The 107,103-nt window shown below is 39.8% G+C and overlaps 2 protein-coding genes across 2 annotated transcripts; one reads left to right on the top strand and one right to left on the bottom strand.

Moving 5' to 3' along the window:
* Positions 1 to 5,081: 5,081 nt before the first annotated feature.
* acbd6 (acyl-CoA binding domain containing 6) lies at positions 5,082 to 37,134 on the bottom strand. The gene is made up of 8 exons (XM_080506957.1): positions 36,690 to 37,134; positions 35,879 to 35,943; positions 35,051 to 35,147; positions 32,525 to 32,598; positions 28,610 to 28,715; positions 25,558 to 25,647; positions 8,636 to 8,666; positions 5,082 to 6,034 (listed from the first exon to the last, which is right to left on the bottom strand). Exons 1-8 carry the CDS (start codon positions 36,966 to 36,968, stop codon positions 5,880 to 5,882), a joined length of 897 nt encoding a protein of 298 aa, XP_080363083.1. The 5' UTR covers positions 36,969 to 37,134; the 3' UTR covers positions 5,082 to 5,879.
* A 2,059-nt stretch (positions 37,135 to 39,193) lies between these two features.
* Positions 39,194 to 105,855, top strand: xpr1a (xenotropic and polytropic retrovirus receptor 1a). The gene is made up of 15 exons (XM_080506509.1): positions 39,194 to 39,294; positions 44,846 to 44,897; positions 88,668 to 88,769; positions 91,192 to 91,412; positions 91,530 to 91,679; positions 91,781 to 91,864; positions 93,170 to 93,251; positions 93,352 to 93,539; positions 93,879 to 94,058; positions 96,638 to 96,806; positions 98,055 to 98,255; positions 103,432 to 103,598; positions 103,762 to 103,901; positions 104,314 to 104,538; positions 105,588 to 105,855. Exons 1-15 carry the CDS (start codon positions 39,226 to 39,228, stop codon positions 105,643 to 105,645), a joined length of 2,088 nt encoding a protein of 695 aa, XP_080362635.1. The 5' UTR covers positions 39,194 to 39,225; the 3' UTR covers positions 105,646 to 105,855.
* Positions 105,856 to 107,103: the final 1,248 nt, after the last annotated feature.

The raw sequence follows: 107,103 nt of genomic DNA, 5'->3' as shown, positions 1-107,103 counted from the left end.
CAATGGTATTGGCCAAGTATGTATGGGATTATAATGAAATTACGCCACGGTGTACATCTGTATGAAGCTCATTTCTATGCAGCAACGTGCAGCATTTGTCTGAGAGCAGGCCAGTGTAACCCAAACTTAAGTGTTATCGATTCCTTGGTGTTTTAGCTATTCCTGTTGCATTATAAAAACAAAAGCAAAGAGTCAGCCTAGTTGGAGTTTGCACGTTTGCATAAAATGCTACAAATTGGGCTGATTTTTATCCCGGCATTGATTGGCTCGGATATGGGCAGTAATGGATAGGCTCTAATAGTACCGGCTTACAAAGATAAAGGGCCACATGGACAGTTAGGATAATTTACACGCCACTTACAGCACTAGTATACAAATAAATCTGTGGAAACTCCACCACTGTTGCTTTTGCGAAGATGACAAACACAAACACAAATGCCATTATCATCGATCGAAAGGCTTTTATTACAAACTTCCTGAAGGAAACAGTTTTTTCCCCCATCTGAAGCAAAAGGGAATAAATTAACATGCAAAACAGATAGGATTTGCTTTGGGCCAAAAGTCAATCTCGCAGCGTTGAGACAGGGCATTTTTCTCCCCAAACGACTCCATCCAGGCCGCAGTGAACAATGATCCGCAGGATGACGGAGTGAGTCTTAAAGAGGGGCTGGAGTCAAACAGAGGCCTCTCAATGACACCCTCAAGGTTGTGAGCTCATTGCTGTTTTAATGCGAAACTGAGACTTTTTCATTCAGTGATCACGCTGCTGCAGATCACAGAGAGACGACTGGCAGTCGAAGGATGAAGGTTCAGCACCCTGGATAAAAGGGGACAAGGTAGCAATGATAGCTTGCGTACAGTTCTGGAAGATTTAATCTTTTGTGGTGATTTCATGGCTTCGTTTGCTAGTTTGTGTGATATCTGACAGTTCAGCCCTGGTGTAGCAGAAACACTCATCCACCATCTTAAACTACACGTCAAGCTTTAGAGCTGAGCCTCAAATCAATGATGTCTGAAAGTAACAGTAAATAAAAAGGTACCCATGAGCATTTTAAATAATATTTTTGTCATCCACAAAAATGGTCGTCGAGCTGCTCTTTGTCAGGATCACTGACCTGCTAACTTTCGCATTAGCTAATGCTCTGGTGATTACTACCTTGCTAAACTCCTGTTTACTCTACTAAACTCAATAATGGTGAAATGCCAGTCCTCCACCCAGCATGATGAAGTATGTTAAATTTAACATCAATATTATCCTACATCCCCAGCAGTCCCACATAAACATCTTGTCTGTATAAGAGATTTTTCTAGTTTGGTAGCTTAGTTTGACAGTTTACTTCTTGTTGTCATTCGTTCATAACTCTGTTTTGCTTGTAACCTGACAACATTTAGATCATAGACCATCTTCCTCCTAATATGTAACTTCAGAATGAGTGAAACAATAACCCACACAGTGGCGACAACGCTCAACTAACATGATAATAACACAGCATATTAGAAACATAACGGCCGAAAAACACAATTCAAGGCAAGTAACACATTGTTTTGTTTAAATAAGTGATCACTCTACTTAAAATGGTGACTGGTAACTGTAATGAAGTACTATTTTTCACAAACTTGTAAAGTCATACACGCACTGGCACAAATGCACAGTATTGGACACCTGTGAATGAATATTAGTGGGAAGTGGTTGAGCAACAGTGATTTCTGCTTACTGCTGAGTTCCCAGCCACACTGCTGAGGTAGAGGGAGTGAGAGGGGGCTGCAGCAGAGAGACGAGATGGAAGGGGGGGGGGGGGGGGAAGGGGGTTCCATTAAGAGCTGGCCAAAGCAACAACATGGTATGGCTTTTACTCAAGAGAGAAAGGGAGAGAAAACAAGAAAAGAGCCACTGAGCAGAATCATAGTAAGGAAAGGGTAGAGCAAGGATGGAGGAAGCCAGTTCATCACATGTAAGAGATTAAACATTTACCCTGAAGCTCAGCTGATTGCTGTTCATATAAGCATAATTTGTAAGTATACATCAGTATTGTGTTTTTCGGACTTACCAAATTCAGTATTATTTTAACTTGTTATCATATTAGGTACAAGCACAGAACAGCACAAATAGCTTTTTTTTTTGTATTACAAGCAACAGAAATGTATCACTCTTCCAGGTTATTGGTAGTCTGTGTGTTGTTGATTCCTCCGCCAGAGAGAATGAGACCAGTTTGTCTGTAACCATGTAGCATCTCGTTTTCAGTGACGAAACCAGAATGTAAAGTTTCAATAAAGTTTTATAGGTTATCATGTGGCTGCTGGTCCACTTGGCTCGGCTGACATTCAGTCGTCTAACGTGTGACTGCCTCTACTGGGATGCTTTACAGGAGTTAATCTATTCCTCTGAGGGAGATGGGCATTTTTATACACAAAAGGCATTTCTCATGGATCTGTGGTCTTGAGACTCTTCTCATTTAGGCATTTGCTGACGTCCCCATGTAAGCTGCGAGATATTTGTGGGCATGTCTGCAGGTCTCTAGTCACAGATTTGAATTCACACTTCCTGTATTTCCTTACTCTTAAAAGACTTTTGCCGTTGAATATGGATGATCACTCTGACATCTTACCCTGAGAAGATGTAAAAATGAGGTGATTAGATATGGTTTTACAATTCTCATCACTAATGTCAGCTTCTCTCTCTCAGTCGGGGTGATTGTCATTCAGCTGGTTTACATATATACACATTGTAATTGGAGCGTTTACTGATGCTTCATGAATCCTGAATGGCCCCCGAAGCAAAGTACTGTAAAACACAAGTTCACAACTGGAGTAAAAGTACATTGTTACTTTTCAACTTCGAAACAAAGCATAAATGTTGAGAGGATCAGAACGGTTTGGGGGTGCTTGAGTCTGTGGTTTGGAGGAAGGAGCTGCAGTGTCAAAAGTGAAAAGCTCAGAGGAAAATTGAAGCCCCATAATGGAAGCATAATGGGCTTAGTGTCAGAGTCTTGCAGACGAGCGAGGCAGGGAAGCACGGCTGCTGTCATCCTCTCTTACCTCAAGCCAGTATAACGGGGTTTACGAATCAACGGGGAGACGACACAGAGACCCAAACAGGCTTTAGAGATACACGGAGAGCCTAATGGCAGGATGCAGCTGGAATTCATAACAATGGGATGGTCACTGGTTGTCTCTTTGTGGGATTGTGGAGCATCATGTCTGACTCACACTGAATACTCAAGAGGAGTTCCTCCTTCAAATTCAAGTGCAGAAATGCACACAATTTCATTGAGGAAGATTCTTTGGCCGCAGTTTACCAAAGTGGATGATGCTACTTTTATATACACGTAAAATACCCTGCCCTCCCTCCCTCCCCCTATCTCCAGCTCTGCCCTGTGTGATTTCTTAAAGAGGCAAGAACGAGCCATGGATACAGATAAAGATGTCGTATGGGAACAATTTTAATTCATCTAGTGTATGGAACACCTCACTTGCATCTCAATATCCCACTTGCACTGTACAACAGCTGTCAGGGCAAAAATTTAATTTGAAGTGGTACCCCTGGTGATAACTATCAATCGAGGGGAGAGCATCTTCAGCTGTCATAGACCTGTGAGTGACTGACAGACTCGAACCTGACATGTAAAGATGGTTATCTAACACCTTGTGCCAAGACTGATTCAAAACATAAGAAGGGGGCTAAACGGCCGACACATAGCAAAGCTGTGTGTTGGAGGGTAGAGGATTAGGTTTGTCTTCTCTGTTGTGTACGAAATGTGCACTGGCATCTTTGTGACTCTGTAGTTAAGAACCAGGATCCAGATTTAGTGTATCCTCATCTGTTGCAGTGTGTGCGTGTGTGCGTGTGTGTGCGTGTGTGTGTGTGTGTGTGTGAGTGTGTGAGAGAGAGAGCTCAGGCGGAGAGAATATGCTGATCAGAGAGGCTTGTGGACGAGTAAAGCAGATTTGGACTCTGACCATGTGCTCGTTATTTTTGGAGAACATCCAAATCTCTCCTATATATGACATAATAGCCCACGGGCAGAGCTGCATATACAGTGTGCTGTGTGCACACTGTGTGGCATAAAAACAAGGCAAGTGCTGCAACGTGGCACAAAAATCATTGAACTAAAACAACAGTAGGTATCAGGTCTGTGAAAACAACATAATAACTTTGTATTCATCAGCATTTACATATAAACACAAGTTCACTTGTATAACTAAACATATAATCTAAAACATTAAGGTGAATTTTTATGTTGCACTTTGTGGGTGTGATATTTTCAATGTGCAACATAAGCAGTAGTTACAGCCATTACTTAGACTGTGTATTGGTTAGGTTGGATGGTTTAATGCTTCAAGGTGAACTATAAGATCAATAAAGAAAAATCTCTGTTAATTTGTGTCACGAGCAGGTGAATCTTAATTAAAATGAAAAATTAGTTTAGTTTATTAAGTTTGTCTAATAAACCAAACACATTTGTCATTTTAATTTATTGAGCCATACTTGCTTCATGCTTTCCGGCTTTAGTCGATAGATCATGATAATTTAAAGTAGAGCTTCGCAAAAATGTTTAACATTTAATTTTCAATCATGTGTCATGCTTTTACATGATAATACATTATGAATGTAATAATAACTGACAAATTAATATTTCAATTATCAGTCAACAGTGTTGGATAATGCAGTTCATTTCCTACTTACAAGTACTTTTTAAATGAGCATAATGGATCCCATTCACTCTGTTTTATTTGTTGTCGTGGGTTATGATGCCCTTTTTAATGTCGTACAACAGAAAACTTTCTTTAAAAATGTATTTCATCCAAACAAAGAGCCACATTTAGTGCTTCAGTTCTTATATGGACTCAGCTTACGCCAGTTATTTTTCCTGCTTACGACTCAAAAATGCATCTAAAAGTTAATATAAATAACATAAAAAAGTACACAATGAAGGGCTTCTTTAAGAGAGATATGCTGCAATGATAATTATTTCAGAAATTTAGCAAAAATGTACAATACTGAGAATGTATTTGCATCTATGTAAAATAAATACAGAATAAAAAAATTCAGAGAAGTCATTGAAACTCATTGAAGACTTTAATGTTGATATACATCAAATAATTAGACAATCTGCAGTATGCAACACAACTGAAAGACCAACAAGTGGTCAGAGAGGACGAACCCAGGCTGAAAGGCCTGGCTGAAGATCAGTGGGTGATATGTATAAAACCTCCAGGGGTGTACACATTGTGATGTGTTAATGAATTACATAGTCATTTTGTAAAATTACATGACTTTTTACTACTTGTAGATAAAAACAAATGGCTGAGAATGACCGTTTTTTTCTTTTTTTGGGGTGGGGGGGGTCTTCTTGTGGTTTTAATATCTGATAAATGCAGATACTTCATCACATTGGTGGCACACAAAAGCAAATATTGCTAATAAGCCATCCTGCCAGAAAAGCTATTTTTCAACAAGATATTTGAGATGTTTATTGAAGATACAGTCAACTCACAGTAATCATATCACCCAACTCTACAGTGCAGGTGGTCAATATACACTATAATAAAATGAAGATACATGGGGTCATCTTAACATCACCTGCTTCATTAATTAGGGTGTTTACAGAAGTAGCTCAGAGGAGCAAAAACAGAAATCACACTCACCTCAAGAAGTAATTGACAAAATAAACAAAAACTAACTTCAGCAGTGCAGATCAACAAATCATATACTGCCCGGCCCAAACTCTTGTCAAATGCAAATCCAGCACAGTCTCTTCAGGAGGGACGGGTGAATGAGTGGAGCACAGATAAGACAAATAAGACCTGGGAAATTACTAGATGGTGGTATGCATGGGAGTAGGGGATGGGATTGGGGGGTTGGGGGGGGGGGGGGGGGTCTAGCCCTTGGGAGCAGTGTACTGATGCAGGAGGGAGGAGATGGCACTGGATTCAGTGACCTCCTCAGGAAGAGAGCCCTCCATGTCTTTGAGGGACGGGTCGGCTCCGGCGTTCAACAGGAGCTCCACAATTTCAGCAAATTCACACGCTGAGGCTGCAAAAAATTTTTTTAAAAGAAAGAAAGAGAAAGAACAACATGAGCACGTTGAAGAAATTAAATTATTAACATAACAATGGCTTCTTTCGACAAGGCATCCAGGCAGGTATTCACTTTGGGTGACACATCTCAACTAGGATTTGAAAGACATAAAAAAAAAAAAAAAAGTGTTATATATAAAATCTTTGCATTTATTTATGCCTTAGTCCTTTGTGTGGACAAACCAAAACCAAAAAAAAACATGTCTTTTAGACTTTCTTCGATTGATGCAAAGATTTTAATAGCGCCCCAAAGTTGTAAACAGATGGAATATTGGCTGTGGTGATGATCTATACATTTTGTATAATTGTGCATACTATCTAACAAGACTATCACAACAATGAAGAGTGCAGAATTTTATTTACCCCAAAATCTACATCTCAAAATGTTTATGAAAGACATAAAGAAGTGCTACTACTTAATTACAGTAATGTGAGAAATTGTGATTCCTTACTTCCAACTGTTTATCGACAGACATTCCTTCTTCATGAATGATGCTACCATTGCTAATATCAGCCCTATAGTTCCACACATATCCCATATCATCTTTGATGATCCCCTGATGCCCCGTCTGTCACTACCCAGAGGTCAAAATATCAATCCATGAGCAATGCAATAAAGCTGGAGCAACTTACTTTCAAAGTACAACTTCTCCATCAGCATCAACTTGTTATTATTACTTTTCAGTCACATAATCTGGAAATAACATTTGTCTTATTGTGAAAAGATTGTATCCCTGTAGATTATTTGAGCATTTTCTGATGATAGGAAACAGTTTTGAGTAAACCTGCTTGATTCCTTCATTCTGCACAGTTTAATGCAGTATGTACAGTACTGCAGTTAATGAAAAGCCCATCTGCAGGCCCAATGCTGACACCGGTCTGGGCCTCAGCTTCCCTCAAACACTTCATTTCTGCCCCATTGGCAATTTGTGCCCCACTAAAAGGGTCTTTGCTCTCTCTCTCACTCTCTCTCTTTATCTGTGGGGTGGGGTGGGGTGGAGGTAGTGGCGGGTGCGTGTGTGTGTGTGTGTGTGTGTGTGTGTGTGTGTGTGTGTGTGTGTGTGTGTGTGTGTGTGTGTGTGTGTGTGTGGTGCTTGCACTTTCTTAACCCAGTTAAGGGTCCCTTCATTCCTGATGCACCTCCTGCCCCTCTGGCACCTTGCCCCCTCTCCCTCATCTCCTCCCTGTATTCTCCCTTGTTCTGAGTGCTCTTCTCTGTCGGTGTCAATCGCTCTCTCCATTTAAAGAACGGACTCTGTGCTGCGCCATGTTCGCTGATGTCAGCAGCCGCAGTGATTGACAGCCAGGCCTTTTAACCTCTTGCCTAGAGGTGGCTGGCGTTGGCGCGCGCGCGTGTGTGTATGTAAGATATGATGAGACATCGGAATCCATGAGAGGGTGCATCAAATTGTGTTTCTGAATAGTGTGCAACTGTGAAAAGTCACAGGAGTGTTTTAGTGAAATCAGGGTAATATACCTTGACTGTTTTGTTTTGGTGTTTTCTTCCTGCTATGCTTGCAAACCTCCTCTTGTTGCTCTAAACAGCATTTTATTTAGTCCAGCCGTGTGTGTGTGTGTGTGTGTGTGTGTGTGTGTGTGTGTGTGTGTGTGTGTGTGTGTGTGTGTGTGCGCACGTGGCGGGTGTCTCGCCTGGACCTCGGGCTGTAAAAAGTGGCTGGCCCTCAGGGGAGCCGTGGAGGAGGAGAACAATTTATGGTGAGCAGTAAACCCTCAATTAATCACTTGCCAGGCACTGTGGCCCTGTGCAAAGAGAGGTGGGAATGAATTTTCATTCTCTGCTATTTGTCTCTTGGAGTTCATCGCTTATGTTTATTAGTCATCATTTTATGCCCCATCCTCAAGGCTTCCTATGGCAAGTTCATGTGTGTGTTGATCACCAATGGGTGATACAACATGCCCACCCCAACGCCACTGATCTAAGGGGGACAGGTGGTACACGCACGCCCACACACACACACACAGACTCAGAGGACATGAGAACCGCCCCCTCGGGGACATGCGTCCTGGGGCATGAGAGGGTCAGTAGAGTCTGAGGACCACTGTTGATTTCCTCTGGGAGGTCTCGCGATTATAACCCGCACGCACGCACGCACACACACACCACAACACCAGACAGGCACATGCACACATACATATACCACCCCAACCCCCCCCCACCTGAAATACACATGCACCCAGAAGGCAAAATTGAAAAGAAGTGCAAAAACTTTGTGGAAAACAACAACCGCAGAAAATAAAAATGAAGAATGAAGGTGAGAGAGTGGGAGGAAGAGGAGAGAAAGGTGATAAATTTGAGACCAATGTGGGCAAAGTGTGGGTGTGTACAGTGAACGAGCTGCTGTATATAAAGAGAGTGTACGCGCAGACAACATAATGATGTCGGTGCACGATAAATGTGAGGAGCTTTGTTTCAAAATGGGATACTTGTCATTTGAAAATATAGATAGAAAAAGCTTTATGGCAATGAAAGAAAACAAAGTGTGCGTCAGAGTAGAACACTTTGCAGTGCAGATATTCATATGAGAGGCCTTCTTACCATAATGTAGCGCCGTTTGTCCTTCATTATCCTACAAAAGGGAAAAACAAGCGTCAACTTCAACAGACCTGGAAGTGTGGAGGAAGGAAATATCTTCCAATGAGTACAAATTCAAATAAATGCAGCAGGAATATTTCCTACATGTTGCCACCACTGAGAGTCAAAGAACATATGAACTGCTTAATCAATAATGAGAAAAATGTACACTTTCAAGATGCAATTGAAAAAAATAACGACTTCTGGAAGAACGTTTGCTGGCGTGTTTTGATTGTAGCAAAGGTTGATTGGAGGCCGAAATAGTGATTTCATAGATAAGTGACCTGCAATATGAAGCAACATCATAACGGTGAACTCAGCCCAAAGGAACAAATCCTTCTTCATGTTACATGTTAATGTAGAAAAGTGTGCTTTGGTAAAAGACCTGTACACACAGGTTGTAATGCTAAAAGCAGAAACACGAAACCACTCTGACTCAAGTGATTATGTTTAACTCATGGAAACTGTATTATAGACTCTGTCATAACATTTGTTACCATCAGTACACACCGATGTGGTGCTATGACCAGATTTCTTTTTGTGTTCGTTTTGTTTGTTCTGGTGTGTTTGTCTCAGCTACTGAATGTTCGTTTAATTTGAAATTTGAGTCTTCATTTACAGAAATCTAATTAAATTAATAAGGAAACCGTAGATCTCAGAGAAAAAAAAAATACACATACAATTCATATACAGTCTTTATCTGGAGATTTTTGATAAAACCTGATTTTCTTTTTCTTAGTAAAATTTAGGCCGTCCAAAATACACACATGCTTTATTTCCCACCCGAAAACATTTATTTATTAAGAAATTTGTTTTTTTAACCAACAAATGACACAACAAGGCATATATTATAACAGAGCAGGGACCTAAAAAATATTTTAGTATCCAGTTATGAATGTGAAAATCTTTGGGGGTTCACTCGCACATAGCGGACATACTGTAACTAGATGTTCCTGTCATAGTCGATAGCTTGTTGCAGTCATTCGGATCAGGTTGGCCGATTACATTGTTTAAGGGGAAAAAAACAGATAAATGAAAGGAAAAAAAGTGAAAAAAATAAAAACCCAATCCATGTCATCATCCCTCTAGCCTTCAATATATATACTGTTATTACCAAGGAAGTAATAGAACATTTTCCAGAATATACACATGGTTATTCCTTACGATGAGGGGCAGAAATGAGTATTAGAGGCGAGACTACGTGGATTAGACTTGGAAGTTTTCTATTCATGTCAGTTCAACGACCTAAAATTTTGCTTTAGTAATCAATTGTTTCTTTTACCTACCATGTAAATATACTCAAGCAACAGTGACATGTTCATATGCTTGAAACGTCTTTCAAAGGTGGATTAATTCACTTGTTGCTGTAACTTTTCAATACCTATGTGGCAATGAACTAATGAGCCCAGGGCAGCAGCGTTTCTCCCTCATGTATGCATACGATAGACTGTAGACTGAACAAACTGCCTCATCATTTGGTATTTATTAAAAAGTATTTTACATTTCTAACCCTTCCAATCTGATAGTACATATGGCCTCAACAGAAAGAAGAGACATGGGTGGCCTTATCCATGTGTGTGTGTGTGTGTGTGTGTGTGTGTGCTTTGAAGAGTAAAGATGATACTTGAGGTCAATAGTTCAATGGCAGAGATATAATTCTTGCAGGAAATGTTATACTGGGGATGTGGACAGGCCTGTGTGTGTGTGTGTGTGTGTGTGTGTGTGTGTGTGTGTGTGTGTGTGTGTGTGTGTGTGTGTGTGTGTGTGTGTGTGTGTGTGTGTGTGTGTGTGTGTGTGTGTGTGTGTGCGTGTGCGTGTGTGCGTGCGTGTTCGGACACAATATATGACAGGCATCATCAACAGTTGATTCAGTTCTTAATCACTGCTCCAGCCTGCCTTTGCACCTCATAATGATGATAAATGGTCAAACTGTTGCCTCTGGTCGAAGAACAAGAGCAGCCAAGAACAATGGGTGCAAATTCTCAAAGACAGATTAAAAAGCCAGGAGGTGCAGTGATATTTGCTCATTTTCTGTAAAATGTCACTGCAGTGAAAATCCTTCCAAATTAGTAACTCTTGTGGTCAAATTATTCATTAGTCTTTCTACTTCTGCTCTCTGAGCAGCAGATCCTCATGTCCACCGTTTTGTTTTGGTAATTTCAAGTGTCCTTCCTCTATACCTTTATGGAGTTTTTTTAATTCTTTTTTTTTGTCCATGACAAACTGGCTTTTCTCTTCTTCACTCTATTCAGTCTTCTCCATTCATCCTTACATCCATCGTCCTCACTCTCAGTCATCCGGTCTCTTCTTCTGCTTTCTTCCTCTAAACCCCCCACCACCACAATTTCCTTTCCTTCTCTGGCTGGGCCTGGTGCAGAGTGATCCTATTGTTATGTTTCTCCGTGTCTCTCAGGGGCAGCACTTCAGGGACCTGCTGATTGGATTAGAGCTTTCTATTCCCTCTGGGTGGATCACAAGAGCACAGATGCAAATCGCCACGAGCGTGGAAAGCGCACCATGGTTAACCCAAGACAACAATGCCGTCTGTCTGAGAGTCAAATCACAACCTGTGATGTACTGCAGACAAAGTGTCTTTCACAATGATTTAAAGTTAAGACAGGAGTCGGCAGAACTGTTCCATGTTTAGACACTGCCTCAAAGGGGGTATTTCTCGGAAATATGTAGCAAGAAGCACACACACACACACACACACACACACACACACACACACACACACACACACACACACACACACACACACACACACACACACACACACACACACACACACACACACACACACACACACACACACACACACACACACACACACACACACACACACACACACACACACACCCCGCTGAGACAGTGACAGATGTTTACAGGCAGGGCCAAGTGAAAGACCTCTGTGCACATAAATACATACAGTTATAATTAAAGTGTAAGGGGTTTAAGCCCTAATCTGCAGCGAGCACTAATCTGCAGTTCGTTGTTTAACGAGCACACACGCACACACACACAAAAGCAAGAATGCGTGGCGGACAGTGCACAAGGACAATCTAGTGTTTAAAGGCTCAATCTGGTTTTTGTACAGCAAGAGCTATAGAAAAAAAAAAGAACAATATAAAGTGAGCATGCACAGGTTTCAGTGGAGCGATAGTGCACTCGCCACACCGGTGCACGTGTGCAGTGTACATGCTTCTTGCATGTCCATGTGAGGGGTCAGCGGCCTGTCCTCTCAGCGTTCCCTAATGCCCCTGGATCCAGGACGGAGGCTTGATGGAATCACGGGAAATTGGATTGTCTTCCATTTGCTTTGGAAGCAGCCTGCAAAAAGACACTTCCACCCCACCTGCCCCCACCCCCACCCCCAATACCTGCAGTTAGTGCCCACCCCCCATTCCCCCCCTCCCCCCCCACCCCTCTCTCTGGTGCACCCCTGTTCCCATCCCATTACGGAGGCATGTCGTACAAAACCTCTGCTTTTACATGTCATCCAAAGTTTCCCCTTGCGATGCAGAAATGCCCGGCTGGATGTCAGCAGAGTGCTCAATAAAGCAGCTGCTTGCACAATACCAGCAGCAGAGATCCAGCACAGCGTAGTGTATCATTCTAATGGGGTGGAGCAATATGCTTAGGAGTGGCGTAGAGAGGGATTGATCTCTCGGTACAATTGCAGTTTTGCTGAATTTAAGTTATGCCGATCTATCATTTCTACCAAACAAATGATGTGAACCAAGATGGATGAAAGAGAAACAGAGTGAATCAGGGATGTAAAGTGAGACATGGCAGTCTTCCTTCTTAAAAAAAAAAAAAAAAATCTAAAATATTAATATTCTAACTTGCCTGAGATTTGTCAAAAGAAAGACCAAAGCAAAGACACAGAATCACATGCTCACATTGTTGTGCACTTTCACATGTCTATCGCACCAAATATTAAAAATTATTTTTCCAGTCAGAATATAAATAAAACTTTGGCCTCTTACTCACTTAATCTATACAAAAGCAGCTGAAGACCAAGTCAAACATGTTTTCCTGTTTTTGGAAAGCTAATTTTCAGCAGTTTCTGTGATTTTAAATTGTGGAGGAAATGGAAAACACTTATTCTGAACACCTAATCTGCATCACATTACACAATGAAGATTAGGGAGCCATGTAGACGAGATGGAAACTTCACAGCTTTAGTGATTAAAAAATTATTTTATTTGTGTGAAACCTACCTCAACCTATGAAGACTGCAGCGGCATTAACAACACGAATCTGATATGTCGCATAGCGACTTAAGTATCAAAGTAAAATACTACTTAAGATGTGCTATGCTCACAGACATTTTAGGAGATTTGTATTGTTATTGTATATAAACTAGACCTTGGTCAGAATGTCTGTCATCAGCTCTGTTTCATAAATCAAATCCAAAATAGAGTTTCAATCCTTTGCACAGAGAAGAGCTCCAGTTGCAAGATATTTTTGTAGTGAATAATTCTGCCTCTCATGCGACCGCAGTCTGAAACGGTGCAGTGCTTTCTCAAACGCAGTTCCTCAAATGGCCACTAAGAGCCTTTCTGAAAAAGCTGTGAACCCTTCAGTTGCAGCCTCTCCTTCAGCTCTCTGTTCTTATCTCATTTTTCGTCTCAGTAAACTTTCTTTGGGTCTCTCCCTCTCTCCATCTCTCTTTCTCCGCCTCCTCTCTTTCTGCCCCGACTCTCTCTGACAGCAACATTAAACAAGTGGAGAAAAATGAACAAGCAATTATGATTTATGACCAATGCATGCAGCAGCTGCTGACTTTTATAATGACAGTGGACGGGGGAGGGGGACACACTGAAAGGATAAGTGTGTGTGTGTGAGTGTGTGTGTGTGTGTCTGTGTGTGTGTGTCTGTGTGTGTGTGTGGTATGACGGGTGAATCGATAGGCGACTGGGATCATTGGTATGCAGATTCCAGCAGACAGCATTATGATGAGCAGGTGCTATTAATCAGAAAGAAGAACACAGATCTGAGCCAGATGGAGACGATGATCCTTTTTCAGCGAGTTGCATCTGTAACCAGAGCAGGTACTTTGGCACCAGAAACATAAGCCACCACACACCACCCTGAAGTACTAAAAATCACATTTACTTCAGTACTGCACTCTCTCCAAGAAGAACGGCAGCTCAGTTGTTGTGTGCTGCATCCTGGTTTTCCAGGTGGTAAATATATCATCTTTACTCAGCTATCACAAAAACAAACAAACAAACAAACAAACCCTATACTTACACAAACAATCTCATACAACCAGTAGTGGTAAAACCGCCAGACAAGATTCCTGTCATGCATCAAGGAAAACTTAGAGGTTATAATCTCTGCGGAGAACATTTTGACCTCAAGACTCATTTCCTCATCTGAGACACTGCGTATTTAAAAAAAACCTTTCCTTTGATGACTTTGCTTAAGTAAGCCAACAAAGTTTTTTTTTTTTTTTTTTTTAATACAATAACTTCCATTCATTTTCTACACCATTAATTCCACTTGGTACTGGAGCACACATGATTATGGGTGAAGGCAGGATACACCATCATGGACAGGCTGTAAGTCCTCAACAATACACCACTGTGGAGCACCAAAACACAATATTTGTGGCAAAATTTATAGTTGTTCCTCAGTATCTCTGTTTGGTTTGGCACAACAGCTGATATCTCACCTTGAAACCGTGGACATTCCTCAAATGAAACAAAAAATCTTCAGATTCCTGCACCAATGAGGTTATAGATCAGCCTCCAACATAACATTGAATCATCACAGTGATGATTGCTCAAACATATGTGTAAATCTCCATTCACATCATTTGAAACATCAAATTTTGACCAGTCATAATCAACACGAATTATTGGCAACACTCTAAAAGGCTTTAGATCAAATGCAAGACGTAATGGAGTGGCTTGCACAATCTTATAATACAGTGCAACTCTGAACATGAAATGGATGAATGGAAGTTATACTTGCAAAAGCATCACTGAAAATGTCCAGAGAGACAAAGCTCCATATGTAATCTTTGTATTTGTGTGAGACGAGACGGCCATGTGCTTGCATACGAGTCTGCCCTTTGTGTGCTATGTATGATTCTGGGAGTGTTTATCCCCGCGTGTTGTGTTGGGAAGGCCCCCTTTTAAAAGGATCTGCAGACCGAGGCCAGCCCTAATTGAATCTGGGTCTCCTTTCCGAGCATGGAGAGGTAACCTTGCCACTCAGCGTGTGAGCACTGCCACCCACGGTCAAATTAGCCTGATACCAAACTCCCTGCCCTTCACACCTCCTCGGTGTGTCCTTCAGGTGCCTCGGTGTCCCCCTTCCCTCTCACACTCATGGCTGGAATCACCAACATCACAGTTTAGGAGGACAACCCTGGAAAAAAAAAAAAAAAAAAGCGAGGGCTGGTGCATATCTATTGTTGGGGGATGCTGAATGTGTGACATGTCGCTGTAGGACTAATTCGATCCCCTGCAGTCATTTCACAAGGAGTAACAAGTGTCTAAACACATTTTGTGTTTTATTTTAGGAGATGAATAAAATATCATTTCAATTCTTTCTGAAAGCACACGAAATAAGCTGATCTGTCCTTTAAATGTGCATCTCTCGCCTGATTTTGTTCTTGTACATCCCTGCCTCATGTTGCTGAGCTTGCTTGTTCCCGGGGGACACCTTAGCCTCCATTAAAGCCATCAGAGGGAGAGGATAGGGTTAAGGCTGAGAATTAACATCGCCAGAGGTCCCGTCTGTCCTCCTGCGGCTCATCGATGATGTTTAAAAAGAAATATATGAAATAAATAAATACATAAAAGAGTGTAATATGAAAATCAATGGCTGGGAAGTGGGGGCTCTGGCTGAGGCATTTGGAGTATGGGACTCATAAAGCTGAGTACTGCAGGAGACTGATGGAAGGCAAAACACTTACTTTGTTTATTCTCTCTCCTCACCCCCGTTCCCTCCCCTCACTGTCTGTATCCAGCTCACACGCTCTCACTCTCCTCTCCTCCCCCTTCTCCCTCTCTGTCTGAAACAGTCGAGGACAGCTTTAATGCTCCTGACAATTTATGTGGACGGTTAAGAACGATGGAAATCAAATAGTTGAGTGTAGGCAAGGCCCAGTGAGTGGCCAATAAGAAAGAAACAACAGCTGATGATGGCAAAGAGGACCGTTACCTGCTGGAATGGCTCTTTAGGCTACACTATTACTGTCAAGTCGCTGGCTCTTTTCTGAGTGCTCATATTATGGATTCATAACTGTATCTATGTCTGATAGGCCCTTTTAACACAGCATGGCAACAGCTTCCATTTCATCGAGTCAAGCTAATGTGCAGCAAGCACTAAATATGAATCCTATAAGAGCAGCTTACAGTGTGACTTATAAAATGTCAAATGCCCTGTGAGGTGGCAACAGTGCTTTTATTTGTTTGTGTGTATTATCCTTCAGGGAAGCTTGTATTGATTCTTGTTTGTAAAAAAAAAATCTATTTGTTCTAATGTTCTTGAATAAAATGACAAATATCATAAAATACTAAAAGCAACACTGGCCTCTACCAGTGTCGCACTCCCACTGTAGTGTTGAGGCATTGACAGAGCCATTGGGCATCCATCCATCCATCCATCCACCCATCCACCCATCCACTTTGACTTGAGGAAAACCATTCAGGTTGTCCCTTTGGATTCAGGCCTCGACTCCAAAAGGTAGATTGTCCTTTTGTTGACGCAATTCTTGTGTATATTTGCTTTGATGTTTAAAGTCATTGTTGAGGTGCGTCACAAAAACATATAATGAACTTCAACTGGCGGACACTCATCCTGACATTATTCTGTTGGATGACCTGATAATTATTTTCCTCTTGAAGGCAAACTGGCCAAGTCATGACGCAGCTCCAAACCACGATATGTCTTCTACTATACTTTATTATTTGCTTTGTTTTAATGGTGCATTTTGCACACCATATGGAGTGCTGTGTTCTAAAAACAAAAAACTCCAAACAAAACTATCTTAGGTGCATCAGTTCAGAAAACTCTGGAGCTTTGTGGAGTGTCAAGTGCTCTTCGGCCAACTTCATCATTGCAGTGATTTTTATTATTATTATTATTAACAGTGGCTTTGGAGTGCCATGGGCATCATGTCTACTCAATATTTTGCATATGCTTAACCCAAGAACAAGAACGTTTACCACTTCTTTAAGACCCAAGCCATCACTCTTCTCTTGGGTTCTTTTTTTTTTTCTTCCAGCACTGAGCATCCTGCATCAAGCCTTCCGAGCCAACTTGGCTGGAATTCATCTTCTCGGGTGAGTAACCACAGTACTAAATTGTGTCCACCATTTGTCGACAGTTTATCTAAATGTCGACTGGTAAATAGTCTTTGAGTTGGCATTGCAAAATCTTTCAGCATTATACAGCTTAACAATTCTTGACCTGAGATATTCAGAAATCTTGTTCCTGTGAGACATTGTCATATCAACAGATGCTTATCCCCCCCCCCCCCAAAAAAAAAAAAAAAATTGGAGTGTTTTTATCGGTCAAAGTGTACACTTTGGTCTAATCTCATTTCATTGAATGGACTTCCAGGTTTCCTAATTCTTGACTCCAATTAGGTTTCTTCTAGCGTCATTAGTCCAGGAGGTCACTTAGTGACTTCCTAATACTAAGGAGGTTGACAATCCAACTTGAAATTATTTTGCCGTATTTTGACAGTATTGTCATTTTGTTTGACCTTACTTGGTTCATCTTGCGGCTTTGTTTACTGTGCTCTATTTCTTTCGCTATTCCATTTTGTTCTTCATTTTTATTCCGCTCAATAAATTTCTTTTCCTTACTTTCCCACCTTGCGGCCTTTTCTTTCTTAACGACCCTATATATTCTGCAGGATAGGTTGCACACTTATACACACATGCGCACGCACACACACACACACGCACATACGCACAATTATGACAAATCTTGCTGGATATTTGTTATGACTGGGCTGACTGAGCCATTAGTTATAGGAGGCTGTGCTGGGAAAGGGGAGGGATACAAACGTGTAATAATGCCTCCACCATAGAATTTCAATCAGCCACCACTGTGTGTGTGTGTGTGTGTGTGTGTGCGTGCGTGTGTGTGTGTGTGTGTGTGTGTGTGGGTGTGTGTCACTTTGATCAGAGTAGTTGACACTTAGAGAGTAGAGGACACAGACGAGAGGATTCAGTGTGCTTTGTTTGCTCGGACAGCTCGTTGAGCTTTACAGCGAAGTAGTCGCTCACGACCGAGCTGCATATCCATTAAAAAGCCGCAATTTTTGCTGATTGTTGCAACTTCTACGTAAACTGTGATTGATATTGATACGAGTTTACGGTGCTTTTTAGTGAAAAAGTGCATCAACAAATTCTAATACTTACAATTGGTACGGTTTGCCGAAAGTGAAATATTTTCTCTGACACGCAGCTTGATTTGTGTACCGGGAGATTTTGGCACCAACCATTAACTTATTTAGGAAGCTGTTCCATACTCTTTATTTAGTGAAAACAAGACAAGCTTTCAGATCCCCTTTGAAAGCAGTTGTGTTATTCATAGAACATCGTAATTTTAAAAGGAAACCTTATGCATTAATCTAACATATATTACATTCATCACTGGTCACAACAAACAAAAAAACCTAATTTACTAGTAGCAATAGCAACTCAGTTATTTCCAGCTGTTCTCACAGAACAGTGTTTGTGTGCATCTTTACAAACTATTATTGCATGGTTAATTATTTGTTTGACTTTGTTATCCAACCTTGCTTGACCAAAGCAGTTAGTTGATACCCTGGGTGTTGGGAAACTTTTACATGTATATTATCATCTTACACAGATTTACTGAAAAACACATTGTTTTAAAAGAGATATAGCTATTGGTTATTGGTACCACATCACAAGATGTCATTACATCAGTATGATGTCACAGTTTGTGTAACATAAATGGCTTGATTTAAAAAGCCTTAAGGTAATTCTACAAAAAAAAAAAAAAAAAATCTAAAATTTTAATACTTCATAATTGTTTTTTAGGGTCAAAAACCTCCAAACAAGGCAGCAAACACATTTAGATTATTTAAGTCTCAATCTCCATTACTATGAGTGCATATTCTTAAGACAAATATTTATAAGAATATAATTGCATCAGAATCCTCTAAACTAGAATCAATATGCTGTGGTTTATAATAAAAAAAAAAAGTGCACCGTATATCACTATATCTTCACAGCTCAGATAAATAGATGTTGTTCATGTGCCTCGAGGACGTGAAGGAAAATCATTATAAGCCAGGGTTCACTGTGCTACTGTGAAAGCAAGAGACTTTTCTTTTATTATTAGACAATATTTCAACTTAAATTTGCCTGAATGTGGGTGAGGAAGCCACACTCATGGAAGTGTTGACAAGGTTCAATTCAACATGAAAAAGTAATATTATATATGCAATTCAAGAAATAAAAAAAATAAAATAAAAAAAAACTACAAAAAGATTTTCAAAATGTTGTCAGACTGACGGTATGGATCAATTTCATACGCATTCATGAATTCACTGTTTGGCTTCATTATATAAAGAAGTCAAGAAATTCCACCCACATCACTGGCAACAATATTAAATCAATGGCCCCACAGAGACACTCAGACGCTCATACATCAGAAAAAGCTTAAAGCTTCCAAAAGGCATCACGTTTGTTGTGTTAGAAGGCTGAACTTCTCTACGCGGCCTGAGATATCTATGCAGGATCCTTGTGCAGCTACATGCATGAGACTTGTTGTGTGCACTCCAGACACCAATTGTAGGTCATCCAGTCAGATATTTATTACTATTGATCTCGCTGGTCCTGGCTGGAGACTTTTGTTCTGCCGGCTCAAGGCTCTGACCTCAATTAAGTTATGAATTTCTATCTGATAGACTGGGAGTGCTTGGGGCCTGCCGTGGTCGTGCTACCACACTGGATTAATTAGAATTAGCGGTGCTGCGAGTCGCCCTCCCCGCCTCATGGATCATGTTGTTTTAATACAAAGTAGAGGCGGAGGCAGGGAGGGATCGCGTAAAAAGAACGGGAGCACAGGGGGAGGGGAAAGTGATGAGGAGAGGGGAAAGAGAGGCAGACTGAGAAACAAACAAAAAAAATCTAGGGATGAATCAAGCAAAGCAACCCCCCCCACTCCAGACACCTTTCACATTGGACATAAATGCTTCCTTCCTTCTTGGCATTGTGTCTTGCATTCAGGCGACCTGCATCTCACCTGCCCTTCCTCTTTGTCAACTTAATCCCGGCTCTGTTTCTTTCTCTGTCAATAATCAAGTCGGACGTGAAATTCTACTCTGGACCATTCCTGGCTCCAACTTTTCAACTCCTCTTAATGTGAATGGACATGTCCTGTCTGTGAAGGCATACATCCACAGCTTCCCCTCATCCTCCTCAGGTGAGGGGACGCTGTGGGTGGTTTGGATGTACATCCCTTGGCTGAGATTAACCTGAAGACAAGGAAACACACAGAAACACTTATGGAAATATAAAGGGTGATTAAATGATATGTCAACCTGGGATGTCACTGACATCCTTTACTTGCTCAGAGATTGATTTAATATACTTCTGTGCAGTCATAATGTTAACAAACTAAGTTTCTTCAAAGGTGGAAAGATATCTTACAATTTGGACTTCAGTACAGCAGTGATATTGCTTATATTGTACTCACATGTAATGTGTTTTTAATAGATTTTAGAAAGTAAAAGGAAAAAGTAATCTATTGAATAAAATCATTTTGATTATTTCTTAGTTTTTAACTGTTGTTTTATTACCTTGTCAAGCCCCAGTATTTGATATAATTTACCTGAATAACTATATACAGATGCTCCAAAAATATATATATATCATAGGAAAGTTCATTATTCTCAAACTGTCATTCAAATGGCCTCAGTTCCATAAATATAAGATTAATAAGTTATGATAATGCAATCTTTTAACTAATTTTTCAAGATACACCTGTATATTCTTAGCACATTCCCCAGAAAGAGATTGTGAGTACTTGTGATTTGTTGTGTCCACTGACACCTAGTGAATTATAGAGTAGTGTAGTCACAGGACTTATTTTCCATCTTGCTTGCAACAGCCTGTATTGGCGTTGAGCAATCAATTAAAAAAAAGAGAAAAACCCCCAGACAACAATCTGTTCAGTTTTGCTGAACTCATTGAAGCCTGTGTAATATTTTCATTTTGACCAAGTCATGTATTGGTATTAAGTGGGGAAAATCTATTGAAAGATTATGATGCCGTTGCTTAAATAACTTGTTTTTCATTCTTTAGAGACATAATTTATTTTTTTGTTATTCTGTTTGATTTTAATGTTTATTGTAAACTAATATTGTCATATAAATGGCTCAGATTTCACAAGTTCATTCTGCTTTCTTTAAATCAGAATTTAAAATTTGGATTTTCATTGTTTAGTATTTCTCTTTTGTCAATGAATGGAATAAAAATCCAATTAACTAACAAACTTAATTTTTTTTTTTTAATTTTAAGTTCCAAGTCTCAACTATTTCTAGTATGCTTTTTCACCAGGGGAACATGGAAATCCATCTTGGTTCACATAGATGGTTTTAAGGGACTTTTCTCCAAAGCATGTACTTTATCCTTCCATTACAACAGGAAACTATTGGGACATGAGGTAGAGTAACGGTGTGGCAGGTTGAACATGAAGGTTGAGTCCCTGGCATATTCCTGGACATAAGGTGTTGGGATTTTACGGCTAAATATTTCACATGAACATCTAATTTAAATATCTAAATGAAACCAATCATCCAAACATCCAAGTATCTACACAGCAATGTGTGGACATATTGAAGTCTGAAAAACAACATAACAGAGTGACAAACAACCGCAGATGCAGATGATACCAATCAGCTTCTCAAACTAGAAGCTTATTCTCAAGACTTAAAAGCATGAACGTGCTGTAATTTTGTGTTCCTGAACTCAAATAAAACATAAAATATGTTATTTGTTCACAAACATTGATTTCAACTGCCAGCACCACTGTGACAAACCTGGGAGTTATTTTTGGCCAGGACTTCTCCTTTTCACTCCTGCATGATATAAGTGTGCAGAAATACTTTCAATTACTTGTATAATGTCACTAAAATCGGGTACATGCTGGCTCAGAGAAATTAAGGCAGTTAAGCTGATATAGGTTTAAACCACTCAGAGATTTCTCCTCTATATTCATGTGTAACTATTAAGTGTCAGTCACTCAGGCTCTTCTTCTGTAGTCTATGCGCTCATCTTTTTTTTCTCTCGCTCTCTCTCTCTCTCTCTCTCTGAGCCTCCTGCTCCAATCAGGTCAAGTGGCAAGTGGATAACCTCACTATCTGATGTCAACTTGGTTGTTTGCTTGTTGCTCTCCGGATCGTTTCTTATCCTTTTCTGTCCTCACTACCCAGGAAAGCAGAAAGCAGCCACATCCGAGTCTGGTTCTGTAGAGTTGTAATGGTAAAAAGGAGTTTTCATGTCCACAAGCACTTGTGTGCTCATGTGTGGAAACATGTGCAACAGTTGTGTTTTTCTCTGTGAAGTGTTATGAGATCGCCATGTTGTTGTTGGTGCTGTATAAGAAGAGGTTAATCCATCTTCTACAGCAACTTATCCAACTTAGGGTAGAGAGCTGTGGTGCTGATCCCAACTGACCTAAGTAGAGATCCTGGACAGGTTCATTCCGTAACAAGAACAAACAATCGGAAGGTTGCAGGTTTGATTCTCCATCACTCCATGTCCACATGTCACAGTTTTTCTTGAGCAAGACACTGAATCCCAAACTGCTTCCAGTGGATGAACCGAGCGCCTTGCATAGCATCCAGTATGTGAGTGTGCATGAGTTGGTGAATGTGATTAACATTGTTAAGTACTTTGGAGGCTGTTCAAGCTGTGGACTGAATACTGAATTTAATATTTTAACAACTTAAAACCAGCTTATACTATGGGCATTATACTTATATACTATGGAGATATGCATTTGAGCCCTGATATGATGGAATATCCCTAACTTAAGCTCATTTGTAATAAATCTCTCTTTTTACATTCTTGTACAAAGAATATTAGTCCAGCTTTACGGCACAATTTCCATTGTTAAACTGATTGCGGTTTTACCGTCATCTTTCCCAGAGTTGGTGCCGTCTGCCCCACTTTCTCTGAATGTATCAGCTGAGGGAGCACTGATATGGTGAGGAGGAGGAGGAGGAGGAGGAGGGCAGGAGGGTTTAACGTATTGTACCAGCACCAGGCCTGATCTACAGTTGGCAGGTGGCAGATCTGTGATCTGTGGATTCAAACACACACAGCTACCTATTGTCGTTCTCGCTGCCTTGATCCTGGATTAACGATCAAACAAGCCCTTAATGCAGGTTACCAGGGTTTGGGAACAATTCACTAAAACAATCAGTTGATTAATTTCCAATGATTTTCCTCCTCTGCCAAGCAAATAATAATACTTTTTGTTTTAACTCTGAAGTCCCCCTCCCCTTTTTAATCAACAAATTAAGCATAAATCATGTTTGATCTTTATTTACTGGTTGCTCGGCAGTTGGTAGAGGTCAGGACAGATTACTGGTCGCTCTTAATAGCCTGCAAACAACCCAAACATTCCTCCATTCTTCTCATGAACCCACACGCAGCCACTCGTACTGTTTTCCACCAAAGGGGCATTTTCAAAACTGTCCATCCCATTTATCTTTCACTAGTATATAGAAAATATATCCGCTCCTCCCTGTCTTGCTTTTATCTTCTTCATTCTCCAACTCTGAAGCAAAAGAAGAAGAAAAAAAAACCCCACGAAAAATGTGTTCCAAGTCGTTTTGACATTATAATGAGAATCGTATTGTTTGATAAGCTTTACAGTGTGAGATAATTTGGCATTGTGACAGATTGGTATGATTTAGCCGTCTATATTTTCCTCTGAGCCACCTCGTTGCCACATCATAAATCTGAAACCAGCAACTCTGAAGCAGAGATTCAATTAATTTAATATTCAGTCTCCTCTATGGTCTGTTTCCTCTGACACCTGAAAGGCAGGCAGGTGGATGGTCCTGCCAACCTGAATACATGAATTCAGCTTTTGTTTGCATTCCTAATGGATAAAAAAAAAATAAAAAATCCCGTCTTTGAATCATCCAGTGATGTTTTTCATCTTGATGATTTCTCCGGAAGGCACATTTGAAACTTCAACCGCATTATACAATGATTGCTATTATCCTGTTTTTGTTTGCGTTGCCACAAAATAATTTAAGGAAACAGAAACAAGTGTGACGAGCTTAAAGTATCCTTCAAGTATGCTTGAATTCAGTCAGTGTCTGGGAAAAGAATTGCTTCCTGCGTGGACTGCTGGAAACGGTTGGTAGTTGGAGATTTTAATTCACGTTTTAATGATAGAAATATGACTTTAAATGCACCAAATCTCAGGGTGGAAAAAGGACAAAAGCCTCAAACTATGCATCCATCTCTCCTGCTGTCATTATCTTTCGATATGGCTGTAAATCATAAGTGAAGTGTTTTGTAGTCATCCGACTGCTAAAGCTCTCACTCCACACAAATCCACCCCCTCCCAGTGAGTGTTCAAAACAAAAGGGGCCACGCATGACCACAAAAGAGAAAGTCATTTGTGAAATGTCCTGATTATGTGGGTTGTGCAACATAAAACAATTTGCCTGATTACTTCCAATTGATTCGCCCTTACAGTTAAAACCTCAGTGTGCAGCCCCATGAACTCCACTGTGTCGTGCTCCTGTTCAGGGAAGAGGAGTAATTTCTCCAATGTGCGGCTGAGCCAGCTTACCACCAAAGCTAAAGCCTCCTGGATGCTGCTAAACCTTGGGGAGCCTAAACAGTCGGCTAGCTACCAGCTAACTCTGTCTGCTAAAGCCCTGAGGGATTTGTCTGTGGCACAAAGTGAATTAAAGGTGACCTTCTCAGAGGGATGGAGTGAGAAAACAGGAATGCGACAGGGATGCCCGAGGTGTCTTTGTTTTTCTTCAGTTTACCTGTTCATGTGTTCAGAGCTATGTTGGGGGAAAAACCAAAGGATCCCCGCATTTTCACCACAAAACTGCATCTAATACGATGATTGATATTAACTGATCAACAACAAACCCACCGTGTCATGACCTACAAAGGAATGTGACGCCAACAAAATACATCAAAAACCTGCTCATGCCATTAATCTGGACTGTTTTATTCCCCCCAACAAAAAATGTCTTAATCTTTAGAAAAATTGTGACGTAAAACATTTTCTTACCCATATGCTAAATGTGAAGTCTGGGCAAAGTTTCCATATTGAGGGAGGTTTTATCGACTCTACCAGAGGGTCAAGTTGTGACCATCAATTGAACAGTGAATGAGGAGCTGGAGCTACTAAATTAACATTCAGCAGATTCAGTCAACATGTGAATTTGATCATTTCCATCTCAGCATGCATTTAGTTTCACAATATTGAAGGAATTACTACAGTTGTTATTAGAGTCATTCCTTTTAGAAATTGTCTTGCAGGCTATAAAGACAGACTTGACGCGCCTGCAACACCAGTTGCCCAAATCTGCGGCAAGTTCAAAAGTTTTAGGAAAAAACAGAACGTTTCTAAAAAGACAAATTACATTAGAAATTAACCTAAAGCTTTAAGTTTGAGTAACATGATGATTTACTGTCAGATATATGTGAAATAATAACACATGATTTATTTTTGTCCACCAACACCAGTTTTCATGTCCGCAAATAAAATGTAAATGAGTTTTGAGTAAACAACAAGGACCAACGACAACTTTTGTTCAAATGAACCAATTAAGTGTCAATCTTGCAGAATCCCCTGATAAGAGACAGAAAAAGCGAAAGGGTTCTCACTTGACCGTCGATGTCCGCTTTGTGTTCCAGTAACATAGACACCAGCTCTTTGTGTCCTCTGTCACAGGCCCAGTGTAGAAGAGCACGACCCTGCCAACATAAGCACACAAGTAAATGAAAACATCATGACTCGGGCAATCTTTTAAAAGGAATTTGCTGCATTTTTCCCCCCCTGATGACCACTTCATTGTGAACAGCGCCCTGCAGAACCAGATGATGAATGCCACTCAAGTACAGTGACATTTAAGGAAAGTGAGAGTCACCGAGTGAGGTTTCAGATCATTGGAAATCATTGGTGTTAGACGACCTGCAAAGGTACCTGACCACATCACCAGACACCGTCTTGCATATGGGCCATGAAGGATTTACACTGCCTTCTCTGATGAAGGTATATTCACACTGAGCAGAAATGATGGCTGCCAAACAATTTTGAAGATGTCAAGGAGAGCGCTATGCATCAGCCACCAGATGATTGTTTGGTGGTGGTGTCACAGTTACAGTGTTGGCAGGAATGTCTAGTCAATACAAAAATGTCCTACACTTTGTGAAAGGTACAGTGACAAGTCCATTCTACCTAGATAACATGATTAGTCCAGTCATTGTGCCCCTGCATGAACAACACAGGCCTAATTTCATCTTCATGGATGACACTGCTCCAAGCTCATGGAGGTTGCGTCATTAGAGAACAACTGCATCTCCATTGCATACTTCTACTTAAATGCCTTACTTTCATGATATAATATCACGAGCATGAACATTTACGTTTTCCATAAATTTCACCCCAAAATCCAAACATCCCAAACTTTTGTGAGTAGTGTGTATGTGATCATGAGAAGGAAAGGAAGACAAGCAGGAGGTTGAGGCACAGACTGCAGTCTACAATTGCAAATTCAGTTATACATAATCCATATGACTCAAAGGAATCTTAGCGTTCTCTATATCCATTTATTGTCACACACATGCACGCATGGACCAACTGACAAGAACCTTTTTTTAGGTTCAAGAGCTGCAATATTGTTGCTTTAAATCATGCTGACCACAGTGGCTGCTTGATCAAATGGACGCCTCGACGCCAGGCCAGAATACCAGGAAGTTGTTCCACATCCCTCTCCTTCATCGAGATGTACTGCTGGCCCACTTCACTGACGACCAGAGTTTGCAGATTATAGTACTACAAGTGAAACTGGCCACACTCCATTCACAGGAACAAAAATATAAGCAGCCATATTCAGGAAGGGTTTGGGCCTGATTAGGGATGAATGTTCTTATGCAGATGAAGAAGGTTCCAAAGCGTAAGAACAGGACATCTTTAACCAGATGCACATAAAGAACCTGGTTGTAATGCACATAGTGCATGCACACGTGTGGCAACCTCGAAATTCTTCTTTACTGAACTTCATCCTCTTCTTCTCGCTCAGCTACAATACACACACTTGAGTTTTTGCACTTTAGAACTTGTGCATAATAGTAAAAAAAAGTAATATTGGAAATTGGAATAACTGAAATACTTAAAGTAATCATTTCCTGCTGGTATGACATACTGTATCTCTGAATAACCACGAGAGAAGTGTTGTTCTTTAAATACCAACAATAAATAACAACAATAAAATATTTTTTAAATACCAAAACAATTGACAATACCGTCGGGAAAATCTCCCCCACGGCCTAATTACCATAATGTGCATCCGATTGAAAATTATCTGACAATGAAATTATTACTTTTCAAATGCAACAAACATGGATGACATGAATAGAAGACTTCAAGTTTTTTCTGTATCTGCCTATCCTATCCGGTTCCCTCATACCGTCTCCTAACAAGTGCAAGCAGAATCCCAACATCTCTGTTGGGCTACCTTCTGGTAAAATAGATTTTCTTTCCACTTTTTGCTCATGTCAGATTTTTCTGTATTTTAATATACAATTTCATGAAAGGGATTTAGAGTAATATAAATGAAATACTAATTAAACTAAAGTGAAAGGACAGATTATTTCTGTTTGCTACCATTTCTCCCCATAGAAAGGAACATATGGTTTGTTTTAAACATTGTGCATGAAAAGAAATACCAGTTTTGGTTTGTAATACGCTTCTGATGATTGATTGTTTTGTATGACTTCCCTAAAAATAATAACTTTCCAAATTATATTAGTGTAATCAAGGGGGAGATTAATTTACATGAATGATCATGAGCGTTCTCAGCATTTTCTGATGTGATGTCAAAATATACTCCCTTTACTCTATTGAACCTTTAGTCTTTTTGATATAACTACCTGATTTATGAGATGCTGGGGGAAGATTGATCACAAACCCAAAGACTGGGTTCTGGGACAGAGTGTCAGAGTATCTTTTTGCCAATTTCTCTGCTTCTAAGCTGCAGAACGAGATCAGGCTACTTATTCATGTGGCACTTCACCACTGCCCTCTGCTGTGGAGCCAGGTGAACTACAGTTGTTAAGATGCCAACAATGACTGGCAGACAACGCTTTGTGCACCGAGGTCCCTCAGCCATCTGGCCTTTGACTGTGAACTCACCAGCCGACTGCCTGTTTATCTGAAGAATGGCCGCGATGAAAGAGATGCAGGGAGCCATTTGGCTTGGATGATAATGAATCAGGGACAGATCAATGGATTCCAGGGTCAATCCAGAAAACACCCCGCGATATTAATAACTGTTCATACAATTTACGCATTTCAGCCTGAGCACTGGTTCCCGTGTGTGTGGCTGCAGCTCACTGAAAGCATTATGTAACAACTGTAAAAAGAGAAGCATGATATATTCCTTGGCGACATGTTTTTTTTCTTGACATCTCTGATCATTTAAACCTGCCCTCCCGCACAGATGGGTCAGCATGAAGCAGGAAGCCATGCAGCTGACAGACATTCAGCGGATGGTTAAAAAAAAACAAAAAAAACAAAAAACCTTCAACATTATGTACAGTATATAAAACACAAAGCTGCCATGGTGATTACCTGTTCACGCAAACTTAATAATAGTAAACAGGTGACGGATACAGCTTCACTTCAAAATAATTCTTGGCACTGCTTTGTAGGTACCTCTTCATCTTTAGTATTGACATCCACTTTCTGGGATACGATAGCCTTGCTGATGTGGTCGATGTTATTTTCTCTGCAGTAGTCAAAGATGTTCTTGTCCTCTTCCCTGAGAGCGATACAGTACAGATGGAAAAAAACACAGAGAGAAAAAGAGCAAGGTAAGTGAACTTCATTTTTTCATCATAATTCATCACATAAGGACGGGAGGACTTTACTTTGCTTGCTTTTGCGTTATTGCTCGCTTGGCCCATTTCAAGAAGACTTTCTCTGTCTTCAGAGTTGTTTTATCTTTGTGCAGCTCACACCTCTGAAAAATTGCACAACTGAAAACCAGCAAGAATACTTCTTGCCACATTTGATGCCTTTGCTATTGTGATTTACTTATTCAAGAGAGAGTAGTTTTATTGGAACTAATTACAGAACTGAATGTTATATATTTTCTGCAAAATGTATCCTTGAACATTTAAAATGCCTGTTATCCAAAATCCTTGACAAACCCAATGAAACCATCTTACTGTCCTATTTCATCATCATTTACAAAATGCTCATTAATGCAACACTGTGCAGATCAGGGAAGCAAATCAAATTCAGACTACTTTTATAATCCAAGGGAGAAATTATTTGTGATGCTCTATGCAAAATGGAACTAATAAATAAGATATAAAAAATAGATTAAAAATATCTTTCTGTATACTGTATACACACAATAGCCTTAAATGAGTGTAAATATCACATTATCAGTAAGAGTACCACAATTTAGTCATCAAGGTCATAATATCAGATAATCATATATTTTGGATCCCAATCACATATGTGAACAGCAGCCACACGTGCCAATCTCCCTTGGGAACACTGGTATATCGCACGCACGCACACACACGCACGCACATACACACAATTATATCGCTGCGTCTCTAATCACCTCCTGGTATTGGGGGAAAGAGTGGAGGGGGATAAATGGAGAGCAGTGGCAGTGGCAGTGGTTGAGACATGTAGGGTGAGGGGGGGGGGGAGAGAAGGGGCCAAAATCTCATTTAGAGCTTTACGCCTTCCTCTTCCCCTTACCGATGCTGAGCATTCAGATTAATTGAATTTAGTGCTCTATTGTCTGAGAGAAACCCCGAATACCTGCTGCTTTACTACGCCCACGCAGTCATTCTGTCATCCCCAAAGCCAAATCCCCCCCGGTTCCTGTCTCTGATAGTGGCACACTCTGCAGTTCTGGGCCTCACAGGTCTCACAGCAACGCCAACAAAAGGAGAAACTGTGGGCTGTTCACCTATGAAGCTCAAGGGTGATATCTAACTCTAAATGGAACTCAAACACTCTCAAAACTATGGGTTTAATTGTAAAGGTCAAGCCATTTTATAAATGCGATTTTTCACCATCTAGCACATTCACATGGTTTTTCAATAATCTCAGCTTCTATAAGATTGGTAAATGAGGAGTGTGTACAGGTCGATGTAAATATATCTGCTTTGGTAATGTTTTGAAACTGGAAAATCTGGATGATATTCTAAAGTGTGAGTTTGGTTACAAACCCAATACTAATATGAAGTGAAGCACTGAACGAGGAGAGGTAGACGTCTGGGAAAGCACCAAAAGCAACATATTAGAAATGAATTACAGATTCCCAGTCCTCAGAGATCCACTGAACTCAAGCATGGCTCTCCTCCAGAGACGCAATGGATTATCTAAAAATGACATCAATCTGTCTGACTCACAATCAACACATTTCATTGTTTACTTTGAGAATTCATCTCTAAAACCGACACATCCAGTGGGACACAAAGAAAGTTTGATCTGCCGTTTGTTCTCTTAATGTTCTGATGAACGTTCTTTTCTTCAGCTGTGTGCTTTCTCCAGTTCATTGCCTCCCTCTCCACAATATTCCCTCATCAGGCCCCTGTGAATTATGAATAACTCATTACACTTTTAGCAGAGCAAGGTTATGTATGAACACATTCATTTACATACTCCTGATTACCAGCGCTATGTTTATTCATGAGGCCACACACTGAGCCACGCCCACTTCCCCCCATCTGATGGCCATGGTGACCCTAAGTGTCCCTGATGTGTGGCCGCTATCCGTCTCCTCCGGCAACTAATCAATAGGCCAGACTCATCAGTCTTTTGTCGATGGACAGACGGAACTGGCATGACTGGTGTATGGCACATATAAAAAGTACACACACACACACACCCTAAATGGGTTATTTTGTTACACAATACACAGAAGCACTAAAATAGTTTTACAAATGAAGGTATTCGCAACAATATTTGTGATTCTCATTGTTTCCCTGCTTGGTGAGAACACACATGAATCCGAAAACTATAAAACAAATGATTAATGTGGGACCTTTAAACGACATGACATCAGCAGCACCGCTAAGCATGCTGGGAAGGTCATAGGCTACTCTGTCATCACTGGGGGAGATAGGATTGTGTGTGTTTGTGCCTGAGAGAGAGACAGAGAGAATGAGAGAAGGAGAGAGAGAGACTCACAAGTGTGTGTCCAGTCTGGTGTACTGGCAGATATGTCCTTCATCCATCAGGCTAAACTGGTCACAGTGGTGGAGGACCCTCATCTACCTGGCCTGAGCTTCACTGATCAACACCATGGCCACACAATCCATCAAACACATACATACACACACACCCCTGGGCAATCTGTCATCGAATTCCTCATAGGATCCTAGTCAACGCTCTCAACAAGGCCGAGGTCCACAATAGTACAAGAAACAATAACTACTGAAATAACTTGGCTTTAAGCAAAGTGTTTGGACAACAAAGCCACCAGTGTTTACAAGCGTCCCTCTTCAAGGTGGGTGAGCGAAATACAAACGCAAGTTTCCTCAATCACACACACTGATCAGCTCAGTCTCACACACACACACGCACACGCACACGCACACACGCACACACACACACACGCACACACACACACACACACACACACACACACACACACACACACACACACACACACACACACACACACACACACACACACACACACACACACTAATTAACTGTGTGGTTAACAGGTGCTTAGCTGATTAATATGGAGTGGGTTGTGTGTGTGTATTTGTGTGTAGAGGAGAGGAAATTGAAATGCAGCAGAGCAGTGAGTGTAACAGTTCTGGCAGGTTAGGCATGGATTCGGATGAAATTCATAGCGACCTATAGCAAAAGAGTATATGTTTTGTGGGCACTTGTGCATACATAGGTGTGTGTATGTGATACTAACGCCTTCCTTCCTGCCGGTCTCCCTGGGGGCACCGTTACTGTGGGATATCACCAAGAGGAGTATTATTCTGGGATACCTGCTTCACCTGCCTCGCTCTGCTGCACCCAGCGCGTCTTCATCACCCACCCTCCCAAATCATAACGTAATTAAAAAGGAGAGACCCTGGTCGCTTCTTTTTGAGACTGTGCATACTAATCACATACAGCCATTTATGCAGGAAAACCTGCAGGATTCACACATCTCATTTTCATCTCCAAAAGAGCTCTTCTTTCATTGAAATGAAGATGGGGTTTTTAAGCTTCAGTAAGCCTGCCAGGCAAGAGTAAATGGAGAATATATTTCATTAACATAAATCAGGAACTGTATGACGTCTCCAAACCCTAAATGTCGTTACGGTCGGTTGAATATAATCGAATACAGCATCAAGGCCATCGGTTAACAATGCCAGACTGACTCAGTTGACCTGAGCATTAAACAAGTTGTTTAAAAAAAAAAAAAAAAAGTCAGTCCAAGCATCCTTAAAAGAAAAGGATTTTAAAAACAGAAGAAAAAAGTATCCAGATATTACAGCATCTCAGACAAAGTGCGAAAATCAAAATGACGCTTGTGGGTTTCTCTGTGAAATCAATGTGACGGGTTGTCTTTGTTCGGCATGCTTTAAATACCTGATCATCTCTTCCTGATATAGACAGCTGACTGCTGCTCCTCCAAACACTGACCGTCGCTCTGCTCCTCTTTCCTGTGGGAACAAAACAGACCTAAAAACAAAGAACTATTTCCACCTCTCACAGTCTGAATTTGTTGCATTTACGAGTCATATAAATCATTGTCCATTAACATGGTGTGCAATAACAGCCTGTACCAAACACCAACCCAATCAGTTGAGCAGCCTGGAACACTGTGTGTATGAATGTGAGTCCTAAATGTTTTGTGTCGTCCCAACACAAAAGGACAGGGCCTAACTATTCAGTGTGAATATCTGAATCTATACACTGACCACCACAAACAATATTCCACCCACTATAATCAAGTTGAAAATGTGTAGTTTTAAAACAACATTGTCAGGCTTTGGGTATGACCTCACGAGTGACTAAAAAAGTACATTAAAAAACATAATAGATCAAAGTTACCATGAGAGGTATCTGATGTTCTGTGTTTTCAAGGAATTACATTCATCTCATCCAAGAATTTATTATCCATTCTTTGCTTTACCAAGCTTGACTCACAAAAGAACCCATACAAATCAGATTTTATGAAATAGGGAGAGTGGGGGGGAACATGACAAGCGAAGCAAAACAACTGTGCGTGCACTTTTGGGAGAACCTAATTCACTTCAGAAACTCAGAATATTCGCTGATGCACTGGCCCCACTCTTCTGCACTATAATGCAATATAAAGCCAGTGTCTGCTCAACAATTGGGACAGGAACAGAGGTCAAATTGTGGCTATTATTCTCTCTCCTGCTTCTCTGTCTATGCACTCTTACTTACACCATTTAACTGTGCTTCCAAATGAATAGCTACTGCCATGCTATGGCGCTTTGTTAACACTAATAGAATCAGGTTCTTTTCAGGGGGCAGTGGAGCATTTTTCTGCCTGTCTGCTGGGCTTTCCCTTAACATTGTGCAACTGTGGGGCAGAGTCGGTGTGTATTGTCCTGCTGCAGGGCCACTGAGAAATGTGTCAGGGTCAGACACTCGATTGACAGTGATGCTATTAAACGGACTCAAATGAGGCGAGGGAATAATTAAAATGGAGGGACATTGGAGGAAAATAGTGACGGGGTTAAAGGAGAAAAGAAGACGAAGGAGGCCAAAAACAACAGAAAAAGAGCAGGTAACACAAAGATGGAGAACAAAGAGGACCTGACCTGCAGTCAATGTAATCAACAAAGTAAAGAAGAAAATGTGCACAAACAAAGCAGATCATTCAGCATATATGATGGTTATTTCAGGGTACTTGAAGGGAATTCTTTGGATTCATCTCATGGGGGGGGGTTGGGTTTGTAGAAATTCAAATGACTGTAAATGTATGTTCACGTTCAAATGAGGACCCTGCATGGACACAAACAAATGCTGAATGCATAATCCCCGAATTATTCAGTTGCTCTCTCAAAGGACAAGTTGACCATGGCAACACACCTCTCCTGACACAGTTCCATGACATGACAAAGAAGTACGTAAACCCTCACCAAAAAAACCCAGCATTACTCAGGCAGACCACAACAATTTGTTGCATTCTTCATGTCGCAAAATGTGAGCTTCTGAATACAACTATGATATTTTCTCTTGCAGTGTTGATACTACATGAGGGAATACATTTCACCCCAAAGCCTGATGCGACACAGAAATGTGACACTGACATCTACTGGAAAAGAAACCACACTGCATTTTATAGGATGTCTTTAATCTTAAAAGGAGCAGTCCAATTATGGCAATGGATATTTGTCAATTTAATATCATTTCCGTCACACTGTGCATCTGAACTTATGCGCGTTTGCTTTATTGACATACACAGTACTAGCATGTGTGAGGAGTTTATTACTAAACTTTGTCTGGCAAAAGAATGCTGAAAAGACAGTTTAACTGTGTATTTCCAGTCTGCAAGGCACTGATAAATGATGATACATAATTCACTGAAATTATTCCATAATAAACCATCTCTCTGAGCCTTTGCCCTGAAAACAAAATATGCACATGAATGTTGATGTTTCTGCAGATCGTTTTACAAGTGTGCCGTTACTACATTCTCATTTTTCATACTTGCTTGTGGGGAATATCATTTCAGTGAGGAACAGTATAGGACTGAGCAGCTTTTTTGTATTTGACATAATGGTTGTTGTTTGAGTCTAAATATCTTTACACATTTGCAAAACGTGTGTGAAGACCAAATGAGAGAACATTGTCATTCAACACAAACACATCTGCATTAAGGACTGTTATGTGTTTTCAGACTTCTTGGTTAAGGTAGGTCATATATACTAAGAGCACACAATGAAGAAGAAAAATAAATTGATTGTAGATTTGTGCATGTGCAGCATGCAGAATATTTTTAATACTTTGTTCAAGATTCATTTTCTTCTTTTGAAGTCGGTTCTTCCAGACCCATGGTATATTCTTCCATTGTACAGAACACAATATACAATAATTAACAATTATCAGTCTCAAAATATGTTTATAATGTTGTATTACCTTTGTGCTGCCTTCAGGGTCTAACACATTCACATAGGATATATACTCCTGCATCGCCTGCTCTGGCTCCATGTCACCAAGCTGCTTCCATGCTTGCCTGTTAGGAAATAACATTGTGCAACTGAAGCATTTACAGTGGTGCATGAGGCATGCATCTGATATTTTTCCACAAGCTATATGCACAGATGCCAACATGGATTCAAGTCATAAAAAAAACACAAGAGTATCCTCCTCACATCAACAACAATCAAAACTGGGAAAAAAAACATATTATAAACTAAGTAAGTAGATTTGTAACACTGATTTATGGCAACAATTGTTATTCCAATTGAAAAGTCTGATCATTTCCCTTTCAAATTGTGTCACATTTGTAAGGAGCACACATTTGTGGGTTGAGCAGCAGAGCTATGTTTCTAGGTGGTTCTCAGTGAAAATTTGCCAAATCTTACCATTTAGTAGATTGAATGATTAAAGACTGATGAAACAATGCATATCAGCAATTTAAAAAACAAGAACATCAGTGGAGTATAGAAAACTCCACTTTGTTATGTGATCTATAATTTTTTGTTCATTATAAATATGGTAAAAAAATATATTTCCACTTTTCAATAGAGTGCCAACAAATATTTTTACAACAAATAAATGTTCTCCCAAACAAATCTTTCTTTTTTTGAGTGTAGTTTATGTTTGCCAGAGCCATTTACTATAAAATTAAAATCTGGCAAGTTATAGGATAGAACAGAATTTTATTTATATAGCACATTTCACAAGACGTGCGTGGCAAGGTACTTATTACAGTGATATAACCAACACATTTGGACCACATACCATTTTCTCTGTCCTTCGAAGTCAAAGAAGCCAGGTTTTGGTACATTGCACTTTCCAATTTTCGCCTGCAAATGAAAAATATATATATTTATTTGGATCAAAAAGTGGAGAACAGTGAAGCACTGTCAATACTTTCCAGATGCACTGTATGCAAATGCAAAAATATAAAAGCATAAAAGTACTAATGACACATGAGGAATATAACAAAGAGGAAAACACATGATGGAATAAAACAATGGCTTGATGGTGACACTGAACGTTGCATTAACAATCAATTGAAAATGTAATTTTAAAAGCATCGTCAAATCACGTACAAAAAGTTTAGTGCAAATAAAAAGAAAAGTCAAACAAAGCCACACATGTGATATAAAATAATTGATTTTCCTTTTTGTTGATACACCCACCGCTGTATGAGGGGTCAAGCTGCCCTGACATTAGATGACTTTATGAGGAGTCACATTCTGATTAGAACACGTCATCAGACGCCAGGACCCATGCCAATAAGAGATGTGACTTTGAAGACTGTTACCTCTATATGACCTGAAGAAGGACCAGAGATAGCAGATCTAAGGTAGAGTTCTGCTCAGACCTGCTACTTTGCTCCCAACCAGCTTGTTTGTTTGTATCCTCTGCCATTCTAAATAAACCCTGACCCCCAATGGCTCTGTCTCACACAATTCAACAACAGCCCGTAATAATGAACGAACAAGTACAGAAATAGAGACCGAGGTGTGCTGGCTGTGGTTGTTCTTTACAGCCACAGTGTGTTGGTACTGGAGGAGCACGGAACACGTCTTAATCCCACATTCACCTGTTTGTAACGGGCATACAAGTAGAGCAGCTGGTCCCTGCTGGCCGTCTGGACCAAATCTCTGACGCGGTCTGCTGCAGACTCAAACTCCCGCTCCAGGTCTTCTCCCTCCAGCCGCTCCGCCATCTCTATTGCGCAGCAGTCAAATTTACTTAGACCCAAGTCCGAGTCCGAGTCGGAGCCCGCTCCACCCAGAGGCTCTCCCGTGTCGGGACGTGCTGGATCAGTACCGGAGCCCGTTGCAGTGTCCGGAGAGGACGACGGAGAGCCAGAAGCCATGGCGGCTGTCGTTAGTAACGAACCGTTTCAACTGATGAGACACGGCGAAACCGAACCGGGAGTCTACGTGCAGTCACTGTTTGAGGAACATTCAGCAGATTTGTAGTTTTTAAACCGCTATGACTGAGATTCCGTCACAACAGGATTTGTTTCTCTTGTTGGTCCGTCTCTGGTCCTGCCACCAAGAGGCGCCGGGTTAAATCAGTGAGTAAAGAAAGGTTCCGCCTTTCCTCCTGCGCGTCCCTCAAGGTCTGAGAGAGAAAAAAAAAATATATCTACTGGAAATTGAGAAAGAAACACGTTTGATCAATCAATCAATCAATCAATCAATCAATCAATCAATCAATCAATCAATCAATCAATCAATCAATAATCAAATATACTATATGCCAATGTAATACATGCACTTATTACAGTATTTGAAAGAATCACAGATGATATTTGTCTTTTAAAATGTCTCCTTATTCTAAAACAATTCATACTTTCAATTACAAAAGGAAGGATGTATTGCCTCCACCTTAAATAAACAATAATACCTAAACAATAATAATGTATGTCTCACATTCCTACAAAAATAATGTTTGCAGTAATTCGTTGAAAATCAGAACAAATGCAAACGTTAGAGATAAGTTATAATTTTTTCTTGTTTTCGTTTTGTTTGACCTGTTTCAGGAAAGAAATAATATCGACATTTAAGAAATGCGTATTTGTTGCTTGTCACGCAGTTAAATGACAGCCAGAGTGTTATAAAATAGTCAAAGTAAAGGACTACTTACACTTTGTATGGGTAGAAATGGGTTATTCCAATATCCTGAATTTAAAATTTGCATTTAATTGCTTACAAATCTTTAAAATACAATGAGTAAAATGCATAACAGAAAAAATGAAAATAAAAACTGCATGGTGGCAGGGTGCATTTACTCTGACCGCTGTATGTATCTGAAAGGTGGGGACAAAAATCTATTACTCAAGTTATGCTTCAAATATTTGTTTTTCGGTAATTGTTTTTATATTTATTTATTTTTTATTTGTTATTTCACCCTGCAGGCGAGCCGCCACAATCTTGAATCAGATAATATAATTTCATGTTCCTGTAAGTTGAGAGTTTCCACCGACGCCTACTGACGCAGGACAGCTGTTCAAATTCCAAATGCATTTGTAGTATTTGTCCAGCAGATGCTGCTATTCTCTCATGGATGGTGTTATCATGAGTTCGCGACAGACGTTGAGCAATTCTCCAAACAGCACGCCGACGTCCTGTTACAGACCAAATTTAAAACTAGTTAGTTAATGAAGGTTTTTGAGTTAAAACGATCAAGAAAATTATAGTAAAACATTTTCTGACGGTGATGGTCCCTTTCACTGTAATCTATTTCATCATATTTCATGAGTAATATATTTTTTTTGTTAAAAAAAAACAACCCAAAAAACCCCAAAACTCTATTATTGTCTTTTCTAATCTAGCCTGACCATAAGCGACACAATAATAAGGCAAAATAGCTGCCGATGGCATTTGCATATACAATCTAACACTGTGGCGATGTAATTTTTCAACACGGCAATTTATGACAATATGTGAAAATATATAAAAATTCAAAGCATTTTCGAACTTGTCGTGATCCCAGCAAGCTTTTCATTGCTATTTAATGAGTCTTCATTGTTATTGGTGAGAACTTTAGAATAAATATACCAGAAATCACTGTTCTCCAGTTGTGTGATTCTCGAGTTTCTTCATTATATTTTTGTTGGGAGAAAAGAAAACAAAGAGCTCCATGGGGGTGACAAGCAAAATTCCAGTTGAAAAGAGAAGGAAGTAAAACAGGTGAGGGAGCCTACATTTTGCAGGAGGTCCCAGCAAGAGGTCGGAGTCACTGCGCGCTCTGCTGACGCAACCACGTCGCTGTGGTTCATTTGCCATGGCGGACCGCAAAGTCCCCAGACCTGCCAAGGAAGGGACGGAGCAAAGTCACTGAGCCACACTCACCGGCTCCAGTACACCGCCGCCCGACCACCTGTTAAAAGACAGCCGTCTGCCACTGCCTTCCCTCCCGTAGAATAGTATGAGGGACGGGATCCGCTCGGAGCGCACGGACCGGGACGAGCCAGAAGTGGAGTGAAGAGAAGTGGAGCGCGCCGGGCTGACGCGCCGCATGTTGAGTGCGCAAGTTGACCGATACGACCAAAGTCGCTTCTGCGGGGAAAGGGACAGTCACTCACGGATTTAACGGAGCTTTGAGGGGACCCTTGTTCGGGCAAAATGAAATTCGCGGAACATCTTTCGTCCCATATCACTCCAGAGTGGAGGAAACAGTATCTTCAGTATGAGGTAAAGTGATATTTACTTGGTATTTTAAATAAACGCTTTATCACTCTGGACATGCAAAAATAGATCATGTCTTTGGGTTTTTGAAATCAGGAAGACAGAAGTCACCATGTCTTATGGCATTTCTCCAGAAAGTGTTGTTGTTATTGTTGTTTTTAATATGCGTGCATCTTCAGTTTCAGTATAGCCCACTCTTGAGAGCAATAAACAACGGGGAAGATAAGGGATGCCCTATTGTTTATGGAGAGGAAATTGACTGCGGTTGTTAAGAGCCATTGGGAGCGTTCAGTGTTTATTATATATCTCTTTGCGGAGTTTATTATACCTAAAAATTAACAAGAATTAATTATAGTAAGCACAATATTGACAAAATAGCGCTCATATAAATTTAAAGACAGTCATCCAAATATTTCTTTAGCTTTAGCTTTAAAGGTGAGTAGTGTTCCAAGCTCCATTGGGTGTCCTTTAAAAAAAGAAATAAATTATCAGCCAATATTATCGTCTCTATTCGTTATATGCGATGATTTATATGAATTTCCCCGACATGTATCAGACATTGTATGCGTAAAAACTGTACTGTCCGGGACACAATTCAGTCAAAAACTCAGTTTTACTGTTTTCATGATTTTTTTTTTTTTTTTCATCAGTCTGGATTAACACAACTGCAATCTCCCGACTATACCAGTTCGGATCATTATAATCGAATTCTAACGTTCGGTAAATTACATTTAATATTTCTCTGGTTTAGATGCTTTTTTTTAACCAGTGTTTCTTACCAGTGTTTGATTTCATTCATTTCCAATTTCATTCAGTATTTTCTATCAAGTGGAAGTTTGAACTGAAAGTTTGCGCAATAAAATGTTATCAGAATCAGGCTACAATTCCTAATCCAACAGGGTATTCTGTCTATGTGCATACTCTTTGTTTGGTGCTGTACAGTACTGATAGTATTTTATTTTCACACCACACTTCTTGCTGGCTCTACACTGAGAGCTTTATTTCAGACATACACTGACAGGACTGGCTGCTCAGTTCCATTTAGCCCTATGAATTATAGACAAAGACCCTGTTCTCTTCACCCTCAACAGCCTTCTGCCAGACTCAACAGACACTCATTGCTCTGGTTTTAATCTTAGTCAACATGCCCTGAATTTTAGTGTCAACTTGAATAGTTTCTACAGCAAACATTTAAATCCCTTCATGTTGTTGAGAGTGATATGCTGCCACCAATTGTGTGGTAAAATGTCTTCAGGCATATATCTGAAAATTAGAAAATCTAAAGGTGTCAGATATCAGTTATCACAGGAGGAATAGGTTGACTCTATAGTGACAGTTTATTTTCATGGATAATAGTCATACTTGTGCAGCCTGTCTAATGGCTTTGTTCATAAAGACCGGGGCACACGGTGCCCAGAGACAGATGCATAGCCATACCAGCCATTTTACACCTCGAGTCTACAACAAGCTTCTGTCTGACCTGAGATGGATGATGATAGATTTTCCCAATCTATATTTATTTCAGCAGCGACAGTAATGTTATATTTGATATTAAAATGAATAATTTAACAGCATTATTATTATTATTATTATTATTATTATTATTATTATTATTATTATTATTATATATTCTCTTAAGTAATGATAGGTAATGGAATTATTTTTCATGTGTTCATGTGAACAATTGATGACCTTAATTGTGCCAGAATAAATGGTCCATTAGTGAGTTGGAAATACTGCTGATAGTAAATTTAGGAAAATGTGGTTTCAAGTAATTACTCGTCAAATACTCAGTCATCAATCAGATGGACTGAGGGAACAGAGGAGAGGTCAATGTTTATATTTTTGAAATCATTTCAAAATCCAGCTTGTGCAAACATGTTGTGAGACTTGCTATTGTTGAATTATGTAGATCAAGAGAACCGCTCTCCCTGTCTGTACACTTCTTATTTTTCCCGTCACTTGAATCATATATAGGGTTGCTTTTTCAAGTGTATTTTTGCTGCTGCAGGAGCCTCTCAGTCTTTGTCTGACCCCTGTAAACACGATTTACTACCGAGTAGGCGGGGTGGTGAGAAAAAGCTCTGCATGTTTGATTGACATCTTATTCAAGAATTGGATAAAACAGGTCTATTAACATCGACAGATATGAAGATATATTCTAGACGTTTGTTGGCTTTGAAATGACACACTTTTATAAAATGATGTTTTCACAAAATCAAGCCCGTGATGTTACTGGAAAAAAGAATACAAATCTTCATATGACACTGTCAGTGAATGGACTCTCATTTAGTACACAGGGTTGGTGCAGATGTTTTGGAATCCATTCAGCAAACATGCAGTTATTTAATATGGTTGTCATCATAACAAACAGCTTGTCATGTTTTTATTCAGCACTGCATGTTGCTGAGGTTAGGAAAGGCTGCATTGTAAACCCATTGTGCATGAATTAAATGACACAGTGACACGTTGTTGTAGCAGCACAGGTCATTTCCACCCAAATCTGAGCAGGAAAATCACTTTCCTATGCATGTATCTGTGACTTTTACTAAATTAGTGCTTCCCATATTTAAATTGACTATGGTTTTGGGGGATATTCTCTCCTTTGTGTGCTGGTTGGTGGATTAATTAACCTGCTGCCCAGTTTGCACTCTACTCTTTTTTTAGAGCAGCCTATTGTGTAGAAAGCTGTGAGCTGTCTATTTAGATTGGTCAGCCAGTTTCTATGCAGATGAGGATGCGGCAAAGTGACTGTTCCAGCAAATATAGGCAGTAGTTAGTAAGACACTTCATTCAAAGGCGAAACATTGACAAGGCGGTTGAGCGATCGAGCAATTAGGCGTATACTTTATCCCGAGGGATTGAATTTATAAACTTATGTGCTAAACAGCTGTTTGGTATTGAGGTGTGAGTGTTGAGGTTTGTGCCAAAGCCAGGGGATAAAGACTGATTACACGAGGATTTGGCTTTAAATGCAACAGCTGCAACACTTTTCTGTAAATAACAGTGGCAACAGTTGAACAACTCTGTATATCTTAGAGTTGTTCATGTCAAACTGAAGTAGCATTCACCATGACAGATAATTATATTCTAGTAGGTATTCAGTTTGGATGTACATTGTGTAACCGTATGAAAGAAAAAAAGCGAGAAAAAAAATAAAAAGAGAAGCAGAGCTTCAGGTGCATGTGTGTGGGCGAGAGAACAAGGCCACTTATGCATTTACCTCTGCAGTGTAATCAGTCGTGTAAGCTTACATGAGGAGGAGGAGGGTGCGGGTGGAGACTCTTATTTAAAATTCAAAATAGCAAAGCAAAGTGTCGATGAAAAGCAGGTGTGTGCGTGTTGGATTTCACTGACTGATTCTTGTTTGTTCAAAGGTCAAACCTAGTCTTTCTCTAATTATTCTGAGTGATGGCGTTTAAATGTCTGCGCCGCCACTGCCAGCAGTGTTTTCTTACAAGTCACGAAAGCCAAGAATCATAAAATGTACAATATCACTAATCACTGATATAATCCGTATTCTGTACATTGAGAGTTTGATTTATCAGCATGTTCTCCAGTATGAACATTATGTATACAACAGCACTGGCATGGCAACTGCTGAGCCCCCATCCCTCCATCCCTCCCTCCTTCCTTGCATCCTCACCTCTTCTTTCCTCCCCCACTGGGAGGACATCTGGTCCCCGACCAGACCTGCACTCTGCTCCCCTCCTCCTCCCTCCATCGACTCCTCCCATCCTCTTCACTCCTCTTTCTACATGCAAGGACCACTTAGACATAGAGCTACAGATTCAAGTGATCCATTGGTTTTCTGTTTGAGCCACAGATCTCGTCAGAGTAGTATTAAGCATCATCATAGCAAGCTCAAGCATCATACAGGAATGGTTTGTCCATACAGGCACTTAAATATGTTGGTGAGTATACACTCAACATGTTGCTGTTATTAAAGGATTCAGCTCCAAAGAAAACATTTGCGTTAGGTAGACCCTCTGTTGGGAAACTCCACTTTGACACAATACAGATCAAGTACTTGTGTTACACAACTTTCATTTATTGGCTCCAGGTCATTATCATGATAATGCATAATCACTGCAATGTACAGCCCCATTAGGTGGGGCTTAGTTATTGTCTACAGGTTTCATCACTGATTACTGCTAAGCCATCAGGTTGATCTCAGCTCCCCAAAGAGCCACCCTGCCCCCTTTTTCCATCACAGCCATCACCATGGCAATACTTCCATCTTAATGAAGGCCCCCCCCACCAAAATCTGGAAGTCTATTTTCCCACCTATTTGTTGGTCATGTAGGTTGTGGGCTCCGGGTTTTTAGCCAGCTCAAGTGCTGTGAGTATTGCTGTCGGACAAAATAAAGACAATGATATATTACAAAATGTTTACACAGGTTTCAGTGTCATTGTGCTTATATGTTTCACAGAGGACAGAGTATTGACAATCCAAGCTCCAACTATTGCAACAGAAGTGTCTGTGTGGCTTATACAGACAAACATGATTTCTCTTTTCTCAGTGCAATGCTACAAAAGCAGCAGGTACAACAAACCGTAGAACCTGTCAGCTTTCAACGGTATAAAATTACTCCTGTAACTGTTTGTTAGTGACCAGTTTGAGAGTTTTTGAGGAATATTTGCTTAGCCTCTTAAATTGCTTCATTTATTCATTCATTGGTTTTGTTTTTCATTTAATTTATTGGCACTGTTTAATCACATGGATGACTTGGTGGGAAACAGGATTGAGCTCCAGTTTTTTTTCCTTGTTCAGATGGACCAGCATACAATCATCAATCACTTCAATTTATCCTGCAGCTCTGTTGCATAAAAGCAATTTAGCCACTGCATGTATCTTTTGTCCTGTTGATTTTTAATATTTAATATGTATAGGGACACACCCAATCCTAACTATAATATTATTTTTCTACTTAATATTCAAGATATCCCTCCTGATTTTATAACGTAAGACAAAGTTAGCATTTGTCACTTTGCGTATTTTAGAAGTTGTTTGCATTGAGTTTCTTGTCTTTGTGTACCTCGTTTTATGAGTGAAAGCCCATAGATTTTCTTCCGGTTGCTTCATGTGTATTTTAGAAGCAAATAAGAAATGAGACAGCTTTATAAAAACAGGTCTTGGCAACACACCCATTACATAGTGAGAAGTATATTCCCGTTTACAGACACAAAGACTTTGTTCAATCTTCAATTAACAGTTTTATGATCCCTGCTGTGGAGAACAAGTAATAGCCCTCAACATCCAGTTTAATTGTAAAAACAGATGTCTCTATCCATTGCTTCATGCATCACATTTTACATAATCTAATGTACAAACCTGAAGCAGAACTTTAAGTCTGATGCACTGTTAGTACATCTGAGTCATTCATACATGTTTAATTCACTGAGTTTGCAAAGCTCTGCACTCTGTGAACCTGGAGGTCCAGGTAAAGCAGAGTCTGTACAATTTGTTTACTGTTCTTTTATACAGACCTGTCTTATGTGTTTCTTGGCTGTTTAAATGGAGAAAATATATTTTTTTTTCTGATTTCCTCCTCAGGCCTTCAAGGAAATGCTGTATGCTGCCCAGGACCAAGCTCCCTCCATAGAGGGTAAGGAAACACCCTGTTGGAATAAACAAAGTCAAACCCATGGAGTGAGACTAACTCACTTCCAGAGACACACATATATACCCACTGCCCCCCGTTTGGGCATTCCCAGAATAACACCCCCCCCCCCACATCTGCTAAAAATAGATGGAAATCACTGCGAGCATTCTGCCACTCACCCCACAGTCAGAAGCCAATCACAAAAACCATTATCTTTTAAGGGGGGGCTCCTTGCTCCCCATACCCTAAATAAAAGCACTTAGTGAAATAGAAGTGCTGAGATGCCGTGTTGATTTTGGGAAGGAGGTGAAATTGGTTAACATGTTTAATACTTTATTCATTGTGTTTCAAGAGACACTGTCTAGATTGCCTGGATGCAAAGAGCTTTACTTTCAGCACTGAAAGAACATCCTAAAACCTCTACAACACTATTTTTGTGTGTGACTCAACACTCGTGCTGAGTGTTATTCCTCAACTCAGCAAAGATAAGGAAGGCCATTGGCTATAATTACTTTTTGGCATTAGACTTCATATGCTGTCATGAGGGGAAGAATGTTTTTATTTTAGATACCCATTTGTAAAAGTAAACAACTTTCTTTAGTTGCAGGGATGAGATGTACGTTATGCCGATGGGACATGTTGTTCCATCTATGTGACTGATTGTGAGAGCACGAAATGAACCAGAAAAATAAAAACTTTCTGTTTGTGGGTGCACAAAACATAATTCAACCCTGCAATTTACTGCAAATTGGCTCTTTATTAAAGTAAGTAAGTAAATATCACTAGAGCTATTTCAGTATTCACAAATGTCTTTTTAAATAGCCTCCCTCAGTTAGGCCTGTTGAAATACTTTGTGCATAGTTGTATTATTGATGCTGTGCTGAGCTGTCAGTTCTGAAGAAGTTACACCCATTATTTTGAATTGAAATGGTGGAACACACATGATACTTATAGTCTGTTTGAGGATAATCAGTTACAATTAGAGTACCCCATTCTAAACCATGTGCTATTGTGATAAGGATGCATGTTTTTGGCATTCATTTCTGTATATGCCTCGGGACATCCTCTTATTTCCAGTAAAAGAGTTTAAAGACTGACAATGTCTCCATCTTAAAAAAAAATATCTTCGGGAGCATATACATGCTGCAACTCACACTTTTATTGATTCAATAATGGCACATAAAGTGAACAGTATGACAAACATTTACTGGTTCATTTTAAATATTATACTCGCCTGCAAGTGAAGCTTGAGTTTTTATTTTGTTCTTGTCCTTTTCTCTCTTGCTTGCTTTGGTTTCAGTCATTTCATTATCATGACCTCACCAAAGCAGGTGTCTGCTCCAAAATCTGATTGGTCAGTGGAGGTCGATGTCTCTTGAAAGACCGCACCATGAAAGATCGTCTGAACATAATGCATGCTCTGCACAAAGTGTAGGGCAGTCATTGTCATTGAATCAGATCTCCAAAAGTTCAATTCTAAAAAAGTGGGACAGAGGTTTATGTGAATCTGTCTCTGTACAAACATGTAACACACGGCCTGATACTGTCTGAAAGTCATAGCTAATAAACTTGTTTTGCCACCAGCCTCTGGCTCAAAGATCAGTTTTAGACATTTATCTAGAAAACTCTCTGTCTCTGTATTGTATGCATTTAGTGTGTAGAGAGTATGCGTGCCTGTTTGCTTATTCCTAAAAAGTGCAACGGGAAGTTTTGCTGACCACACATCTTTTCCACTGCTAATGTAACATATGAGCCATGTCTCTTCTTTGAGCAATGTCTCCAGAGAGTGTTAGCGAGCTCAGTGTGAATGATAAATGATTTCCTGCCTCAGGTCTGAGCTGTACTCATGGGTCACTGCTCTGCCTCTGTCAGCTTGTCACAAGATAGGTGAGCATGTCTCATGAATAGAGACGGTACCTATCAATCAGTAGAAAAATCACACTGTGTCATTTGTGTTGCATCATTATGACGTGTCAAACTTCCCTCTTCAATCAAGTTGATTTCTCCTCGTGTCACACCTTTTTCACAACAGGCATGAGCAAAAAGGAAATCATTGATGGCATGAGTTTGGTTGGAATTTAGTTCGGTCTTAAATTGTCTGAGACTGTTGTCATTCCCTTTTTGTTGAGTGCAGGAAAAGAAAACAAATGCAAGCAGCACAACAGACCAGTGTCATTCTTGAGCTCATTCTCACCTGTGGCCGGGTTTGTTGACTCTTCATAACAGGAACAATAATAGTATTAGTAGCAGTATAGGAATACAAGAGTATAGCAGCACGTTTTCTTCACAAATACTGTTAAATCTCGTTGAAATGAACTGAGTCTGAAAGGAAAAGAGACTTTACTTGTATATCTTATTTTTTTCTTTACACCCATGGTTGTGGAGGAACGGTAAATGGTATATGGACTTCATACATTGCATTTTCACTGCCTCAACAACAATACTAGCAACACTCACTCAGCAGTCAAGCCATTTGAAGTTCATTGTATTGCCCAAGGATACTTCGCCCTTCAGCACACGGACGGGTTCAGATGAGGGATTGCCAAGCATGGGTTTTGGAAGACATCTCTACCAGCTGAGCCACAGCAGCTCCATCAAAACGTATCAAGTTATGGTTTATGCTATTTGACAAATAGACAGAAGCAGTGAGTCAAATGAACTCAAAGTTAATGAACAAAGTCACTTCTTAAGGTGCAGCCACTCGATTTTGCCTTATCATCTATTAGAAAATCCAAAAATTGTGACGATTTGAATTGAAATCTCAAATTCCTAAATAAGATAGAATATGTTGGTGTTTTTTTCTCATGGCAAAGCAAATGTTTTGCAAGTTTTTATTCTGATTTGGTGAATCTACATGTTAGTTCATTCCTAGGCCAAGAAAGCCATTATCAAAATGTACTTCACTGTGGCTAAATTATCAAAGTTTTATATTTATTCTTATTTGATAAAATATTCCTTGCATTATCCATTCAATACTAATATAGCATTTGTTTAGGGTTCACAGTAAACCCAATACAATTCCTAATCATAATAATAATTTTATTTGTGAAGCACTTGTAAAAACGTAGTCCTTCCCATCAATGGAAAACAGAATGAATACACTCAAGGCAATTCAAAACAACACAATTAAGAACAGTAGAAATAGATAGAATGTAGTTACTTTAACAATAATATTGTGTTTTCAATACAGATTAAATAGGAGATACAGACACGGCCTGCGGAAAGACTGCAAGAAAAATCTGTCGCTCATAGTTTTAAACCATTTCCTGGGTATCAGGAACAGAGACCTGTGGCGTGACTTTAAGATTTATTTAGAATCAGAACAAGTGAAACTCTCAGTGATGTACTCAGTAGCCGTGATCTAAATGAGTGATAATAAATGCATGACCAACAGTTTTTGGGCGACAGTAGAATGCAGATCTTCAGAATTTTATGTAACTGATTAATCGGAAAATATTGTTTTTGTTTCATCATTGTTGTGGTCCTTTACATATGTTTATCCTTTCAAAGTACTTTGAGGTACATTTTTATGAATGGCAGGAGCTAAATGTTGTTTTTTTTTTATATATATTTTACTAGATCCTTTTAATTCTATGGTTGTAGGGTTGAAAAAATTCTTTGGTTATTGGGTTGAAAAAAGCACATCGATAGCATGGCCATACAAATACTGTTTATTATTGTTTACTTACAACTACTTCTAAAAAGGGTAATGATTAGTTAAACTGTCATTATTGTAGCTCAATGAGCTTTTGTCAGTGATGCCAGATTTGCTATATTTATGTGACTGTGTTCCCTGAGCGGAAAACTGACTATTATGATTTGACTTGAGGGTGCACTTCTCTCCCTCTCTTTCTCTCGCCTGCATCAGTCTTTACAAAAACCAATATTTTGGTATTCAGGGGCTGTATCCCTTGCCTGAGGGAGACAGTTTACTGGGTCATAACGAGTCGTTCACTCACTCCGCTCCCTTGCTGGACACCCCGCTGTACCTGATAGAGCTGTGCAGTAGACAGACTCCACACTGAACAGGCAGCACATCAAAGTCTTTATTAGTGACTCTGCATATGCACCGTTGTCAGGGTGCGAGAGTACGACAGATATAAAAATGTGTGAAATGTTTTCAAGTCTGATCTTCCCATACATGCTCAGTTGCCGCTCATGCTGTGTGGTGGGCTGATTTGGCTGTTATTTAAACAGACGGCGCTCAATCAGCATCTCCACTGCACAGAGGATCTGTGGGAATGTACCACAGTAAAATGCAAATCCTTCAGCCCCACTTCCAGTCACATCTATCATTTTAGAATTGCAGGTTGCATGTAGAGTAATTAAGAGGGCTTCTTTGAAACAGACATACGTACATGAAAAGGTGGGCTGCTGCATGTGACCCTTCACCTGTCGTTAAGCTCCTTTGTTCTCGTTCTCTCCATTTCTCTCTGGTCTTCCTGTAATTAAAACATGGCTCTTGCCGCACTGTGGAGTGCCAGTAAAATAAAACAGAGAACAGCTGGTTGGATCTCCGGTTCCCTCCATTTCAACCATTACAATGAGTTATGCTACAGTCTAATTCAATTAGCCTGCTGATTATTACAGAGCTTTGCAAGCAATGGTTCCGGATAACTTAACGGACAGCTTCAACTGTGTTTATCTGTGAGTGTCATGTTATGTCCAGTAATGTTTATCCGTGGTGTGTGTCTATATTAATATGATGGAGCACTTTTATAAGCAGGCGAGTCATTCATGTATATAATTCATTCATGTATTGTGTGTCTGTCCTGCTTCTCAGTTAATGGTCTATTTATGTGATGTTATCTGTGTAGTGGATACATGTCCTGCTCCCCCGTTTGTTGTAAAAACACACTAAGAAGCCTGGGCAGTAGAATGAGACCACACATTACTGTATCACAAGCTCAGACAGACACGACAAGAATTTTTTTTCCCACTTACACAACCTCTGAATATCAGAGATGAAAGAATCTACATGGAGAACGGCCAGTTATTGCATTATTAATTCTCATGTTGTAGATATGACATATCTTAAATGGCAGAGCTCTTTGTTTGGGAGATGTTCAACTTGTTTGTACAACTGGGTGTTTGAAGCTAAATTATGTGAGGACCTTTCTTTGTTTAGGTAGTCAAAGAATCAATCAGCAAACACTATGGCGCAGGAAAAAATAATGACACTCATGGCCTTTTTGAGTGGGAATGAATTGCATTTCAAGTAGCCTTTCAAGGACTTGTCAAGCCTGCAAAACAGCATGTATTTTATGATGAATTTTGGTGCTTATGTTTTTATGAGTCTCAACCTATCTTGTTAGTTGAACATGCAGTGCATGGTGTTTTTGGGTGGGAAATAATTAGTTATTTTAATTAGTCATTTTCATTTGAAGAAAAATATTCTGGAAGTTTTTTTGTCAACTCTCAAAGTTTTAGAGACCCTGTGCAGTAATGTGGCTTATTGTGTGAAACTAGTTGCCCAAATGACCTTAAATGAATCAACATGAAAGTCTTTCATTGACCATGTGTTCAAATAGTGTTTCAGATAATATGAGGTTCTAGATTTTGTTGCATATTTTGACACTTCCATTTTAGCCGCCATGTCTAATTGAGAACATGACTGTTAGAGTGACACGCTCTTTGAGCAGAGCAGCAGACTGTTTTGTCTCGATGTTTTTCATTGTGTTCGGGCTTGATTACTTTCAAGCCAGACACAGTTTTTGTTTTTTAAATTTCATGTCTTTTATAGTTTCTGTCCGGCTATATAAAATCATCCACGCATTCCAGATGTCTGTGCCAAGCTTTTCTCCCATGCTTCCTTGCCTAAAAACTAGAAACTACTGACAGTTCAACAAAATAGTAAACCTGCTACATTTCTTTCACTCTTTCAACAACTTGCAAAGCTCCATGTACTTTCTAATTAATATTTGTGTCTATGTTTTTATATAACTAATCTGCCTTATAAAAGCAGTGACACAATAACACGAACAAATCCTCTTAACCGTGCCTTTCAGCCACTTGTTCTGCTATTTTCCGCTATTGTCTATGACGCCGCCATTTTGCCTGCTGTTGTCGACAACCATGATGAGAGGTTAGTTGAAAAGCTACTGGCCTGTGTAATACAAGGCTGATTATTATTCTGGCTGTGTGTATGATGGAACAGCAGCTGTTATTACTGTTGTTGTTCACAGCTGGACTCTTTCCTTGCCTCCTGAGAGGAATAGCAATCAAATTCAATGATTTTCTTTCCTCAGCATAGGAAGTGGGTGTCCAAAACTCCGATGCTTATATAGTTTCAATTTTTATTTCTGTAGTTTAAAAGAAAAATATGCTGTTCTCGTCCAGTCAAAGCCACTGGGTGACATCTATTTTAAGAGGTATTTCTTTGACATCTATCTTCTATAGACTGCTAAGCTTTCAGGCATTATTTGGGTTTAAATTGACATTGATTTTGCATTATTGATTGGGAGACATCTAATCAGTTGTACTTTTTCCCCCTGCAAAATGACAAGAGTCACATATACACAGAGTCTTTATGCTATATTTTTAAGGATGAAAAGGAGCAGTCATATTCTAAATGGCATGAGTACATCATCATGCCATTTTGATAATAAATGGAAAGATATTTTTGAATTATTTTAAATTGTTTAACTTTAGCGAAATCCAGTATGCACTGAACTACACACTACAATGAAAATGTGCACACAGGTGTACTCAAAACCATGTGTTCACTAGCAGCTCAACAATAAGACATAGAAGTAGGCGTGAGAGGTCTCAAAAGGACAGCAAGTAGCTGGCCTAAGGTCTGGCAGTCAGGAGTGACAGGTGATGGAAGTAACAGGAGTCGGATGGACAGACAGACATGTATTGACAAGCAGCGGGGTTCAGCAGGACAGTGGTGTGGCTACATTATTGATGGGGTCTCTGTCAAGCTGCTGCTCATGGGTGTTTCCCAGCTCTAATTGCTGAGGTTTTGTGGGGGTTGGTTCCATTTATTTGGTCTTTAATCCTGGTACCACTGATTGGCCCCAAACCAATACAGCAACACTAAGATGTGGCTGCTCTTGGTATGTGGGATGGATTTAATTGAAATGAGTACAAAAGATTATTACAAGACTGAGAAACTTGTTTCTTCAGATGTGTTTACTGTCGATGCAACAAGGTTGTATGTCATTGTCTTTTACTCCTCTTTATACCATCAGCATTTATAGGCTGGAGGATCAAAATTATTCAAACAATGATATCAAGATGTTAACTAGTTACATATCAGAGAATTGTGTAATTGTGCTGATAATCAGATGAAGTCATTTTCTACTTAGTTAATCAGGTTTAGTTCAGAGAGTGGATTTAAACCAATCTTGATCTTGCAAACCAATGTAGCGAGGACATGGCTGTGGATTTAGTGATTGGTTCTTTGATGGGGCTTTTGAGGGTATTAAATGGTAGGGAAGCATGGGGATCAGGGTCAATACAAACCTAAGATCACTATCCCAAGGTCAGGGAGCAATCGAACCGCAGTAATGAACAATGAAGAAGGTTGTAGATAATTGAAATGAAAGACGATGAAAAAAGATGGCCACCAATCACCTTTTCTGTGTTTTTCTTTTGGGATTAGGAAATACTGAGATGTAACAATTATAATGTACATGGTACAACAATTGCATAGGGATTGTCAGTGACTAGTTTTGGAATAGGAAAAACAGCCACAGTCTAAGAGAGATATCCTTCGGGCAGCAGACAGACAAACAGACTGAGTGGGAGGTCCCTGGGCTCATCTCCAATTCATGTTGCCCTGCATTAGCACTTCAGCCATCCCGCAAGAGAAAGACAGTGAGAGAAAGAGAACCATGCTAGATGAAAGTCTTCTATCCATCCATCCATTATTCATCGATGAATTAGATCTCGCCTCAATGAAGTGGAGGAGAGAAGGAAAGAGGAGGAGGAAGAGAGGGAGAGAGGGGTTCGTAGAGGTTAGTTCAGTGGAGGAGGGGGTATCTGGATGGCAAATGTTGTGGTTTGAAGAAAGGGTGAGGAGTTGGATGATGATGTAGAGCCTGGGAGAAGGGATATTTTTAGATTTGGGGTTTTCGGCAGTAGTCTGGGTGAGTTTTTATTGGCTCCAAGGTTGTGTTTGTAAAAATTAATCTGATGTGTAGGAAACATTTTTTTGTTGTATTTAAAGGAGAGGTGGTTGGGATGGGCTCTCAAGTAGAAGAAATCATAGGGGGCAGGGATGTCAGAGAGATTAGTGGTGTTCAAAGAAGTCAAGGTCATCCTTGAACCTCTCACCTTTTAAATGTATCGTTATGAGGACTTTTATGGCGCACGAGTCCTGTCGCCGACAGCTTGTCCCTACGATGCATCTCAGTCCTTGTGTACATACATTTATTCTGGTTTAATAAGCCTGCTGCCACTGGAATGAGGATAAAAGCAACAGGATATGATCTCAACCTCTTTAATGACGTAGAGGAGCTAAAAGCAAATCCTTAAGATGAACTTTAAACATGCTTCTGAGGTGCAGCGCCTTTACTTTACAATCAGACTACAGTTTTCTGAAGGTTACACAAACAGAATGCCTTGACATTATGATATGGCTGTTTGCCATGTGCACAACTGGAGTTCATAAACATGGTACACCATCAGTGGTCTCAACAATCTCACGCATGAGAAGCATGTGAATGTAATGGGATCTATCTTTGTCAATTCATAATCCACTGCTCATGTCTCAGATGTTGGGTATATTTGTTTAGCATTAGGAGGGCTTTCAACCATAATCTAACCTCTGTTTGGAGGCAACCTATTTTTTAATCAGTGTTGAGAAGCCTAATCAACAGCTCCTGGCCGGCAGCCATGAGATGAGACAGACTCTGCTGAATGTGTCCAATCAGTCTTAGCTGACCACATGGTATTTACTGCACTCTGTGTTCACGCAACTGTTCAGTTGGATGATGGAATTAAAGAAATCACAAAGTTGGGATTTGCTGCTTTTTCTGTCATGTAAGATACTTGTTAATTACTCAATGACTAATGCTGAGTGATACAAAATAAGAATTCTTATCACGGGGCTGGTGATAGAGGGATCTATAGGTGTTGTGTTTGCTACGTGTGTTGATGTACGGTAACTGTAGTGTAATTTTATCTCTGCACTCTGCCACACAAACCTACAACTGACTGTGAAAGGATTCATACACATGCACACGCAAGATTGCAAGCATGCAGAGATACACACACACACACAGAAGGAGCTGCATGCTACAGGGCGTGTGGGTGTGATTGTGAGCTATAGGTGTTAACAGCAGGACCATATGCTGATGTATTTCTGTTCTTTGAATGCTGCAATTAGAGCAATGAAATTATTTTTCATTGCCCATTCTGTTATTTTCTTTCATAAATGCACTGCAGATTTTAAAACGCTGTGATATTTAATTTTTCTAAGCTTTAATTTAAAGCACGGGATCGACGGGGCTATTTCAATGGTGAGGTCTTTCCTCTCCATATTACATTTAGATTTCAGTGAGGATTTTGTTTTCTCTTTCTTCTTGTGGTTCTATTTGGAACATGTGTGCTGTTTCTGTCATTGGGTGAGTCGATCATTGCAGAAGACATGGTGTCCTTCACTGTACAATTGAGCTGCATTGTCTCTCCAGAGAGATAACTAGAATCTGGGCTGAGATTGGCTGAAAGACTTTAGAACACATTGGTGGTATTCCACAAGGTGAGGCTTGAATCAGTCTCTTATTCCCTCTTTGTATATTACTTGCTGCTCCAAAATACAGACCTCAGCATTTTACCTGGTTGCAGAGACGAAACTGGTAGTTAATGTAAAACTTTTTAGCAGATGCCAGATTTTATATTGCATCGGTATGTTAGTGGAAGTTGGTGCAAGGTAGCATGTGTTTGCACTACCTCTGATCTTGATATTTTATCCCACTTCTGCCCATGGGCAAAAATGACTGAGACACATGCAGAGAGAAACACAGACACAGCAGTGGAGAGTGAGTGAGGGTTGAGGAGGACAGATAAAATGATAGAGGAAGCATGAAAGGAAAAAAGGAGGTGACATTGGTGGTAATTGGAGGAAAGGAAGCTAAATCCTCAGGGAGCTGCCTCTCAAATGATACTCGTGCTCGCAGAGAAGATGTGTGAAAATACAAAGAACTCGATGCAGAAGAGACACAGAAGCCCAATAAAAGCTTTTTCAATGTCTCTTTAATAAAATTTAGGTCACTGCACATTTGTACTCTTTTCTGGAGACGGAAGCAATAACTGCACATAATTTAAGTTTAATACACTTGAGGTCAAAGGAGTACAGAGGTCAGGAAAATATTGGACGAGATCTAATTTTTTTATGCTATCATTTCATCATACGGAGAGAGAGAGAGAGAGAGAGAGAGAGAGAGAGAGAGAGAGAGAGAGAGAGAGAGAGAGAGAGAGAGAGAGAGAGAGAGAGAGAGAGAGAGAGAGAGAGAGAGTTCACGGCTTTTGTTTCCTCCTGGGCAGCCTGTCTGTTTTCATATTAAATGTTAAATTATTAAACTGTGTGAAATTGGAAATACGGTGAATCTACCTCGTGACGCTCAGGAGTCCTCAGATACTTCCCTGTCATCAACTAAGCCACATAAATACTACACCTTTAACTGAGAATTTTTGAAAATTGAACATAACAAGATACCGCAAATAAATGAAATGAGATATGTGAATATTTAACAATAGATAATGAGTACATTGGAAGATTACCTCATGTGGGACAGTGGTGGGAAAATGAGAAAAAAAGTAGGTTGCAATTGTTTGATGTTGTATGCAGGAGTCATGATAGCTAATTAAGGAATCAGATACGGGGGATAGAGCGGTACGGCAAGAGGAGAGAAGCACCAGTGTGGAGGTTCATGGGGCCTCCATCACAGGCAGGCCACTGTGTGAGGAAGAACAATATAAGCAACAGAAGGTATTGGAAGAGCATGATGCGCCCTGTTTACCGCTAAAAGGAAAATATCAAATGCATAATTATGAGAACATTTTATAGAAGCATGGTACGTTAGAAGTAATAGAGGAACTACACCACAAAAAGACCCGTCAATTATCTACTTAGACCGAGGACTCTGACACTCACATAGTCATTCTCAAGCTTCCTGAGTGTTCATTAATCATGTCAAGACTGTTTATCCTCATCATTCTTCACAATTTCCCTTAACCACCCCTACTACCATATGCTGGCCTGAGGAAATATGCATATTTAATAACTCGCTCAACATGTGACCCGATGACTGATGTGACAGAATAACCAATAGAGTCAGTGCCGGCAAGGTTGACTCACCGCCCCTCAGTATGCTTTGCGGTTTACTGTGGTATACCCCATAACAAACTGGCCTCTTGACCAGCTGCATTTTAAAAGCAAGACAATCCTCTGCGACGTTTCACGAGAAACAACAGTTTGTTTCTGTTTTGTATTTTCTACTCAGGCAAGCTGCACAGTTTTTTCCCGACAAGTACCATCTGATAATTAGGTCTCATAATCACCCTATTAGTATGCAGCTCAATTGAGCAAAGAATAGCTTATTGTTCCCCTGGCATGAGCGGCAACTGCTTATAAGAGGATTATTGTAGATTTCTTGTTATGTTTTTCTTTTTTTACGAGAAATAATCATGTACAAAGAGTTAAATTGTTGCATTGTTGTCTAAATATATTTTCTTTATGTTGTCAGCTCATTGTCTTGGAAAATTTTTGTTTTTGTGAGAGATATTCTATTAGGTTTCTGGGTGTATTTGCAAGTATTAAAGCAGCGAAGCAATGAAAGTGGTGCTCTGTTTGAAACTGGTTTTCACTGTAGAATTGCCACTCTATTGTTGGCACCTTCTTGTGGACACACAATGCTGCAATGAGCTTTCTCTTTCTGAGTTACCATGGTACTTAAGAAAGAGTCCTGAATCACTTGAGCCTTGTTTTTGTTCCTGTGACATTCACCACCCAAATGCATTAAACCCAGAACATGTAGGTCTCAGGGCTGGGGTGTTAGGCTGAATTATAATGGTGTCCTGTGAAAGCATGATGATACCACTTCAGAGCACAACACATAGTTAGGAGTCTAATATTAGACTTGGCAATGTGACAGGATATTCGTAATTGAAATGAGAATCTGTTACACAGGGCTCTGACCTAAGTATCCTTGTTTAGTAAGGGAGAATCACTCATTTATACAGTGCTTGTGTTGTCTGTTATTCACAAATTAATAGGTATACATTTTGTCTGAAATAGTACACATTGCTTTTTAATTCACTTCAGTTTGATTACATTTTCTATAAAAACAAAGTAGTCCTGAGATAAGTGCGCGCTTAAGTGTTATGATTTATGTAATCTCCAGCCTCCTTACATTTGAGATCAAAACATTAAATATCAGGAATGATGTTGATAGTCTGTTAATTTAGTAAATATTTGGTGTATATCTTGTAATCCCTTAAAATACACCTGTGGTTGCAAACACAAATGAAGTTCTAGTTTTGCAAATGTAAAGTAGTTGAATTCAAACATTAAGGTAATTGAAATGGCATAAAATATATTATAAGACTGAACATACAAATCGGACTGAATCTGCTGTCTCCTGTCTTGTCTCTGTCTACTGTTTTGTGCTGTTTGGTAGTTTGTGCTTGTATGAACCTCCCACCTTACCAAGGAGCAGGTCAGATCTTTTAAGGGTTGATTTGTCTGCAGTGAAAACATATCAGCCAGATGCTGTTTGCTGCAGGGCTTTAGGAGGATCTCCCATTGAGGCTCATCTGATGAAAAACAGGCACACACACACACACACACACACACACACACACACACACACACACACACACACACACACACACACACACACACACACACACACACACACACACACACACACACACACACACACACACACACACACACACACACACACACACACACACACACACACACACACACACACACACTTTTATGACACTGCAGAAATCCTAGGCTCTGTTTTGGTTGGAGGTCTGTTTGTGCCAGAAGTAAGGGATGAATGGGAATTCAGAGTCTCAGTGCAGGCTGGTGGTTGACAGACAGTGACTGTTTCTTCTCTACATGTTGCTCTTAAAGCTCAGCGAGCAGCCACCCCATGCTGCTCAGCAACACACACACACACACACACACACACACACACACACACACACACACACACACACACACACACACACACACACACACACACACACACACACACACACACACACACACACACACACACACACACACACACACACACACACACACACACACAGATTCTCACACATACTATGCTCTCACTGTGTACACAGTGAGTGTACACAGTTTGTGGGCCCCACACTTACAAACAAACCATGTTATGTGCATATGTTTTCCATATCCTTCTTCTATCAAAGCATGCACACTCGTGTACATAACTAGATTTGTGTGAAATCTTCACTGTCAAAATCAGTAACAAACAAGACTGAAAATATGAATTGAACACTAAAATAACAAAACATACTCTTCATCACATGACAATTAAATCCAGCACTTTCCTAAATGATCTTTCAGATGATTCTGCTCTCTGAAATCTCTGCCCATATTGTCTTTCTTTTCAGGGTAAACCGGTTCAATATAGTGCTATTTATCCATCATCTACACTGATTCATATAACCTAAGGTCACCTGGCGCTCAGGCTGATTCCAGCTGACTACGAGTGAAGATATGTTACACCCACAGGACCAAAACAGAGATATACAACCACACATTCACTTTCACAGATACAGGCAATTTTAAAATCACCAATTACCCTAAAAAAATGCATGAGTTGAATTACTGGAGTAAACTCACATGCATATAACAACCATATCAACCTATAGCTCTGTATTGTCATTATTGTTTAGTTTGTATGCATTCCTTTGTTTAAACAAAGACAGGCATTTCCTGCTCAGGTAAATTGTGTTAATGATATAACACTGAAGCACGCCCAAGGTCAGTCCACTTCTAATTTGATTGCAGCAGGAAATTGCTCCTAACTGAATAACATCAAGTATTAGATTCCTTCCTCCCAGCCAGGAAGGCAAAGGTGGAATAAGCAATATGACGCTTCATTCATAAATTAGAGTTACAGTATTTATATTGATAAAGACCGCAAAATATCCATTTAGAAAGCTGACCTGTGTTTTTGTATTCAACAATACTTGCCAATTGGACTCCTTTTTATGGTGATACTCAAGATGTGAGAATTAAGTTATTGCAAATCGCTGTAGTCACCATGTACTATTGAACGGTATCTACAACATTTGCTGCCCTATTGACAATATTTTACTTGCACATCACAAAGAATTTACATTCTCTGTGTGGACGCACATCCTCACTTCTACACACCTGCTGCATTTTGCACCATATAAATTCCATGGGAGTCTTGATTCATTCCATACAATAGCTTTATGTGTTTATGTTTTCTTTTTGTATTGATTTTGTTTTTTTGTTTTTTTTGTGTTCTACAATGTTTGCCTATGTTGACATTTTTTTAAAGTGGACAGTCACTGCATTTCACTGCCATATTTGCTTATGGGACAAATAAAAATGTAATTAGTGTTGCAGAGTTGAGCTCGATGAATGCTGGGGTGCTATAATTGTGGTTTCATTGAAATATAGATATGCTGAATAAAAGTGAGAAATTCATGTATTTGTCCTTAGAAGTTTTCTGTATAAATATGCAGGAGTTCTTCACTTCAGTGTTTTCTTCACTACTCATTTTCTTCATTGTTTTTTCAGTTTTTATTGCATGTTCCATCTTTACCCAAGCATTTATGTTATAAACCCTGATGCTTCAGATTCATTCACTTTATTCCCTTTCCGGATGTTTTCTGCTGATATTCACATTTCATCCTTTCCCTGTTATTCTTCCTTTTTCTTTTTACTGGAGATAAAGTGAAGCAATCTGCAATATGACAGGGATTTCTTTAAACAATACTGAACTCTGCTGTTTATAAGATGTGATCACGATGCTCTTGGCAGGATTGTCAGGTCTGTATGACTGAGAATTTTTCTGAAACTGGAAACTGTTCTCCCATTCTCAGAGGAATGTGTCTTATTTTATGTTTGTTAATCTTCCAGCTTCTAAATATCTGCCATGTGCGTGCATGCATTTGTGTGTGTGTGTGTGTGAGTGTGCGTGTGTGTGTGTGTGTGTGTGTGTGTGTGTGTGTGTGTGTGTGTGTGTGTGTGTGTGTGTGTGTGTGTGTGTGTGCATGTGAGTGTGTGTGTGTTTTGTAAATGTTTTCTCTCCTTACATTTCCAGTTCGTTCTGTCCTCAAAGTGAAGCTGTTCAGTGTGACTCTTATCGAGAGCCTGCAGCTGCTGTTGAACGAATAGCATTGCAGCCTGGAGGGACATCTTTTCTCTCTCTCTCTCTCTCTCTCTCTCTCTCTCTCTCTCTCTCTCTCTCTCTCTCTCTCTCTCTCTCTCTCTCTCTCTCTCTCTCTCTCTCTCTCTCTCTCTCTCTCTCTCTCTCTCTCTCTCTCTCTCTCTCTCTCTCTCTCTCTCTCTCTCTCTCTCTCACACACACACACACACCTTGGTTTACCCACACTGAGCTGACTAGGCATACTCTGTTATACAAGTGTGAATAATAATAATAATAATAATAATAATAGTAGCACATTGTTATAAGTACTTGCTAGTTGATAGGCTTATAGTCTTGTCTTTAGTGTGGCAGAACATCTCATTTAGATGTATGGTAATTCGTTTTTTAGGGCTGTTTTTTGGATTGAAAGCTAATACATCCATACAAGGTGGATTTGTTTATTCATAAAAGAAAATCATCAATGTATATGTCAAACAATTCAATTCCCCACAGTCATCTCAAGGCACTTTTACAGTGAAAAACCCAACAATTCCTGAGAACGAAGTGTCCATCTGGGGTGATATAACACTAACACCTTTTTAAGATATGGTGGAGCCTGGTTGTTAACAGCTGTATAAGTTGAAGAAGGATTTTAAATTATATTCTAGATTTAACAAGAAGCCAGTGAAGAGAAGCTAATGTTGGAATGGTGATCTCTCCCTGTCAGGACTCTCGCAGCAGCATTTTAAATCAGATGAAGACTTTTTAAGCAGTTATTCAGACACGCTGATAATAGAGAATTGCAATAATCTCGTGTGGATCCTCTTCTGCACTGAAGAATCCTATTTCTATGTTGTGGAGTTGCGACCACATTGCTGGACTCCAAGGGGCTGATGGGGGTCAAGGGTTTTGCATTACATGGATTAATTATCCAGCGTCGCTCAGAGGCAACATGCTCTTGATTTTAGAGACATTACGTAGGTGAAAAAAGGCAGTCCTGCAGACTTGTTTAATGTGTGAGTTGAAGAGTAAGTCCTAGACCAAAATAACTCCCAGGTTGTACCGGAGGCCAAAGTAATACCATCGGTGTCACTATATGTTTGTTTAATTTCTCTCTCAGATGTTTTGGACAAAATGCAATAACTTCTGTTTCATCTGAGTTCAAAAGCTGAAGATTACGGATCATCCAGGCTTTTACGTATTTAAGACAAGCTTCTAATTTAACAAGTTGATCAGTATGAATGTTAAAGTCACGCAATATAATGACTTTACCTGAACTCAGTAGTAAAGCACAGAGAAAATCTGAGAATTCAGATAAGAATTCAGAGGATTGAGCTAGAGGATGATACACTACGACAAATAGAACTAGCTTCTGTGTTTTCCAGTTGGAGAGCATGAGGTACAGAGTTCGTCATTCAAAGACTTTCTGGTTAGTTTTACTTCTGGAACTGATAAAGCCCTGAGTTGTAAATGATGCTACTGCTTTTCCTCGGCCAGTTTTTTCAAGAAACAAGATACTTAATATAAGTAGCTAGGGTTACTTAATTCTTTCATTTTGTATATAGTCTTTCCCCTGTGACCAGGTTTCAGTGAGGATCAAAAAAATCTAAATTGTGATCAGTTATCAAATCACTTACCAGCAAAGATCGGATCAAAAAGATTAGATATTTAAAAATCCACATTTGATTATTGTGGGTTTTTGTTCTGCTACAGATTCCATTTTACTTTTAATTAAGTACATGAGCTGTAATGTGCCTTGTTATAAATAGCATGCAAAATAATGTATGAATGCCACACGACTTTCTCGATGTTGCACGATGAAACATAACAGGCGACATGCTTGTTCTCATGAGTGACGTTCAGTTTTGAGCTTCGGTATAATTCTTGCGGTTGGTGTGCTGGCTATAATGTTACCTCGATGGACCTGTCTCTTAATGGCATGGCCGGCCTGTAGGTTAATGGATACAGAATTTCATCTTCCTCTATGCTGCACCCTCACTGCCTCTGCCATGGTTACTGCAGTGAAGCATAGGCTCTTGTTTTCTTTGGATTGATGGCCTACGCTTGGACTATTGACACAACACTTATCTTGTTTTTATGAGTCCAGTGGCTTCTATCTGTAAACCTCAGTGCACAAGTGTGTAGAGTCGCACACAGACACACACCTCATCTGTTCTTCTGTACATACAGTTATCTTTGTAACTGAATTTTGGTTTCAGCCCCAATCCGAATTATTATAAACCTAGATAAAATTAATGTGTTGTACTATATTACATAATGCGTTATAGGTTCTCTCCAGATGCTCCAGTTTAAACCAAACACATGCATATTCAATGATTTATTGCTTCTAAGTTGCTCATAATTGTGAGAATGTGTGTGATGTTCTATGATGGACTGATGACCTGCCCAGTATGTATCCTTGTTTTCAATAATAGTCAGCTGGAATCAGGTCCAGCGCTCAAATCCCTAATTAGATCAAATGGTTTGAGAAGATGGCTGGATGGGTAGTTAATGCTTGCTGTTTGCCTTAGTTTTTAGTGTTTGAGGTACACTAAATGCACTTCAGAGAGGAATTTCTGTTCTCGTAGCTGCGACATCCAGAGTTGTTCAAATACATTTATACACAGGAGATCTATCTAATTTATTTAATATCACTTTGGCGACATAGAGACAGTAAACGATCTGCAGAATTTCAAAAAAAGTGGATCATCGGGATGTAACTGGTAAAAACACTGTTGTACAGCTTGAAATGGTCACAATATTGACTTTCAACAATGTTGGAGCTTAAGGTTTAACAACTTTTCAAAAAATCTAAAGGCACAAAATGTAATGAAACACCAAGTTGTTAGTTACAGTTACCGAACAGGTTCATCCAGCTCTGTGCATATATTCATTTGTGCATTGTGCATGTTATTCATTGTTGTAGCAGATCAGAGACAGGGAGAATTCGAATGAACAGATGAGATATCCCCGTAGGCTTCGCTTCCTCTGTACCTGGAAGATCAAACACAAAGCCTGAACCAAACATCACAGGAACCGTCAGCCACCGTTAGGCTAACAGATTGCCTTGCCTAAACTTATGTCTGTCAAAGTGAGCTGAATGGTATGTGTATGTGGCAAAGAGGAATTGATGCAATGCAAACTGTTTCACCCTCCCCACATGCAGCCTTTGTCAGTGGCAGCTGAGCTGCTTCTGTCAGCAGGTATAGGCCACACTGACACACAAACATAGTCAACATGACCAGTGCGTATGCAAAGTAATTATATGCTCGAAAAAAACTGCATTTTATTTTTTTATATATCTGACAGACCCTGATAGATTTCAGTACAGATGGCTGAGCCTCTCACAGCCACATTAAACCAAACATGAAATATTCCAATATCTCATTTTATTGAAAGTGTTTTCTGTCATGTTTTTTTACCCTTGACAACTTATAGATCATATTTCTATGAAGGCATCGGGTTAGTTTGAATTACAATGGCTTTTCCCAGCTCAAAAGTTCCACATAAAACGATGACACATAGTCTGCATACTTTAAGGGCTTATAATAGGTTCTACACAGAGTTAACTTGAACAGAAATCATAATGTTGAGGAGAGGCTGTGTTTGAACGTTGCATGCACTCTGCATTCAAATAAACAAACCAGGCAACAAAGTTCATTAATAAAAGTTCTCAGATTGTACATTGGAAGTGTGATTAGCTGAGATTTATATCAGCAATGATAAACAGCAAAAGTACAGATAGTCACAGGTATTGAGTTATCTGAGCCAAGGAAGATATACGGCCCATGTGAGTGTTCATAACCTCTTAGATCTCACACATGGCACCTGGACACCTTGTATATTGAGCTGGTAGGCCGTGATAATGGCTCTCTGCTGAACTGCGGCTGCTTGACATCAGTCATGATTGGCCAAAGTGGGAATTGATGGCTGTGATTGGTTGATGGTGGTTAGATACAGGCTGCGGATGCTCGCCGCCCAGTTGCCTGGAAACAGCCATCCCTCACTGCGTAAGTGGCCTTGGCAAAGTGACGGGCGGCAAAAATGCTCAGCAGAGGAATTTGTCAATCTGTTGATTTTGCTGAGGATTACTTTATCTGTCATTGTAATAGATCTCTTATTCTCTGTTTTTGTTTTTTTTAAGTTTAAGCATTTGTCTTTGTTTTCACTCACCAATTCAACAAATACATATTATTAAAGCACACAGGCACATTGAAAAATGCTATGTGTTTTTAAATTATTTTTTTGTAATTACAGCCCAACTTATTTCCCTCATTGTTTGAAGGAGCCACAATCAATTATTGTCACCTGGATTCACTTTGATCCAATATAAGATATCAGATTTTTCCTGGCATTTGGTTTATTTGTCCAAACTGCTTTAGTCACTAGATCATGCTCCTATGTGGTACCACCGTCAGATCACTGTTATTAAGTAAAGAAAATAGCATTTAATAAACTTTGCTCCTAATATTCCCTAATATATTGATAATTTATTTTATGTAATACATTGTTATTTTAATACCTGCTTGGTCCAACAGCTGGATGCTATTGAAGAGCTTGACCTTTCATTCCGTCTTAGTAATACAGGCTGTAGCTGCACTTCAGTCTGAACCTGGCAGACTTTTAATTTATTCTTCTTTTGTGGATGGACGGAGGACTCTTCGAATACAGATTTGTGACGTTTGTGTGTCTTTGTGTGTGCGGTCCTCTGTGGTCAGTCAGTATCTGGGTCCTTGGGCCTTCGCACTTTTCAGTGGTGGCTTGTTTTTATCTCTTCTGTAGATTTAAAAACAAATTGGTAACATCCTGTCAATAGATTCTGCTTCTGATTTGTATTTCAGTCACGATGGTAACTGTCTACCTACATAATCAGACTATGCGGTATTTTTCTCTTAAAAAGCACAAGGTGGCCTTCCATCCTCTGCAGACAGATCTATTACTGAGAGAAAAGTGCAGAGGCAGGCGAGGAAGGCAAAAGGAACATAAATGCAAGAATCAAGTAACGTTTTAGAGGAGCAGGAAACAGACAGACAGATTTATGTCAGAGCGCTGCAGTCATTTATGTGTGAACACACAAAGTAGATTAACTCATTTAACTTAATGTGCTCAGTGGTCAGTTGAGTGTCCAACAGAGCATAAACAGACCTACAAATGGTTCTCCACAACTGGGCTGTAGTTAAGTAGCTCCATTACGCTGCACCTTCACCTGCTTTATTGGTTCCTATGACATATGTTAGTCACAGCAGCAGAATCGATCTGGATTTGTGTTTTTGATCTTAAGGACAAAACCTTAACTTCCTCCACTGTGGTGCGGTGACTCGCAGTCAGATCCCAGTGTTGACATCCCCTGAGCTACCTCAGCCACTCCTTTGTTGATTTCTCTCAAGGCCAGTGACATGCTCCCGTTGAACCCTTGCCTCAGTTGCCTTGACAACTGTTGGCTCACTGGGCGGGGTACTGCTCACTTTCTATGTGATGGTGTGATAAGTGCTACAATTATGTAAATTATGACCAACCAAAGTGTTTCAGCAGACTGAACGTAGCCTGAAAAGCTCCCAGCCTGATTCTTTTAGTTATCAAGGTGTGTGTCGCTCATAAAGTCTCTATCCTATTATTTCTATTATACATGATTGTTTGTCTTCAATGTGAGTAGATTAACAGCATAGCATCAGTATTCAAACCCATTTAAGTACTTAAGGATAGGCAAGACCCACTGCAAAAACGTATTATCAATTATTATCAGGCACTTGCTTATGCTTTATGCAGTATTTGTACATTTAAAACAATTCCAAACAAAATACATGTTTCTTTCTGTGATAGAGGTGTAAAGTTGACATTATATTGTTTCATGTGAAATATTGAACACATTCTAACATAGATCCTTAAAAAATGGGAAAAACGCAGTGTACAAACGGTAACACAACTGTTTGCATCATAAACTATTTTGTATATTGAGAAGGTACAATCCAGCTGTAAGTTTAGGTGATCCTTTACAATATTACTAATAAAATGTAATATCTAATGTTTTGATATAACTGAAACTTTTTTTTAAATGCTATCCCCAATTTTGCACTCTAAAATTGTGGATATCATTATATACAATAATATATTCTTTTGTCCATATTTATTAATGCAGCAGCTGTTCATCTTAAATGAAACTAAACTCTTACTAAAAAAAGGCATTTTGTATTGTCTTGTTTTATGTAAACTTACATGAAGGATATGTGTTATTTGTGTCCTCCTGACTCATGCAGATATTTAGGGGTTATTCGGGACAGGGCCTTAGCCAACAAATTCCTTGCATTAGGAATATTCTTTATTCCTGCTCAGTCTCTGCTTGCTTGTATCATATGCTTACAACCAGAATTAATTGTTTCCCCAATCCTGTTAGCAGTGCTTTAGTTATGGCTCCTTGTGCATGCTTCTCTGTGCTCTGCAAGAGCTCCCGTTCCCGCTTTCAATAACAACCTCGTCCCTAAGAGACACAGTCTCAGGGGCAGACGTGGTTACACCAGCAGTGTTGTAGCTGCACTAAGCTTTGGCACAGACTTTACTGCTGTTATAAGTCTTGAAGTGTTTCCCTGAGGCATTAGGGCTTGGATACTTGTCTGTGTTGCAATTCTTCTCTCTGAAGTCTCAGTTTCTTTACCACTTTCTGAACCAATACCAGATTGAACAATATTGTAATGTATACTTTAAGTGGAATAAATCTACATTCTTGTGTGTTCTCCCAAGAAAGTGATGCTGCAGTTGAGATAATAAAGTTGTTACCACCTGGAGCACTGTTCTACTTGTGCTAAGGAGCTTTTAAAGAGAGGCGGTGTTGTAATATTGTACTTGAGGAATGCATTATAATGATTCAGCAGGTTTTTTAGTCTTGTCTCACTTGCACATCCTTCTTCAGTTTTGTTCGTCAGTCTGCTGATCACACAGTTATTTTAATTCAACTTCCATGCAGACTTCCGCCACTATGCAAACAACTGATGGTACATATAACAAAGTTTGGCTAACCTAAAATTGTACTTTATGATGTATCTAAAAGCAGCAATCTTAACATGATCTGACTAAACAAAAAGCATAAATAAAATGTATTTATATTTCAAGCAAACAAAGCAATCTCCCCTTTCACCTACGGACAAATAAGTAAGACCACCATGTTTCCTCAGTCTTGAAGGAAACCTGACAGTTGATCTATGTGCTCTAAAGCCTCAATAATATGGTCTTCAGGAACAAATGTTTTGTACTGACTCAGAAGAGAATGTAGGATTTAAGAACAACAGTAATATAAAAGATTTAATGAACAGTCAATTAAATCAAATCTAAGGATATTGGTGTGGCCTGTTTCTAGATTGTTTAAGTCTTCATCTCCTATCAAAGAACAGCAGGGAGAACAGATGACGTTCAGGGTGGTTGGTTGTGTTCCTTTAGACAATGGACTCCCAACATTTTTCTTAAGAAATGCTGATTTATTTTTTCCATTGTAAACTTCGGCAATCCCAACTGCACCCTGCACCTCCCTCCGCATTTGGTGTACATTGCAGACATTTCTCATACAAATTCAGTCTCTGTTGAGCCTTCTTCATATGATGTGATGTGTTTCTCGCTTTATAGTCCAGCTGAGGTCAATTGAGCAAATTAAGGTATCTGAAACTTTCTACCCTCTGTACTTCCAGTGACTGAATAGTACAGAAGGTTTATTCTCTTAATAAAGTGGATGGATGTGATTTTTTTTAACGACAAGTCTACAGGTAGGAATGGTAGAACGTAAATTATCTGACTACTGAATTTAGTACATTTATGAAGAATTTTAATTGATTGTTTAGCTATCGTTTGCTCCATAATAGCTTGGTTTTCTACATATTACATTTCTATGTGAATACCACAAGTGAGGTGTTAGGTCTCTGAATCTGTAGGGTTCTGTTCAGTTACTCAGAAGAGCAGGAGGAATATGAGAAATGTTTATCAATGTACATGCATTGATGTAATTGTCAAACTCTGTTTAATACACATGCCCATGACCAATATGTGAAAATACTCTGTTGCAAGCGCAGATGCATTCAGTGGGACCATGTTTGTTAGATGTTTTGTTGAAAGGGCTCTTTTGAACTTTGGGGCAGTGCTGGTCTTTTGTTGTCTGTCAGTCGCCCACGCTTCTCTACACCCCCTCCCACTTACCCAGCATCCACCCATCATCTTCCTCCTCTACTCCCATCCTCCAACCGCAGCTATAGGCTCTTTCATCCCCCTTCTGTTGGATGAGGGATGGAGTATGTGTGCAAATCTCTCTGCGTGTGGTTCTCTGCAGTAGATACACAGCAGCAGAATGGGAATGTTTGACCTTTCACCTCATACGTGTACGGTTCTTCTTGTTCGTATTTGGCTGTGAGAACATGAGAAAAAAAAATGTTGTGTTGCTGCTGTGTAGGAAATGCAACAGCACACACATAAAGGCACACATGCTGTGACTTGTGTCAGGAGTAGAATAAGATCAATGTTACCCCGGGAGTCCAAAGTGGCATTAGAATACTAATAGGCACAATGTCATTTGCTGAGACCCGATAAAGGTCAATAGATACAAGACAATGCAGGAGCATGAGATGTGCCACATGAAACAGATATTTCAGCAATACCTGTGAATCATTCATCCATTCATTTAAACACACTATTTTCTACTTGGGTTCTTGGGAGCCTGAGCTGATCCCAGCTGAGTCCGGATGAATAGCAGGATACACAGTGGATGGGTTGCCACTCAACCACTGGATAAACATGGAGATAAACACACACTCACACATACACACAAGAACACAGATGCCTATCAGCATTCCTACGTATTGAGACTTTACCATTGCTTCAGGTTTATTCCCTGTCACACATATGTGACATGGATCTTATAGATTTGCATGATATCTCCCTTCGCTGCATTGGAAATGACAGCCACGACATTGTCATTACACGGGAATATCAGTGTTAACCAGTGCCTCATATCAGTACTCCACCTGTGCAGTGAGGAGAAAATTAACCAGAGTGAACAGAGAAATTAATGGTTCTTCCAGTGACTTTCATGATCAGAGAAAAAAACTAGATACAAAATATGGACATGGTCCAGCATTTTACTCCCGTGTGAAACTGCAAACTATTGTTTGAATAACACCTGCATTTTACACCGGTTTTTGCATTGATCGTTGCAACATTTTGTGATGCATTTCCACCACAGGCGCAATCTACACATTTGCAGATATTTCATTTGGGACAGGTCTAAATTGCATACTGTATATCTTTATACATATCTGTATACCTTTTCAGTCACTAATTTCTCCAAATTAGCATGTCTTTGAATTATTGAAGGAAGCTGGATCATCCACACACCAGTACCAGTATACAAGTGGTCTTCTCACTGTAGGGTTATGCAGCTAACAGCCTCATCAATATGCCATGAAAATCATATGAACTCTACCCAGTCACATGCCTAGAAAAATCAGCAATTGTGTCAAAATGTGATGTTTACATTAGAACTTGGAGTTCAAGAAAAGGCCTCTGCTTTTTCATCCTGTAGTTACATGTGTAAGTTGACAGGCACACAAGGATTTTCTAGGTACGGATTTTCCAAAAGGACAAATGGAGCATAATAGGATTCTTGAGATTGACATTCAGCTGTATCCACGATAATACGATGAGGCGGACAAAGCCAGTACAGGGCCAGAGCGCACAGTACACACACACACACACACACACACACACACACACACACACACACACACACACACACACACACACACACACACACACACACACACACACACACACACACACACACACACACACACACATACATTCTTACTATACACAGAGTGCCTCATTAAGAATTGCAAAGGAGGGGCTTCCTCCTCCTTCAGCTGAACTGAGAAAAAAATTAAATGAGACATTGATGTTGAAAGAAGGCGAGCATGTTGCTTCAAAGCCAAAGAGCTGCAGTGATTTTCTGCGCTTGCACACACGAAAAAGAAGACTTTTAGTAGTGAAAGATATGCTAATTGATGTCGATGTAGATTTTATTCGCTGGTCAGGGGTTTTTAAGGAAGAAAAGTAACCTTAATCAGTCTCTTTATTGGCTCATAAATCATGTTAAATTCTCATCTGTGTTTGCTCAACACTGTCCTGTAGTCCTCTCAGCAGATGCCTTGTTTGTCACTTGCTCGATTTGCTGGCTTCTGTCTGTGTCCTGCTGGCCCTCAGGCCAAAGTCCACTCAGCTGTAATGACTCTTGTTTAGCAGGCCAGCCCACACATGACCTTTGCACTGTCACTGTTCCTGATAGTGTGTAAGGACCGAAACATGTTGAACTCCTTTGCACGATCATTTACAGGCAGACGAAACAGACAGCTAAGGGAAGTGTTATGTAGGTAATGTCTGGTGAGGAGACTAATATAATTCAGGGGGATCCTGCTTTCGGATAAAGTTACAGTTGCTATAGCCTGAAGTCTGTGTTCGCCTGAAGCACTCTGAAGGCAAAGACTGTTTGACTGGCTTGCTGTCTCCTTTAAAACTCCCTGTCTGTTTTAGAGAGTCATTATGTTGCACATGTTTGTCTGTGTTATCCCCTCTGTACCTGTTTGCAGCTCCATTCACATAAAAGAGTGCTGTGTCATATCTTGGAAAAGAAGACATGTAGCCTTTGCAATGGAATCAACTGTTGTTCTGTCTAAACACATTGGTATAAATTGGAATATATTGTTAAAAATGTCCAATAAATGTTTTTTTTCCCCTGAAGATTATAAGTCTGTGATCTGGGAATAGTTGACGAACTGGTCACTAAAAGTAGTTGTTGTATTGTTGTAATGATTCAATGAATTTAATATCATATGGGGAAATTAAATTAGATACGTTAAAGAAAAAATTAGAATATGAATATAAATATTATGTCTTACATTATGACATATGTGCAATTGTGTAAATACTGATTAAAAAGTATAAGTGAAGCTCTCTGTGCTGAGTCAGAAATTAGATGATTAAGTCCAATTAATTATATTCCCCTTGATTGACATTACCAACCAGATACCATGCTTAATACCTGTAGACCCAATGGTGCTTCATCCATCACAATAAAGGTTGTTTGTGTTAAGCACAGCTTTCCTCTGTGGCATTTTAGGGCCCTTAAAGGACAGTTGAAGCCTGCTGTAATGAATAACCCATCAGCTTGTCTTTGGCTCCCAGTAGCAGCGGCGAGGGCCTTATTTGTCAAATCCATCATCTGTCCAGGGGTCATTCAGCTCAATGGGAGCACTGCTCAGCCAAAGTAGTGGGGTACATGTGTGTGTGAAGGTGGGGGAGGAGTGATATTAAAGTCTTAGATCTTGAAATGCTTGAAGTTTTGTTTCTTACTTTTATAGTTGACTTATGAGGAGAAAAGGTGGTGATGCGGGAATTGAAGTAGTAGTGGGGTTACATAGTAATGTGGGGTTATGAAGTGGAGGTTGTCCTTGTCCTGAGGGGTTTGAGAGACACAAAGAGTTGCAGCTCCCAGAGGACTTCCTCCATCAGCCCACCCTGCTTATATTTCTGGTCTGATTAAACGCACGTGCCAGCGAGTAATGTAGTTATAATATACGACCTCTTTCCCTTCCTCCTCCACCCACCAGTGTCACATCAGTATTCTTAGATCCCTGTGGACACACTCCTGTGATTTATCACATGACTCGCTCCTATGGTAACCAAATAATAGATCTCTTTTTATTGTTGATAATTGCTGTAGATCCATCTCTGTACATGTAGACATATATTTACTGAATATATGTGATTTGTCTTGACATTTCACCAGATATATGAAGCAAATGCGTAATGTTGCTGTTCAACATTCCTGCAGACAGCTTAAAGTAATATTTTTGATCATAACATGAAATAAAATCCCTTGAGTTCAATGTGTTATGGCTTCATAAAACATGGTTTGTTCTGCCTATGTGATCTCAATTAACTTTATTGTAAAGTGTCTCTGCAGAGCAAATTTACATCCGGTCAATACAAACTGAATACAAAGAGAATATGAGGATATGAGATATCTATAACATTTTCTGAACACACAGAGCTTTTGTTTGAGCCAGACAGGATGGAGATTAGGGTTGTTTTTTGTTTTTTTTCAAACATATATACCATATTCAAAATATGCAAAGTCCCAGCAGGGCCTACAGTACGTTTGCAGTGCTACAGTATTTTGTGTCATATAAGCATTGATTGTAATGGTTAATCATTAATGCATACAGGGTGCTCTTTTTAAAAAGGAGTTTGATTACTGCTGTCTTTAGAACTTTTGGAAATATAGCTGTCTGAAGAGAGCTTTAGGCTATCTATAGTATATTTCGAATTACACTGTTAAAAACATATTTAAAAAGGTTTGTGTGTCAAGGCTACAAATTGAGGGTTTGACGTGCTGAATAATGTCAGTAAGAGCTGCACATTACAAATAAGGGTGAAAATGTGACAGTTTAGAAAAAAAATATTTTTTGTGTGGAGTCACAGTTGTAATTTGTTGCGTAATGTGTGTATTTGTTTGGGTGAAATAGAATGCAGTTATTGTATTCTGCAACAGATAACAGTTCAGGAGGGACTGATGCAGAGGGATTAGCTGGTGTATTAGTGAATGCTGGGGTAAAGACTGTAAGTGTTTTCATCAGTGTGATGTTTTCTAATCAATTCAGTTTCATTTCTGCTACAGTCAGCTGAAATGGAGATTTTGAATGAACCAAAGAAATCACAATGTCCATCACCTCAGAAATGTTTAGAACTTTGGAAATAAATCTATAAGGTGTCTTTTCTTGTGTGTGGAATTTGTTACATGCTGGAAAAGTCCAAGGTTTTTCAGAATGCTCGAAAGTTCTTTAACATCGTTATCTTAACACTGTTGCTGTTTTAACAATAGATTCATAAGCAACACATACAGCAGACAGTAATTCGCTAAAGTCAAGAAAGAAGTTTGTATCATATTTTGGTAGTTTATAAATAGTTACTAATATTGACCCGACAGGAAGTGTGACATGTTCAAGAGTCAAAACTTTTATGACAACTGCTTGCATTATGTGTCACCATACAGAAAAATTACTACACCTGCTTTTTCAACACTGACCTCTGATAAAACTGAAGCGTGGAGGAGATGATTCAACAAGTGCTGCTGCACGATTGTTTTCATTTAACCAAGTTTCAGTTAAAAACATTTTTGTCCAAAGAAATATTATCATGAATTAAGGTGACTTGCCAACAGAGACCAAACAATTAGTAAACCAAAGTGTGGTATATTATGAAATCAGTTTAGAGCAGTGCTTCTCAAATGGTGGGGCGCGCCCCCCTGGGGGGGCGTGGTGGGGTGTCAGGGGGGGCGCGAGGCGGGCGAGACTTTCAGTATTAGTGTCTTTATTCATGCTTGAACAATAAAAAAAGGGCCTCCAGCCACTAGGTGGCAGCAGTGATCAAACTAATCAACAGGCTGCCTGTTCAACCAGTAGAGTAGAAGAAGTACTACACATGAACACCGGTGTACAGAGCTGGCGGAGGAGGAGGAGGAGAAGTTTCTGACAGGAGTGAAAAGAAAAAAGGATGAGGCATCAGAGGAAAAGAAAACAGGTGACAGTAACCGGTATAAACCTAGTAAGAGCAGGAGATATGACGATGCCTACATAGCCCTTGGGTTTACCGTGAACATGGTCGGAAACGAGGAAACACCCGTTTGTGTTTTATGCCTAAAAACTCTGGCAGCGGACAGCATGAAACCAAATAAATGAAGACGGCACCTGGAGACCATACACCATACACCTGGAGACCATACACCCGTTATGTCAGTAAGCCACTGGAGTTTTTTCATCGTAAACTCCATGAGTATGGCCAACAAGCCGCTCATTGTGTCAGCGCGGCATCAGTAAACAAAAAAGCACTGCTAGCCTCTTACAAAGTTGCCCACCACATCGCAAGGTGCATAAAACCTCACACCATAGCAGATTTATTTTGATAATCAGGCGATTGTATGCAGAATGCTGGTGCCAGCAACTGATACAGTGGTTTATACAGATAAATAAATAAATATTATCAAGTTCTCAATGGTAGTACAATTCGGGGGGGGGGGGGGGCCTGAAAAAAATTCTGTCCTCTAGGGGGGGCGTGACAGAAAATAATTGAGAACCACTGGTTTAGAGAGTGTTTAGATTTTTCACTATGACACAGACTATTTGAAGTCATTGGTATGCTAAACAAAGTGGTATGGTCTCTCTCATCTCTGGAGCTCCTCTGATGGATGGTGCCTCTGACATTTGGTGTTTAATAACTCCTCTATCTGACTGAGCTTCAATGCCGCTTCCTCACAGGTGAGGTTGGCGGTTTGGGGTTGGCGGGAGGCTCTGGTTTGATGCTCTGTTTGAGTGAGTTATCCCAAGGGCATAGCGTCTGGATCCAGTAATATTTGGATGAACCTTGTCAAGTTTGAATCAGTCCTTAAATCTCCAAAAGATGTTGGAGTTGCCGATAAACCTTATCCCACTGGACAAGCATGCTGAAATCTGTCATGTTTTCAGGGCCAACAGGCCAGAGACTTCTCAATTCTTTTTCCCAGGATTGCGAATGAAAACATTTTGTGACTGACAGTCTTTCACCTTCTCCAAGAATGGAAAAAATACTTTTTCAGGAGCTCAGAGAGACATGCACCACTTTGACTTTGACACCGACGGGGAGTTTTTTGGTCAGTTAACCCCAAATGCATGTTTGTGGACGGTGGGAGGAAACCCTCATGCACGTAGCGAGAACATGCAATATCCACACAGACCTGTCAGTGAGCCTGTGAGTGCCCATCTATGTCTGTGCCCTTACTGTTTTTTACTGTCCTGCATTTTTAATGTCTTTATGTACTGTCAGATGCCCTCTCCTGCTGCACAAAAATCTACCAACGGGTACCATTAAGGTCATTTTTGACCTTTGAAAACCTCACTGGACCCAAACTAAGGATCATTTTACTGTGGCACAAGAAAATGAACAAAATAAGAAGAAAGCGTACTTTTGTAGTCTCCTTAGGGAAACTATTTCTCTGCATTCCACCCATCTTATTCATACTTAACCTTAACTACACGCACCAGGAGCAGTAGCTGCTACGTTGTGGTGCCCTGGGAGCTGTTGGGGGGTCAAAGATGTCACTCAGGGACCCACAGTAGGAACCCCATGATGTGGCCCCTGTTCCATCTCATTTGATGTCTTGCATTGCTTTTGCCTTTTAACATCTGTTATCCTTGAAATGCATCGGTGGTTAGAGAAAAGGTTTTCTATGTCTTTTTTTTTTCATGAGGCTTGATGAAGAGAAAATAAAAGGTGAATGAAAATCTACGACTTAGGGTCGAAGAATGGAATATGATATAAATTGTCATAATACAGAAACTAAAAGTAAAAAGTTGTCAGTGGAGTACAGATACTCTATTTTAGCGTGTTTACCTACTCTTTTGTCCTATAAACACACCAAACCCTGCTTCTCTTGTAAAATAATAACCATCCAGCTGTGTAATCTCTAACTCTTCCTATAATTAGGTATACTTTGAACTGGAAACATGCAGAATTCTTGGTCTCCCTCTAAGACATGATCCTTTGATGTCTTTTATGGGCACACATTCAATTAATTTTGTGTTTTGGAAAGCTCGTCCTACAATATTGTTTTATTTTGCCATCTGTCACGGCTCAATGCTTTATTCAGTCTCATTTTACAATCACTTGCTGCCGACTGCTTCTTTCCCTCTGCTCAGTGAAATGTGCAGCCCAGCCTAATCAGAGTTTGTGATATTGATTGCCAGACACAGAAAAAAGGTCTGTTGCTTGCCATGCAATACAAAGGTACTGAGTAGGCCTAATCAACACCCATTGATTATTTTATGCTGACAGCTGACTTTTGCAGTGCAGTATCGTGTCCGGCATGGCTGCTGTGAAATGTGCATGCGCGTGTGTGTGTGTGCATGCGTGTGTGTTTTGCGTGTGTCTTTGTCTTAGCATTCTGTCATTGTGCTTTCTGGAACATTTATCTGAACACAAAAATAAATTGAGGATAAATGAGAAAAAGTGAGGGTGCATTTCTTCTGGTAATCAACACAGACACTCTCCATCATGTCGCTATCCCAGATCTATATCACACACACACACACACACACACACACACACACACACACACACACACACACACACACACACACACACACACACACACACACACACACACACACACACACACACCTGCTCATTGACATGCATGCACACAGCCGCACAGTGATGTGAAAGCAATTGGCAGGAAAGAGGAGAGGCTAGCTCCCAGAGTTGGTTGCTAATGGCTACAGGACCCAGCAAAGATCCAGGGAGCAAAGAGGAAGATGTCAGTAATGACAATGTTGCTTCAAGGCAACCAGCTCTCTAAAATGGGACGGGACACATGCCCTCCCTCAAACTCATGAAAGTCTATCGGTGCATTTATAGTGCACACAAGTACAAGTGTGCAAGCACACACAAGATGCTGAAATGGAAGAGCAATTTTCTTCCACCCCACGTGACTGTGGATCATTATAGCTGTCAAAAAGCAACTGGGCTCCAGAGGGCCATTTTGGCTCCAAGTGCAGCATTTGAATAAAGCTTTTTTTTTTTTTTTTTTTTTCCAATTTCACACTGCCAGTTCTATCGTCAGCATATAATTTTCCTAAATATATATTTGAAGGTAGACACTACCAGCAAAATGTCTCGTTTTCTGTTTGAAGACTAGATTTTTCCTGTGTTATTTCTATTTGAATCACTGTTTTTCAAACCTTTTTAATTCACTATGTCGCTGTTTTTTTTCTTTTCTTTTCATGTACAATAAGAAAACAGAAGCCTGTCCTGGTCATCCAGTGCAGACAGTGCTTCAGATACGAGACACTTAATTTCCTGATTGCATCCATCAGCACTGACCATTTTCAATAAGTGATGCTGGAAGCATCGCAGCAATTTTAACCGCGTTTTGTGATCTTCACAGCAACCTTGCCTTAATTTAAATTTTCCATTTAAATGCACATGCTTCTTTGTTGCCGTGTGCATCACCACATATTAATGCCAGTAATATATTTTTTAGCACATTTCACCAGTTAGATTGACCAGAGCCTCGTCCCCCATCTTATGACACTCTGTGTAATTGCAGGGCAACTGGATCACAATGAAGTCGATATAGATGATGTAAGGTCATGAAAACTCTGCTGTTCAGACTCTGAGCTTTTTCCACACACAATATACACAAGAACTGTGCATACATTTAGAAAATTAATAGGACAAGACAAACAAACTGTAGAATCATATAATTTCTTTTTCACGTCAGAGTGGGCTGAGATTGTCTGTATTGAACAAATCATGCAAGTAATACTTTTTGAAGTGTAATTGCACTATGACAGGCTGGAAATATATTACATGTTTTAAAGATGCCTGGTTTGTTTGAAAAGCTTGGATGGGGAAAAAAAACCCAAAAAGCATTTAGGTGGTTTTATTTCTCTTGTGTTCCGAGTAAATTCAGTTGTAGCTCTGGCTGTCGTTATTCTCTGGTATCAACAGCATCATATACCTATTTTTGGGTTGGACAGATTATTTTTATGACTTAATAGTTCACTCAATCAAAAGTCAGTCATGTAAGAACACTGCTATAAAATGACTGTATTGCCATTGAAAAGTAAATCACTGCTTTAAAAAAAAGGTGATGCATTCACTGTATGATTTGTTTCTTATAAAATAGCCGGTCACATTTCTTCAGAGTATCACTGCTGATATAATTCAATGCAGCAGCAAACAGCGCAGTGTTATCTTCCTTCATGGCCTCTGTCCATGTAATTTTTCGTATGAGTGCAGTGCATTCGGGATGCCACCCTCAGTTCTTCCACATGACTGCATATGGATCAGTAGAACAAGCTCAGTGAGGAGGAAAGATGGTCAGAAAAGAAGCTTTAAGAAAAGAAGGTGAGACAGGAGACAAACACATTTTCTGCCTCAAGAAGGGATGAGGGAAAAGTGATGAACCGACAAGCAAGGAAGCAAAAACATAGACAGTCGCTACACCAACAGATTAAAGGGTCCAGTCCTCTTTCTTTATTCAGCAGAGCAATGATAAATAAGACATCAGCAGCACAGTCAACCATCTCTGATGCAGTCTCTTCTCTGTAGATTAGACATTGAGTAATATATTGTAAATCAAGTGTGTATAAAATTGCACAAGGGACATAAACCTTATTGTTATTCTGATGATCCATTTCCATGTAAACCAACCCTGACTAATTGGGTTAAGCTATCAGATGGTGACCCCAAGAAGATTTGTACAGAATCCATCAGCTGCTCATACTGTGAAATGTACTTAGTTTAAGCACTGAGCAGAGGAGAAAGGTGGCGAGCAGGACAACAGATATTAAATGGCAGTAAAAGGTCAGTGGATGAGAAGAACAATTTGGGATTTTTGATTTTGGTGAAATTAATAAATTGCTGAAATGATTTGGAATACATAAGAAAAAGTAATGCAATAGCAAAACACACATTTACAGACACCAAGGCAAATGCCACCCAATGTTCCCTCGGGAGATGGCTTGTGCTGTGAATTCACACCCCCATGATGACGTTCACGGTCCTCCACCCCCTTCCCAGTCACACCCACCCCCACCCCCACCCCTTGCTCTTTCTCACCACAGTCGTCCCCATATTAATTTGTGCACATATGTAGCACTTTTTTTGATTAGATATTTCTTTATTTATTGCTTTTTGCTTTGTTTTATATTGAGTCCAGGCTCATATAAATGCATATAATTGTTCACTGAATTTTAGGAACAGTCTTTCTCTTTTTTCAGGCGTTTATCTTGAAGAAAAATAAGTGTGTTCATCCTCAAGAGTTTACTGTGGCAAAACTAACCTGGAGCTGCATCATCCGGTCCTCTATCATTCTCTGATGTCCCTCTTGTATGGACTGCCTCACTAATCCGACAGAGTTTATTAGTTTGAACTCTGGGAAACCAGCAAGTTCACAATATTCATGTCAACTCAACTCTGATTGGCTGACAGGAATTATTGACACCGTATCAGAGGTATGAAGAGTTCAAGGTTATCTAAGGATACATAACTGTTGCCCTTAATGCCCCAGAATCGCACTCATTGAATAAGTAACGTTATATTTAAAGGTGCTTCTTGAGTGAAGACACTAGTTTGAAATACCATATTAATTTGGAAGGGTACCAAAATGTCTTTTGGAAGCAGAACTTATCAAGGTCAGAAAGGCTCGTCAGTCAGCAGGTTCATACCGGGGTCTTTCATGCTGATACAACAGTTTTAACCACAACACCTTTGTGTTGTATTTTGTACTTCTGCTCCATCAGGTGCAAATCTAAGATTGGTGTCTTCTCGGTAACAAATACACAAGTAAGATCGTCAATCAAAACATGATAACCCTTTGTCCCAAGTGAGCCACAGCTGCCCATTTCATCTGTTATTTATGTTAAATCCTTCCATGAGTACTTTAACAAGCAGACACCAGATGTGTCTGAGGAAATGGATATCAAACTCTGATCTATAAACACGTGTGTTGTGCACTTGAGCTGGTTAGATACCGGTTCTCTAATGGGAGATAATGGAGGAAATCCCAGTAATCACACATACAGGCACACACGTTTTGAAATTGTAGCGCCACAGTGGCCTTTGGTGTCAGATGTAATTAATGTGTGAATTTATTATGCTGTGTTCAGTCTGACACAGTGTTGTGTTTTAGTGTTTGTGGAAGAGCGACTCATGGTTTGGCTGGCATGTGGATGTCCTGCTCGATTGTATCAGTGATATTTATGACAAAATGACTGAATGAGGGAGTGTATTTATCAAAATTTGAAATTAATAATGTGGTCATGTGAATTGCATTCAATAAGAAGTGAAAGAGGACAAGTATCAATAAATGATAACATATAAACAATAACAATAAAGTCCTGTTTCTTTTTGTTAAAGTGTACTGCAACTTCATCTTCAACCCCTTTTTAAATGTGTAAATTATACTGTCGATTTCCAGTGATTATATATTCTACAGTCACCCTCAAGACTAACTCCAGTAATGGTTTACTTTGAAAAAGCCCCCTGTAATTAGATCTGGTCTTTAAAGATTAGATTTGCTTCAATTAATGTTGTATGAGGAATCTAATGTGTGTGAGTTTGTATACAGAGCCACTGATAGCTATCCACATCCTTTATTGGACTGCTGCCAGGGATAAAGTCTGCATTTAGCATGCCATGGCAGATCTGTATATAGAAATGTTTTGTTGAAAAATTACTTTCCTGTTTAAAAGCTGAGTCTGAGATGGCACAGAATTCGATGAGGTTTAACACCGTCAGACGAGATGGTGTGACTCAGATAAAAGATTAATGTAAGCTTCATTTTAGTTCAGTGTCCCGACAGCAGACTTGCCAAATAATATTTTTTAAATGGATCTTAAAGGACATAAGATGTGTGGTGAAGTTCAGAGAGAAGCAGGGGAGTGGAGAGAGAGAGAGAGAGATGGAGAGAGAGAAACTTTTCCCTGGGTCTGACTGCTGGAGATAAGATTTCACAGGAGCAGCTTTATAAAATGAGAAGAGATGGAGAAAAGAGAAGAGATTGAAAAAGAGAGGGGAATGATAAAAATGGAGAATAAAGGAGAAAATAACTCAGATTAAGAGGCACATATTGACTTCCCTTTATTTCTTTTTTATTAGCTTCTAAAGAAATAAGAACAGTAGTAAGCACCGTTTCCATCAGCCCCCTGGTCTTTAACACTTCCTACCGGCCACTCGTTTGTTCAATTGAATGCACCTGTTTCTGTTTCTTCTCTCTGGATGGCATGTAACTTCCACTGCCTTTTACATTTTCTCATTCTATCTCCCATGTGCTGCCACCCATGCCTGTTCGTCCCTCCACTGATAATGTCACTTTTACAATGCTGACCCAAATGTGCATTTCTGTGCTCTGCAATCCCAAGAAAGGAGCAACGAAAAAAGGAAAAAACGCTCTTCACACATGTATAAGTACTTTTGCTTCTCTTGTTATCTTTCCTCTTACCGGAAGGATTATGTCCAGATCAATAATATCATGTGTAACCGTAAACATGACCCATTTCATGTGGAAACTTTGCCTGTTAGCAGACTTCCATCAGTCTGCTGCATCAGGATGTATCTTTTTCAGAGATGCACTTAATTGCTGTACAGTGAAACGTTCCCTTTTCCTTTTAACCCCACTTAGTGAGTTTGTTTGATAACTTTGAAACAGTTTTTTTTTCTCCAAATAAACAAGCAACTTTGAAAACAGTCTCATTTCAGTCTCATTAAATATTTTCATGTCTCTATGCGGGGAGCTGAACCTTTCTTTTAGGCCTTTTTTCCCCAAATTTAACAAAGCAACTGTGGGACGATTTTTATTATTGTATTTGAATTTGTCAGCTGGAACAACAAGCTTGTTGATTTCATTCACACTGATGATGTCTTTGGGTTAGAGTCGGTTTTCTCTGGATACATTGGGTTTCCTTCGCAATCCAAAAGCATACATCGTGAGTTTTTGGTGTGTTTTTAATGGTTATAGATGGGAATGAGGATGGTTATCTATGTTCTTCATGTTAGCCGTGTGATTGAGTGGTGACCAGTTCAGAGTGTCGTCTGTCTTTTGTTAAACGTTAGCTGCGATTGATTCCAACCTTCTGTAATCCCAGTCTGACTGGAGAGAGTATAGATGGATGAATAGCTTGGCACTGTGTCGGATAGACAATAAGACAAAACGTAATGCTGCTGTGTTGTAAAACATTTTCGGTTTGATTTCAGTACCTTGGACAGATCCATGAGACAAGGAAGTCTCCGAAAATATTACATCTTCCAGCATGTCTACGCATAATGTTATATTATGGATTGAATAAAACCTTACAAATAAGCAATGATATGTGTGAAACTTTAAAACCTACATGTACAGAATGCTTTCTTGTGACTGATGCTGTATGCATTTTTTTCTCCCTTCTCAGATTTCAGTCTTGAGCTTTCCTTTTGTTGTTTCTTCCTCAATTCCCCCTTCACTTAGACTTTCTCTATTGCTTCCTCCCTCAGTGGTATCATGCCATATCATTCTCCAGTGTATTTGGATGTTGTGTCTTTTCCCTCCGGTTCCTAGGATCATCTCACACCCCATCTGGCATCTTGCTTTTTTTCTTCTTACCCTCATCAAGAATTCACTTGGCGGCTGCTGAGTTACTCATCACTTGTGCCCCTCACTTCGTCTTGTTCTCTCGATCACTGTCAAAGATATTAACACTTCTCTGAATACGTTGAATGTGCTTCTCTCCTACATATCACACTCAGTACTGGAAGGACTCTGTCTTTAGGAGCTGCTGAGCTTGCAGTCTGGCTGTATAAATAGTACACAATAGATCGCGAGCCACAGTAGTTCCTTATCCTGCCTCCGGTCCTCCCAGGCTGGCAGACGAGCCCAGTGAGTGTGCATTCTTAATGTTCCCCTGGCCTCGATGAGAGAGATGATTGGTGGAATTAATTGTGGCTGGAGGGCTGAATGGGAATAAGTGAGAAAAAAGGCGAGATGGAGGAAGGGGATGTCTGGCGGGTATTGGCGTTGTGTTTCCTTCCTTAAAGTCCAAAGCTGGAGGATGTTAACATTGCCTCTCTACACTCACTCTTTTTGTCCCTGTACATTATTATTGTCCCAGAGTTAAGTCAATCCCATCTTCTTTTATAGCTCAGTTTGTCTTTTTCTTTTGTTTGTGATTTATACCTGTGTTCTTGCAAAAAGGAGATAAGAGTGCTGCGAGCACAGAGACAATCATAATGTAATGGCTTCCCCAGCTCCCATGAAGATAATGCCATCAGAACATAGTTTATATTGCACAATGCTGTGTCGTTATATGGGACAAATGGAGCTTAAAACAATAGGGCATATAGTTTGTGAATGTCTTTATGTATGGAGATACTTGACTCTAGTTATTTATTTTTGTTTCAGAGGATTGTTGTCTGGAATGTCTTCTTCTTTTTCTCTGGCCTCCAATGCTATGATAGGTGATATACTGTATAAGCGCCTAATGCGAAACAAATCAGTACTCTGCATTCACTCGTGCATTTCCATCTTTTGTATTGGTCAAAAATTAACTAGTGATCAAGTGAGACAAAATAAAAGTGCATTGTCATAGCAAATGAAAAAAGTCTGATGCTCTTATATATACAGTATATAAGGAATACCAAAAAGTGGTTTAATGGTGTCAAGTAATGGCATGCATGTGTTTGTGTTGGTTGTTGTTCTCTCCACATCCCTCTAATGGTCAACAGAATGTCGCCATGAAGGATTTATTATGCTGGTTTTATGGGGCCATGGAATGTTTGTATGGGAGTATAAGAAGTTGGGGGTGGGGTTTGCATGTGTATATTCATGCATGTGTCTGTGTGTGCATATATGTGTGTGTGTTTGTGTGTGCAGGGTTTCGGGGGTGAGTGTTGGGGTCTGTGGAAGCTGTCTCATCATTTATTTATACAATCTACAGAAGAAGGGGTTAGTGTGGAGAGGGGGCTGCCGACTACAAACTGTCCTGGGAATACTGTCGGTCAAGAGTTGTTTTTCTAGCTACAAGCACAATTCTTTGTCTAAAAGAACTGAATCAACACAGTGAAGGCAACATACTGGACTGGATTTGCTGTTGTCATAGCATTTTGTACACAAGTGTGTCTCATTATCCTGAACACAGAAATGCCCCTCAAAAAAGGACAAATCCAGCTTGTTTTGGATTTAGCTTTTGGACTGAGTGCTCAGTAATAAATGTTCATTCATTCTACCATTCAGTTAATAATTCACTTATTAATCCATGAATCAAGTCCACCATCATTTTTGGTTGTGTAAGCTTGATTAAAAAAAATGAATGCCACAGAGTTAATATGCTGTGACAGAAACAAGTTTTCTAACAAGATTAGCAAAACCATAGAACCTCAAACCTCTCTTTTCGCGTCGACGACTATTAAAAGTGAATGAATATAAATAAATTTGTACTTGTACTTGAATCTGTGATTCATTGTCTGGTTTATGATTGAGAAAACAAAATATGTGCTGTCATGCTGCAGTCCCTCCTCTCATAGCTATAACTTATAGCTGTTAAATGTTCTTAAATCGAATCACTCGGAATTGATTTCTTGTAGCTTTTCATAAATTTGATCCTTGATAAATGGCAGTTATTACACTGTGAACAAAATGAGAAGCTCAGCTATAAATGCTCTGTGCTACTCAATCAGACATGTAAACATCTTTGTTACTGACTAAATGTCCTTGATACAAAAGACAATATTAAAAATACTAAAAAACAGTATATTTTCATCCAATGTCTTCATGCCTGCAGTGAAGTGTTGAACAAGACACAGTCTAAATAGACACACATGCACACAGAGGTTGTTGCCTCTTAATCACTACTGCAGTGCTCATTCTCCATTCTCTTTACTGAAGTAAATCTGTAAGATGAGACTCTGCAAGGGAAGTTAGTACACGACAGGTGCTTCAGATTTGATTATAGTATTTGTCTAGAAAATCAACAAAATAAGCAATAAGTTAGAGCAACCCAGCAGGGGGATGATGCGGTGACCCCTGATGGGACGAAAAATGAAGACGATGCTTCGTAGGGTGTCACAGCTTCTTTGTCTTGTCACATTGTTTAAGCTTTCTTTGGTGGCCAAACTTTCTTTTACACCCAGCGAAAGCTGTTGGAGTCCAGAGGGCCACCTCTATTATCATCCACGAGGCAAGAGATAATGAGAACTCATACTGTTCAGCTGACATAGGCACTGACAGATTTACATGAACACTGACACCTCTGATTCAATCAAAGATATACCATGTGTTGCAGTGGTTTATGAAGGCAAGGTGTTCCTATAATTAGGTTTCATTGCAGTGTAGCTCAGTTTATACTACAGGCGGATGAGAAGCAGATGAGGCAATGTGACTATGAGGTGTAAATTATGTTCATCTCTATAATCTTGGCTGAAGCCTCGGTTAAGTCTTGGTTAAAGTGTGATGTTGTGAAGGCACAGCTGTTTCAGTTGTAGCTGTAAAATCGAACTGAAAGATGAACTCAGGGTGTTATTCTTGATAGTGGACCTGCCGTACACACCATGAAATGCATCGACATGAAGTGTGCGCTTGCTCTCTGTGCGAGTACAAGTCTACATTGATGTGCTACTCAGTATATCAGGTCAGGAGAAAACAAAGACAGATGTGAGGGGGCATTTCATAACCCCTCTCGTATCTGAATATTGCCCTCACTGCAGCACTTAGATGCTGCACAGCTCCACTCACACCAACACACTCATTCTGTTAGTCATCGTCCACTGTGCCACCCATTACCATGAAGCTATATTGTATGTGTAATAAAGCTAGAGCATATTGAATCATAGTTACAACTGGAATAAAATTGTGAGATAAAATAGATAAAAAAACAAACAAAAAAATGACATTTGTGGAAAAAAAAACCTAAATTTCAATTATTATTTAAGTGTTGCAAAATTTAATATATATTAAGCTACAAATTTAAACATGCATGGGTTTTGATCCAGAGAGATTGGTTTTTAAGTAATTTGGTTGTCCATGTGACCAGCTAATTCAGTATGAAATGAAATATGAGATTTAAGAAAATCTCTCTGGTAATTGAGTTCATTCAAGGGGATTTTTCCAGAGTCCACAATATTTTGAAGCAAGTTAGTTATGAAGACATACTTGTTTATACAATTTTACAACCTACTTGAGCCTTATTAACATTTCACTGAGGCCCTTGCCTTCTCACGTCATGTCTTTACTCCTATACAACGTGTTCATTAGCAGGATAGCCTTTTACTTTGAATTACATTACAGCTCAGTTAACTCTTTGCTGGCAGGTCAAACTGAAGGAGTGCAATGGACCGTTAGTCTTCGTGTCACAGCACTCTGGCCAGACAGGTACTCAGTCATTCAGCTAACCTGCTAAAGCTGGCTGGACAAGCAGTCAGCAGTTCAAGCGTGCCTCCCTCCTTCCAGCCATCTGTTTATCTGTTTAGCAGCAGCTGTGAACCCCTCAGACTGGCGGCCCACATGTGCTGAAGTGACTGAGTCTGGTTGTAAAGCTGAAAGAGTTGTGACTGCAGCTGAACTGTGGGGCAAATAGAAATCAATCTGTTTCTTTTTCTGTCTCCTGTATGGTCTCTGTATAACTTGAGATGGTGTTTCAGTGGGATTAGTGTTTTCCTCAGCATGGTTGCTTCATGAGCTATTCCCCTCGTTTTTTTAATTCTTCCTTTCTTACAGTAGGAGGATCCTGATATCAGGTTTTTGTTTCTTTCAGATTTCAGTCACCGTGTCAGTAATACACATTTCAGAACTTTTTATAGCTGCGTCCAATCATTTGATGTTTTATACATGTTCCAGGAAAAACACAATTTGGATTCAATATTCCCACGATTCAGTATTTTTGGAGGGTAAAACTGTACTACAATCTGCAACAACAACAGGCGTGTTGTTTTAGTCTCAATCCCTTTTAAACATGTCAGTTTGTCTGTGAACTACATCTACAGCCATGCAGTCAAATCAGCTGTAGTTACTTTTATGATAAACCTGCTCTGGATGGGTATGATTTTTCTTTCTATATATGTTGTATTGGATTTGTCTCTTGATGATATAATTTCAGCCATTTAGTGTTTTCATCATCATAGCACACTTTAATAAACTACCAATCAATGTGTTTCAGTTCGAAAAGCTGCTTGACTTTAAAGCCACTATTGAACGTTTTTTCTACCTTTTCATTATTGTTTTCATAGTCCCCTGCTACAAACCTGTGTGTGTGTGTGTGTGTGTGTGTGTGTGTGTGTGTGTGTGTGTGTGTGTGTGTGTGCGTGCGTGTGTGCGTGCGTGCGTGCGTGCGTGCGTGCGTGCGTGCGTGCGTGCGTGCGTGCGTGCGTGCGTGCGTGCGTGCGTGCGTGTGTCAATGGAGCAGTATATTGACTGGCTGTTGCCTGAGGCGTCTATTTCCTATTACTGTGTCGAGAGTCTCTCTATCTACCAGTTTTTGCAGCCTGGGCTTACTTAATATAATAGCTAAAATTTAAGAAGCACTAAAACACACGTTTGTGAAAATGAACACACAACACACAACGAAAAAATATACCAACTATTTTAAGAAAAACTATGAATGATACTTTAAATAAATGAACAAAAACACACTGTATAAGAAATATGAATTTGTGTAATATACTGTCATTATCTGCTTATTTTATCAATACTTTTTTTTTTTTTTTTACAATTTTGGTGGTTGGGTGTGGCACATATACATAATTAAGTATTTAGTTTTGCAATGAGTCAAGTCCTTGTTGTCTAGTATCAATACTTTATTAATACTAAATTCATTTCTGCATTTTGCTGAGCTGATGAGTTGCAATGATCAGTTTATTGTTTGTATTTGTGTGCACACGGCTGAGAGACTCACTGCGTCTCCGTCAGCGTGTCCAAGGCCGTTGGTGGCAAATGGCTGCATTTTGAGCTCTGTCAGGTGTTAGGTAACATGCTGTGAATGAGGCAGAGTTTCATTTGAGACAGTGCATCAATGCTGATTGAATTGACTGGTCCTGAAAAAGGCATGCAGGGTTTCGTCAGACAGAGGAGAGACAGGAGGAGGCTGCTGATCTAATTGTAACACTGAATGGACGTCTGTTTGGATGGTGTACATGAACCTTAAAGGAATATGTGTACATTTTTGGAAATAGACTGTTCCTTAGTGTAGGTCACGCTGATAGAAAATGGCTTCAAGCATTATCAGATTCAGAATTTTGGTTTTTCTTGTCTTCATCTATTGTGGGTTTTTGGGTTTCGATGTGGAGTGAGTCACCATCACATACACGCTCATCTGTTGTGCACACCAACCAATGAATGAATCAGTAAAAACTGCCTGCAAGCTGCATCATTGCAGTTAATCAACACTGGAATTAATTTATCCCTAAACTACTGTAAAGAGGCAATATTTGAAAAATGCATACCGGTACTTACATTGCCCATGCTGCTTTTTCCATCTGAGTTTCATTGAAAACTGAAACTGATCCCAACTGGTCACACAGCTTGGACAAGTCACCCACACAGGAAAAACACAGAAACAGACACACTTTTACATTCTATTACATTCTACAGGTCATTCCAAGACAACATTTCATCTCAAATGCATGTTTTTGAAAATTGTTAGTCTCTTTGACTGTTTAGCTTTGATTGATTTTTGACCGCACAGCGTGGTGTGTTTATATGGAGACACGTGATTTTCCTCAGTTGGCAATACTTCACAGTAAGCTTTGACATGTATTTATTTGTCTGTGCCTCTTGAAATAATTCTGAGTTAATTTATGAACATGTTCTATGACTAATTTTCTTTCCTTTCCTTTTTTCTCTCTCCAGTCACAGATGATGACGCAGTGAAGAGATACTACGCTAAGTTTGAGGAGAGGTTTTTCCAGACATGCGAGAAAGAGCTCCTGAAAATCAACACATTCTATTCAGGTATTTAATTACTTCGGTCACCCTTCAAGTCATTATGATATTGATATATAAAACCAAAGTCTAATAAGGGATGCAGGTTTTGATTTGATAACAGAAACAGTCACTGTGCAATAATTTGATGGGAGTGAAGTGAGAGGAACTGTATTAATAAACTGAAGCAATATTGGCGTAATTCATTTAGCTGTGCGTGCACGCACGCGTGCTTGGAAGTGATTTTAATGAAGCCGGTCAAGTTGCTAGAGCATTGGAGAGATAGAGATAAACGGTTTGCTGACTTTATATAACGCCTTCTCATGGCGCTCTTCCTCTATATATCTCTTTGAAAGGGGTGCTTGACCTTTCAAAGCCATTCTGCTGCATTGCACTGCAGTTTGTTTCTGGGACCTGAGGAAGAAGGAAAAAGCATGATATGAAACTTGAATAAAGCCATAGCAGTGAAAGTGTATCCCCCCAAATGTTTTTTTAGGGTTCACCAGGTCCACACAAATGAACTGTCCAGCCGTGTCGTCTATTGTGCCATTGCACTCAGTTTTCATCTAAATCTTTTTGCAGCTGACAGTCCGGGGTCTTGACTTTTTCACACCTCGTCGTGTGTTCAGTCGAGCATTGTTATGACACACGGAGGATCTTTATGAATTTAGATGTCAGAGAAGAGGCATCCCCGTGAGGCAGTCAGTGTGACATCTGGAGAATGTGTGTCAAGGTGTGTTCAAGCAGCGAAGTGTGAAAGTCACTGGTGAACCTTCAGCACCACAATAGCTGCTTTCCTCACTTTAGCCTGATAAGAATAGATCAAGTTCCTGGACTGCCAGGCGGGGAGGTGGTTCAAACCAAGTGAGATCTGGTGTTATCAGGCTTATGGTTCTGGCGGGAAATTATAGTGTTTGAGCATTTTGTAGTTTCTCCTTGAAGAAGTAATTTCCTCTGAGTAAAAAGCTGAAATGCTAAAAACACATAAAGAGAAAATATTTCAAATTGCTTGTACTAATAGAGCCTACAATCCAGTGTTTTATATTCATGATTAATCAGTTATCAAAATCAACAAATTATTACATTTTGAATGAGTTAAATGCCAAAGAAACTACTAAACAGGTTCATTAGTCCAAAAAGTTGTAGAATGAAATAAAATCTGCTGCTCAATGTGGAAGTTTCACGTTCAGATTCAAACTGGCAAGCCGTAAATTTAATTTTAAACAGGTCTGAATGAGAGATTCCCACTAAACAGCAGGACAGAGAACAAAGTAAGCGCTGGGAAACAAGGGGCGAGAACATCCATGGAGTTTATCGTTACTTGACTGAACAGAGATGACCACTGGTTAGTGTGGGGAAATGGATCAGGAGGAGGATGGCGCTAATCTCTGTCAACCAAGTAGGCAGAACTGCAGCAGAAGGTAATGAAATGCAGCTTACTGCCGAGACCCTGAGTGATTCCCTCCTCCTCCCTCATTCTGTTTCTCCGGGTGTATTAACCTATCTTTGACCCAGATAATGGTTCCTCAGTCAGCACCATTTACATGTCAGTTCAGCCCGTCAGTCTCCATCTCTCTGTTTCCCGGAACTCAAGAGGAAGAGAGGACCTTTTTTAAATAGTCATCCTCTGTAGCGACTTGCTTCTCCTTATAGAAACCTTTGTTCTCTTCCAAGATCAGTCGTATCAACCTGAGGCAGTCACTTTAAATTCCTTTGAAAGAGAAAAAGTAAAAAACAATAATGATTTCAATTTGAAAATACTAAATATTAAAAATCGATCAGTCTAGTTTTTACAGCTCTCACTATGGTTAGTGCATATCTTATTACTTTGCTGCACTTTCAAATTCCTTTAGGTAAGAACAACAAATATTACGATACACAATACCTTACTTGAGGTAGTTTTTGAATGATCACAATAATTATTGAAGAAGACTTCAGTAGTACTGTGTAAAATCCATGTATATGCATGTTTGTGAAAATCTTTAATGATCCCTCAGTAACAAAGCATTTAAGCATTTTTCTAGTAGTATGTCTGTATTCTTTTCTTTTTTTCCTTTAGCTTGGAACTATCAAATGAAACAAACATTGAAAGTCGTGATAGAGCAGAGTATTTTACAGATGCGACAAGTTCCAGGTTTTAAACATTTGCTCAATTATTAGTAAGTCACAAATAGTCACACCTTTTGGTAAATAATGTATGGACGAGTGACAAAGTGCTGCTTTAGCTTGGAGACGGTGTCATAAAGAAATACAGCCAGACTTTTATCAACAAAGACATTTTAAGCTAAAATATCCTTCAACATAGTGTGTGAAGTGTAAATGTGATCTTTGGGTGTTTTGCACAGGCTTTAAAGGATTGAAATGTCTTTAGCAATCTGAGGTTTTATATTTCAGTGAGTGCTCTACGAAGGGAAAACACTTAGACGCATTTGTATCTTCTTTGTTCCTCTAGAAAAGCTGGCTGAAGCCCAGAGAAGGTCTGCCACTCTGCAGAATGAGCTGCAGTCGTCGCTGGATGCTCAGCGTGAGAGCAACGCTCCTCCCGGCTTGCGGAAACGCAAAACAGTGTTCCACCTGTCACAGGAGGAGCGCTGCAAACACCACAACATCAAGGACCTGAAGTTAGCCTTCAGCGAGTTCTACCTCAGCCTCATTCTGCTCCAGAACTACCAGGTCCTCATCACGCCTCACTCAGGCATTGGGCTTGACACTTTGGCAGCTGTTTATTCACAACTATTACATTCCTCCGGTCCAGATGTTGAACTGCAGTTTCTCTGATATCTTCTGCAGAACCTGAACTTCACTGGCTTCCGTAAGATCCTGAAGAAACATGACAAGATCCTGGACACCCCCCGTGGGGCCGACTGGCGTGTGGCTCATGTGGAGGTGGCGCCTTTTTACACTTGCAAGAAAATCACACAGCTCATCTCCGAGACAGAGGTGCCTACTCGTATTCACACAAGCAGAATCACACTGTAATAAAAAGCGAGCTATGGAAAACCAAAACAACGCGTGCAAGTAAATCATTTTCTTGTGTTTAGACCCTGGTGACCACTGAGCTGGAGGGAGGAGACCGTCAGAAGGCCATGAAGAGGTTGAGAGTTCCTCCACTGGGGGCAGCTCAGGTCAGAAGAGCAGCTGATTTCATTGGAAATCCATTAGAAACATGGATATCTGTGTTATTCCTCATATCTCACAAATCAGACTTATTACCCTCCAGCAGAATTTTCTTTTCATGGGATAAGAAGGATGCAAGCTTATGGAGAAAGTTGCATATTCTCTGTTATGTAATTTTTCTGTGAGTAGAACATCCTCATCAGCCTGTTAATTTCCCATCAGGGATCATTTTTGCATTTACGTATTCACATAATATTGTGTATTTTGTTAATAGTGAACACATAATAAAAACCAAAAGTGAGAGCTGTGTCATTTGAGAAATAGATTAAGACAGGAAGAGCAGAATGCATTGGAGCCTTTTGTATTGATTTCATAAGTGCCTTTCCCATGTTGAACAGGGAGGATATCTTTCAGAAATAATCGAGGCTAGTGGCACTTTACTCTCCAATGCTATAGCTACCGTAATCACAGCATTAATTACTGTCATGTTTGCCTTAAATTGTGTGATGTGTGAGCTCTCAGTTTTCCCTATATGCACATGCATACTAAATTCACTTACCAGGAACAGAGAGAAAGAAGCCACACTGTTACTGTGTGTGCTGTTTTTCATCAGAAGTCACAAACTGAGTGAATATCTACATATAGTCAGGGGACGGTCGTTCCAGGGGAACGGAGGATTTACTCATCGGTGGTCAAGGCATCCTGAATAGTTTATATTGCAAGAGATAAAGTGTATCTCCTTTAACAGTGTTTAAAGCTACTTCATCAGCAGACTAAATAAAAGACAATCACGCAAATGTTTGTTGTTTTTTAATTTCATTTAGAACTGCACATGCTTAAGAATCAAGAGTAAAAGTCACAACATGCAGTCTCAGCTCTGTTGGCCAGTCGCAAGTCTTATGTTAATATGGGACTTCCGAAGGAATAAACACACAAATGAATAATAAAATAAATTTTGTTGATATGTGCTATAAACTATAGCTAACAAAAAAATGTTATTAGCTCCTTGTATATTTGCCTATAAACATGGTACCTGTTACACTTACAGTTGCTCACTGCAGTTTATCTCATGAGTTCAATTCATCTTTGTCATATTTATTTAACTTTCAGTGCTGTTTATGTATGTATTTTCATACAATATATTTTTTTTTGCTTTATTGTGATTCCTTGAAAGTAGAATCACAGAAAATAAGACAAAGAAACACCCGGTCTGAGCCATACCTTGGTTCTTTCGTCACAGACGATTCCCCACATACAGTGTCTGTGCCAGTTTGGTGACTGTTTTCATGTATATTCATGTCTTCTTGGTTCAGCCTGCTTTGGCCTGGACAACCTTTCGAGTGGGCCTCTTCTGTGGCTTCTTTGTCATTCTTGCTATCGCCTCCGTTCTCACTGGTAAGACACGTGAAAGTTTTAATTCAAACATTTTCTTTTGTTCTTCTGACTGGGGTTGTGGAGAAATAATGAGCTCACTGAACGTTTGTGGTTTCGTCAGGTGCTGTGTTTATCCGCTATGAAAACATGTGGCCGCTGGTGCGAATCTATCGAGGAGGCTTCCTATTGATCCAGTTCCTCTTCCTGTTGGGCATCAACACGTATGGGTGGAGGCAGGCTGGAGTCAACCATGTCCTCATCTTCGAGATCAATCCCCGAAACAACCTCTCACATCAACACCTGTTTGAGGTCAGACGAGCACAATGGTTTCTGCTGCTTGCAACGTCTGGAAATGAAGGGAAAACTTTCCTACATTTCCAGTTGTTTTTCCATATCCATCATGCATTTTTAAATTGTGCAGTTGAATTGAATTAGGTTGTTAGCTCACACGGGTAATCCAGATTCAAGGACTGCATTACCATGCAAAATAAGATTTCTTTCAGCAATGCCCTCCTCATGTCCACATGAAATTGCCAAACAGTCCATCACTATGCACTTCATTATTCTGATTACCTTGTTGATTTTGGTGTGTCACATAGGTTTTCCTCTCATGCCAGTTTGTGATGTTTGCTCCTCCTCTCTTACCAGGTTGCTGGTTTCCTGGGTGTGCTGTGGTGTCTCAGCATCCTCTCCTGTCTCTATTCAGAGTACACCTACCTCCCCATGCAAATTAACCCTCTCATCCTTTATGGCTTCATGTTGCTCTTCCTCATCAACCCCTTCAAGACCTGCTACTACAAATCACGATTCTGGCTTCTTAAACTGCTGGTTGGTCAAATACTCAAAACTATTTCTTTTGTCCATTTGCTGTTTCAGTTGGAAATGTTTACAACTGTGATTTTCAAATTATCTGTAACTCCTTTAGTACTTGCTTAATGTGTTAAACTGGAAACAACTCAAAAGTCTATGAGAGAGAGAGATGGATTTCGATATCTACTTGGTTTTTGTAGACTATAAATACCGTAAGGGTAGATTTACAGTTTAAATGCTAGATTTAATATTAAGCTCTTGTACTATATGTATACTCATCCTGTCTTTTTTTCATGCCCTTGAACAGCGAAGGTCAGATCCATTATAATTTCTTTTTTAGCACAATGGATGGATGAGTTATTTTTGTTTAAAGGTCAAGATCAATGTGATGTTGTTAATGTGATTTTAGTGGGACACTTCTGCTTTTTTAATTAGACCTGTGAAATGATCACTATAATGCAACAGCCAACTGAGTAGGCTGTAGTTGTTGAAAGTCATTGTTATTTTATCTTCACGGTTCAAAAACTCGCTCTTCATTCCTACTCTTTAATATTTAAAACAAGTCTTCACTCCATATTTGAGTCTGGGCAGACAGTAGTGATCTTTACTGAATGGTTTTCAGATGTAGACAATTTGAGGAACAGTAATTCAATTCACACACAATATTTACTATTAATCTAACATTGTCCTCATTTCAGAACAAATCATACAACCTCAGGTGTGAATGTATAAAAATTATTATTCCTTTAATAAAAGTCATAATATCTCTAATAACCTCATACCTTCCTGGGAAGACAAAGGATATTTATGTAAAGTGATAGTTGCATAAAGATTAAGGTATTATTTGAAACAGAGTCGCCTTTTCTTCTATCAACCTGCGTTATTTCAGTATTACGATCCTGAATCCTGAATCTTCAAATAAAGACAAAGAACTATCAATTATACATGAGGTTGTTTTTCACAACTGTGTATTTAGTTTCCTGTGTTCCTGTGTGTACTGCTACTGATGTGTGTGCGTGCAGGGCCTGCATGCGTGCGTGTGTTGGCGTCCACATTTTACACAATGAATGCCAGCACAATTCAGATACCCATCTGCATTTTCATGTTAACAAAACAGTCCTATGTTACTCTGTTCTTTGTCTAAGCCAGAAGGCGTGTGTGTGTGTGTGTGTGTGTGTGTGTGTGTGTGTGTGTGTGTGTGTGTGTGTGTGTGTGTGTGTGTGTGTGTGTGTGTGTGTGTGTGTGTGTGTGTGTGTGTGTGTGTGTGTGTGTGTGAGACACACACAGGGCAGAGGGTTGAGGGATAATAGAATGCAGCTCGTCTCAGGGGAGGTGGAGGCTGTGACTGTGCAATCATTACAGGCATAGATCTATCAGTATGCTGATGCCCTGAGCTCCTGTGTCCCTGCCCTTCTCCTCCCTCCTCCCCCTCAGTCTTCCTCCTCCCGCTTCCTCACTGCCACTCCCCCAGGAGCTGCAGAATCGTCCTCGTGTTCTTGTCCTTTCCTTCTCAGCTCCCTCAGTCCTCCTCCACTTGAGTCGTCCTGCACAATCATAACAGCCTTCTTGAAATTTGAGGAGATATGATCTCTAGATTTGTCATAGATGTCAAACATGCACTGTGGTGCATTTAACAATGTGTGAAATTTCAGGGAGGTCTTTTTTAATATCACACGCACTCTGAGTTAACAAGTTATTTTCTTTAGGTCCATGCTGTTAAGGTGTCTTAATTTCCTCTGGCACCAAATATCAGATAGGACAGAAAGATTTTCTTATTGGACAAACTGCAGAGCCAGCACCGGGATTACCCATGTTTGCTCATGAAATGAAAACCTGGCTCCATGAGAAAAGCAGGCTTAGCCTTGAGACACGCTCAGAGTGGATTTGTTTGAGATGACCATTCGATCAATACTGACTTTGATTGACAGGTGAAGAGACGTATGCAATGAGCTGATACATGTAAAAACACAACAACCCAACGAGATCGATATTCACTGACATTTTCAGGGACGGAGAGTCGGCACAGAGAAATTGCTTACAGTCCCTTCTGAATGTCAGATGTGGCCTGGGGGGGTGAATGGAAAGTACCATGCAGTGTTGTATCACTTTACAAAGCATGGCCAATAACTGAGCTCCTGCCACAGTCAGAGTAGCACTACCATAGAAACCGGAGATGCAGGGGACACAATGCCTGGTTGTTTCATGTGTTTTTTGTCGTGCAACAATAATTAGTATCGTACAAATAAACAAATTTATGCACCCAAAGCGTGACTCATTAGGGTGTCCTGTGGCACCCCGATAAGGTAGAATGGAGGCTTTATCCCTCTGTATGCTACAGAATATTGATAGGGGATGTTCATTGCTTTGCATGTATTAACTCGGACAACAATTGCACACGTTTTCTTTTAATTGGCTTACACAACTCGACTGTGAAACTCAATGTGAATTCAAAATGACATTTGAGGTAATGTTTTAATTGAGCAATAAGGTCAAGGTCAGCCGACCTTTTGATTACTATTTATTGCATCTCCAGTTGCGTAGGTGCTTGTATCCATTTCTCTTTTTTCATCTTCCATCTCGCCACTCTTGTTTTTCAGTTCCGTGTGTTCACGGCACCTTTTCACCGGGTGGAGTTTGCAGACTTTTGGCTGGCTGATCAGCTCAACTCTCTGGTGGTTGTTCTAATGGACCTGGAGTATCTCATCTGCTTTTACATTTTTGAGCTGCAGTGGACCAACAGCAAAGGCCTGATACCCGAGTTTAAACGTAAGCAAATGTAAATTATGATCCAAGTTAGACGAAATATAAACTGTATTTCTTCTCTTCTGGTTACATTAAAAAATGAAGGGTAAAAAAAAAAAAATGTTCCCCGAATTAATTTACTTGAACAGTACTGGAAACTGTTATCTGGCAACACTTCACACACCATTTGTTGTCTTAAGAAATACATGCTGGACAGATTTTTTTACTGGAAATGTATTCTTTGTCACACCTGTGGAATCAGTCAAAGCCCCATTTGGGGTTGATGAAGAAGATTTAAAGACATGTAAAGGAAAATATAAACCAGACAGCTCGGAGGTATTTTGAATAAAGTAGTAGTTAGATCAAATTGCATGTGAAAATGAGCATAAATGTTGCCTGTTGCTAAATGCCAGCTGTTTTATTAACTCACCCTCTTTCTATCGAGCACCCCTGGTGTGAGGTTGGGTGGTCTTCAGCATCTTCAACATTATTTTCTTTTCTTTTTTTTTCCTGTAACAAACCCCTTTTGAAATAACTTTCTTAATCTAGTACAATGATAATTACACCTCTAAGTTAAGATAGTATGTTTGCATTTGCTCAAATGTATGGCAAACAAATATTGATCTTGAAGTAACTTGAATACCCCATTGATGTTGGATTAATTTGAATCTTTCTGATGGGCTTCAGTTATGATTCAGTGATTTTGTTTGTTGTACTTTTCTTCATAGAGGTTTTACAGCAGTCCAAATGAATGCCCATATTAAATAAACAACAAGCTTATCCCCTGGATAATAGTATTCCTCCAAGTACGTGTACACCTATTTACAAAACTGCATGTAGGCAATAAATGTATGGACGTGACTGCAGTGTCGGTATGTAGCAAGTCAGTGTTTCCATTTCAGGTGATGATGTACAAAAAAACACATTCATAAAATAGAGATAAACACATACCTTATTTAGATATGAATGTGAGAAAGAAAACTGACAGGGTGTGAGACATCTGAGGTTTTATGTCAAAAGAATTAGATGCAGGTAAGATTTTAATTGCAGGCCACTCCACCGACAGCCATGCCTCGGTCTCCGCTGCAGCCAATTAATAGGGGCTAATGAGATGTAAATGTTCGGCCACAAGGAGGTCACCGTGTGATTCTCATACTGATAAGCTTTCAGGCCTAATGAGGAGCATGAAAAGGTTATTACCAGAGAAAATCCTGAGAAAATAAAGAGCAGATAGAAGTCTGTTTTAATTCGTTTTATTTCATTTTATTGCAGATTCTGGTGACTTTGTGTGTCACAGCTACTCATACGGTCTGCGTGCCATCATCCAGTGTCTGCCTGCCTGGGTTCGTTTCATCCAGTGCTTGAGGCGTTACCGTGACACCAAGAGGGCTTTCCCACACCTGGTGAATGCTGGGAAATATTCCACCACTTTTTTTGTTGTCACCTTCGCCGCCCTGTACGCCACGCACAGAGGTAAGACACGAGACACACAGACATGTATTCTGGGTTCTGTATTTTACATAGATTGATTGGATACAACGGCAGATCATCATGTCATTGCCACGATGTGATATTCAGCTTCGCATCACAGAAATGTACCAAAAGAGAAACGAGGGAGTCGAGGCTGAAAATCAACAAACTAAAGCTACAATGTTGGTTTGTGGCTGTGTTTCAAGAGCATGTCAATACACTGGCTTTTGAGCCTTTTGTGTTGGGCCGTGTACGCTCAGAAAGCAGAGGTGACCTTGAGTGCAAATGCTAGAAGTTGGCCTTGGTTTCCTTGTCAGTGCCTGGAGCTTTATAATGGGAATTGAGGAAGGTTTGTCAAACCCAGCTGTATATAAACAAGACTGTTCTCACAGTGTGGAAATCACTCCCAGAGCAGCAGGTTAGAGAAACTGCAGATAAGAGGAAAGTCACTCAATTTAACCGAAGCAGGATTTCAAGGAGAAAATAAAAAGCATTTCAAAATGAATGTGGCCCACATTAATAGTAAAATCACTCTCCCTCTGACGACTCTACAATTAGCTTGAAATTCTTCTGATTCAGAAGCCCTATCACAAAGGGACTCGTGTTCAAAGACAGCACCCAGGCATTAAAGCCTCCCTTCTGCCGTGCCTTTTCAGTCACAGGTATTTGTCCACATGGTTTATTTCAAAGACCATTTCGTCTTGTGCTGTCACTCAGGTATTAAAGCCCGAACTGGCATTTTCCTGGCAAATATATTCATTTCCCAGCAAAATGCCAGCCATGAAACTCTGTCTTCAACCCTTTAAACAGCTAAATGTTATTTCTCGTCTTGACTTTATCTTTTATCTACATAAATTCCGATCAATACGATTGGCTCCTCAGCTGACTGCCAGTGATTTAAGAATGAATCAGTAAGAGAGACAGAGACACAGACAGGGCTGGGTTTTTCTTTTTTTTTCCTTCGTTGGGCAGAAAGGAAGGCGTCCATTAAACTATATCCTCCTTCCTCCTCTGGTCTGAAGTATCGGTACCCTTCAACTAATGGCCTCTCTTCATGTGTTATTCTGTATGAAGCTGTCTTTCATCCCGCATGATAATGGAGACCAAGACATAACTGTTGGTTAAGTGAAAGAGGAGAGTGGGAACACACAGTCATTATGGAGGGCATATTTAAGGAAATTGCCTGTTGTGTATATATTTGAACTCGCTTGTACAGAACTGGTTGTTATTTTATTTTTTAGGTCTGTGATTACCAATTAGCTGCATCGTTATCAGGATATCCTTCAACCAAATTGGAAAATGATGCATGATGAGTGTCAGTGACACTTAATGTGCGTAGCACAAATGTGTGGTGTTTGCTGTGGTGTTTGCGTAGACAGGACCGATTATGCCAAGTCTGCCTGCATTACCTTGCAGACCTGCCAGAGAAGACAGCAGGTGGGTGTCGTGTTCACACTGCTGGGTCCAGCTGTTTAAAGTGCTCCAAGTGTCAGTCAGTATCTGGCAAAGGTCCCAGTGTCTGTGAGTGGATGTATCACCTTCATTGGCAACCTCATCACGGCCCTGATGGCTTCACTGTGACCTCACTGCCTCACCACCTCACTGATTCCTGGAACTGCCTACGCTGAGCTCCGGGAAAGAAAAATGCTTAAACCATAAATGCAACAAATAAATCATGGATTCTCCATAGAGGACTGAGTAGTATTCATATGCCAGAGCTTCCATTTACTGATCTAAATCTGTAGAATCTGATACACAGTTTTCTCTCTGGTATATATGGATATATGGGTCAAACCGGGAAGGGAAATCATGTGGGGTTTTTTTTTTGGTTTTTTTTATTATTATTATTGTTCTGTGGTGTCTGTCTGGGATTTAAGATCCAATTGGGGTGGAATCATTTTAATGTGGTGCAACAAATGCAGCCTATTTCTTCCCTCAGAGGAAGACTTGGTGCTGTGCAGCGAATAACTGATGGAACACTGTGATGAAAATGTAGTCTCAGCAGCCGCTCTGAGGCCTGAAACCGGAGAAATGATGGAGTATTGCCTGGTTTAGCTCGAGTTCCTAAACCTTGAACGATTCCGTGGGAAACCTCTTTGTGAGGCAGATTCATGACTCAAGATCGATGCGGGCTCAGGTTTATGTACAGTGGTTTTAGATGTAGGGGAGCTGCTTACTTAAACTCCAGACGTTTATCCAGTTAGCAGGCAAAGACAGAAAAGCACGCTGCTGCTTGGTAGATTTATAATGTTAACAGACACACACATCATCTGAAAACCAACAATACACATGGTTTAAAATCACATTATCCTAATTACATAAGTTATCACATAAAAAAACAATGTGTATAATTTTATTGTCATTACACAAATTAGAACATTTGAGAAACTTTAACTGGCAGCTCACAATGTGCAAATACACATATCCAAGAATAAGTTAATTATAATACCTGAAAACTGTATAAAACTACATGCCAAATGTAAAACGCGTGATCTGCTATCAAGTCAGTGAATGTGTGGTTTTAAAGGCATCAATCTGTTTGTGACTCCACAGTCATCAGACCCTTTGAAACCAGCTTAAAAAACCCTGACACAGAGGAGTATTACTCCTGCAGGTTTCTCTGAGAGGTTGACTGTGGTGGTGGAAAGGTGGAAATGAATTGAGTCAGGTTGCAGTAAATTTAGATCTGATAGAACTCACCAGGGGAGGTAAAATCAAAAGGTTTAAGAGGAGAGAGGAGAGGAAAAATATGTAATTACCAGCCGGGGGCTGAACACATGTCTGCTGGACCGTACTGGAATAAAGATGAGCCCAGATCTGACTGCTTTTATAACATAATTTCATGTACTGACCCCTTGTTCATTACCAGGAGATAAATTGCTGCACGCACACACTGACACACCCTCAGTCAAACAAATCAACCAATGAAGATAAAGGAGTCGGTTCCCAGTCAACTCACGCTGACTGCTTGAACTCTAATTCACCCTTGCTGAGGACAAACAGGGATTCACACACCCACAGAAAATAAACCCTCTTACTCTGTATATTTATGTAGTTTGTAGACAAAAATTTTCAAATAATAAGATTTTTGTCAGATATGATTAATTTGTAACATTGGGAGACTGATTAATTTCAAATAAGTAATCAAATGTGCCAGTGTTGATTTCCAGACGCACAGTCCATTGACAGTCCTTATAGCTTCATGAAAACATTTCACTTAGGATTCCTAATTATCTTGTTGTTGCATTGGTTACCATGGAAACAGATGAGAATCCATCACAACAGTGGGAGGCTGATCATCTCTGTTTTGAAACTGCGTCCAGAAGTGGAGAGTGAGCCTGTTGCATAAAATACGCCCTCTGGAGTGCTCTATCTTTAACAGTTTTTAACCTCCTGGGTGCAAGAGGACTACAATAAAAGAAACTGCATGTGTGTGTGACAGGCAAATAGAGATTGAGTGAGTGTGATGGCGGGCAGTGACCACCGTTAGCCTGTCCTGAGCACGCAATCAATATCCATCCCACCGGGCTGACCCGCTTAATGGTGCAGTATGCTATAAGAAAACATGAGCCTTCACAGAATCTGAAGGGCTACATACCTCCACACTTTGCTTGCTGAGGAAATTACATCAGTGGATATTCTCCAGTAAAAAGACTATTTTGTCCAGGACTAAGTTTAATCTACAGCTGGGGGATCTGAGTGTGGCCGTAGGGACCGTTTCCATCCCATCGCTCAGCTGCAGCAGCAAATAGCACAATGGACACAGCAGTTAACGGGGCAGCGGAGCTGTAATTCTCTGTTCGAGAAGTCCCCACTTTAAATCCCTGGCGTCTCGTTGGCTGGTAACAGGAAGGAGCTGTGACTATGACAAATGGGAGCAAGCCCGGTCGCTGTCTGGTGGCTGTTGTCTGTGTGAGTCACTTGGAGGGGCCGCTGGGTGCTGATTTAGACATCAGCACCCACTGAGCAACAAGCAAATCACATCCACAAAGCTCATAGACTTAGACATACCGGCGCTGTTGGGCACAGCTAATCACACACTGACGTTATACAGCAAATCAAATAATTGTACACGCACATAGAGATTGTTCAGTAGCCTGCGCATTAGTTTATGGAACATCAACAAATAATTATTATGATCATTACCACAGGCGTGTAATTTGTCACGCCCGCTACTCCAATTTTATGTCAACAAAAGATTAATATTTATAATTAACTGCATTAAATAGGCTGCTATATAATGGCAAGCAGTGGAGGGCAATGTATTTAGAGCCTAAAATTTAAGTCAACACTGAACTGCAGGTGTGAAGCTTCACCACATGGTGCTGCTCAAAAGACGCTCAGATGCCATGAAAGAGTATAAACATTTACTTGGACAGTGAGCACGGCGCCATTGTGGAATATCAGACATGAAACATTCAAACAGAGGGACAAAGATAGCATTTTATTGCACTGAGACACTCAGCGTCAAACCAATGATTTAAAAAGTTTCCACTGTTGATTAAATTCCCAACTATAGCTGCAATAATTAGTCAGTAAGTAAGCGTTGAAGAGGATTCCTGGAAACTCAGTTTATGCACTGCAATTGTTGTATACATTATTAGATTCCACTTCTGTAGACATGCGGTTGATTTAAATCAATGATAGGACTGAAATATTACTCCCATAGTTAATGAGAATGCTGGAAAAAGAACAGGAGACATTATTCTAGTTACTCAAAGTAACTATAATATTAACCGTTGAAATATTTTGGGGACTACAAAAAGTATAATTATACATCGTGTTGTTTTTGTTTAGTTCTCAGCACTTTTCTTTTCAGTGGAGCCACAACACAATAGTTCCCTATGAGAACACGCTGTGTTTGTTTTTTGAAACTCTTTGTTGGTGGTTAGTCGCTCATAGTGATGACAGGATGGAAGTGGAAAACATAATAATAGCCTGCCTCGGGACGTCAAGGAGACACGTCAATGCGGAGGTACTGATAACACTCGGGCGCCCTCTTGTGGCCAAGCATTAATGAGAACTTTCCAATCTGGTGTGCATTAAAGGTTCTTTGCTTGCAGACTTAGACGATTCAGCAAGTTTCAGATGCTTCAGATTACACATTATTATTGAATGCAAATATTTTAGTTCATCTGTTTTGTTTTGTTTTGTTTTGTGTGTGTGTTTTTTATTGCAGAGCAAGGACATACGGATGCTGACATGTTTTTCTACCTGCTGATCGTGTTCTCAACCATCAGCTCCCTGTACACACTGATCTGGGATCTGCGCATGGACTGGGGTCTGTTTGACTCTGCAGCCGGAGAAAACACCTTTCTCAGAGAGGAAATTGTTTACCCACACAAGGTACAACACACACACACACACACACACACACACACACACACACACACACACACACACACACACACACACACACACACACACACACACACACACACACACACACACACACACACACACACACACACACACACACACACACTAATCCTGCCATTCATGTGTCCAGGCCTACTACTACTGTGCCATCATAGAAGACGTGATCCTGCGTTTTGCTTGGACGATTCAAATCTCTCTGACCACAACGACTAAGATTCACTCTGTGGGCGACATCGTGGCCACTGTTCTGGCTCCTCTCGAGGTTTTCAGGTGGGTTTTAATAACATGACAAGTATGTCTTTCACATACTAGATCTTAATGTCATAAAATGCTCAGGGGAAGAAAAAAAAAGAAAACACTGTTTCTAGCTATCAAAAGAGTAAAACAAGATTAAAGGCCCTCATTTTCAGACCAGATATTATCAAAGTGCGGCAGGTCATCCTGGGATGATGCAAACCAATGTAAAGGAGACTCAGTAATGAAAATTAAAGATTAAATAACTTCTCATGAGGAGATCACATGAAATCACTTAAATTTGTTGGATACGGTTTCACAGTAGTGATGAGATTTTCTTTTTTCCATCTCTACCAGAAATAGAAGGATCTTTTTCCTAAACTGTGTATAAGTAACATTCCACAGTCTCATACTAATTAGTACCATCGTCTTCACCTTCACTCTGCAGGCGCTTTGTGTGGAACTTCTTCCGTCTGGAGAATGAGCATCTGAATAACTGTGGTGAGTTCCGTGCGGTGAGGGATATCTCCGTGGCGCCGCTGAACGCTGATGACCAGACCCTGCTGGAGCAGATGATGGACCAGGAAGATGGTGTTCGGAATCGCTCCGGCAAGAAGACATGGAAGAGGTCCTACAGCCTCTCGCTTCGACGTCCCCTGTTGTCATCATCACAGTAAGAAACCATGCGTACAGTTCATGTCAGGCCACACTATTAGACTTTTCTTACTGAAGTTTGAGTTGCTGGAGACAAACTGAAGTGCAAACTACTGTGAATAAAAAAAGATCATATCTTATCTGATAGATATTACGCAAATGACCCTTTTTCACACCAGTTTTCCATCATTGGACAAAATTCATAAAACAGAGTTGTGGTTGAATTACAGAAGAACCAAATTCGGTTGATGTGGTGATGTAACTGCATGGCCAGTGGATTTAATGGAAAAAGAGATGTTGGAGACGGAGCTGCAGGAAGTAATCAGGAGGAAGATGGTTGCTGTAACATATGAAGAAGTGAATAACTTCATTTAGAAAATCATTTATTTTTCAATGATGTTTCAATTTTGAGACCTAAATTATTCACGCCGACATCTGGGCGTTGAACTACATACACATGAAGTTTTAATTTAAGAGAACTTATATTGAGATTTTAGGATATTTTTATAATTTCTGCCTTTTTAACATTACTTGGTTCCTTATTATTATTATTATTATTATTATTATTATTATTATTATTATTATTATTATTATTATTATGTATTCAACAATTAAGGATATGTTACACAACGTCATCACATTTTACATATTGAATTTTAAGGAGTATTTTGAGTTGAGGGTTAGGAAGTTGTAACTTCCTCCTGCTCCTTTCCGACATGTGAAAATGTGTGGAAATTGCTTTTATCCAGCTACTATCCTGTTCATGGTTACAGGCCACTGAAACCAATCCCAGCTATAGGCAGGATAAACCCTGGACAAGTCTCCAGTTCATCACAGAATAAACACAGAGAGACAATCACACAAACTCACAGTCACACCTTGGGGCAACTTCGGGTCACCAGTTTACCTCACATGCCTGTGATAGGACACATGCAATCTCTATACAGAAAGAATTGTGCTAATCCTCAGTTGAAAATGTGATTGTATTAGAATAGATAAAACTACTTTGATGTTGTTTGGACATTTGTTGAGAAAGTTAACACATTTTTATATTATTTTTCCCCGTAGATCCAAGAAGGACACAAAGGTGCTCATTGAAGATACGGATGATGAGGCCTTCAGCTGAGTCTGCAGTGCCAACACACACACACACACACACATGCACACACACGCACACACACACTTTGCCACAATATACTTATAAGGACCTCAGTCAAAAACAACCTCAACCTTTTCTGTCGTTGTCATATGTGTTGATGTAAAGAATAAACCATTATAGCAGTGAGGGCCGTCCTCACATTTATAGAACTTATCTCATCTCTATATCATTATGAGTATATCTGGTGGTCTTTATAAGTATAGAAAAAAACTCATCCTACACACACACACACACACACACACACACACACACAGACACACACACACACACACAAGGAGAAATCGGTTGAAGCACAAACAGTGTGATATGGTTACAGCTGAGGCGAGCGCTAATGCCAAACAGTCAGAGATACAGACGGACATCAAGTGAAATCTTCTGCACAAAACTGTCAAGATATGACCACACTGCCCGGGGATTCTCCTCTTCCTCCTTCAAACGGACTTCTTTAAGTATATGTTGTTTACTTTGGGATACTTTTTGGTTTCTTTCTTTCAATCTATCCGGGATTGAGCTGCATAGGTTTACGACAGACGACTGTTCATACGCCTTTTAAACTCCACTAGGATCAACAGGGAGAAAACAAAGCCAATGAAATGACTAAATACTCTGGACTCTACCGACATCACAGCATATCAGAGCAAATCAACAGATTTTAACTCGTTGATTCTTTTTATACTTCTTTTATGTTTTTTTAGTTTTTTTGTGTTGTATTAACAACAGTGTACAATAACAACCTTCGAGGCACTTGCAGGAAAAGTGCATTTAATACTCTCAAATACAAAGGGTAAAATGTACACGACAATGTGGGGTGTTTTGATTTCTAGTTTGTAATATATTTAGTGTATTCTGATATGCATTATCACTCGATTGTAGTTGTACATGTGTTATTGACATGTGTACTAGTAAGACCAGTTTGAGCGTCCTCGCAGTGATTGGTAATGTATTTTATAACATTTTGAATGTTTTTCTTGGTTCAACATGTGCCACATTTTTCATAAGCTCCCAATTAGACCTCAAGATATCCCCAAGCTGAAATTAATGTAGAAAATGATGCATTTCATGTTATCTGAAAGTGACCTCTTCACTACAGCAAATGTACATGCGTTGCGTTTCTTGCAGTACTTACCAAAGCAGAACTTTCTTGAATGTGACTGTGGCTGGAATTGCTTTGTTTGTGAAACCTGCCACAAGAACCAGAACCCAACATTTATTTAAAGATCAGAAATACTGCATTACTGGGCCAGTTTTTCATCATACAATATGACCTGCGTGTATAACGTGTAATATCTAATTATGAGCGTGGCTGTGGATCCGTTGGTAAAATGTTTAGCATTTAAAAAATCTGAACCTCATTTAAAGAGGCCCAATCAAGAATAGTGTAATTATACCTTTAATTTACATCAAAAACCCAAATCCAAAAAAAGG

Source organism: Blennius ocellaris, assembly GCF_963422515.1.
Source record: "Blennius ocellaris genome assembly, chromosome: 12".
Taxonomy (NCBI): domain Eukaryota; kingdom Metazoa; phylum Chordata; class Actinopteri; order Blenniiformes; family Blenniidae; genus Blennius; species Blennius ocellaris.
Note: the sequence above shows the minus strand (reverse complement) of the source record. Positions and strands in the feature narration are given on the sequence as shown.

What these genes read in the sequence shown, in the direction of transcription:
- acbd6 (XM_080506957.1), bottom strand. Translation starts at nt 36,968, where the DNA reads ATGGCTTCTGGCTCTCCGTCGTCCTCTCCGGACACTGCAACGGGCTCC. An exon ending in TTCGAAGGACAGAGAAAATG is followed by an intron (nt 35,148 to 35,878) that starts GTATGTGGTCCA and finishes ATTTCCTAACAG; the next exon opens with GCAAGCATGGAAGCAGCTTG. An exon ending in ACAAACGGCGCTACATTATG is followed by an intron (nt 6,035 to 8,635) that starts GTAAGAAGGCCT and finishes AATTTTTTGCAG; the next exon opens with CCTCAGCGTGTGAATTTGCT.
- xpr1a (XM_080506509.1), top strand. Translation starts at nt 39,226, where the DNA reads ATGAAATTCGCGGAACATCTTTCGTCCCATATCACTCCAGAGTGGAGG. An exon ending in TCTGGCTTCTTAAACTGCTG is followed by an intron (nt 94,059 to 96,637) that starts GTTGGTCAAATA and finishes CTTGTTTTTCAG; the next exon opens with TTCCGTGTGTTCACGGCACC. An exon ending in AAATTGTTTACCCACACAAG is followed by an intron (nt 103,599 to 103,761) that starts GTACAACACACA and finishes TCATGTGTCCAG; the next exon opens with GCCTACTACTACTGTGCCAT.